The following is a 144,179-nucleotide window of genomic DNA, read 5'->3' as shown; positions in this document are numbered from 1 at the left end:
ATTTTATTTTCTTTCTATTTCCATCTCTATTTTAACTTCGAAAAACAGAAATTAATACTGCAACTGAAATTAATATTCTTTTACTACTTAAATTTAAATTATTTCCACTTCTAACTGCTTTATTTAGAGTTTCTTCTTAGAAAAGATGTTTTTGTGTCGTAATAATTGAAAAAAGATTTACAAAGAATTGTAAATAGTGCCAAAATTTGTTTTATTAATTTTATTCATATGTTTTATCGAATTTTTAGATGAATAATAAGTAGAGTTCAAAATTGCCGGGGCTGTCCGATGATTAGCGACGTGGTGCGCAGGCGCGAATTCCGAGAATTGGCTCATGCGCGTCACGTCACTGATCTTCGGCCAGCCGACAGTTTCACTGCATTAAATATCAAAAACTTTTAATATTTACAATTTTTAATTAATTTTAATTACGTTAATTACTTTTTTAGTGAATTATTATTAATTATTTTAATTATTGTAACTACCTACTTATTGTATTCATTTATAAATTAAATATTTAATGAATTTTAATTTATTCATTTTATTCATCTACTTTTCTACTTATTTATTTGAATTAAAATTATCGTATAATTAATGGAAAATGGAAAATTATAAAATACAATAAAATTATAAATATTAGAAAATAAAATTATTGTAATACATGGAAAATGGAAAAATATTAATGTGAATTCCTGACGCAATTTACATTAATATTTTTTTCATTTTCGATATAGAGAGGGAAATGTCTTGAGGAGTTTGAATTGAAGAGGTGCGTGTAAGGGATCGAGTAATCAGGAAAGACAATGTAATTCTGAACGGCTCATCGAGTAGGAGAATTAGTAGGAGTTGGATTCCTTTGGTACTATTACCTCATTAATGCCCTCTCGCTAGTCTTTGGACAATATTCTAAGGCCAAAATCCCCATTCGAAAATCCCAAATCCAGATGCTGATCTACCCTGCGTGTTAACTCTTAAGTAAGGTCACCCAGCAATTTCCGGTAGCCATCTTTGTGAATGTATTTTCCCATCAATATGCACTATATACATACACGGGGTCATGACTACCCCGAAGGGACCAATTTTAAGGGGCAGGTCTATCCAAAATGGGTTTGTATATATATTCCGAATTTAGTTTTTCATTACGAGAAATGAAAAGTTATTATTTTCTCTTTTTTATACATAAAATTATATTTTCCATCAAGAAAATTATTTTTTTATCCAAACTGAATATTTTTATCCACAACAAGTGATTTGAAAAATAAAAATTTGTCGCAATCAAAACTAAATCATTTTTAAAACATGTCGATAGATACAAGCGTTGCAAATTATTTTTATTAATTAAAATTCTTGAAATAAGTAAGTAATATTAAAATTCATTAAAAGTTTTGTATTTTAAGCAGTAAAACTGTCAGTGGAGTGAAGCGCGTGCGCCAATTCTTGGTATTCGCGCTTGCGCATCACGTCGTTGATCGTTTGCGCACCGTAACGACGTGGTGCGCGAGCGCGAATACCGAGAATTGGCGCACGCGCGTCACGCCGCTGATCATCGGCCAGCCGACGCTTTCGAACTTTTTATCTATTTAATCAAAACTTTGATAATAAAAATCAATTTTTTTAGTATTGTGTCCAATTTCTTGGGTTTTTCTTCATCTTACACTAATATTACAACAGAATTCGAAATATCAAAAAAAAAACTGCGCCCAAAAAGAATTTATTCAATGAAATATCTGCAATTATCCAAAAGAAAATAAAAAAATGATTTTTTACATATAATAAAAAAACTTTAGTTCCTGGTATTTGAGAAATTTGATATTTAATCCTATTTGTCTATTTCCGCAAGCTTCTGTGTTTGAACACTAAGAAAAAGTTTTGAAAAGCCCTTTTTTCTGTCTCTTTGAGAACCATGTCTATACTAAAGGGTTTAAGGCCTTGCGGCTTGAGGTATTTCAACTTTTTTGTTTTCTTAAGTCGAATCTATTTTTTTTTTTTTTTTGCTCGCAACTCTCCGAGAATATTTGTTTTTCAAAGAGCTAAATCGGATTTAAAGTAGAATCTTGAATAAGAGGTATTGCGATTCAGATTTGTGTCTAATCCTGTTGTTTTCCAAAAAGAGGAACTAGAGAGAAATCCGCTCGGTACACAATTCTGGGTCTATAGTTAAGTTTGTTACGAATCTTAAAGCGTATAGACATTTAAAATGAAAAGGGAATAAAAGAAAAACTAGAAGCAGTTGGGTTCTGTTTAGGAGAGAGAAAGTTTTAGGACGTGCGGATGGCACACGACCTCGGGCTACATGGTAGGAGGTATATGATCATCTGTCAGAAAAAATTATTTTTCATAAGACAAAATTTTCTAATAATAAAACTATATTATTGGAAGTTATTTTTAAAATCTTTTCGTTAAGAGTAGTTTTAGTTGAGAAGGTATAAAGAACAAAAATACTGACAATTAGGTTTTTTAACGTATTAGCAAAAATTTTAGTTAGGGAGAAATTTTTTATCAATCAAACTAACATTGATTTTGAATCTGATTGATTTGAATTTTACAGATTGAATGCCTTGAATCCTTGACTGAAATTTGAAGAAAAGAAGAGAGGAGATAAAAAGAAATTTGTTATGTGAGCCTTTCAGGCAATAAATCTCCGATATGTATAACTTATAAAGGATCTTAGCAAATAGCTACTGAAAAACGAAAATGCTGGTTCAATTTACATGAGACATGTCTATTGGCTGCATATACGGCTTCACTTGAAAGGCTTTTCGAGGGGGGTTTCTCGGGTGCGGTCTTGCGGAACCAAAAAATACTTGAAAAATTTGAAAAACATCTGTTCAGGTATCACTCCCCCTAGAGTTTCACTGTTTGCGTTAAATCAGGTGGACGACTTTTTACAATGGAGGTAAGCTCGATGATACTTATATGATGCAATACTAAGGCCCCGCTTTTTTTAAGCCCATTTTTCCTTATGTCGATAATCGAACTTCTTGCTGATGCGCCCCGTTGACTATGATTGGTTCTCTCTTCATTTTTTATTTATTTTCTTCGCCCTGGAGGGAAAAATTCGAGCACGAGTGACGACGAGATCTACCGCTGCGAACCCTTATAGAGTATAATGTTTGCGAGAGGTAAGAGGCGATCTTTCAAGAACGTCACTTTGTCCTATTTAATATGTTCAAGTGATAAATTTTTTTGTCATCAATGAAAATCGTACATCTGTTTGAGGACTAATTCTTTGTGTATATATATAATCTTCTTTATTAACGTTCAAAGAAGTGTCACAACATTGTTGTAGGAATTTTTTCTAAATTTTTCTATAAAGAGATAACTTGTATATGCATTATATGGGTGATGGGTGTGAATAGGGTGAGACGTTACGCCTAATATCTAAATTAATTTGAAGAATTTCAGATCGGAAATTCTTCAATTGATCTGAAATCAATTCTGAAATTTCTTATTTTCTAACTTCTTTATAGTATTCAGTTTTTACTTCTTGGAAATCTTATATATGAATCTCAATTCAAAGTTATTGGATCATTAACCACACTGCACGTTTTGACGACTCATAATTTTAACACCTTATTGAGTTAATAGGACTCATATTTTTAAAATCTTGACTTAATATGACTCATACTTTTAAAATATACTTAATTTATCAGACTCATAATTTTAAGGTCCATTAGTTTCTATAAGACTCACTGCTCAAAAATTTGTATTATACTAAAACTCATAATTTCGAGAATTTTAGTTCTAGAGTTAATTTGACTCATAATTTTAAAATTTTGAGTTGAAGAGACTCATACTTTTAAAATACTTATTTCATAATACTAAAAATTTTAAGACCCATTAGTTTCAATATCTATTAGTACTTTCATGAATTTTCGCAATAGAATTCAATTATATTTTTAAAAAAAGTGATAAAATTCATCCAAAATTCAATTATTTTCATAAATAATACAATTTCCAAAGGAATTTAATTAATGTAGAATAAAATTTTCGAAACAATCATAATTATCTAACAAAATTTTTATACAATATTCTTTACAATAATTTAAATACTTTCACTAATAATAACATTTCTCATGGAAATTTAATTTTTTGAAACAATTTTTGATAAAATTCTAAATTCTATGCAAGAATTTAATTATTTTGATAAATAATAAAACTCATCAAAGAATTTCAATTATTTTTAATAATATTTTAAATTAATTAATAGAAAAATCCAATTATTTTCCCAAATAAAATTTTCGACAAGAATTCATTATTTAAAATAAAATTTTCCTAATATTTATTATATTTTGGAAAAATTATTTGTTTAAAACAATGTTTATAAAATTCTTATGAAGAATTCAATTATTTTAAAATATAACAAAATTTTTCATAAATAATAAAATTTTTCTCGCAGGAATTCAATTATTTTTGAAAATTTTAATAAAATTCTTAACAATTATTCAATTATTTTTATAAATCATAAAATTCATTAAAGGATTTCAATTATTTTTAATAGAATTTTACAGAAATTGTTTAAAAAATGTATTATTATTCTTAAAAATTTAATTCCAATTCCTCGAAAAAATAAATTATTTAAAAAAACATTTTTTGTAAATTCTTTGGAAGAATTTAATTACTTACAAAAATATTATATAATTTTCCACAGGGATTCAATTATTTGTAATATTTTAACAAAATTTGTTTCTAAAATTTTCATTATTCTTATAAATAATAAAATTCTTTAAAGCATTTTATCAAATTTCTCGAAAGAATAGAAATATTTTTAAAAATATTATATTTAAATTCAATTATTTTCAAGAGTTCTAACGAAAATTCAATTATTTTCAACAATTCTTATAAAAATTCTTTGGAACAATTCAATTATTTTTGTAAAATTAATATAATAAAATTCTTCTAAGAAATTCAATTTTAATTAAATTTTTTTGAAATTATTTAATTATTCTTTTAGATGTTAATAAAATTCTTCCCATAAGAATTCAATTATTTACGTAAATAATAATTCATCAACAGAATTAAATTATTAAAGATAAATAACAAAATTTTTCTGGAAAATTCAATTATTTTGAGTCATTTTAATAAAATTATTTGCAAAAATTAATTATTTTCAAAAATAACAATAATATTTATCACAAGAATTTAATTATTCTTAAAAATTCAATTATTTTAAAAAATTGTAATAAAATCGTTCGCAAGAATTAAATTATTGTCAAAAATTTTAATTGAATTCTTTGTAAAATTTAATTATTTTTAAAAACTTTTCGCAATTTAATGATTTTCAATCCTATTATTTTCCTAAAATCCTCAAACAGAATTCAATTATTTAGAAATTTATTGTAAAAATTTGTATAAGAATTCAATTATTTTCATGAATATCAAAAATTTCTCATAGGAATTCAATTTTATTTAAATTAGAATAAGCATAAAATTAGACGAAAGATGAAATCAATTATTATTTAATCTTTATAAAATTCTTTACAAGAATGAAATATTTTTATAAATATTTTAATTCTTTCGTATAAATAATAAAATTCGTTTGCAGGAATTCAATTTATAAGCGTAGTAGGATAAGAAAGAAGTAAATATTTTTGATGAAAATTAGAAAAAAGTCAGGAAAATAAAATATAGAATGGAATTTTTGTTCTATTTTGTAAAGAGCGTCTAAAACGAGTTTTTTTGGTCAAATTGAATTTTTCGATAGCTATACTTTTTTACTACTTTTTTTAGTTTGAAAACTACTAATTTAAAATCAATAGCACGACTTAGAGACTAATATAAGCGTTTTTTTGGTCTTAATTTGATATATCTATATCACGTAGAAAAAGGATTGTTACGTTGTCAAAAATTTTGTTAATATGGAACTAACAAATTTATTTTGTTGTCCTAAGAATTCAATTTTTTTCTAATAACAATAAATCTGTTGAGGTAACAAAAAATTTTGTAACAACAAACGAAATTTGTTAGTTCTATATTAACAATTCGTTTTTCTCTGCGTGTATTCTTAGAAAAACTGTAATGAAATGTTGATTAAATTTCTGTGGAAGAAAGGCATAACAGCATAACTGCATTTGTCATGATTTCGAGATAAATTAATTTTAATGTTCTCTCATTTCTGTCAATTCAGAAAATCAACAGATTTGTTCGGTCTTTTGCATTTAGTATTATTATTTAATATATTTTCAAAATTCTTTTATAACATTTAATAAAACACACGATTTGATATAAATTTTGATAATTATTCATCGGAATCATGAGTTTTATTGCACTTATGCGGTTATGCAAGTTCAGATTATGTATATGAGTCCAACTTCAGACACTTTTAATGTCACAATTTATTTTGGTTTGATTTGTCATAATAAAAAAAATTTTCATACAAAGACAAATTAAACTATTAATTCGTTAGAAAAAATTATAAGAGTTAATTTAGTTATAAAATTTATTTTTTTATAAAATGTTTTAAATTTATTGAAACGAGAAAAAAATTTACTTTACTGTTCAACTTGAAGAATTTTTCAATTTATTTTTTGAAATACTTTCCAAAATTTTTTAGAATAGAAATACCCTTCAAAATAAGTATGTACATAATTAAATGCACAATTTATGTTATAAAAAATTTGATCCAGTTTTATTAAAATAAATATATTTAATTTAAAGTACGAAAAATGTATTTTACTAAAAACATTTTTTTTACAAAATTCTTATTGTTTTTATTCTTAAAGGTTATTTTCATTTTTAATTATGTCAATTGTTTTTTAAACTGAATGCAGTTATGTTATTATGCTGGTCTCCTTTTGTCAGAAATGCAATTATGCGATTATGTTTTCCATTATTTTCTACATTAATAACCATTTTAATGGTTTTTCAGCTATTGAACTTTGAAGAGCAATATTAAATATATACAAATCTGATGTTATCTCAAATTTGATAAAAATGTCAGTTATGCTGTTATGCCTTTCTTCCACAGATTTGATGAGTTCGAAACAAAAATTATATATTGTCAAGTTAAAAAACGAATCAACATTTTTTTTACGCCTATCATGTTGATTGTTGTGCAAATGATTCAACACCTGAGCAAAAAAAAAAAAAAAAAAAAAATTGAACAAACACTCTTATAATTTTATTGCGTCATGTTTGGTTACAAGTGTCGTCAAGTTATGTTTATGCAGGTATATAAAGAGATCAACTAAAACTGTATATGAGGATATGGCATCTGTCTGTTTTTTTTCACTCTACGACCCATTTTCAATATGAAGAATTCATCCTCACGCGCTTGGAATCATCTCTCTCTCTTTCTCTCTCTCTCTAGGCACAGCCTATACGATTAACACGTCAAAAAGTACAAAGAATCCGCCGAGGTATGTCATGGGAATGATTTTTTTGTTCCTTGTCCCTATATTGTACATCATATAGAGAGAGTTTGAGGCACCCTTCTGGTTATGTTTGCACACACAATCGTTTATCTATGGGGGCTACCATATACGCGTATATATAGTGTGTATAGTCATCAGAAAAAAAGAAGGGATGAGGAGGGGGGTAGGACTTCTCTTATATTGAGCCAAATGTCCCTTATTTCTCTCTTGTGCTCACATATATATATAAGAGAAATCGTAATAAATACGCCAGATCAGATTCCACAAATATTTACCTCTTTTCTTTATGGCGAGAGTTCATTTCTATTGTTCGAATTTTCATTGAGATTATTATTCGCCCTCTCAACTTTTATACTCTTGACAATGAAAAAAAAGAGAAGAGAAAGAAAACCCTTTGCGATGACGATTTTTATCGGTTTAGAGAATTTATAAATATTGTCATTCTTAACGACTTAGGACATCTTAACGACATCTTTTTTTGCTTCTGATTTTTAGAGATCGGATTATTTAAAAATCAGAAGCAAAAGTTGTCGTTAAGAAGAACAGGCCTCGGATAGTGTGAGAGAAAAAAAAATCTTTTTTTTCGACTATTTTCAAAAAATTTTTCTAATTTTATTTTCCATGGAAAAACAAATAATAATTGTTTAAATGTTTATTTAACAAAATTATTCAAGTTTTGAAGAATTTAGAAATCAGTGAAAGGGGAAAATCAGGAGATAATACAAAATAAAATTCTTGTGACGACTTTCTGGACTTTTTTTGTATTTTTAATCGATTAAAGCAACTATTTTTGCTCCTTAAATTTTATTTGAGGCCTAAAAGAAGAAAAGAAAGAAGGAAAAAAAGAAGTAAAGAAAAAAATAAAAAAACGAAGAAAGAGAGAGAAAAGAAAAAAATATTTTAATAGAAATAGATTATCAAAAAAATTTTTTTTCTTCAAACATTAAAAAAATGGGTGCGTGTGTGTCAAAATCTAAAAAAGTTAAAGCCATTCTTGCGAATCGATAGAGAAAGATAGATAGATGGAGAAAGAGAAATGGATAGAGAGAAAGAGAGAAGGAGAGAAACATTGGTGTGAATTATAGAACGAGCAAGTCTAGAGACTTGGACCGACACGGTTGCGAGGGACATGAAATATGCAGTGGTCTTAGAGGGTAGTTTCGAGCTGGGGTTAAAATGGAATTAACACTCCTCCTATATACCCCTTGCCCCCAAACCCTCCTTTCTGAATCTAACTAGCAACGATCATTCAAACGGATGTCTTCTGAATGTCTCTTTGAAATTCCCTGTCGTGAAATTATTCGAATTCACTGCACGGAAAAATCAGCATTAGCTTAAAATTTATTGTGTTTGCGTATATTATAAACTACTATATTATACTACTTAATTTTTGAATGTGTGTTTTTTAATTGTTTTTGAATATTTTTCCTTTGAATGATTATTTTTTGAATACTTTGTATTTTTGATTATTTTGTTTTTGAAATATTTTATTTCTCAAAATTCAACTAAAATAAAATTTAAATTTTTTAAAAATATTTCTATGTTGAATATTTTGCTATAGATATTTTATTGGGGCATTTGGATTTTGAATGTTTCATTTTTAAATTTGTTTGTTTATTAACGTATTTAGAAAATAAAAAAAATTTAAATTTAAAACAACTAAAATTAAAAAAAAATTCTTTAGAATAAATTTGTTCAATAGTTTTGAAAATTATGTAATTGAATATTTGGTTTTGTAAAATTTGTTACTTTAATTTTTTTTTATTTATAAATTTAAATACTTTGTTCTTGGATTTAGTAGTTGGATATTATATTTCAGTTTTTTAATATTTTAATTTTAAATATTTTGTAATTGAATTTTTTGCTTTTAATTGTTTCGTAATTGAATATTTTTCTTTTTAAATATTTTCTTTTTGAATATTTCTAAATTAAATATTTTTTAGTTTTTTTATGTTTAGTAATTGAATATTTTGTTTTTGAATATTTCGCAATTGAAGATTTTTCAGCTTTTGCATATTTTGGTTTTAAATATTTTGTTTTTGAATATTTCGAAATCTATTATTATTTTATTGTTTTTGAATATTTTGTTATTGAATATTTTCTTTTTGCATATTTCAAAATTTTATTTTTTGCAATTGGATTTTTTTTTAATATTTCGTAATTGCAAATTTTTCACTTTTCGAATATTTTGGTTTAAAATAATTCGTAATTGATTTTTTTTTGTTTTTGAATATTTTGGTTAAAAATATTTTGTAATTTGGAATTTTCTTTTTTAATATTTCAAAATCGAATATTTTTTTTGTTTTTGAATATTTCGAATATTTGAATTTTTGTTTTGTGGATGAAATATTTTATAATAATTTTTGTAAATTAATTTTTTTGTTTTTCAATATATCGGAATTGCAAATTTTTCAGTTTTTGAATATTTTGTAATTTATTTAATTATTTATTTAATATACACTCCTGCAGTCCAATATAATTAAAACCTTTTTTTTTAATATTTCCTAATTGAAAATTTTTCAGTTCTTGAATATTTTGGTTTTAAATATTTTGTAATTTAATTTTTTTTTTTTGAATATTTTTGTAATACCATTTTTTGTTGTTGAATATTTTGTAATTGGATCTGATATTTTTGAGAATTTAGTAAAATTGGATATTTTGGTTCTGAATATTTTTTAATTGAATATTTTGTAATAATTTTGAAATATTTTCTGTTTGAATATTTTTGAATTTAAAAATTGAAATATTCAATTGAAAAATTTTGAAATTAAAAATTGAATAATATTCAATTGAAAAATATTGAAATTGAAAATTGAATAGGTAATATTCAATTGAATGTTTTTAAAATTGAAATATTCAATTGAATATTTTCAAAATTCAAATTTGAAATATTCAATTGAAATATTTGGAAATTGAAAATTAAAATATTCAATTGAATATTGAAATATAATTGATATAATTAAAATTATAAATATAATTGAAAAATTGAAATATTCACTTATTTTGTAATTGAAAATTGAAGTATTCAATTGAATATTTGAAATTAAAAATTGACATATTCAATTAAATATGTTTAAAATTGAAATTTAAAATATTCAAATGAATATTTTTTAACTTGAAAATTGAAATATTCAATTGAATATTTTCGAAATTGAAAATTGAAATATTTAATTGAATATTTGAAATTGAAAATTGAAATATTTAATTGAATATTTTCGAAATTAAAAATTGACATATTCAATTAAAAACTAAATTCCTCGTTTTCAAATTTTTTACTCCAATTTTCATCCCTTAAATATACTTTGTCTCTAAATAAATATTTTCCCAAAAAAAAATTTTTTTTTTAAATATCCCATCGAAGAGAAAATAATTGATAATTAATATTGATTATTACAAAACAGTATTTCTCTTCTGCGCAAAGATATATATATGTATTTATCGTTTATATCGATGATATACGTTGAGTTATCTTTTTAAAGTGAGAATGATATAATTCAATGACAAAACAGATATTCACAGGTATGAAATCACAAATTTTGCCCTTCTATATGTATGTATGTATATATAGTTGAATGGTATTCGCACAATATCATTGACGCGTAAACCAGTAATTCCGTTGCGTATATATGAATCCCAAAGCTTCATGGTCTCTCTATCTCTCTCTCACTCGTTCTAGGGAAGTCATCGAGTAATCAGCCGAGTATTGTTTTACGAGTCGCTGAATCGGAATGACTATTGATGAGCAGAAACTCCTTGCATTCATAGTATAACATTCAGGCCAATATAGTATTAAGGCTTTTGATTCAGTCAAAGGCCCCTCTCACCCCCCACCCCCCTCGCTCTGCCATTTATTTGTAATTTCGCATTATATCCCTCTCTCTCTTTCGCGAATGCAAAATAATTCATTTTTACAGTTGTACTTTAATTTATACGCTATTTATACACTATTTGAATATTTGTTTATTTTATGTTTATTAACTATTTTCTATGGTAATAAATATATCAATAATAATTAATTAAATAATTTTGTTTTTTTTTTGTAAAAATGTAAAAATTTCCTAGTAAAAATTAATAAGAAAATAATTTAAAAAAAAACAAAACAGTGACTAAAAATTTATTTGATTAAAATAATCGATTATTTGTCTATTGTTAAATAAATATTCATTTGAATCAAATAATATTTTGATTTAATTATTTATTAATCTCTTTATTTATACATTATTTAATTTATTTAATTTATTTAATTTGTTTAATTTATTTTAATATTTAATTTATTTTCTTTGTTTAATTTCACAGTTTTTCTAAGAATATCAAAATTGAAACAAAAGAAGAATCAAAAACGTTGCTTCGCAACAGTTTTGATTCGTCTTTTGTTTCGATATTAGAATAATCATTAAAAAATACAATGAATTAGAAAAATTGTTATTATTTACACAATTATAAAATATATATTGAAAATCACTGAAACAAATATTAATGAATAGCACACGCCGATGAAAAAAGAAAATTTCACTTATTTGGAAAGCAGGTATACAATGAAAGGATTAAAATCTTTAGAAAAATGTTGCCGTCAAATTAGGACAATTTTTGGGATTTCCCCAAAATACGCAATAATGAATTATTTCAAAAATTGTCTCCGTCCATTGAGACTGGCCAGACGGACATTATTCATAATCTCAATATAAGAGACCTGACGAAGAACAAGGTGAACTAATTTAAGGTATTTATCCGGTAGTTAAGTAGGGTTAAATGATTTACAATTCTCGTTTCTATTTTCCAAAAAGGGGGTAAAATAAACAAAAAGTAAATAATTAAATTTTATTGGGTCATATAATTATATTTAGTGTATACATTTGTGAATGTATAAATGTCAAATGGGTTTTGGTGTGCACAGGAGGCGTTTTATGGAGCCATCCTTTGAAGAAAAGAAAGGAAAACCTGAAAATGGATTATATTATGTAAAAGTGTTCATTTAGTTTTAAAAGTGTTTCAAACTGTTTCGTAATAATGAGAATGTCATTCTCTCCACCCACTTCATAGGTGTTCGGAAGGGAAAAAAAATTTTTTTTTGCCTCTCGTGACCAGGTAGTTTAATATTTATAAATAAATATTTACAAATAGAAATTTATAAATAAATATTTATAAATAGAAATTTATAAATAAATATTTATAAATAGAAATTTATAAATAAATATTTACAAATAGAAATTTATAAATAAATATTTACAAATAGAAATTTATAAATAAATATTTACAAATAGAAATTTATAAATAAATATTTATAAATAGAAATTTATAAATAAATATTTATGAATAAAAATTTATAAATAAATATTTAGAAGTAGAAATTTATAAATAAATATTTATAAATAGAAATTTAGAAATAAATATTTATAAATAGAAATTTAGAAATAAATATTTAAAAATAGAAATTTATAAATAAATATTTATAAATAGAAATTTATAAATAGAAATTTATAAATAAATATTTAAAGACAGGATTTTTATAAATAAATATTTGTAAGTAAATGTTTGTAAATTTATTAATTATTTATTTATATTAAGTAAATAAATATTTACAAACAATAAAGTTCAAAATTCTATTTCTAATATTTACAAATATTTACAATTAAACAAATTTAAATATTTTTTAAAATACTAAATATTTAATAATCAAATATTTTTTAAAATACTAAATATTTAATAATTATTAAATATTTTTTATCTATATTATTACATTTATAAACAAATATTTACAAATATTCATAAAAAAGTATTTTAAAATAATCTCGAAGAATTTACATTTTATTTTGCGATTTTAATGAACCCATTGTATTTATCGATTATGGAACAATTAAAAAAAATAAAAAATAGGAATAAAAAATTTTCTACAGTAAAAAAAGAAAAAAATGTTTAAAATTCGATTAAAATTTAAAAAAATTATGTATGACGCAAGGTTAAATTAGTCTTATTAGTACATAATATACATCGCAGTGACAATGAGAACTGAATGCTTTCGTGTGTCGTTGATTAGCGGTCGAATCGAGCGTAATTGTTGCCGACCGTAACGGAATTATTATTGATCCATCTATCCCATTGATTCAAGTTCTGTTCGTAACTTTGACAGAAATACAGTAGGCGATATTTGAGTGTAACAATAAATTGTAAATTGAGCATCACCGAAAAGGTGAATTTTGTACGAAAATAATTTCATGTGACCGCATTTTTTTGTAACTTAATTATTTCAATATTAAAGACTATCTTTACTAATTACTTACTAGAATTTCACTAACAATTAATAGAACTTTTTTTTTTAATAGTAGATAAATTTAATTTAAAAATTGATTTGATTAAAAAAGAAAAATATTTTTTTAAACAGATAATTAAATTTTATTAAATTTAGAAGAAATTTAGTAGAACTTTTAGACAAATTTTTCAAAATTATATTTTTGAATAATTTTTTTAAGATAATAAAATTAATAATAAAATTAAATTAATAAAAATATACGAATAATTAAAAAAAATTTAGAATAATTGAAATGTTGTAAAATTTAATTGAAAATAGTTTATTTTTTAAGTATTTTATTGCAATTTTTGAAAATCAACTTTTGAAGAATTTTCATTGCAAAATTAAAATAATTGCAAATTCTCAAAAATTTTAATGGGAAATCTTCAAGTGTAAATTTAAGAATTAAAATTTACTTCTAAAAATTATATTAAAATATATTTTAGAAAAAAGAAATTCTTAGAATTTTTCCATTCTAAATTTAAATTTTTTTAAATATTTCAATATTTTCACTTAAAAATTTTAAAAAATTTAAAATTCAAATACACACAAAAAATAATAACATAACAATTTTTTAGAATTATTTGTAACATTTCGGAGAATAAAATTATGTTCAAAATTTTTAATTAAAATTCTTCCAAAAACTTTAATAGAGTTTTTTATAACTTACAAAAATTCTTTTAAGAAATTCAATTATTTTCAAAATAATTACAGTAAAATATTTTTAAAAAACTAATTTTGAGAAATTGCTTTATCATAATTTTTTAACAATCACAATCTTCGAACAAAGTAACACATATATTTTAAAATTAAATATTTTTTGCTTTTCAATATTTTCCAATAGAATTTTTTGAATATTTCGTAATTGCAAATTTGTCAGTTTTTTAATATCTGGTCGTTGAATTTTTTGTTTTTGAATATTACGCGTTATTGCAAATTTTTCAGCTTTTGAATATTTTGGTTTTAAATATTTTGTAATTGAATATTTTCTTTTTCCAATATTTCAAAATCGAATATTTTCTTAGTATTTGAATATTTTGTAATTGAATTGTTTATTTTTCAATACTTCGTAATTAAATATTTTGGAATTCATCTTTTTTGTTTTTGAATATATTTGTAATTGTATATTTTGTTGTCGAATATTTTGTAACTGAATATTTTATTTTTGAGTATTCAGTAATTGGATATTTTAATTTGAATAATTTTGAATGTTTAAATATTTTCTGCTTGAATATTTTCTTTTTTAATATTTTTGAAATTAGGTGGAAATTGAAAATTTTTTGATATTAGGTACTAATTAATTAAGCTATTAATTTTAAGGAAGACTATAAAGTTTATAGAAACTATAAAGTTTCAGTAGAAGACTAGTAAAATTGTTTATATTGTGGCCTTGGGTATTTTATTTGACAAAAATTAAGGTCCTGAAAACACTCTACGTTAGTAGAAGACTAGTAATTTTTATTTGAATACTAATAAATTTTAGTAGAATACTACCAAGTTTTAGTAGAATACTATTAATTTTTAGTAGAATACTATTAAGTTTTAGTAGAATACTACTAAAATTTAGTGGAATACTACTAATATTTAGTAGAATACTACTAACATTTAGTAGAGTACTACTAAAATTTAGTAGAGTACTACTAATATTTAGTAGAATACTACCAGCATTTAGTAGAACACTACTAATTTTTAGTACAGGAATCTAATAGCAGAAGACTACTAATTTAAATTTACAGCAGAGCATCCAAAAAATCTCTTCCGGTATAATAGTAAAAGTTAAAATATAGTAATTTCCTCCCCCCTCTCCCTTTTTTTCCACATATCAAAAAATCCCTTTTCCATCGCGTAAAAGCCCATTTTCCACTCGACTACATTTGTCAAAGAAACCCTTTTTATACATTTTATACATGTACATGAAAAAAAAAAAAAAAAAAATACTTCACTATACCGGAACAATCGTTTGAAACAGAGAGGAGGAAAAACGAAGTGGCTAAAAAAAAAAGTTTGTGGTCCATGAGCAAGAAATGCTTACAATTAGTCGGGGAGTTTATAATCACCCAAGTACGAAGTACCAGTGTGGTGTTGCGAAAAAAGAGTACGAGGAGTTTGAGTGGTCAGAGAAAAAGAGAGAAGGGAGTGTTCCCTCCCTTCCGCCAAACTGGATGAACTGCAGGCGAGGTTATAGTGGACGGATATATACATATATAGGGTACTCGTGTTAGCAACCCCATTGATCTGACGGTAGACGCAGCAAAAACGAGCTCGAATACGTGGGTTGAAAATTTGCGGAGTGCCGAGCTATACTATATGCCTATAGCTGTTATAGTCGTTGTATCGCGCGCGCGATAAGGGCGCCGCGCTTTTTCGATGGGATGGGAAAATTTTTGGGACACAAAACATGATGAAGAGATATGGATAGTTTGCTATTTAGCCTATGTCAGGTCTTTATGATGAATTTAATTTTTTTTCTTTTTCAACTATGAACCTCGAGAGGTTTATAGTCATCGATTTCCTAGAAGGGTCCAATGGAGGAAATATATATTTTTAAGGGTATCAAATTGAGACAAAAAATGTATCAAAATTGTTACGATGCAACAATTTTGATACTTTTTTTTGTCTCAATTTGATATCCTTAGAAAAACGGTGTAACCATCCATTCAGATTCAGTATATTTTGTGAGCCCCCTCGCACATTTGCAATTTCTCGTCGCACCCTTCATTCGATCCATTCTCACTGTATATATGTATCTATTTCACTGGGTTAACGTTACATTTTCTAGGGTCGTCCTCCTGACACCTTCACGTTATCTCTGCATTTTTACCCCCTGTACTCTTTTTCCCTCCTTTTTTTCTTCAAATGTTCTCCAAATATTCCGAAAAGTATTCTAAATATATGTCGAAAGTATTTCAAAAAATATTAACCCAGAGAAAAGATTTTTTTGACTCAGAACCATAACTAGACTTTTTATTTGTTTCAAATAAATTTTAAATGGTTTAAATAGAATTTTATATGGCTCAAATGTATTATTTATTTACGTCGAATAAAATTTTTATTTAAAACAAATAAATAACCTATGGTTGGCTCTGAGTTTAAATATAAAATTTTTCTTTGGTTTTTTTTTCTATTCAATTATTTTTTAAAAAGCATAAACTCATCGCAGGATTTCAATTACTTTTTGAAAGAATTCAATTATTTTAATAAATAATATACCATTTTCAAAGAAATTTAATTATTTAAAACACAATTTTCATAAAATTTTTTGAAAAAAACTATTTCTTTAAAAATATAATTTTTTAATTTTTATAATAATCGTTGCAAAAATTCAATTATTTTTTTTTAAATAGGGTAAGTGTGGGTATTCCTGCGAGTGACACAATTATTGCGATTTTTAAAAAATTATTATTTTCATTTTGAAATACACGCCTAATTTTTTCAAAATAATTACAAAAATTATTTTGAATCTTACTTGATAGAATAGCTCATAAAAATGTACATTCCGACAATTATTTATTTATTTATTTAAATTTGAAATATATTATGACAGAATTCTGTGAAATTATCAAATATGGCAGTCATGAATACATATTAAAAACCATTGATATTTCCAATATTCACTATAGTATACACGTTTCAGTGTTACTAATCAAAGAAGTACACTTTATTATTTGAAAAATATATTAATTTACCCATATATTATTGATTTTCAATTAATAATACTTAAAACTATATTAGTAGCAGAATTTTTACTGCATGTTAGCATTATTGCGATTTTTAAATACGTTTACTGCGCAACACATACTAAACATAACCTCTTTTTTGACAACCAGCGCGCTATGCGACACCTGATTTTCTGCAATAATGCTCGCACAATAATTGGTGTTTCCTTGATAAATGTCACACAATATTAATCGCGAGTCAACAATAATACATGTGTTGACAATTAGTTTTTAATTTACTTTTTTAAATACAAATAAGTAACGAAATTTGATTGAGTTTAATGATTTGGAAAATATAATAATTGAACTTTAATTTGTAATTGAAAAAACTGCATTTTATTTTTTCGTAAACTTAGACGAGCTTCGCAAAGTTAACCTACACTAAAAATTCGCAGAAATACCCACACTTACCCTATATAAACTCATCGCAGGATTTCAATTACTTTTTGAAAGAATTCAATTATTCTCAATTTTTTTTAATAATAAAATTCTCTCTGAGAATTCAATTGTTTTCAAAAATAATAAAATTCTTCTATTATTTATGAAAATAATTCAATTTTCTAATTATTTTCATAAATAATAAAATTCTTTGCAATAATTCAATTATTTTCGTAAATATTAAAATTCTTCACAGGGATTCAATTGTTTTCATAAATTATAGAATTGTTTTTTGGAATTCAATTTTTTTCATTAAGAATAAAACTCATAGCAGAATTTCAATTATTTTTAATTCAATTCTAATCAAATTTCTCGAAAAATGCAATTATTCTTTAAAATATTATTAAAATTCGTCGAAAAAATTGAATTATTTAAAAAATTGTTTATAAAATTTGTGTCCTAATTTCAAATTATTTTTAAAAAACTTTCTGATTTCAATGATATTCAATATCTACTATTTCAATAAAATTTTCCAAAATGAAATCAATTTAAAAAAAATTTCTAATAAAATTGTACGCAAACATTTAATTATTTTTCTAAATAATAAAAATTCCACAAGAATTTAATTATTTACAAATTTCTTAAAAATTTCTTCGCAATAATTTAATTATTTTCAAACATAATAAATTTTTTTTATAGAAATTCAATTATTTTCATAAAAATAATTAAAAATTCTAGAAAATAATAATTGAATTGAAATGATGAAAATAATTTTAAAGAAGTTAGAGTAACAATATTCTTTTAAAATAAAAGTTTTATCGGTATCTTCATAATTTATAACAATACTTTAAAAAAAGTTGTTTAATTTCAAAAAAGTTTGAATTTGAAATTTTTAAATATCTTAATTATATAGTATAGTTAATTTTTTATTTATCAAGAGCTATTTTATAAATTAATAAAAATATAAGAAAAAAAACGTTTTTATCATTTTATAAAATAGCTCTTGATAATCAAAAAATAGGTTAGTAGTCACTTTTTCTAAAAAAAAATTTTTCCTAATCCTTTTTGTCTTAAAAAACGATTTCTAATGAATGTTTTGTAAAAAAATGTTTTTCTAACAAGTTTTGATTTTTAAAAAAAGTTTTTCTTAAAAGTTATTATGATTTCTCATATTTATTTTCCAAAAATTTTTAAAATTCCATAATTTTTATAAAAATTATAAAGTTGTGAAAAAAACTAAAATTAAGAAATAGAAACTATTTTGCATATTTTCTGTTTCTCAATAAGAATTCTGTTCAAAAAATTATAAAGTTTCTTTTTGAAAATGAAGAAAAAATGTTATAAAATTACTAATTTTTAACACAATTTGTTAACAAAATTTTGTTCTTCTTTGAAAAACAAAAATAATAATTTGCATCAATTTTATACCAAAATTTCCAGAATTCATTTATTTATAAAACACTTTTTTAGAAAATTTTAATTATATCTTTAGAAAAAAAAAATCTCTATAATTTCCATTTGTTAATTACGATTTTTAAATTTTAACTAGATTATTTTAAAACTTGCATAATTTCTATTTTTAATTATAATTTTTTAACGAAATCTCAAAAATATTTTTTTCAAAGAACTAAAGAAAAATTAGAAAATTACCTTTATTAGAAAAATAAATTTGTAGAAAGTGACCATTTATTAGAAGAAAAAAAAATAAGAAAATCACCTCAATTAGAAAAAAGCTTTTAGAAATCTACCTTTATCAGAAAAAAAATTTTAAGAAAATACGTTTTAAAAAAACTGCACTCCAACTAAAAAATAGTTTGTTATTACACGTGGGTGCTTGATTCTATTTTTACTGTACAAAAAGAATAAACAATAGAAAAGTTTAATATTAGGAGAGAAATTAATATTACTTCTCTATTTAAATTATTTTCATACTGTTGTAATATTAATGTAAGATGAAGAATAAAGATCCAAGAAATTGTGGATGACGCGCATGCGCCAATTCTCGGTATTCGCGCTTGCGCACCACGTCGTTGATCGTTTGCGCACCGCAACGACGTAGTGCGCAAGCGCGAATACCGAGAATTGACGCATGCGCGTCACGCCGCTGTTGATCGGCCAGCTGTCATAGTTTCAATTCCTAAGAAAATTTTTGTCTAACGATTTTTTTTTATCAAATTTAGAAATATACAATAGAATAATATTGATTTAGAAAGTAAATTAACCTTTCGAAAAATAAAAAAGTCGAGCATATAAAACTCAAAAAGGAAAAACAATTCCAATTTGAAGAAAAGCGAACCGACGAAACAAAGTTCTGAACGATTTATGAAGCTGATAAGCTCGTGAAACGATCTGCGAGTAAATAGAGTACAAACGAGAACACACGAAGGCCACGGGATTTGCAGTATAGTGGACATGAAAAAAATGCAGGCGAGTTAGAGAGAAAATGTATCGAATAGCCAAAAAAAGGAAAGAGAGAGTGAGACAGAAAGAGAGTGATGTGCAAGAGTGGGACTACATGTTTTGGAGGAGGGGGGAGTCGTATTATAAAAATCCACAAAATAACCGAGCAGGGCCATTAGCAATGCTCTTTTAACCCTCGCCATTCAACATTTGCCCTCGTGTTGCGTGTAAATTTTCCAGCGGCGCGGTCGCTCTCTGGCTACATTTTTCGTCGAGTGTGGCACTGCATATATGCCCGCGGGAGGGAGAGTATTTTCTCCCTCCTTGAAAGTTCAACCCCGCATATATATGAACACTATCTCTACACACTCTCTCCCACTCTCTCGATTTGCGCGGCTACCCATCACCCCCCCCCCCCCCACTGGTGGTAATCCGACTGGCTAGCCACTCGCGCCAACAAATACCCTCACCATAGCGGAACCACCACTGAGCACCCCTTTTCCACCCACAATTCCACCACTCACGCATACACAGAGTGCCCAAAAACTCACCCCCAGCCCCCTCACCTCTTTACTATTGGCAACCCCGCGCGCGCTTGACCCTCTCTCGGTGTGTGGTACACTCTGGTGAACCATCCCCAACACCCTGAACACCGCGAAGTGCGCACTGCTATATAGTTTATATACTATATACATATAGATACATGTATATGATTCACCGTATGTATGAAACCATATCGACGGGAAAATTTTTCTTTTTTTTTTCCACCCACCAACTTCCGGTGCAGCCATCGCAACAATTTACGATTCGTTATATCAGAGTTGAATGTCTAAAGATCGGGGGCTGATATACCGATCATATGCGTATTGTGATCGGTGCAGTTATCAGTTATTCTTTTTTCGCCATATTGGATCCGCCATTTTGAATTTTGAAAAACTGACCTCGAATTCGTAATTAGTCCTAAAAATGTTTTAGTTCCCATAGCGCTCGTTGTTCCAAGAGAAAAACTTTTGCAATAGTTTCAGAACTTAAACTCTCAGAACTTCCAACCTTAAACACTGAAGTTTTTAAGTTTGGAAGTTCTAAGAGTTTTATTTGTAAGAGTTTTAGTTGGAACGCTCCATATATATAGTGTAAGAGCTTCAATTCGTAAAGTTGACAGTTTTTAAATAGTTTCAATTTCCATGGTTGTAATTTTTAAGAGTTTAAGTTCCTGCGATTCAAAGTTCTATGAGTTTGAATTTGTAAGGTTGGAATATCTAAGAGTTTCAATATCTAAGGTTGGAAGTTCTAAGAGTTTATGTTCTGAAACTATTGTAAAAGTTCAAAGAGTATTCGTTTCTAAGGAAATAGAACTTCCATTCTTCAGGTATAAAACTAGAGTTTTATTGAGAACTGTAGGTTCTATGAGTCTTTGTATCCAGATTGATAATTCTTATATAATTTAAGTCCATACTTCTGTAGGTTCTAAAAAAAGCTTTTGTTTCTAAAGTAAAATTGAAAGTTCTAAGAGTTCTAGTATATCTAACACTCTAGGTTCTATGAGTTTTAGTTCGTAAGGCTTTAAGTTCTAAGAGTTTAAAAGTCTAAAGCTGAAATTTTTAAGAGTTTTCATTTCAAACATTGAGAAGACTAAACTCCAAAAAATTGGAAGTTTTTAGAGTCCCAGTTCTTATGATTGAAAGTTCTAAGAGTTTTATTATATAACGCTCCAGGTTCTAAGAGTTTTAGTTTATAAGGCTTCTAGTTCTAAGAGCATAAAAGTCTAAAGCTAAATTTTCTAATAGTTTCAGTTCTTAATGTTGAAAGTTCTAAGAGTATAAATTCCTAAGACTGTAAAAGTGATCAAGGAGTATTCGTTTCTAAGAATGAAAGTTCTGAAAAATTTATTTCTTATGATTCGTAATGTTTTGGGAATTTATTATGTGAATGCAAAGGGAGCGGTAATTAACACAAATAATTAAACACAGATTTTACACTTTACATATTACAACAAAATTGCACTTTATTTACTTATAATGCTTACAAAGGGTTAAGTGTTTTGGGTGTATTTGAATATAATTGGATTTGTAAAAGAGTTAAGTTTAAGCGTCGCGTCGGTTGATTTGTATTGAAAGATCTGTCACGCTTCGTCACGTCTGATCTTGTCAAAGGATATTTTTGTACTGTTTTGTGCCACCCGTAGTCGAGGTGTTGTCTATACCTGGACCCTTTCGGTGCATCTTGTCTCTGTACGTGGGTACTGTAAGTGCTAAAAATGTCCTTACTTGTACTGTCGCCTAAAGTATAGTAAGGTTCAGTAAGTTAGTATTATCTGTCTTGTCGAGTAGTTGTGTGTTACTTTTGTCGTATGTAATTTAATTTTTGGTGTGTCCGTAACATTCCCCCTCTTGTATATCTAGTATAGATATACATTTTAAGGTATCTCGAGGACACACAGTCGATTTACGGAACGTCGTAGTGTCCCAGTTGATGTATTAACATCCGCCACTCGGATTCTTCCGTCTCTCCCTGGGTGTACAGCTGATATGCGTCCTCGCCTCCACTGGTTGCGAGGGGCGTTCTCGTCCCAGATGACAACGAGATCTCCTATTTTTACTTCTGGTCGCTCTCGATGCCACTTTGCACGCCGGTTGATTGAAGGTAGGTACTCCTTGATCCAGCGTCGCCAAAATTGATTGGCAAGCCACTGAGAGTATCGCCACTGTCTGCGTAAGGCTTCACCATCTGAGGCCGTAAGCATACCTGGTCCTCGTCCTTGTCGTGCGGCTGCCGGTTTTAGTCCCAGGAAGTCATTTGGTGTGAGACTTCGGTTGTCTCCTGGGTCGTCTGACACGTAGGTAAGTGGTCTGTTGTTGATTGCGTATTCGGCTTCGGCAAAGAGTGTCTGTAGTACTTCTTCTCTCGGTGCCCGTTCTTTCAGGGAAACATTCAGTGCCCTTTTTACTGAACCGATGAGTCGTTCCCAGCAGCCTCCCATGTGAGGACTCCCGGGTGGTATGAAGTGCCAGTCGATTTTCTCCATTGCAGCTTCTTTTAAAATTTCTTCTTTGTCCAGATTGAGAACTGCTTTCCTCAGTTCTTCGCAGGCGCCGTGAAAATTTGTCCCGTTGTCCGAATATATGCGCTGCGGTTTGCCGCGACGGGCCATCATCCGTCGCAAAGCCATAATCATTGAGTCGGTGTCAAGCGAGGCAGCTATTTCCAAGTGAATAGCCCTAATTGTCAGACATGTAAATAAGACTCCGTATCTTTTCTCATGCCTTCGTCCTATGGTAACTTGCATGGGGCCGAAGTAGTCTACTCCGGTGTCAGTGAATGCCACTACGTTGTCTTGCAGTCGGGGAGTTGGTAGTGGTGCCATCATGGGAGCTACTGGTTTTGCTCGTCTGTGTTTACAAAGCAAGCAGTCATTCCAGGATCGTCGTACTGCTGTGCGTATACTCGTTATCCAGTAGTTTTGTCTAAGGTCGTTTACGACACGCTCTCTTCCGTGATGTCCAGCTTTTCGGTGGTGTTGTAAGATCAGTAATCGTACAATATGGTTTCGTCCATCCAATATTATTGGTTGGAATCCAGATCCGTCTTTGCTTACTCGTCCATTCATCCGTATTAGTCCGTCCTTAAACACAGGTGAAAGTGAGACAATTTTTGAACTCGGTGGTACTTCTCTTTTGGTCTGTAGAAGGTTCCACTCATTTGGAAATGATTCCTTTTGGGATTGACGAAGTACTTGTTCTTCTGCTCGTTGAATCTCTGATCCCGTTAGTTCCCATGAATTCCCTGTAGTCTTCTTTTTTCTACAGCGTTCGATGAATCGTAGTATCCAGGCACAAACTCGCGTGATCTTCTGTATTGACGAGTACTTGCTGCAGTCCAGTAGGCATTGTTCCACTTGTGTCGTAAAGCAGAATTCTTTTCGCATTTCTTTCTTGATTTCGTCGGACTGTCTGTCCGGCATTTTTTGTACAGGCCACTCTGTCTCTTCTAGTTTTAAGAAACTAGGTCCTTGAAACCAACGACTGGTCTGTTTTAGAGGTTCTTGATTCTTGCTTCTGGTTGCGTCGTCTGCTATGTTTTGTTCCGTCGGAATCCATCGCCACTCGTTTGTCGAAGTAACATCTAGAATCTCCGCGATTCTATGAGCAACAAATGGTTGATATTTTCGTGCGTCGGATCGTATCCATCCCAAGACCGTCTGTGAGTCAGACCAGAATACGACCCGATCCAGTTGTGTCTTGTGTTCTTGTCTGATGAACGTCGAAAGTCGGGCTGCCATTACCGCACTTTGTAGCTCCAGTCTTGGTACGGTCAGTATTTTTATTGGTGCTACTCTTGATTTTGACGTGACTAAAGTGATGTGGATTCCGTGGTCCCCCTCTAGTCTGAGATATGTGGCTGCAGCGAAGGCTTGGGTGCTGGCATCACAAAATATGTGAAGTTGCACATTCTTAAGTTTTCCAATACCACCGACGTAATAACGTGGTATTTTTATTTCGTCAATTTTCTTCAGGTCCTTTAACCAGTCATTCCATATTTTAGAAATCTCGGGTGATACTTCTTCGTCCCAGTGAGTTCCTTCTTTCCAAATCTCTTGAAGAAGTATCTTTGCTCGAATCGTTAGTGGTGAAAGGAAGCCGAATGGGTCGTAAACTGACATTACGACTTGTAATATCTTTCTCTTAGTCGGTGACTTTACTTCCGTCGTCAGTTGTTTATCCAGTTTAGGGAATTGTGTACAGAAGTGGAAACTGTCTGTTTCCGGTGACCAGTGTACTCCGAGTATTCTGGTATTGTTTTCGTCCGTCAGTGTGACGCCTTTTCCCGTAGGTGCTAGGATGCTTGGATCAATTGCCGCTCGTACTTCCGACGAGCTCGTCATGATGTTGTGCATTTCGAATCCTCCTTTGCGATGTACGAGTATAACTTCGTCGAGCATCCTCGTGGCTTCTTCTTCGGTGTCTACGCTGATGAGGAAGTCGTCCACGTAGTGATTGTCGATGATGGCTTCACACGCTTCTGGGTACATTTCCTTAAACTGTTCCGCGTTGCGATTTTTCACTTCTAGTGCAACGTATGGAGAAGAGATAGCTCCAAAGATCATAACAACCATTTCCAAAGTACATATTTCCTTTGTTTTTTCGTCACGCCACAGGAGACGTTGACTTCCGCAGTCTTCTTTCCTGATGCGTACCTGATGGAACATCTCGCGAAGGTCTCCACATATAGCGATTCTTTTTTCCCTAAATTTGAACAGTAGTCCTGGTAAAGAGCTAAGGAGATCTGCTCCCTTCAGTAGCCGGTCGTTTAAGCTAAGTCCATAGCTTTTCGCAGCTGCATCGAGGACCATGCGAAGTTTCTTTGGTTTTTGTGGGTTGTATGCTGCGAAGTGTGGTAGGTACCACGTCCGGTCCGTTTCGTTTCGCGCCTCGTCGTCGGTGAGTTTACGCGCGTATCCTTTTTTTATGTAAGCTTGCATATTTTCACTATATTTTTCTTTAAATATTGGGTCGCGCGCCATCTTTCTTTCAATTGATAAGAGTCGTCGCAAAGCGTTCTCGCGGCTCTCCGGTAAAACTTCTTGGTCCGTTTTCCAGAGCAAACCTACTTCCCAGCGGTCGTTCACACGTCTCAGGGTTTTGTCGATTATTTCCTTGGCTCTTTGCTCTTCTACTGAGCTTAAGGATTTTTTTACTGGTGAGACGCCGAACGATTCTGTTGTCCAAAATTCGCGAATCTGTTCGTTGATTTCTTCGTCGTTTCCTTTCTGTCTGATAAGAAAGGCGAAATCCTTATCTACTCGTTCATTGTTGTCGGGTCCGTGAACCATCCAACCAAGCGGTGTCAATGTTGCAAATGGTGTTCCCACTTTCCCAGTTATTTGTTGGATAACCTTTTTGACGTGCAAGTTATCCTCGCCGATCATAATGGTCGGTGTAGCGTTATCCAGATCGTGGATGTCCACGTCCTTTAAATATGGCCACTTTTCTACATCGACTGTCATTGACTGACCTGGCATTTTCATTTTTGTCGTGCGAGCATTTTTTATCGTATAGGTCTTTCCCGTAGTCCCGCGAATCTCGAGGCTGACTTGTCTTGACTCGCGATCTTCGTTGGTACTGTCGTCATACCATGAAGTGATCAGAGGTCGTTTTGGTCCTTTTAATCCAAGTTGATTGGCGATGTCATCGGATATCAGGGAGACCGTTGCACCCCCGTCGAGTAGTGCATAAGTGTCAATTTCGCGGTCAGGTCCTTTCAATGTTACTGGCAGAATGCGAAGGTATACACGTTTCGCGTTCTTTCTCGTACAGTTAACACGTTCCGCGTCGTTTTCCGTGTCTGGTTCCGTCTTCTCCGCTGATTTTTCCGCTTGTCTTTCGAGAAAATCGTTGTGAAGGGTGGGGTGATGTCTTCGCGTACAACCAGGCTTGTCACATGTTGGTTGTTTGCATAATTTGATGCTATGACTAGGCGATAAACAGCCAAAGCATATACGTTTTTTCCTTACTCATGCCCATCTATCGTCGACCGACAACTTAAGATAATTGAAGCACGCACTTGTCTGGTGCGAAGTTTTATTACAGAAGTGGCATTTTCTTTTCTTTTCGTCGATGTTTTCCTCGCGACACGATAAAACACGTTTTTCGCTTTTTTCCTTTTCCGGTGGTAGCGGTTGGTATATCGCGCTCGCGGCTTCTGCCTCTTCAGATATCCAGCTCGCGAAACTGAGTAAATTTGTGCCGCTGTGGTCCTTTGCGGCCCTTTTACCCCAGTTCATTTTAATTGTCGCGGGTAATTTGTTAACTAGTTGTCGAATGAGAATTGGGTTTGATAAGTAAGCAGGTTGATCGAGAGATTCGACTGTCGCTACTAAGTTAGTCACGTTTTCAGCAAATCTTATCATTGTTAAAGGTTTGTCTTCCTTAACGCTCGCTGTGTTCGTCGCTTTGTTCATTAAATCCTCGATTATGTGGTCAGCTCGCCCGAAACGCCGTCTTAAAACGTCTATTACGCGCTCCACGTTCGTCGTCATTATTAGAGCTCTAACCGCGTCCAAAGCATCTCCTTGCAAACATTTTTGCAACCGTAGCATATTTTCCGCCGACGAAAACCCACACGCTTCCGTCGTTTGGTAAAATATTCTTTCGAATAGGATCCAATCGGCCGTGGATCCTTTGAAAGTCGGTAAGTCTTTTCCGATGGCTTGTCGAGCCATATATTTGTCTCGCGTATGTGGTACGATTACGTTCGGCGGTTCGCGATTGTCTACTCGCTTGTCGTCTTTACGTCTTTGGTCACCGTATTGAACCAACTTTACGTCGTCTTTGTTCACGTTTTGTTTGTTTAGCCAGTTCGTAACCTTTGAGCGTTTTGAACTCGCTGTTTTTACTGAGTATTCGCTAAATTGCTAGCCGTTGACCGAGATTCCGCGTTTTCATTTAATTTTGCTTCTGCCAGACGCGCCCGCAATTCAATTATTTGTTTCTCGTGGTTAGCTTGTGCTCGCGCGATTTCGGCTTCTCTTTCAGCCTGTTTACGGTCGATTATTGCAAGTTCTTCTTGCCGTTTCAATTCAATTTCTAATTTTTGTCGTGCTATAACACTCGCGTTTGACGTTCGCGAATTAATTGACGACGCGTTTGAAGACATTTTACTTGAAATTCCGCCACTAACCGTTTTTTGTCGCGATGTAACTTCGACGTGTTTGTTTAACATATGATCATACCGTAAGGGTGGTGCACCCTTATTTGCTCTAGAGCTGCGGCGTAGTTCCGTTTCTCCTGGCGTCAGAGTCTTATCGTGGTTGGGGTCAGTCTCGCCCCTCTCACTCCTTGCGGTAGAATGCATAGATCCTGGCATAGTAACGCTATGTCTCACTCACTCACAGTCACTCACAGTCTATCTCTGTCTGAGGTCTCTTTGGGCACAGTTTGTCTACCACTACACACACACACACACAACGTACGTGTACCTGACACTTCAGGTATGGTCCCACGCACTAAGCACTGTCTGTACTGTACGTCCGTGCACTGCCGCGTTTGTGTTAGTCACTACACCACTTCAACTACAGGCACTTTTCTGTCCTTGTCTCTATCCTAGCTTACCGACGCTTGGCTTGACTGACGCTTGGTATGGCGTCCTTTACTTTCACACATAAACTCGTCTATTTTCACACGCGTGTTCTCACATGTAATGTCTTTACACATGTCACAGTCTCGCACGTGGTGGATCCATCGCGATAGGATCCGGCTCGAAGGACCAATGTTTTGGGAATTTATTATGTGAATGCAAAGGGAGCGGTAATTAACACAAATAATTAAACACAGATTTTACACTTTACATATTACAACAAAATTGCACTTTATTTACTTATAATGCTTACAAAGGGTTAAGTGTTTTGGGTGTATTTGAATATAATTGGATTTGTAAAAGAGTTAAGTTTAAGCGTCGCGTCGGTTGATTTGTATTGAAAGATCTGTCACGCTTCGTCACGTCTGATCTTGTCAAAGGATATTTTTGTACTGTTTTGTGCCACCCGTAGTCGAGGTGTTGTCTATACCTGGACCCTTTCGGTGCATCTTGTCTCTGTACGTGGGTACTGTAAGTGCTAAAAATGTCCTTACTTGTACTGTCGCCTAAAGTATAGTAAGGTTCAGTAAGTTAGTATTATCTGTCTTGTCGAGTAGTTGTGTGTTACTTTTGTCGTATGTAATTTAATTTTTGGTGTGTCCGTAACACGTAAGTTCTAAGAGTCTTAGTTAAAACATTGACAGTTCTAAATATTTTTTAGTTAAAGTACCTAAAATTTTTTTGAAGCCTTTTTATATTATTAAAGTTCTGAGTTCTAAGAGTTTAAGTTCGTAAAGTTCGAAGTTCGAATAATTTTAGTTTTTAAGACTTTAAGTTCTCAGAGTGTCAGTTTCAATTGTTGGAAATTCAAAGAGTTTACTTTCAAAGGTCTAAATTCTAGAAAAGTCTATGTTCCTATATTTGACAGTTCTATGAGTTTAAGTTCTTAATACTTTAAGAGTTTTAAGTTAAGAGTTTTAAGTTTAAGAGTTTAAATTTAAGAGTTTAAGATGAGGAGTTTAAATTCCTACACGGAAAAAATAAATTCTGTAAGAATTCCTGAATTTGTTCCATAATTGAGGATTTGTGCAAAGTTCCAGAAATTTTTAGAAATTCAATGTAAGTATATCTGAATCGTTCCGAACTAATTACGAAACGGTTTTTGTGAGACTTTCAAAATCAGCATTGAAAAAAATTCCTGGAGAAATACAGGACTGGTCTATAATATTATCGAAATTTTGTCGTAGAAATTATATTTCTTCTAAAATAGTATTTACAAGCGTCTAATCAAGGAGAACTCCAGTTTAAATTTCATAATAATTCCCGAACTTCATCGAAAGAAAAGATGTGCCGACCTCGTTTCTCACAAGCGCTGAATAAAAGTAAAGTCTAGTATATAAGAGACTTCCCAGGTCCCTACAACCAGCGTGCGATTCAATGCGTCGTGTATTTGCGTTTATTTGTGTATAAATTATGTGTGCGTTAGAATATATGTAGGTAGCTATAAGTGTATTATGTATGTATGTATGTGTGTGTATCATCCTCAACCAATCACAGTTCGCCTTGCTTGACGAATGTCGATCAAGTATATACGCGTATACACAACTTCTTTTTTTTATTTTCTTTGCTACGGAATTGTTCCGGAACTATTCTGTAGCCCTTATAAGAGCTTCTTCATATATGAAGCGACCCTCTGAATTTCTCCCGAACTCATCGGAAGTTCTACCGTCCAGACTATCTGAAATACTCAGCCGCTACATTTCGTAAAAACTATCACATAAATACCGAGTTCTTACCATACAATTCCTGAATATCTATTTTGAAAGTTCGACATTTCTTCCAAATAACAGCTCTATAATAATTACCGACTTTTGCTCATATCCTCAATTTCGGAACGAATTGAGGAACTATTTCCGAATTATTTTTTTCCGTGTAAGATATTTAAGTTCTAAGAGTTTGAGTTTCTAAGGATATAAATTCTCAAATGTTTTATTTTTCATGCTATTAGTTCTAAGAGTTTTAGAATCCAGAATGTGGAAGTATTTTAATATACTTTGAGTTAAGATGAAAGTTTTAAAGATTCGTTCTAAAAGTTCCAAATTCTAAGAGGTTCAGTCTTATTTTGATTTTTAGTTTCTGAGACTCTAAAAGTTATATATATTTTTTTTAGTTCTTAAATTTGTAAATTCAAAGAGTTTTAGTTCAAGTTCAAAGTTTCAATTATTAAAGTTTTTAAAACTGGTTCTTTCCTTAAAGCTCTTCATGTTCTAAGAGTTTAAATTTAAGTTCTATGCGTTTTATGATTCTTAGTTTTAAAAATTCTACTTAAATTCGAATTAATCTATAATGAAACGAATTGAATTGAAACTAAATAAAATGAATTTAATTGAAATGAATTAAAATGAAACGAATTGAAATAAAATAAATAGAATTGAATCTAAATAAAATATGAATTGAAAAAAAAACGAATTGAATTGAATCTAAATAAAATGAATTGATTTTAAATTAATTGAAATGAATTAAAATGATTCTAATTGAAATAAAATGAAGTGAAATAAATCGAATTGAATTGAAATGAAATGAATTGAAAAACGATAATTGAATTGAATCTAAATAAAATGAATTGATTTAAAATTAATTAAAATTAATTAAAATGAAACGAATTTACTTGAAAACAATTCAAATAAAACAAATTGAATTGTAATGAATTGAAAAACGAATTGAATTGAATCTAAATAAAATAAATTGATTTAAAATTAATTAATTTAATTAATTAACTTACACTCTTTAAAATTAATTAATTTAATTAATTAACTTACACTCTTTAAAATTAATTAAAATGAAACGAATTGAAATAAAATAAAGTGAAATAAACGAATTGAAATTAAATAAATTGAAAAAAACAAATGAAAATGATCTGAAAAATCGAATTGAAATGAACTAAAAATGAATTAAATTGCAATGCATCGAAATATGCAGAAATAAAAAGAAATAAATAAAAATTAAACGAAATGAGAAGAAATAAATTGAAAATAAATTTGTTTCCGGCTAGAAATAATGTTTAATTATATTGTATATTACAATAAATTCCTTTCCAATTATATATATTTATTCGAAGCTACAAATACAAAGTAGGTTGCGGACGAACAATAGAAGTGACTCTTTTATTTTTTTTTTGTTGGACACATCTCTTTTGTTCTATATGTATATATAAGCTAAATAGAGGATTATTGAAAAGCTCAATCAGAAAGGTAGTCGATTAGTCCTTAATCAACTTTTTTTTTATCATCTGAGGATTTCGAGTTTCTCTCTTATAAAGCACGTCGTTTCGAAAATTAATGAAATCCTGCAGATCGAAGCGTGTAGGTAATAGCAGCCGACAACGATTACGATCACTGAGGGAAAGTCGATCGACGTGGTTGGTCATATGAGGTACACAGTACGTTGGTAAAAGGGTTGGGGGGTATTAACTAAAAACCAAGCCGTCGAGCCACTCGGTTCCCAACGTACACTGCACTTGGTCAAGCCAACCTATATTAGAGTACGTGTATATATGTATACGTATACTGTACGGGAGAAAAAGAGGGTTTGGAAATGTATGTGTGTGTGTGTGTGTGTGCGAAAGTGTTGGTGATGGTGCAGAAGGAGAGAGAGGGTAGAGGTCGAGAGACGTGACAGGTCCTGCATGGACCTCGTTTCGACATACGGACGATGGGAGAGAGAAAGAGCGTGTGTTCACTGTATACACGAGACCAAACACACGCTGCTGGAAAATGCCCATCCTGTCCATCATCCCCCTTCGTAGCGTTGGCGTCGGTGGTAACCGAGCGTCCGGTTCATTCGACTCTTTCTCTCTCTCTCTCTCTCTCTTTTACTCTCTGGAATGCATGCGAAACATCATACGATCGTTCTTGAAATGCTTTTTCATCCAGGAAAATCGGTCAGCTCGTTTACTGCTATTCAAAATGTCCGAGTATCTAGGAAAAGTAGAGGAGACACTCTTTTTTTTGAGCCTCGATAAATTATTACTCATTTTGTACATATTCTATTCTTTTTTTCATTATTTTTTTGGAAAGTAGGTTTCTTTTATCATGCGGTGTAAAATGATCTTTTAAATGATGTAAAGTGGTGTCAAATGATGTAAAATGATCTTTTAGTAAATTAAAAAATCATTTTACATCATTTTCTACCATTGTATTATTATTTTATTCTAATTCATTATTTTACATTTATAGTTTACATTTATAATTTTCTAGACTCTTACATTTTAGAAAAGACTCATAATTTTGAAAGTTTTTTGGATCCCTCAAAATTTTCACTTCAAACCTAACGAACTAAACTAGAACTTCGATTTTTAACGTAAAAGCTCTATTAGAGTTCTATAGAGCTTACTAAGTTAGAGTTTTAAGAGTTTTGAGACTCTTATTTATGCATTAATTTGAACTAAGAGTCCTAAATGTAAGAAAACTGAGGGTCTTTGGAAGTTTAAAAATCAGAGTTTAGAAGTAAGAGTTACAAAAAGCTTAAGATTTTTGTAACTCTTACTTTTTAGAAAAGACTCTTAATTCTAAAAATTCTTTGGATCCCTCAAAATTTTTGTTTTAAACCTAACGAACTAAATTGGAACTAAAGGTTCGATTTTTACCATAAAACCTCTATTAGAGTTCTATAGAGCTTACCAAGTTAGAGTTTTAAGAGTTTTGAAACTCTTATTTATGTATTTATTTAAACTTAGAGTCCTAAATATATATAAGAAAACTGAGGGACTTTGGAAGTTTAAAAATTAGAGTTTATAAGTAAGAGTTACAAAAATTTTTGAATTTTTGGATTTAATGTTAAAATTTAAAAAAAAACACTAAAATGTATAATGATTTGGAGTATTCCAAATACGTAAGGTGTAAACAATATTACACATGCCTCAATCCACTGAACGACTTATCTCATTAAAGAGACGTCACAATATTTCGAATTTTTAATAATGAATATATATAATTTATGACAAATTGAAAGTGAAAATAATGAGTAAAATTCCAGAAATTTCGTTGATGACTGTATGCATATATATATAGTAAAACGATGGTTTGTTAAGCTTTCCGGTTGTTTCCTAAGCGAAGGAATATCGCCGGAACGGAATGACCGCACCCGGTCAGCGTGTCGCTCGGTAAACGATGAGATCCTGCTTCCTATATCGCTATATATGTTACACCCACGCAAGTTAAGTTACCCTCATCTCTCTCTCTCTCACTCACTCACTCTCTCTCTTCTTCTTCACCCCTCCAATTCCCTTATACATTTCTAACCAAGCATCCGCTCACCTGTCCCTTACATCGTGATAATTTACTCTTTTCGGTTTCCGGACAAATCGGCCTCGGCTAATTTACATTTACGAGCGAGATCGGCTAATTGCCGGTTAACCGGTTCACCGATTTTGTGTAAGCATTTACGAGCATTCACGTTTATTGCCCAATCTATAAATATATATATATGTAATAATATAATACAACAATTATCATAAACCGATTCATCGTTATTGTTTTTGCAAAAATCGAAATAAAATAAACTGTAAATAATGTCGAATATTTTTTTTCGCTATAAAATAGAAACAATTTTAGCTCAAAATTAACTATATAGGAGAAGAACAGTTTTTTCTCGCGAATGTTAAAAATAATAATTATTCATTGTTTTTATTTCTATATTTTTTATTTATTTATTTTATTTATTATTTTTAATTATTTTTTTATTATTATTTAATTATTATTTTTATTTATTTATTTAATTATTTATTTATTTATTTATTTATTTTATGTTTTTAAAATTAATAGTAAAAAAAATAAAAAAAATAGTAAAGAAAACAAATTTAAAAAATAGAAGAAAAAATAAATTACTCATTGAATTATAATTGAAGATTAGAAGAAATTTTGTTTTGAAGTTTGTTTTATTTTATTAGTAGTTTTAATTGCGGGGTATCTTAATTTCTTTCGGAGATGAAACTTTGAGATTTCAAGAGGACAAAACAGCATATGGTACAGATTCCCTTTGTTATGTACACGCCCCATAATTAGTGGAATCTGGTAAAAGAGATCGCACGCTCTGATATTCATTTTAAACAAGATAAAAGGACAAGTCAATTTAGAATTTTGATTTTCTATCTAAAAATCATTTTCCTGTCGCACCACGGGCTTATCTTTTCATTTTCAACAGCAAGCTCAGGGTGACAACATTTTCAAAACAGAATTATTTTAATTTTATTATTCTTCAGTCTCATTAAGAAAACTCAATATGTTATCTACTTTTTCCAAATCTATACTGTTAAAAAACACGATAGGCATAAATTTAAATTTTTTTTAAGCGACAGAAATTTTTATTATATTTCCCTTTTTATAGACTGACATGGAAAAATATTTCAGAAGAAAGTTATTTATCTACTGAAATTTTAATTTTCTTGTCTATTAATCATAACTAATTAACTACCAATTATTTTTGTTTATTTACTCCTTTATTTACTATCTAAATTTGAATTAGTAAAAATGTTTACTAATTTGAATTAGTGACTGAATTTTTGCTTTTGAATTAGGAATTTTTAGTTATTAAATATAGAATAAAAATTACTATTTACTAGTAAAGTTTACTAATTTTAAGTAGAAATTACTATTTACTATAGTAAATTTTATTAATTTTTAGTAAAAATTACTATCTACTAGTAAATTTTACTAATTTTTAGTAGAAGTTACTATTTACTAATGAAATTTACTAATTTTTAATTGAAATTACTATTTACTAGTAAAATTTGCCAATTTCAAGCACAAATTACTATTTCATATTAAAATTTACAAATTTTTAGTATAAATTACTATTTGACAGTAAAATTTACTAATATTTGGTAGTAATTACTATTTACTAGTAAATTCTACCATTTTTTAGCAGAACTGACTATTTATTATTCAAGTTTACTAATTTTTAGTAGAAGTTACTATTTACTAATATAATTGACTAATTTTGAGTAGAAATTACTATTTACTAGTAAAATTTGCCAATTTTCAGCACAAATTACTATTTCATATTAAAATTTACAAATTTTTAGTGTAAATTACTATTTGATAGTATAAAATTTACCAATTTTTTAGTAGAAATTACTATTTACTAGTAAATTCTACCATTTTTTTTAGTAGAAATTACTATTTATTATTAAAGTTTACTCATTTTTAGTAAAAATTACTATTTACTAGTAAAATTTACTAATTTATAGATAGAAATGACTATTTTATAGTAAAGCTGACTTTTAGCTTTTGAATTAAGGATTTTTACTAATTAAATAGTATAGAAATTACTATTTACTTTACTACTAAAATTTACCAATTTTTAGTAGAAATTACTATTTACTATCAAAATTTATTAATTTTTAGTAGAAATTACTATAGTTATACAAGTAAAGCTTACTAATTCAAAAGCAAAAAATCAGTCACTAATTTAAAATACTAAATATTTTTTCTACTTCAAATAAAAAGAATATACTAAGTATTTAATTTTAATAAGATTTTTTATGAATTTGAATAAAATATAAATTTAAATAAATAAATATAAATTTTAACAAAAATTACTATTTCTACTTTCCAACACCTTATTGTGTTTGCTTTAAGTACAGTACATATAAGTTTCGGAACTAGAGGGAGCTATTTGTTTTTTTTCTCCTACAGCCGCAAACTACAATGACAAGCATTTGGAGCTGACAGTACTGATCCCGACTTACTGATAGGGAGCTTTTGTGCTTCCGGTGCTGACCCATTCGGAGACTATCAGACTACTAGACACCCTTCTTCGAAAAGGTCTGTTAGTCTATTTCCGATCTCTATAACATATATCCTCTCGGTTTATTTTCAAAGATCCCATAAATGCTCTCTTAAGATCATAAAAATTCTAATAACGAAAATTAAAAAATAAAAAACTTAACAATACGAAAGTCCGTTATAATTTCAAAAATTAACAGAATTTTTACTATAGATGCATATCTAGCCAGACAAAAATTATATTTTACTCAAAGTCTATAACTTTTTACTATAGCGGTTAAAACAAATTTTATTTGATTAAATAATTTTATTTTTTATTTAAACAAAATATTTTATTTGTGCCGAATAAAATTTCTATTTGAAACGAATGAAGAACACTATATGATGCAAATATATATACTTTTATTTGATGCAAATAAAATATATTTAGTTCAAATAAAATTATTTAATTTTTTAAAAATTTTTTAATTAAAATTCTCTGGATGTAAAATTATATGTGTAATTTCGAAAAAAATTCATTTTTTATTGCTTAATAACAAAATAGTTGAATAAAATTAACAATTAAAATTAACTTGATGAAATTGACTATTATACAGTTAAGTACAGTATACATACGACTAAATACGTAAAATAAAAAATAAAATCGTTCAATGAAGAGCGTTTATCATCCACCTGTGCTTTAACGTCTCTTATTCGTCGACCTTATGCTGGTTCCACGAGTCAAAAAGAGTTTCCAAGTAGCGTCGCCATTTGCGCCAGCTGCGGTGCACGAATCGTTTCTTAATTAGCCACAGCCGTAATCACTAGTTTTCGATTACACGGATGAGAAAGAGAGAGTAAAAACGTTAAAGCTCATCGCTTCAAGGAGCTTCCAGACATCTCAAGTTAATTGAAATTCTCGTTTCTTTTTTTCACCAAAACGATACCAGAACGATATATAATATACGAAAAGTAAAAGTTTCATTAATTATACCCTTTAAAAGTATCTGAGAGTTGCACTTTTAAATACTTGGTTAGTATCTAAGTATTTGTTATAGAATAACTAAGAGGGTCTTAAAACTAAGAGTCTAATTAACTTGATATTTGAGGAAATAAGAATTAAAAATTTATAAGGAACTTAGAATTTTAAATTTAAAAGTTGCGAAAACTAAAGCAAGAGTCACAGAAATTTAATTTTATGCAACTATTATGAGTCTTGTGAATGAAGAAAAAATTTTCAACAAAGTTATGAACTAAATTTTTGAACTCATAAGACTCATTTTAAATTTTTTAACTCTTATTACTTTTTTGGCATTAAAGAAAGATTGAATTCAAGAAACTCTTATACTTTTCGGACTTTTTTATGAACTAAAACTTTAGAGTTTGGACTCAAAAAGACTTCTAATTTGTTTAAGTCATAAAGATTTCTTTTTTGTCGTTGAACAAGGATTTAATTCTTTGAAATGTTGAACTTTAAACTCATAAGACTCTTTCAGATATTTTAACTCATATGACTTTCTTATTTGGCATTGAAAAAATGTTTAATTCATGAATCTCTTACTTTTCGGAATTTTTAATGAACTAAACCTTTGAAGTTGGAACTCATAAGACTCTTTAAAATATTGCAACTTTTTAATGAACTTTTAATAATAACTTTTGAATTCATAAAATTATTTTAAATATTTTAACTAATAAATCTTTTTTCGAATGGAAAAAATATTTAATTCATGAAACTCTTACTTTTAGAATTTTTTGTAAACTAAAACTTTAAAATTTGAACTCATAAGACTCTTTCAAATAGTTTAACTCATATATGGCTTTCTTTTATGGCATTGAAAAATGATTTAATTCTTAAAACTCTTAATTTTCGAAATATTTTATAAACTAAAACTTTGAACTCATAAGACTCATTCAAATCTTTTAACTCTTAAAGCTTTCTTTATTAGGATTGGAAAATGATTTAATTCTTAAAACTCTGAATTTTTGGAATTTTCTATAAACTAAAATTTTGAAGTCATAAGACTCTTTTCAAATTTATTCTTGGTATTGAATAACATTTAATTCCTAAAACTCTTACTCTTTTCGAACTTTTTGATGAACTAAAACTTTAGACTCATAAGACTCTTAAATATATTAACTCCCTAATACTTTTTTGACATTAAAAACCATTTAATTCTTGAAACTCCTCTAATTTTCGAAATATTTCATCAACTAAAACTTTGAACTCATAAGACTCTTTCAAATATTTTAACTCTTAAAGCTTTCTTTTTTAGCATGGAAAAAACATTTAATTCATGAGTCTCCGATTTTTCGAATTTTTTAATAAACTTTTGATTTTATTTTGCATTCATAAGATTCTTTTAAATATTTTAAGTAATAAAGTCTTTTTTCGCGTGGTAAAATCATTTAATTCCTGAAAATTTTAATTTTCAAACTTTTTTGTGAACTAAAACTTTTGTCTCATAAGACTCTTAAATCTTTTTAACTTCCAATAATTTTTTGGCATAGAGAAAAAAAAATAATTCTTGAAACTCTTATACTTTTTAAACTGTTTTATGAAGTAAATTTTTAAAGTTTGAACTCATAAGACTCTTTTAAAGATTGTAACTCATGTGGCTTTCTTAATTTCAATTTTGGACTCTTAACAATACGGTAAATCGTTAGGTATTAAAATAACACCAAAAAGGATTAAAATTATCCAATTTAGTGTTATTTTAATCCATTTTGGTGTTATTTTAACACCTAACGATTTACCGTGAAGTTATAAAGATTTGAAATTGTGAATCTTCTAAAATTAATATGTTTTTGACTCTCGAGGATGAGTGGAATCTCCAAGAAAATCGAAAATTCAGTATATCGAATCCCTAACTCATAGAATGTCGAAAAACATCGCAAAACGCAAATCTAAAATTTCGAATCTCCAACTCATATGTAACATTGAAATTTGTTTAATGTGTGACTTTATAATGAAAAGTGACGAAAGTGGCATTGCGCTTGAAACCACTTTGCAAATCATGTTCCGGCCACAGGGATTCGCCTCGGTTTTTAAAACTGAACTCTCTCTCTCTCTCTCTCTTTGTTTCTCTCCCCCATTCCCCTCAATCCAAATACATGTACGTGTTTTTGCCGAGTCGAAACAGTGAGCTGTGCGGCTGTATACGCCAATCGTGTACCTACTCGTGAAAAATCGCCTGACGTCAAACTGGTAACGGCGCTTTATCGAACTCTCATTACCACGCGAGTGGGTGGTTGTAGAGAGAGGGGGGGGGGGTTTGAGGGCGAATGTGTTTTTCGGCCTCGTGTGGTCGGCCGCCACTCCCTCGTTGCACATACAGAGCTTTGCCCTCTCCCCCCTCCCCTTTTTGTGCCCTGTTTCACCACCCTCCCTTTAAAATTCTCTTTCCCTCTTTCACACGCCCGATTTCGAGTGCGAGAGATAGAGAGAGAAAGAGAGAGACTATCCTTCTGCCCTTTCGCTCCCCCCACCACCACACATTGTACTCGGCTAACCCTTTCACCCTTGCCCACCCACTGCGGACTTTAAGTGGGAGGATGAGTGTATGTGTGTTAGGGAGGGAGGGCATTGCAGGACGCAATAATAAACAAGCGCCGGTCGCTATGGCGACGCGTCCATCGCGCGCGAACAAAACACTGACTCTCGTACTCTCGGTAGTCACCGAGCTTGTAGTTCTTGCTTGCGCTTGTTGAATACGTTCTACCTACATACATATATATATATATTTAACCCCCTCAATACATTTACATATTATCTGCATGTGCAAAATGTTGCTATATACATTTATATTTGAATACGTGTGTGTGTGTGTGAGAGAGAAAGAGGCGATTGGACGATGCTGACAAACTGGTTCAGAATCGAATTAAAACGAACCGGTGCGAGAGTCGATCGGATCCACTGAGCGACCACAAAACTTTTTCTCTCACTTTTTAATTCCAATTCTGGCGACAAGATGGCGAAACTTAACAAGGGTTGTCGATGTGACCTTTTTTTTAAACTCAAATATATTAATAATAAGACAAAAAAACGAAGACATTCAAATATATTTATATTTCACCCAGAGAACCTGGAACAGCTATATAAATTTCACTAGTTTAGCCAAATTTTTAGTTATTTCAGTTAAGACTTTCACTATTTTAGAGAAACTTATCGCTGTTCCAGGTAAATATTTTTTTCCGTGTATTATTTAAAAATATATAGAAAGTCTTTTTGATAGCCAAGAAAACTTCATGAGTTAGAAGATTTAAAAGAAACTTATGAGTCCAAACTTTAGGTTTATACAAAAATTCCAAAAAGTAAGAGTTTCTGGAATTCAATGTTATTTCAATACCATAATTAGATTTGAAAAGAGACTTAAGAGTCCAAAGTTTTAGTTCACAAAAAAACAAAAAAGTTCAAAAAGTTAGTTTCAGGAATTAAATTATGAGTCCAATATTATTAATATTATTATAATTAACAAAGTTATTAGTTTATAAAAAAGTTCGGAGACTAAGAGTTTCATAATTTTTTTTTCATAGCCAAGAAATAGCTTTATGAGTTAGAAGATTTAAAAGAATCTTATGAGACCAAAAGTTTTAATTCATAAAAAAGTTCTAAAATTAAGAGTCTCAGGAATTAAATATGTTTTTTCAATATTAAATAGATTTGAAAAGAGTCTTAAGAGTCCTAAGTTTTAGTTCATAAAAAAGCAAAAAAGTTTTAAAAGTTATAGTTTCAGGAATTAAATTATGAGTCCATTATTATTAATATTATTATAATTAACAAATTTTAGTTTATAAAAAAGTTCGGAGACTAAGAATTTCATGAATTTAATGTTTTTTCAAAGCCAAGAAAGCTTTATGAGTTAGAAGATTTGAAAGAATCTTATGAGTCTATAGTTTTAGTTAATAAAAAAGTTCTATAGGTAGAACAAAATGTTTTTTTAATACCAAAAAAGCTCTATGAGTTATTTTTAAAAAATCTTATGAGGCCACTATTATTAATATTATTATTATTATTAACAAAGTTTAGTTTTTTAAAAATATTCAGAAACTGAGAGTTTAATAAATTGAATGTTTTTTCAATGACAAAAAGAGCCTTATTACTTAAATCATTTCATGAATCTTATGAGTTTAAATGTTTTAGTTAATTAAATATTTCGATAAGTAGAGTTTCATGAATTAAATTTTTTGTTTAATGCCAAAAAACAAAGGGGGCCGTTCAAAAAATACGTAACGCTATTTTTCGGAAATTTGGACCCCCCCTCCCCCCATGTAACGCAATGTTGTATACATTAGCGCCATTTTTTCTGCTGACCGTAACAAATAGCTTGACCCCCCCTCCCCCCAAAAAGCGTTACGTATTTTTTGAACGGCCCCGCGGTTTTAATTCATAAAAAGTTCGAAAAGTAAAATTTTCAAGAATAAAATGTTTTTCCAAAGACAAAAAAATTAAGAGTTAAAAAGTTTATAAGAGTCTTATGAGTCCAAAGTTTTAGTTTTTAAAACAGTGCGACAAAAGTAAGAGTTTCAGGAATAAAATGTTGTTTCAATACCTAAAACATTTAAAAAGAGTACTCTTAAGAGTCCTAATTTTTAGTTAATAAAAAAGTTAGATTAGATGCTTTTTCATCGCCAAAAAAGCTCTATGAGTTATTTAAAAAATTATTTAGAGTTTCAAGAATGAAATCTTGTTGGAATGCCAAAATAGAAATAAGCCTGCTTATGAATTAAAAGATTTGAAAGAGTTTTTTCAGTCAAAACTCGAAAGTTTTAGTTCATAAATAAGTTATGAGTTAAAAGATTTATAAGAGTCTTATGAGTTCAAAGTTTCAGTTTATAAAAAATTTCGAAAATTAAGACTTTGATGAATTAAATGTTAATAGAAAAAAAATTTATATCAAAAAGCTGGACTTTTTCAGAATAGAAATTAAAAGATAGAAAAGTAAGAGTCACATAAAATTAGTGATTGAAAATTGAGGTCCAAAGATTAAAAATTTAAAGAGCTTTAAATAAAATATTAAATATAAAATAAATTGTTAATAAAATGAAATATGATACACTTACTGTTTTGTAAGAGTTTTATATTTTAGTTAAAAACTTTTAAAATTTTAAGAGTTAAGAATTCTTAAGGTAAAGATTGTAATATACTTCGAGTCATATAAACTACAAACTAAAGAGTCTTAAGAGTTTCAATTTTTAGAACTAAAATGTTAAAAGTATGAGTTATAGTAACTAAAACTGTTAATATTATGAGTCTTCAATAAATTGAGTCTATTGAGTCAAAGTCTTGAAAATAATAAGAGTTTTGTAAATTCAGAACTTTAAACTATGAGCCCAACTAACAAAAATAAAAAAAACTAAGATTTTAAGAAAACAAATAATAGTTCAAATGAAAAGAATTAAAAAATCCTAATAGAAACAATTTTATAAAACTTTAAAAATTTTTACTACAGAAAAATTAAAACATTCAGATAAGAATAAAAAAAACGACGAAAAATTAATTTTTATGATAAAATTAACATAGATTTGAAAGCAGTTTTGATTGTATTAGTGATATAAAACTTTTGTACTGCAACTATATTATACAGATCAATGAAGTTTTCATGACATGTAAAATCTGCTTTTACCAAAAAGTAATTAAATTTTTTCGAAATATTTGCAACTTTTCAAAACATATTTGAAAATCTAATTACAAAATATTAAAATTAAAAAAAAAAAAATTAAAAAAATTTTAAATGTGAAATATTACAATTCAGTAATCATTTTTATTATCTAAATAAATATTTCTTATATGAGTGTAAATTGTTGAAATAAAGCCTTCTTTAATTAAACATTTTTTGTTTATGTTTTCCAAACAAAAATTCCTTACATTGAATGGAATTTAATTAAAAGTGAAAGCAGAGAAGAAAATTGGAATTTTAGAAAGAAAAGAATATTTGAAAAAAGCATGTCGTGTCGCCATCTCTGAGTACAACGCTGAACGCTGAGGGTTGACTTTGTTCACTTCATCATTCGAGAGAGCGCTATGTACTTGAAAAATTTAATTTCAAATTCTTCCTTTTTGAAAAACAAAATATCAGTGTTATAAAAAATCATATTTACAATTATGCCAGTTTTTTTCTCAAAACCTTAATTCTTTTCTTTAATAAAAATCTTGTTACAATTTTTTTATTTTTTTTTTTTGACCTTACGCCTAATAGTAGGGCAACCCTAGAGCACTACTGAAAATGTGTTTGCATTCGAAGGTCAAAATTCCAATTTTTCAAAAATCAGAAAGAAAAATTACAACTTTAGTATTTATTAATTATGTATCAATTATTATGTAAATTAAAAATAATTTATAATTAGTAATTAGTATAACAAGTAGTGTTTGAGAATTTGTTACTTTTTGTTACTTTTTTTGTTACTTATATAAACCTGTTATAAAAATGCGAGCAAAATATTAACTATATTATAATTACTTTTCTTGTAATATGAAAAAATTTAATTTTTTTTTGAATAGTAAAATATTTATAACAAAAAATTTTTTACTTTTCTTCCTTCAATTTTTTATTGTGGTAATAATATTTGAAAGAAAAATTATTATTTCAATTTGATTATTAATTTTTTCAATTATTTATTTTAGAATAAAAAAAAATTGAATATCGAAAAGAAACAACTCAAATAATTATTTCTAATCATGAAAGAAATTAACTTTCATTTTCATTTTGACTGGTGTCTATATTCTAAAGTTTACACTTGTATATGTATACATATATATGTGCTTTCGACGTCTACTTTTAGCAATTCGAACGTCTGGCTTCGTTGCACTGGGCGCCAAGCATATAGTTTTATTTCTCTCTCACACACTCGCAGAGAGTCTGGAACCAACCCCCAAACCGCAAACTCCCTTCATTCACCCTCTCTCCCCACTTTACTGAAACTTTCTCTATCTCTCTTGCTCTTCCACATTCAACAACTACTATCCGTTCAGGAAATGTTTATTCTGGTCTTTTATGCAGTCATGTATTCCGAAAGGATTTTTGAATTTCGCCAACTTTCCAGTAGTAGCAGAAGGTGAATATATGCGGCTATGTATAGTCAAAAAAGGCTAGAGGCTCTTTTACGAACAAGTAAATTGTTGGCTTTGATATACTTTGATATGTGCGAGCTTTATAGATAAAGTTTAGAATTAATCAAGTTATCTGGTAGATAAGTTAAAGAGGGTATTAAATTAATAGGAATTTAAAGGTTTGTAATTGACTTTGTCTGACTGAAACTTGTCTTTACTACTGATTTTTCATGTATTTTTTTATTTCTGTGCAAGAAGTACTGTCTGGCTAATATTGGGGTTTACTACTGATTTTTAATAGTTTTTATTTATAGTAATTTTTGAATGGAATTTGAAACTAACACAGTCTGACCTAAATTATTATCTACTACTGAAAACCTTACCACTACAAATATTCTGTCTGACAAGAACATTGATTTTACTACTGATTGTTAGTTTTTAGGAAATAAAAACAAAAATTCACAAAATTTACTATTTACTCTAAGCTTTTTGAGGTAGTCTGACTAAAGCTAACATTTATTACTGAAAAACTTAACAGAAAAATTCTGTCTGACTAAACTGGTTTTTACTACTGATTTTTAATAATTTATATTTATTGCCAGCATTTACAATAAAATAAATTTCAACTGAAGAAAGTCTGACCTAAATTATTGTCTACTACTGAAAAATTTGCCACTAGAAAAATTCTGTCTGACTAAAACATTGTTTTTACTACTGATTGTTAGTTTTTACGAAATAAAAGCAAAAAGTGGAATATTCAGAAAATTTACTATTTTGTGTAAGCTTTTGAAAATTGACGGACAAAAGTTAACATTTATCACAGAAAAACTTACTACTAAAAAAATTGTGTCTGACTAAACTGGTTTTTACTACTGATTTTTAAAATAGATTTTACTTATTGGCTAACATTTACAATAAAAAAAAAATTGCAACTTAAAACAGTCTCACGTAAACTATTGTCTACTAATGAAAAATTTGCCACTAGAAGAATTCTGTCTGACTATAATATTTTTTTTCTACTGATTTTTTGTATTTACGAAATAAAATTAAAAAGTTGGATATTCAGAAAATTTACTATTTACTGTAAGCTTTTGGAAATAGTCTGACTAAAATTCGCATTTATTACTGAAAAAATTACAAACAGGAAAAATTCTGTGTGACTAAACTGGTTTTTACTACTGATTTTTGATTTCTTTTATTTACTGCAAGCATTTTAAAAAAGTCTTTTACTACTAATTCTAAAAAGTCTCCATTCATTGAAAGCATTTAAAAAAAGGTCTGACTAAATTTATATCTACTACTGAAAAAATTATAATTGTGGAAAATTTTGTATGAATAAAATAATGTAGTACTGATTTTTAACAATTTTTTTACTAAAACAATCTTAAAAAAATGTTTGACTAAAATTAGTGCCAACTACTGAAAAATATTATCATTATAAAAAATTCTGTCTGATTAAAATTCGTTTGTACTACTGATTTTAAAAATATTCTTACCATAAGTAGTTTAAATCTTTTAATAAACGTTGACTAAATCTAACAATGAAAGAAAGAATAAAGACTGGAAAAATTACAATTGGAGAAAATTATGTCTGACTTAAACAATGTTTTTACTACTGATTACTATTAATAGCCACTATTTACAGCAAGCAATTAAAAAGAAAGTCTGACTAAAATTAACATTAGCTAGAAATATCTGACTAAAAGTGATATCAACTACTGGAAAAAATACAATTTGGAAAAATTCTGTCCGAATATAATTGGTTTTTTATTTTTTACTACTGATTTTTAGTATTTTTTATTACTGTAAGTATTTTAAATAAAGTCTGACGAAAACTTACATTTACTACTGAAAAAATTGAAGAAGGAAAAATTTGTGTCTCACTATAACATTACTTTTACTACTCGTTTTTAATAGTTTTCAATTTAGTGTATTATAAGAAACAATTACCGTAAACATGTGAAAAAAGTCTGACTGAAATTAATATTATCTACTGATAGAATTTTTACTGGAAAATATTCTGTCTGACTTTGATTGACTTTTACTACTTAAAATTAAAATAAGATTGGTTTTGTCTGACTGATTTTGATTTTTACTACTAATACCATTTAAGGAAGGAAAATTTACATGTCTGACTTGCAATTGACTTGTACTACTGATATTTAATTTACTGACAATCAATTATGGAAAGTATGACTAAAACTAGTATTGCAAAGAAAATGTCAAAGTACTGATGATTGAATTGGAAAACTTCTTGTCTGACTAAAACAATCTTTTTCTACTTTTACTATAAACAAAAGCATTCGAAAATGTATGAATGGAAAAAAACCAATGTCTCCTTTTAATTACGATTATCAATAGATTTATAATTAGAATTCATAACTATAAATATATTCTTTAAATAAGGTTATCTGACTAAAATTGTCTTTTACTACTAATAAACAAACTATAACGTTCGATAAATTATTGTCTGACTAAAATCGATCTCTACTACTGATGAAAAATCTAGAAGGTCTGATGAAAGATTCCCTTACCGAATTTTTTTGTACTACTAAAAATAGCGTTATATCACTTGAAGACAATCTCGGTCTGACTAATAACGTCTTTTTCTACTGATTTCCCATTGTTTATTACTATTGAAAAAAATAGGATTAAAAACAACTTTTTTTACTGATATGAGAACTACAATAATCAGGAAAAGTTGATTTGTCTGACTAAACACGACTTTTACTACTGCTTCTGAGTAAATAACAAAATAAAAATAGTTTTACTAAATCGAAATTTTGTTTAAATCAATTCAGGCAAATAACAATTTCAAAAGGATTAAAACATTTTTCTTTTCTAAAAAAAAATTCAAAATTTGTTTTTAAGAAACGAAAAAAAAATTTCTAATTGAGAATAAGAAAATTAAAAAATATATATAAATAAAGAGTTTAAAGTAAGAACGCGATATTCATCGTTGCAAAATTTTGTCGGGAGCTTATGTTTTCACGACAGTCAAGATATCAAGCAGCAGCTCACAAGAAGAGAAGGATGCACCAAAGTACACTTGGGGGCCGACCACAGTACAGCACCGCCTTTCGACTTACTTTTACCATCTTACCTTCGATTCTGCGGTCTACGAGCCACAAGTATTAAATCATTTTATCTCATTTATTTTTACCTGCGAAACAACAAATTCTAATATAATAATATGGAAAATAATTATAATAAATTTATCATAATTATAATTTCTATTTTTTTTTGTTCTTGTATGAATTTATTAAAATTCAGGCAATGTCAAATTGTAACCAAAATGTATCAGATTGATAATAAATGTATCAAATTGGTATACAAACTGTCAAATTGGTATCTAAACTTTTAAATTGGTATTTGGTATTTTTTGGCATCATCTCAATAATATTCGACATCAGTTTGAGATATTTTGGTAACAATAACCTGATACTTTTTGGTATTAATTTTGTTTCTCTCTGATACCAAATTAATTTTATTCTATCACGAATGAGTATTTTTCAGTACCAATTGGATACTTTTTGTACTAATTAAATACTTTTTCCCATTAGTTTGACATATATTATATGGAAAGAATCTGATATTTTTTAAGGTAATCTGATTTTTTATCAGTTTTCTGCTTTCTGGTATCAATTTCGTATTTTTCAATCTGAATTTGGTATTTTTTTGGTACCAATTGGAAAATTTTGATACCAATTAAATACTTTCTACTTTTGATACATTAACAGTCTATAATAATTTTAGATATTAAATTTTACTCTTTTGTTTAGATTCCATTCTCTCTGGTACCAATTTGCTATCTTTCGATCACGAATCAGAATTTTTTGGTACCAATTGAATACTTTTTTGTATGAATTAAATACTACTTGTATCAGTTTTACACATTATGGTAACAAACTGATACTTTTTAATAATAGTTTAATTTTTCATCAGTTTGGTACTTCTTGATACCAGTTTTGATATTTTTTAATCTGAATTTGGTATTTTTTGGTACCAATTGGAAAATTCTGGTACTAATTGAATACTTACTTGTATCAGTTTGATACGTACATTAACAGTGTCTCATACTTTCAGATATTAAATTGTTTTTTTTATATGACTGTACCAATTTTTTAACGATAATTCAATTTTTTATCAGTTTGATGCTTTCTGGAACCAATTTGATATTTTTGAATCTGAATTTGGTATTCTTTGGTAACAATTTGAGAATTCTTGTACCAATTGAATACTTTCTGGTATCAGTTTAATACATTAACAGTCTAATACTTTTAGATATTAAATTGTTTTTTTGTTTAGATTTCATTCTCTCTGGTACCAATTTGCTATTTTTCGATGACCAATAAGTAATTTTTGGTACTAATTGGATTCTTTTTGGTACCACTTACATACTTTTTGGCATCAGTTTTACAGGTAACAAACTGACACTTTTTAATATTAATTCGATTTTTAAGTTTTTTTTTTTTTAGTTTATACTTTTTGATATTCGACATTTTGCAATTATATTTTGGTATTTTTTTATCAATTGGATACTTTTTCGTATCAACTTAATAATTTTTGGTATCAATTTGATATATTTTGTTAGCAATTTAAGATTTTTTGATAATACTTTTTTTACATAGATTTAATACTCTTTAGTACCAGTTTGATATTTTTTAATCACAATTGGTTATTTTTAGTTAGAAACTCAATAAATTTTGGTATCAGTTTGGTACATTTTGGTAACGAATTTGATAACTGCGTCTGTACTTTTAAATATTAATTTGATTTTGTCTGTATTAATTAATTTGCTACCTTTTGGTATAAATTTGATATTTTTCGAGTATAGTTTGGTATTTTTTGGTATTCCATATTTTTTTTGTACCAATTCTATAATTTTTGGTAACAATTTAATAATTTATTTAAAAAAGGAAGTTTTTAAAAATATAATTTTTAGAAATGATTTGCAGGAATAATCTACAAATATTATATTTCCAATTTTCTTATTTACAATTACAGCGAAATTAATTAATTACAGAGAAGAAAAAAATCCCTCACAATGACGCAATTTTTATCAGGAAAATATTTCCCTTAATAATAATATATGTAATTATCCCTAATGTGAAAAAGTGTGTTGTTTGTTTTAAAGGTAAAATGAGTAATGTTTCTTTGATTCAAGTGTATTTTTTTCTCCTCTCTCTCTCTCTCTCCTTCCAATCTGACTGTTGTCAGTGTTGCAGAAAAATGAGAGTAGCAGTGAAACGTTTTTCCGTTTTTGTAGCCGTAATAATAATTTTTACAAGCCCGCGAGTAATCAAGGCTGCATGTTACACATGTTCGTGTTTTGCCCCACCTCTTTCAATTCTGTGGGGAGAGACAGATAGAGTGAGAGAGAGGGACGTCCGCCGTTTTTGTTGAGGAGGGTGGTTTTCCAAGCGGGAGGGGCGCTCCACGATTTCAGGGAGGGATAGAAAGGTCTAGTTGCAAATTTTAGGTGGTAGTGGTTGGCGTGCGCCAGAGTAAGACAGAAATTGCACGAAAGTTGTAAACTCTCTCTCTCTCTCCCTCTCTCTCTCTTTTTATCTCGTTTAGAGGGAGAAAGAGAGAAAGAGAGAGAGAGAGAAAGGCTTCTTCCTCTTTCTCGTTTAGAGGAGGTCTTTATCTCTCTCTCGTTTAGAGGAAGAAGGAGAGAGAATGACAGAGAGGAAAAGAGAGAAGGAGAGAGAGAGAGAGGAAAAGGGAGAAAGAGAAAAACAGAGAGAGGTAGAGAGGAAGAGAGAAAGAGAGAGAAACATAGGGGAAGAGGGCAGAAAGAGAGAAAGAGGGAGAGAGAAACGATAAAGAAGAGAGGAGGATGACGCAAAGAGAGAGGTGTACTATTCCTATATGCCATGGTTGCTGCTCCTGTTGTTGCCTCTGCTTCTACTGCCAGTCCCGCTGTTGGTTCTCCCGTATTGTTGTTCAATCGAGCGTGTCCACAACCAAAACGAATCTTCCCTTGTTTTCTTTTTTTTTTCTATTTTCGTTCATCATCTCTCTCTTTCCGCTTTTGCCAAATTCGTAAACAAATATCCATCAATTATAAAATCAGCAGTTTCTCCAAATATCACATGTATATATAGTGTGATAAACTTGTGAATATATTTACCCCCCCCCCTCTCTCTCTTTCTCCCACCCAGAAAAAAAGAAAGTGTTTGTCACGTGGTTCTTTTCAGTGAAAATAAAGTGAAATGTGTCATCAACTGTTGATCTCGACGAAAAAAAAGTGATTTAGAAAACAAATTGCGATAATTTTTCTGCTTTTTTATATACTCGAGGTGAGTATTTTTATTTTTATACGTAAATGGTATTTTACCTAATTCCTAAAAATGATTCTACTTTAAAATTATTGCCCTAATAAAAAGGGCAATACAAAATTCTACGAAAAAAAATTGTCCCTTTGGTTGATTTTTGTTTGTTAACACTACAGAAACTGCGACCTAAGCAGAAAAATAAAAAGAGGAGAAATAAAAAATAGAGAAGAAATAGAAAAAGAATAAAGTAGGAAGGAAAAAAATAGTGAAAGAATAGAATATAAAAAGGAAAAATAGGAAAGGAATAGAAAAAGAATAAAATAGGAAGGAAAAAAGTAAAGAAGGAATAGAAATAGAATAGAAAAGAAAAGGTAGAGAAGGAATAGAAAGAGAATAGAATAAAATGGGAAAAAATAGAGAAAGAATAGAATATAGAAAGGGAAAATAGGAAAGGAATAGAAAAAGAATAAAATAGATAGGAAAAAGTAGAGAAGGAATAGAAAGGGAAAAAATAGAGAAAGAATAGAAAACGAATAGTGTAGAAAGGGAAAAAATAGGCAAGGAATAGAAAGGAAACAAGTAGAGAGGGAATAGAAGAAGAATAGAATAGAAAGAAAAAAAAGTAGAGAAGGAATAGGAACAGAATAGAATACAAAGAAAAAAAATACAGAAAGAATAGAATAGAGAAAAAAAACACTTTTTGAATATTATTGGTCTATAAAATATCCCAGTGGAATGACAATTGAAAGGATAAGAAAGCGATATACTTAATTGATATTAGGACAAGTAGTTGGGCTTGAGCGTTAATCGGAGCGTGACGAGTGGTAATTGAATGAAGGTACGGCATTTGCATTGACAAGCTCCAGTAGAGATAATTCGAATCTCGTCGAATGCAACCGTGCACACGAGCTTTAGGTCGTTTGTCAATACGACGATGGCCGTCCAAACGCGAGAGAATTCACATCGCACTATAGATACTATGTTTGTGTCACAGTCCACTCTACGCCCGTTCAAATTGTCCGTTACGAGATTTGCCAAATATTTCCAACACTCGTTTATCTATATATATATACGTGACCATTTTTCCCTGACTACTTATCAAATTCACCCAAAAAAAAAAAAAAAAAAATCTCTTCATCACTAGAAAAACAATTTTTTTTTTGTCTCTTTATCAGTGGTGAAAAATAGATTGTCTCTATTACGAAAAAAATAATTTGTTTTTTTATCACTAAAAAAAAAGTTAACTGTTTAACACTAAAAAAAAATTTTTCTATCATCACAAAAAGAAATTTTGTCTCTTTATCACCACGATAAAAAGTTTGGCATTTTATCACTACAAAAAAAAGTGTTTTTGACAGTGAAAAAAATTTGTCTTTCTATCACTACAAAAAAATTTTGTTTTTTTTTAAAAAGAAACAAACTTTGTCTGTATATCACAACAACAAAAACCGTCTCTTTATCACTAAAAAATTAGTCTATTTATCACCAAAAAAAATTTGACTCTTTATCATCGCACAAAAAAAAACTTTTTTCTTTATCATCACAAAAAAATTTTTTATTCTTTATCACCGCAATAAAAACGCCTTTTTATCAAAAAAAAACTTTGTCTCTTTATCACCACAAAAAAAAATTTCAGAATAAAATTCTAATTGTAAAAATGTTTAATTTAATAGATATTGGGGATATTTTTGTACTATAAAAAGGGAGAATTAATTTCGACCAGGAGATCAATTAGGTAATTTCACTTTCACCTTGAAAAATATTTCACTTTCACTTTCACTTCGAAAAATATTTTATTTTCACTTTTATTTTCACTTTCATTTTCTCTTTCACTTTGATATATTTTTTCACTTTTATTTTCACTTTTCTATACTTCAATTTTTACTTTCACTTTAAAAGATTTTTTTTCATTTTCATTTTCACTATCAATTAATAATTTTCATTTTCCCCTTCATTTTTACATTCTTGGATTTTTATTTTCAGTTTTATTTTCACTTCAATACATTATTATTTATACTTTCAATTTAACATATTTTTATATTTTCGCTTTCTATAAAAGTAAAAGTGACAATAATTTATCAAACTAAAAGTAAAAATAGAAATTATCGTTTAATAGTTTAGGCCAAAATAAATATAAAGCTATCAAATTGTAAATGTTCCCACGAAAAAAGAAGTCATAAAAATCTTTTTTTCTTCCATCGGACAATTATTTGATAAAATTGAACTTGAATATCAAAAGGGCATTTTTTCTTTTTTTTTTTTTGAGAGAGAGAGGGAGAGGAATTGATATATTGGAGCAATGATAGGAGTATCAGCTTCACTTTTGAAAATCAAACACAGTTTGAGCGTGTATACTCTCACAGAGGCAGACACTGTTTGTACGGATGTGCAAACATCAGAATCAAACCAGGCTGCTGCAAATCTATAACCTAGCGATATTCAACCGGATGTAGAAATTTGCCAATAGACAAATGCATCAAGAATCATTCGAAATTTACTCAAAAATCACGAAATGAAACTTGGAAAGAATTTTTTTTTGTCTTTATTTATTTATTTTTTAATATATCAAATTTATTAAATGTATTAAATTTACATTGAACAAAGGAAATCTTTAGAAAAAAGAACTTTTGTCAATTCGATCAAAGTTTTCTTTTTTGGCAAATTCGGTTTTCGAATAATAATCAAAAATCGAATAATTTTACTTTACTCATTTTTAATAAAAATTTGTTATTTTCCTCTATTATTTTCAGTAAAATTTTATTATTATTAATAGAAAAAATTCTTTTTTTACCAAATTAAAATTATTTTTTACTGTATTTTTGGTTTCACTTTAATTAAAAAGGTAAAAAAATATTATTTCGAAAGATGGAGAATATTTTTTTCCGAAAAGATCATTTATTCCCAATATCGATTCAATAACAGCTGAATCAAAAAGCACGCGACGGACCACAATAACGGGGACGTATATTGTGATTGGAGTAGAATGAGGAGGAGAAAAGAGTGAGAGAGAGGGGGGGAGGGTGGAAAAAGGGTGAATTGGAACTGAAAAGAAGAAACGAGAAACAAGGATAAAATAGAATCAGAACAAGAGAATGAAGGGGACACATTAAAGTGAGAGGGAAAATCTGACACGATATAAAGCGATAAAGAGGCGAGTGAGTGCGGCAAAGTTGAAAGAGGGAGAGAGAGAGAGAAAGAGAGATGGTCCTATCAGAAGGAGAGAGGAACGAAGGGGGTGGAAAGTGACGGAGAGGGAAATAGAGCAGAGATGTAGAGAGAAGAGGGGTTTTTGCGGTGGAGGGGTGTGAGAAGAGGCGGGGGAGGAGGGTGAAAGAGAGGAAAGGAAAGGGGGAAAGGGATGCTGCGTGTGTAGACATGGACCAGTGCGTCAACGGCTGTTGCCTCACACGTACCGTCCAAATTATACTTAGTGGTCCATCTTGTGCTTCGATTATTATCATCTCACGTCAAGTTTATTATTTCCTTATTTAGGAAACAATTCTTTCTTTCTTTCTTCTTTTTTGAACCAACGACGAATCAAATTTTTATTTCCCTCGGACTTTTCAGTTTAAAAATAAAAATTTCCATTCATAAAAATTCAATTAAACCTGTTAAATACACAAATTTTACGGGAAAATTTATCGAGAAACAAGAAGAGGAGAATATAATTGACGAAGGAAATACAATCAGCGAAATAAATACGATTAACGGAAAAATACATTAGGTAAAAAATACAATTGAAAAAAATACAATACAAAAAGAATACTAATACCAAAAGAATACAATACAAAACAATTCAGTTACCAAAAGAATACAATAGAAAATAATTCAGTTACCAAATGAAAACAATAGAAAATAATTCAGTTACCAAAAGAATACAATAGAGAATAATTTTGTTACCAAAAGAATAAAATACAAAACAATTTAATTACAATAAGAATACAATACAAAACAATTCAATTACCAAAAGAATTCAAATCGAAACAATTACCAAAAATACGATAGAAAAAAATACAATTTAAAAAAGCTACTAAAAAAATGCAGGAACAAGACTGTAAAATTACCAATGTGTTTTTTAATTGCAATACGAAAATTGTGGTGGTGCTTTGGAATTAGAATTTGTGTGTCGCCTTTGTCTTATTGTTGAAAATAACCGGGAATTCTTTCAGAGGAAGCAAAAGTGTGAAATAAACTAGAAAGAAAATAATTTCAAAGGCCCTACTTCGAAAACTGTGGTTTGGAAACTTTTTGCCATAAATCCATTTTGGTGATCGACAGGAGTGAATTTTTTTTCAGGTGATTTTCAATTATTTATCTATAGGGATTTGTTAGAATTTTTCAGATTCTCTCATTTTCCTGAATCTGTGCAGGAAATGTCGTAAAAATTCATAAATTTTATGATTTCAACACGAAAAAAGTAGTATAAGCAAAAAATTAGTAAAGTAAAATAAAAAGCTACGAAAAATTGGTCAAAAAGTCTATTTTTTATTTAATTATTAACGGGAGATGCGATTTATAAATTATAAAGACTGGAAAAATTAGTAAAACAAATGAAAAGCTAGAAAGAATTGGCGAAAAATGAATTGTACGATTTTTGTCCAATTCAATCAGAAAGTATTCGAAAAATTTTATCTAATCAGAAATTTATGATTACGTGGACAAATTTTTATCTAATCGAATGAAAAGTTAGATGAAAAAATTGTTTATCTATTGGAAATTAAGATTCAAAATTTAATTATTTCTATCACTTGGAAGTGAAATAAAAAATTGTTGATATTTTTTTTCTACTTTCTGTAAATCAATCCGAAAATAAGGTAAAATTTTCCTAACGTTTAACCAATTTTTTTGGTGTTAATTGAAGGAAAATTTGTTGTTACCTCTTGTGCTGTAAGATTGAAATAAGAAAGAAGAACGAAAGAGATTTGAATGCGAAGTTAAGCGCGAACTTAGTCACTGCGTGTGGAAAATCATCCTCCCTGAAGGATCACCTTTTTAAGATGTCCGCCCAGAAACTAATGGAATTTCTCTTCTTCTCACGAGAATTCAAAACTAATTTTCCCGCGAATTTGAAAAAGAACCTAATAAAAATTCAGTTTCGAAAAAAAATTTTAAAATCGAACTTTTACCGAATTTCTAAAAAAGAGAATTCGATACGATAAATTTCCTTAGTTAAAAAATATAAAATTATATTACACTTTATAAAATTATTTTCAAATTAGAAAATTAAGGCCAAATTCCTACAGATTCGTGACATGTTATTTCTCTTATTTTCGGAGAAGAAAATTTACAATTTTTACCTATGTAATTTTTATTTTTAAATTTTTTCCTTCTTGTAAAAATTATCAAATACTTTTCGTTCAATTGATAATTGAACAAAACGTAGTGGAAAATTTTTTCAAAACTAAAAAAATATTCCAATTTGGAAATAAGGAACTGAATACAAATTTCAGGAATAATTTTCCGAAACATTTTCCTCCCAATAATTGAATGGATAAGAACAGAATTTTTTTCCACCTCTAAAACAGAAAATAAAAAAAGATGAAATAAATTTTGTGAATGAATCCGTCGGCGGGAAAAGAGTGAAAAAAAGAATTTAATGGGACAACGTGTACGAGGTCGAACCACGTGCAGTTTGACACACGGACGTGCGTAGAGGAGGCAAAGTGAAAGGGGTTTGTGTCTACAAACCTGTGATCCTTTTTCCCCTGTTTTTCCCCTATTTTTTCCTCCCACCGAACGAGAATTTTCTCTCTCTTTCTGTGTCGGGATCCGACGTGTCACGCGGGTGACGTGCGCAAAGATTACTGAATGAACGGTGACGTCACTGAAAGCCAGAAAGAGCGAGGGAGAAAAAGAGTGAGTGAGAGAGAGAGAGAGAAAGAGAGGGTGAAAAGAGGGGAAAAAAGAGAAAGAGTAAAATGTCGAGTGAAAAGTGTTCGCAGCAAAACATAAAAGAAGAGTGAGAGAGAAAGAGAAAGAGAGAGAGAGGGGGATTGCAATATTCGCGGGACTTGAAATACCGCAAGCGTCGGCGACGTCGTGTCTGTGGATCACAAGTAAAGGAGAGACACAGGGGTTTTGTTAAAGGGGTTTTTGGCAATCGCGAGATAAAGGTTTCACAAAAGCCTTCGTTAAATGGATTAGGGATGAAAAAGGTCGTCGAAATGAAGGGTGACGTCTATTAAGGTCGTTCGCCATGTAGAAAATGTTTTTAAGATGGTCTCGGTTTATTTAGTTTCAGGGGAATTGACACACTTGACCGCTCGTCAGTTTTACAAAATTTTTAACAAATTTTTTAGTTTCTAGAAAATATTCTTTCGGAAAAATGGAAAATTCTTTCTTTCTATTTGAAAAAAAGAAGAAATTTAAATAACAGAAAAAAGGAAGAAATACTAAATTGAAAATAATAGAGAAAAGAAAAAAAAATTTCATATTATTCGTGAAAACAAGAAAAATTTTCAAATTCATTTTTTATAATTTATACAATTTTTGCAATTGAAACCAATAGAATAGAAAAGAAATTTATTTCACGCTATTTGGGAAAACGGGAAAATTTATATTACGATTTAAAACTAATAGTAAAGAAAAGAAATTTCCACCCAAAGGAAAATTAGAAACTAGTCTCTAAATTTAAATTAGTAAAAATATTTGCAAATTTGCATTTGTGACTGACATTTTGTTCTTGAATAAGTAAATTTTACTAACAAAATTAGTAAAAGTTACTATTTATTAGTAAAATTTACTAAGAAAATAGTAGAACATACTGTTTATGTTTGTGAAATTTACTAACAAAAATTGTAGAAATTACTATTTGTTAGTAAAATTTACTATTTAATAAAATTAATTTTAAAATTATTAAATTTATTACAATTTATTTATTAAAATTAGCAGAAAATACTATTTATTAGTAAAATTTCTTAACAAAATAGTAGAACATACTGTTTATATTTGTAAAATGTACTAACAAATTTACTAACAAAAATAGTAGAAATTACTTTTTGTTAGTAAAATTTACTATTTATTAAAAATTATTTTAAAATTATTAAATTTATTACAATTTATTTATTGAAATTTATTAAAATTAGTAGAAAATACTAATTATTAGTAAAATTTACTAACAAAATAGTAGAAAATACTGTTTATTTGTAACATTTACTAACAAATTAGTAGAAATTCCTATTTATTAGTAAAATTTATTAACAAATTTACTTACAAAGTAGTAAAAAATACAATTTATTAGTAAAATTTACTTACAAATTTAGAAACAAATTAAGTAAAAATTACTATTTATTAGTAAAATTTACTAACAAATTTACTAAGAAATAAGTAGACATTTTCCTTTATTTTTGTTTATGAATCACAATTTTTTTTTTTAAATTATTATTTTGTTTTAGAAAAAAAAGAAAAATATTTGTACATTTTCTATTTTTAATCTTATTTTTGGAACAGGATTTTCCATGAAAATTAAGATTCACAAAAAATTTCAAATTCCAACCTTTTTTAAATTAAACACCTTATAAAGGAATTGTTATAAAACATGAAGATACCGATTGCTCCGAGTCGAAGACTCGGAGTGATCGATTTCTTCATGTTTTCTAATAATTAAAGATGACCGAGAGATAAAATCATTATTTTACATTATAAGAATATTGTTACTGTAACTTCATCAAAATTATTTTTATTATTTTAATTCAAATAATTATTTTCTAGAATTTTAAATTATTTTTTATAAAAATAATTGAATTCCTGTGAAATTTTTGTTATTTATGAAAATAATTAAACGTTTGCATACAATTTTATTAAAATTTTTTAAAAATAATTGAATTCTTTTTGGGAAATTTTATCAAATTTATCAATAGTAAATATTGAAAATAATTGAAATTGGAAAAATTTTTGAAATAGTTTTGAAATTTGGACAACAATTTTTTTGACATTGGAAAGAAACTTGTAATTTATAAAGATAATTGGGATTTTAACGAGAATTTTTTTCAAATTTTGAACATAGTTGAATTTTGTAAGAAGAGTTTTATTATTATTATTTTTTTTTTTGAAAATAATTGAATTTCTGCAATTATTTGTAATTTCTTCAAAATTAAATTTTTTTAAATTTTTTCTACAAAAATTTAAATTAGAAATTTTTAAATTCTATTTTTTTTAAAATTGATAATTTTATTTTAAAAAGGCAGCAAGAAGTTAGCCGCGCGCTTTAGAACGCAAATTGTTGCTAGTTTCTATTTATTAGAAAAATTTTTTAACAGATTTACTTACAAATTAGTAGAAATTACTATTTATTAGTAAAATTTGCTAACAAATTTACTATCAAATTAGTAGAAATTACTATTAATTAGTAAAATTCCCCAATCCAAAAGCAAAAAGTCAATATCAGTAATTGAAACGAAAAAAATACTAATTTAAATTTGCAGAATAGTAAAAGAAAAAAAAACAAAAAATTAATTCATGCTACTTCAGTAAAGAAGTATTTTTACCATTTTTGTTTATATTTATAAAAAAAGAATAAAATTAAACATTTTGGAACTAAAATCGTAAAAGTTTGTTTAGATAATAATAAAATGAGTTTGCTGCATACAGAATTCAAGAACATGTGGTACGTTTTATTGACGACTCTCGTCAGATTTTTTGATTTGAGTTATGAATTTCCATTTTCCACTATGTGTAAAATAACGAATAAAATATTATTTTCCCAATTATGTAACTTTTGAGAAAAAATATAATTTAGCAAAAAAAAAAAATTATTTATCGTACCTACTGAATAAATTAATATAAAACGTAAGAAAAATATTTTTATACTTTTTATTAATTATCCACAAAATTGACTTATTTTTCAATTTCGAATCAAGTTTACGATTGATTTAGTAACAAAATTTTCCCAGTGTATCATTTTAGTTAACATCCAGATTCGATTTTGAATAGCGGTTTTTGCGATACAATGAATTTTGGGTGAAATTGAATTAATTATATAATAATAATAATAATAATGATGATGATGATAATAATAGTATATTCGGTTTTTGTATTAACTATATGTATAATAGGTAGATGGTAAAATTTATTCATATATCAATTTTCATGTTCAATAATTATTACACAATTAAGTTGTTCTCTGTGACATTTTATTGATTTTCAACCTCTGGAATTCATTGAAACACATTTGAATTTTCCAGTAACTTTCAAAGAATTTATCGAAAATGGCCGGCATTTGAAAATTCTACAGAATTCTGTTTGAAAATTAATTTTGAAGGCGGAAAAAAAACCTTTTGCAATTCTCTGTAATTAACAAATTTTCGGGTTGATTTTTTATTTTTATTTTTTTTATTTTTATTTTTTTTTTTTTTGCTGTACATTTTATTAAAAATCTGTTTTAGTAGAAAATTCAAGTTTTGTCTGACTTTATTTGTTTTTTATTACTGAAATTTTTTCGGGATATTGAATATTACAAATTTTGTAAAAAAAAAATGGACGTTTGGGAACTGAGAGAAATATTTCGAAAGCTGAAAGCTGAATTTTGGCTGAATAATATTGACTTCCACTACTTGACTAAAATCTAAAAAAGAATAATGTCTGACTATTTTTGACTTTCACTACTCACACGAAAAATAAAAATGTCTGACTGTAGACGACTTTAACTACTGAAAAACTACAAAATAAGAATTTGGTCGGAATAATATTGACTTCTACTACTGATAATAAAAGCATAAACCATAAAACTGTCTGACTGTTGGCGACTTTTACTACTGACTCGAAAAATAAATATGTCTGATTGTAGACGACTTTTGCTACTTAAAAAATGTGTTTCAAGGAATTGGTCTGAATAATATAAACTTTTACTACTGATGAAAAAAGAGAAAAAACAAAAAAGCAAATTCATTCTGTCCGACTATTATCGACTATTACTACTGATAACAAATGCGTAAATTTAAGATTGTCTGACTAATATTAACTGTTACTACTGAATTAAAAATTTAGTCTGACTATACATGAATTTTACTACTGATGACAAAATTATAACTTTAAAACACAGTCTGACTATTTTTGACTTTTACTACTGCCAACAAAAATAAAAATGTCTGATTATAGACGACTTTAACTACTGTGAAAACGTAAAATAAGAATTTTGTCTGAAAAATATTGACTTCTACTACTGACAATAAAAGCGTAAACAAAGGCATAAATTGAAGATTGTCTGACTAGTTTTGACTTTTACTACTGACAACAAAAATAAAAATGTCTGATTATAGACGACATTAACTACTGACACAAAAATTTATAGTCTGACTATAAATGAATTTTACTACTGATGATACAAATGTAAATTATAAACACTGTCTGACTGTTTTCGACTTTTATTTTAATACTGTCGTAAAAATTTGAAGAACTACTTTAACTATTCTGCAATTAACCAAATTTAAAATTTCGTCTGACTAATGTCGACCTTTACTACTGAAAATAAATTCCAATTTTCTCAATCTATGTTCTAAAAACAGTTCTAGTAATAAATTGTAGTTACTAAATTTTCATAATTACATAATATTATTTACCGTACATGTAGATATAATTTTTTTAAAATATAATTTTTTTAAAATACAATTTAATTTAAATACAATTTAATTTCCAATAAAATTTTAATTAAAATTAATTAAAAAAAATTGTATTAACAAAAAATTTTTTTTTTTTTGTTTATAGATTCGAAGGAAACAAAGTGAGTTTACTGCTGGCAAGAATGAGTGCAATCATTAATGAGGAATCATCAAAATATTTATCGAGTCGATAGTTGTATGCTAAGAGTAATGTATCTCTCAAAGTTATCCGCCCACCAAAGAGCTCCAAGAGGAATTGGATCTGACCGAGACAATCGTCACGTCACCTCTCGAGAATCCTGAAATATGCCTTCCACCAGGAAGCGACGGGTCGCCTTTTTCCAAGAACATAAAAAGTCTCTTTTGTTTAAATAAAGTAAAATAAAGTAAAAAAAAGGGGAAAAAGTAAAATTAGGTAAAAAGAGCAAAAAAAAGTAAAATAAAGTGAAATAAAGGGAAAAAAAGTGAAATAGAGTTAAATAAAGTAAAATAAAGTTGAATAAAGTAAAATAAAGTAATATGAATTAAAATGAAGTAAAATGAAGTAAAATGAAGTAAAATAAAGTAAAATGAAGCAAAACGAAGTAAATTAAAGTAAAATGAAGTAAATTAAACTAAAACGAAGTAAATTAAACTAAAACGAAGTAAATTAAAGTAAAATAAAGTGAAATGAATCAAAATAAAGTAAAATAACTCAAAATGAAGTAGAATAAATCAAAATAGTTGTTTACAAAACAAAAAAGAAGAAAAATCGTGAACGAAAGGAAAAAAATTTAATTTTTTAAAAAGACTGAAAAGAAGAGGAGGAGAAAGGAAAAATAAGAAAAAAAATAAAAAAAAGTGATGTCGGACCCCATGGTCTAAATAAAGGGGGTCTCCTTGCTCCTCTGAAGGGTGAAGAGTCCCCCCCCCTCCCCACTGTTGGAAGGATGTTTCACCCGGTGTTCTGACTGCCTATGGATATATTCGGCCGTTGTAACGGCGTTGGTGGTAGTACGGTAACCGGAAGTGGCGTTGGTACCGCTAGAGTAGTGACAAATTCAGAATCGGGTAGTGGTACTGGTGTCGCGAGTGGAACTTCAAGTGGAACTGTGGATAGCAGTGGAACCGGAACCGGAAGCAGAATGCAGTTAACTGGAGCATCGGCACCTGGAGCGGCAGCTTCTCCAGAATCGGGGGTTTCTCCATTGGCCGATGCCTATACAAAAATGACAAGTGATATTTTGGCTGAAAGAACATTGGGTGATTCGGCTGGTTTATGGGGCGGTGAACATTCTGGAGAATTGGTGAGAACCGGTGAGTTGAAAAAAAATTTATTTGACTAAAGAAAATTCAAATTAATTAAAAAAAAATTTACTTTAAAAATACTGAAATAAAAATTTTCAAAGATCGACTTAGATACTTGACATTCTCTATACTGATTTTAAAGGTGGAAATCGAGAACCGTGTCTTACTATTATTGACTTTTACTACTGTAAAACTGAAATTAAAGAATTTTGTCTGAACGATATTGACTTATACTACTTATTTTTAATACTTTTACTACTGAATCCAGAAACCAGTCCGACTAATATTGACTTTTACTACTTGTATACAAAAATAAAATGTCTAATTTTAGACGATGTGAACTAATATAAAACTGAAAATTTTATGATTTATTTATTAAATAATTCAAAAGTCTGACTGGATATGAATTTTTCTACTAATAACAAAACTAAAAATGAAGGAGTTGGATTAATAAGCGTTGACTTTTACTACTGAAACGTAAAAAATTCTGACTGTAGTTGACTTTTAATGCTGCTTATAAAATATATCGAGACACATGTCTGACTTACGTTGACTTTTACTACTGAAATCAAAAATCAAAACGTCTGACTGACTGCTGCGAAACTTGAAATAAATTTTTACTACTGATTTTAAAAGTGTAAATCTGGAATAAAGTCTGACTATTATAGACTTTTATCACTGATGACAAAAGTTTAATTTAAATTGAGGTTGACTTATACTACTGATGGAAAAATTGGAAATCAACTACTCAGGCTGACTAGTCATCACTAGTCATCATTTACTACTTACATTAATATTTAAAATGTCTGACTACAAATGATTTTTGCTACTAATGACAAAATTGTAAATTAAGGAGTCGGATTCACAAACGTTGACTTTCACTACTGAAACATAAAAAATTCGGACTGTCGTTGACTTTTACTACTGAAACGTAAAAAATTTTGACTGTCGTTGACTTTTACTACTGAAATTAAAAATCAAAACTTTTGACTTTGGAAGACTTCTATTGCTGCGAAACTTTAAGTAAAAAATTCGAAGACAGAAATATTGACTTTTACTACTGATTTTGAAAGTGTAAATCTGGTATAAGGTCTGACTACTATTGACTTTTATCACTGATAACAAAAGTTGAATTTGAAGTTGACTTGTACTACTGATGGAAAAACTGGAAATTAATTACTCAGGCTGACTAGTGTTGGCACTTACTACTTTCATAAATATTTAAAATATAAATGTGGAATCAAGTCTGATTATTATTGACTTTTACTACTGACAGAAATATTTATGAATTTTTACTATACTTGAGTTTTACTATTGACATAAATACTTAAAAAGTTTGACTATACTTGACTTTTACTACTGACACGAATATTAAAAAAGTTTGACTATACTTGACTTTTATCACTGACACGAATATTTAAAAAGTCTGACTATACTTGACTTTTACTACTGATTTTGTGTAAATCGAAAATGTCTGACTATTATTGACTTTTACTACTGTTACGAAAATTTAAAATGCCTGACAGAAGACGACTTTTACTACTGAAAACTGCATGACAAAAATTTGGTCTGAATAATATTCACTTTTACTACTAGTGACAAAAAAGGCAAATCCAGAGTCCAGGCTGACTTTTATTGACTTTTACTACTGAAATAAACATTTTAAGATAATTAATATTTGCAGACTATCCTATAAAAACTATTAATTAGAATATTTCGCTAATATTGTTAAAATATTTCCAGGCAATATTGCCTATGACTCAAATTTTTTTCTGACGTAGATTATTATAAACGACAAGAAAGTATAAAGTACAGGATTAAAAATAAAAGACAATAAATAAAGTAAAATTGTAAATAAAATAGAATTAATAAAGTACAATTTGTAAATAAAATAGAATTAATAAAGTACAATTGTAAATAAAATAGAATTAATAAAGTAAAATTGTAAATAAAATAAAATAGATAAAGTAAAATTGTAAAAAAAAATAAAATAAATAAAGTAAAAAGAAAAGTTTACTAAAGAGAAATTGTATCATATTTGAAAATAAATTCGCTTTTTGATTAATTCTACATTCTTGTATGCATTGTTTGATTAAAGGATCACCGCATTTGGTGTGCACGGTTTTACCGGTTCATTGGAGGTCGAATAAAACGCTTCCGCAGGCATTTAAGGTCGTAGCCCTTGGCGAAGTTGGGGACGGAACCTTGGTAACAGTTAGGGCTGGAAATGACGAGAATTGTTGCGCCGAACTTCGAAACTCCACCGCCTTGATGAAAAATCAAGTAGCTAAATTCAACGATCTTAGGTTCGTCGGCAGAAGTGGAAGAGGCGAGTACATTATAACTTTACCTATTTACTATTATTTACCTATTTATTTCTTTTCTTAAAATTTAACCTGTTAACTACTTTTTATAATATACAATTTAAAAAAGTTTTTGTATTTTAAATTTTTCTTTTAAAATTCTAAAATGTTTATTATTTAAAAATATTTCTCTGCTCTCACCCTGTGTACTTGTGTCCACCCTAAGTAGACATGGGGACAAGTACAAAATTTATTTGTCAATTTAAAAAAAATACAAACAAAGGTATTATTTGCCAGAGTTAAATATTGGGAGTATTTTAAAAATTGAAGTAGAATTAATAAATTGTCGATTTATTGGGTTTTTAGGGGAATGAGAGAGAGAGAGAGAGAGAGAGAAAGGGGGAAAAAAGAGAGAAATCACGGTGTGAGTGTCGACAGAACCACGATTCAGAATGTTTTGTGGCTTAATAGAAGGTGGGTTCATTCATAAAACTTGAAAGTCGACCCCTCTGTTGACAGAATTCCACACAGAGGGGATGAAATTGAGGATAAGGATGATAAGAGTGCGGTGAGAGGGTATAGGAAAGTTAAGACGTAAAGAAAGACGTTCAAAGAATATTTCCCTCGAATTAAGGGGTAGGTCATGGTTTAGCCCTCGTTCCTGTTTTCCTCTTTCTCTTTTTCTCTCTTTCTGAGCTCTCTTTCTCAAGAGAGAAAAGTCCCGTCTTCTCTCCACTCAATATAACAGGCAAACGGTAGTGTGAGACTAAAACTGCGACGTCTTCAAGAATTGGGAGTGGGTAATGGGTTTTATTTGTCCGCACAACTACCAACACCACTGATGGTTTCACTTTAACTCTTCCTAGTTTAGTTTGAACGAAGAAAGGGGTTGGAAGAAGCGGGACCGGAACGATGATATTAATTGAGGTTTCAGGCGCGGGTTTTAATTAACGTTATTAGCACCGGAATTTCAACGTCGCTACAACTTTGACTTCCAACAGAGGATAAATTATTTCACTTTGTTAGTCTGATTATTGCCGTACATCCTAAATATACCCTTCAACTTTACTTAAATTTACCTCCCATGTATGTTACCGTGATGATTAAAATTTTCCCTATTAATTTTATCAAAAAAAAAAGAAAAAAGAAATTCTTTTTATTATAGAAAAAAGAAATTGAATTTTTTTTTATTCTAAAAAATGAAATTGAAATTCTTTTTATTATAAAAAAAAAGAAATTGAAATTCTTTTTATTTTAGGAAAATATAAAATTAAAACCAATTTTGTTCCTTCTTACAGGAAAAAGTCAAGGATTTTTATTAAAAGTGGTGGGAAAAATTTAATTTTGTAGAATTCATAGGAAAATTCTGAATATTTGTGTCTTTTTTTGTTTGCCTCATAAACTACGAAATTACCACGAATTCTAATATAAAACTTTCAAATTTTTCTATTTCTGACAATAATTTCAATTATGTTCAAAATTTACAAAAAAATTTTGACAAAATCCTAATTATTATCTTCATAAATGAAAAAAATTCTCCTTTAAAATTTAATTATTTTCAAAAATTTTAATAAAATTCTTGTCAAAATTTCAATCATTTTCAAAAAATTTCCTAAATTCAATGATTTTCAAGATCCACTATATTTTAAATAAAATTTTCCAAAAGAATTCAATTATTTAAACAAAATTTTGATGAAAAGTAATAAAATTGAATTTGAATTTGAATTTTTCTAAAATTAAAATGTGTTTAAAAGTTTGAAAAAATCCTCGTCAAAATTTTAATTACCTTCATAAATAATCAAATTCTTCTTTTAAATAAAATTATTTTCAAAAATTTTAATAAAATTATTTTTTAATATTTTAATAAAATTCATGGCAAAATTGTAAATATGTTCAAAATTTTACCTCAATTAAATGTTTTTCAAGATCTACTGTATTTTTAATAAAATTTTCCAAAATAATTCAATTATTTAAACAAAATTTTGATGAAATTCTACGCAATCATTCAATTATATACAAAAATAATAAAAATTTAACAGGAATTCAATTATTTTTATAAATAATACAATATTTTTAGGAATTTAATTATTTTCATTACTAATAAAACTCTTGGCAGAATTTCAATTATATTTAATACAATTTTAATCAAATTCCTCAAAAAATGTACACAGAGAAAAGCGAGTGTTGTTTTTGATGCGGGTAAATTTTGGTAGGGTAATTTTAGTGAGGATAAATTTTCTATAATAGAAAATTTACCTTATTTTCGGTGTTAAAATAACACTTCCGAGCTAAAGTTTGATGCAGACACTTTTAACACCGAATTCAGTGTTAAAATAACACTCACTTTTTTCTGTGTAATTATTCTCAAAAATTATATTAAAATTCTTTAAAAGAATTCAATTTTTTAAAAATTTGTTGATAAAATTCTTTATGAGAATTCAATTTTAAGAAACATTAAATTATTTAATAAATTTATATTTTCGTATTTAAATAATTCAATTCTCGTAGAATTTTTTAAAAAAGTTGATTTAAATATAAATTTCAGTTAAAATTTTAGATTATAACTGAATATTAAAAACATTATGGGGTAAATTTTTAGAAATAATTGAATTTTGTAAAGGTTTCAAATTAAAATTGTTTTAAATTTGAATTTTTCATACTTTTAATAAAAAAAAAATTCTGTAGAATTAATTTTTTTGAAATAGTTTATTTGAATTTTTTTTTAAAATGATTTGAAATATCTATTTTCTGATATTTATATTTAATTAAAAAATCTCCGAATAATCGAAATTTCGTAAAATTTAATTGTAAACTAATTAATTTGAAAATTGTAAAAAAAAACTTTTTCAAAAATTATTAAAAATAATTGATTTAGAGAAAAATTTTAGTTAAAAATTTAAAAAAAAAATGTTTGTAAAAAAGAAGTTATTGATGTTTTTGAATAGTTTTATAATTAAAGGAATTCTTAAATAAATATGTAACAGAACATTTTTTTAAGTAAAATTTTTTCCTTCATTTTCTAAAACTTCAAAAATATTCAATTTCACTTTCAGTTAAAATTTGCAATTTTTAATATTTAATTTGTAATCATAATTTTTTAAAAATTTTCTAATTTTCTAATTTTCTAATTTCAAATATTACTTTATTATAAATAATAGTAATAATTCCTTCTTACATGTATCTATCTTTTTTCCTTCTTTTTCTTTCTTTTTTTCTTTCTTTTTTCCCTTTTTTTTCTTTCTTTCTCAATTTTTTCTTTTTCTTAATTAAATTTATTTTCGAATTGATTATATTGAAAAGAGAATGTTTTCTTAAGCTCTCTCTCTCTCAACGAGCTGAAAATGCATCGCGTGTCGGGTTTAGGGAATAGTTAGGCATTCACGATAGTACTGGAGAATAATCAAGCAGCTAAGGAACCGTAGGATCTGTCAGGAGAGAGACTTCTCTTACATCCTTCATCCTAGCTTATGTTAATTCCATACCCAGTGAAAACAATTGAGAGCTAATCCCAGACAAATGACTGACGTGCTTCTTCCATGAAAATCGAAGGGGGAAAAACAGATTCTGACGGTCTATCAAAAACTTGAAAATCTTCTAAAAACTTTTTCATTCTTCTCATTAATTTTTCAAATTTATCGAATTTAGTATATCAATGGACAATTATTAATTTTTTGTCCTCATCTTTTATTTTTAATTCTGACTGAATTTTGTTGAAGCCACTTACAACGCATAATCAACACTCTACATATCGTCAAAATTCATTATGGTGTTGCCTATCAAAAGGGTTTAGATTAATTCCACCCTAGACAGTTCTAAGCTCTTTAACGAGATGGATCATTTGGACTATAGTTTCCAACTCGAAGTTCTTCTCCGAAATTTTCTACTATAATTCACGTGCGATCACTAAAATTCTCTATTTTTTTAAAAATGAGTTTTATTAATATTAAATATTTATTTAGTTTTTTTTACTCTCAAAATTTTAGGTAGTAAAAATGTTTAATAATTTGAATTAGTGAATGACTTTTTTGCTTTTTAATTAGTAAATTTTACTAATAAAGTAGTAGAAGGTATTATTTATTAGTAAAACTATTTACTATTTACATTTACTAATTCAACAGCAAAAAGTCAGTCACTAATTCAAATTAGTAAACATTTTTACTAATTTAAATTTAGGGAGTAATTAACTATTTTTTCTCTCTAAAAAAGAATTCGAGTTAATAATAATAATAATAAATTATTAATAGTAATTAAATATAAATAATTAAATAGTAAATGGTAAATAGAAAATAGAAAATAGTAAATAGTAATTAATAATTAATAATTAATAATTAATACGTTTTTTATAAACAAACTTAACTTTTTTAGCATTAAATAGTGAAATTTATTTTTACTGCAATTAAATGGAACAATTTATATTATTCTCTCCCTGGGGGCACTTTATATAAATTTTCGAGTTTTCGGGAAGAAAAAAAAATTTGTATTTGTGACGTGTCCTTGTATACACGACAGAGCCATTCGGACAATAATTAATTTGACATTAAACTATAATCGAGCAGTTGCTGCTTGTTCGAGGGAAAATTGAAATTAATTAATTGTCCCTGCAGTGCGCTCTTCTCTAAAGAGATATAGAGAGAAGGACGATAATGGATATAATCATTTTGAAAATGTTGACAATTACTGTTGCGAATAAGTTCAACAAGAGAAAAAAAAAACTGATTCCTGTATAGAATTCAAATAATAATTTTATATTATTTTTGCTTTACTTTCAGTATTATTTGCAAATTTTGAATTTAAATTTAGCAAAAATGCTTATAAGTAAACTTGCAACTTTTTTTTTTTGCTGAAATAAAATATTTAAAATGTCTGACTAAAATGTATTTTACTACTGATGAAAAAAGTGGAAATTAAGGATACGGTCTGACTTAAGTCTGACTGTCACTACTGCTTGTAAAATAGATGGAGAATCGTGTCTGACTTGCGTTGACTTTTACTACTTAGACAATAATTCAAAAAGGTCTGAGTGACGTTGACTTTTACTATTGGTTTTGAAAATCAATACGTCCGACTGTAGACGACTTTTACTACTGTGAAACGGAAAATAAAAAATTTTAGAACTATATTAATTCTTACTACTGATTATAAAAGTCTAAATTTAGAATCAAGTCTGACTATTACTGACTTTTATTACTGAAATGAAAAATGTAAATTGAGGTTGACTTTTACTACTGAAACAATTATTTAAAAAGTCTGACTGTATATGATTCTTACTACTATCAAAAATTAAACTTGACGACCAAAACAACTCGTTTTGGACTAATCACAAAACTGACAAAAATTCCATTCTATATTTTATTTTCCTGTTTTTTTCCTAATTTTCATCAAAAATATTCACTTCTTTCTTATCCTGCTAATAAATTCAATTCCTGCAACGAATTTTATTATTCATGAAAGAATTTAAATATTTATAAAAATAATTTAATTCTTCCGAAGAATTTCAAGAAAATTTTTAAAGAATTGATTTCTTTAGAGTAATTTTACGTGAGTTCTGATTAAAATAATTGAATTCCTTAGAAATTTCTATTATTCATGAAAAAACTTGACTTCTTACAAAGATTTTTACGAAAAATTTTTTAAATAATTAAATTCTATTTGGAAATTTTATGAAAATAATTGAATTTGGCAAAGAATTGTATTTAAAATCCCTCAAAATAATTGAATTTTCGGGAATAACTTTGTTACCTATTTATCGACATAATTGATTTCTTGGGAAGAATTTTATTAAAATCTAAAAGAATAATTGAATTATTTCAAAAAAAAAAAAATTAAATTAAAATTGTATTTAAAATAATTGATTTCTTTCGAACAATTTTAATAAAATATTCAAAAATAATTGAATTCCTGTGGAAAATTCTAATATATTTTTAAATAATTGAATTCTTCTCCAGAATTAAAAAAAAACATTTTTTTAAATAATTGATTTTTTTCGAAAAATTGAAATTAAATTTTCAAGAATAATTACATTTTTCGAGCAATTCCTATAAAATTGTATTAAAAATAATTGAAATCCTGTGATGAATTTTATTATTTATAAAAACGATTAAATAGTTGCTAAGAAGTTTATTAAAATTTTTAAAAATAATTAAAATCCTGTGATGAATTTTATTATTTATGAAAATAATTAAAATTATTGCGAAAAATTTTGTTAATTTTGAAAATAATTGAATTGTTCCAAAGAATTTAAAAAAAAACATTTTTTTTAAATAATAGATTTTTTCGAAAAATTAAATTTTCAAGAATAATTACATTTTTCGAGCAATTCCTATAAAATTGTATTAAAAATAATTGAAATCCAGTGATGAATTTTCTTATTTATAAAAACAATTAAATAGTTGCTAAGAATTATATTACAATTTTCAAAAGTAATTAAAATTCTATGATGAATTTTATTATTCATGAAAATAATTGAATTATTGCGAAAATATTTTCTAAAATATTTAAAAAGAATTGAATTTCTGTGAAAAATTTTGTTAATTTTGAAAATAATTGAATTCTTTATAAGAATTTTATAAACATTGTTTTAAATAATTATTTTTTTCGAAATATAATAAATGTTATGAAAATTTTATTTCAAATAAATGAATTTTCATGAAGAATGTTATTCTTAGTGAAAGTATAATTGAATTATTGTGAGGAATTGGAAAAAAATTTTGTTGTGGAATTGATTTTTTCGAAATTTTGTTGGAAATTCTATTCTAAATTAATTGAATTCCAGTGGAAATTGGAAAATTTTATTATTTATGAAAATAATTGAATATTATCAATTTTTTGTGAAATTTTTATGAAAATACTACATATTGAAAATAATTGAATTTTGAATATTTTTTGGAAAAAATTAAATCGTTTTAAAGAATCTGATAATAATTTTTGAGAATAGTTTGTCTGACTAGTATTGTCATTTACTACTTTCACAAAAATTTAAAATGTCTGACTACTGTTAATTTTACTACTTACAGGAAAATCGTAAACCGTAAATTCAGTCTGACTTAAGTTATCTTTTACTACTGATTGAAACATTTCGAAATGTCTGACTATACGTGACTTGAACTACTGATAAAAAAAGTATTTTCAAAAAGTATTTTTTTAAAAGTACTTTCATAAAAATTAAAGACTATTTTATATTCTTAGAAAAATTGTGAACGTCAAAGTCAAATTTACAAAATTGCACTCCTGAAGAGGAAATATTTACCTTTCGTAAGGTTAGAGAATTACTAAAGAGATTTTCTACGATTTTACTCATACTTTCTTTGCCACATGGATCTTTTCGAATTTAGTTAAAAATTTGGTAAAATTTAGTAAAAAAGGAATTTAGTAAAATGTAGTAAAAAAAAGAATTTAGTAAAATGTAGTAAAAAAAAAGAATTTCGTAAAATTTAGTAAAAAAAGATTTTAGTTAAAATATGAAAAAAGTGAATTTAGTTTAAAAACGAAAGAATAAATTTAACTTAAAAACGAAAAGAATGGATCATAATTGTAAGTCACAATTGAGTGCCAGTTTTTTTATATGATACAAGAATAAAAAAAAATTTTAAACGCAATATCACTCAAGAGGTATCAGCATCAAGTTTTAGAAGTACTGGGGAATAATAACGGCGAGTGTCGAGCGTGGCCACACCGTGGTTCGCCACGCGAGATTCTCATTCCCCGGGGCTTCCCCTCGTTTACGAAACGAGTCACGCCATACCCTCCAAGCAGTCCTGTCTACCTTTTTCACCTACTGGCTTGCAGTACTATACTCGCTAGGTACACGATTGCGGCTAAGGTTGGGTGCTAGCTAGTACGTGTAGGTACATGAGTATCACCCTCGGTGCCAGTCGCTGAGGAACCATTAAAAGTCTAGCTATCCTCCTTCCCCTCATATGCCTTTAAAAAAAATTCACCTCTTTCTCTCTCTTTCTCTTTCTCTTCCTTCGCTTGTTGTGTAGATTTTTAAAATGTTTTACCCTCTCACACAGACAGACTCAGTGATCGAACTCTGCATTTCCTTGTTTCACACTTTCTCATTCTCCTGACGTTTTCCTGGCTTTTGAATTCAAGGTGGAGTTCCGTGTTAAAACTGTCGCATATACCAAAAGAATACAAAGCGACAATAAATTTCAGTGATGCACGTTATTCGAAAAATTGTCAAAGACAAGTGGTATGATTTTTTTTTGCCCTTTGGAGAAAAATTTTTATGCGATAAATGTAGTAGTTTCAGTAGCAAAAGATAACATAAGCCAGACTAAATTCTCAGTTTATGATTTTGTCATCAGTAGTAAAGTCAAGTTCAGTCAGACATTTTAAGATTTTTTTAAGTAGTAGAAGCCAACTCTAGTCAGCCTGAATAGTCGACTTCTGTTTTTTTTTTTTTTTGAGAATTTACACTATTAAATTCGCTAATACTAGAAATGAAAAAATTATTCTCAAAAATTATAATCAAATTCTTGAAATCGATTCAATTATTTTCAAAAAATATTCGAAATTCTATTTTCAATATCTAGTATTTTCATAAAATTTCGCAAAAGAACTGAAATATTTTTAAAAAATTTGATAAAATTCATAAAAAATTAAATAATTTTCATAAATAATAAAATTTTTCCAAAGGAATTCAATTAATTTAGAATATCGTTTTTAAAAAAAATTTTGAAAATATCAATTATTTAACAAAATTTTTAGACAATTCTTCACAATAATTCAATTACTTTCACTAATAATAACATTTTTCATGGAAATTCAATTATATTTAAAATAATTTTTTAATAAAATTCTAAACAAGAATTCAATTATTTTCAAAACTAATGAAACTCATAGAAGAATTTCAATTATTTTTATACTATTTTAAATTAATTAATGGAAAAATTCAATTATTATCACAAATAAAATTTTCGATAAGAATTCAATTATTTGAAATAAAATTTTTATAATATTTATTATATTTCGAAAAAATTAATTAGTTACAAACAATGTTCATAAAATTCTTATGATAAATTTAATTATTTTCAAAAATAACAAAATTTTTCAAAGAAATTAAATTCTTTTTAAACATTTTAATAAACTTTTGCGCCATAATTCAATTATTTTCATAAATAATAAAATTCATCACAAGATTTCAATTATTTTTGGAAAATTTAATAAAATTCTTAGCAATTATTTTCATAAATAATAAAAGTCATCACAGGATTTCAATTATTTTTAATAAAATTTTTCAATTCCTCGAAAAAATCAATTATTTAAAAAAAAAGTTTTTTTAAAATTCTTTGGAAGAAATCAATTATTTACAAAAAATAGTAAAATTCTTCCCAAGAATTCAATTATGTCGATGAATAAGAAAATTTTTCCTTGAAAAATCAATTATTTTCAGACATTTTAATACAATTCTTTGCAAAATTCAATTATTTTTGTAAATAACAAAATTCATGACAAGAATTAAACTATTTTTTAAATTAATACATTTTTTCTCGGAAATTCAATTATTTTAAAAAATTCTAACAAAATCGTTCGCAAGAATTTAATTATTTTTATGAATAATAAAAATTTCTCAGGAATTCAAATATTTAAACTAGAATTTGCATAAAATAAGACGAAAGATGAAATCAATAATTTAATTTTTATAAAATTCTTTATAAGAATTAAATTATTTTTATTTGTGTTTAAATTCTTTCATGAATAATAAAATACGTTTCAGGTCAATTGAATTTATTATCAGGATAAGAAAGAAGTAAATATTTTTCATAAAAATTAAGAAAAAGTCAGGAGAATAAAATATAGAATGGAATTTTTTGTCAGTTTTGTGTAGTTTCTAAAACGAGTTTTTTTAGTCGTCAAATTTAATTTCTTGATATCTATATTTTTTACTACTTTTTTAAATTGAAAGCTACTTTTTGATACTTTTTTAAAAATAATTATCGAGTGGGAAGTCTGCATTTTGACTTTTATAATCAGTAGTAAAAGTCAATATTACTGTTTTCGAATCTTTCTTTTACAGTTTCGCAATAGTAAAGGTCGTCTACAGTCGGACTTATTGATTTTTGATATAAGTAGTAAAAGTCAACGCGAGTCAGACTTCCATTCAAGATTTATTTAACAAACAGTAGTAAAAGTCAACGACAACCAGTATTTTTTACGTTTCAGTAGTAAAAGTCACATATAGTCAGACTTTTTAAATATTTGTTTCAGTAGTAAAAGTCAACCTTAATTTACACTTTTCTCATCAGTAGTAAAAGTCAGTAATTGTCAGACTTGATTCCACATTTAGACGTTTATAATCAGTAGTAAAAGTCAATATAGTTCTCGAATTTTTTTTTCCAGTTTGACAGTGGTAAAAGTCGTCTACAGCCGGAGATTTTTATTTTTAATACCAGTAGTAAAAGTCAATGTCACTCAGACATTTTTAATTATTGTGTGAGTAGTAAAAGTCAACGTAAGTCAGGCTCGATTCTCCATCTATTTTACAAGCAGTAGTAATAGTCGGACTTTAGTCAGCCCGTATCTTTAATTTTTACTTTTTTATCAGTAGTAGAAGTCATTTTAGTCAGACCTTTTTTAATATTTTAGTCAGTAATGAAAGTCAAGCTCAATTTTATTATACGAAAATTGTAATTAAATAATTATAATAACATTACAATTAAATAATTATGATAAAATTATAATTAAATAATTATAATAAAATTACAATTAAATAGTTATAATAAAATTATAATTAAATAATTATAATAACATTACAATTAAATAATTATAATAAAATTATAACTATCATTTAATTCAAATTCCTCTCGCCAAAAATCACCAATTATTTTTTTCGCCAACAATCTAAATCTGTATATAATACAGATTATTTTCGTTATTTTGTTTTGTCCGGTGTTTCGTTTTCACGCTCGTTGAATGCAGTGAAGAGTGCGAGAGTGAGAGAGAAAGAGGGGGAGTTGAAAATTTGTTAAAGAAAGAGCGGTATAAACGAGGAAATGAGAGAGTAACGAAGTGGGAGAAGGGGGGATGTCCCGAATGGTGAATGCGCAGCATATGAGGAGAGAGGAGCCTAGGTGGAATTGCGGTGAACCTCTGCGTATACCCCCTTTGGCCACCTGCATTTTGCCAGTTTTTCCACGACATATTTATTCTTGTTAACAAGTTTTTCACTTGTAAAAACAAAATACCCTTTTTAAGTTTATTAAATAATTATCAAAAAAAAAAAAAATACTTCCACCCTTTCTCGATACATTAGCGACGGTAATTTTGTTAATAAAGTTTTCGCCAAGGTAACCACATTTGCGAACTTTCGTCACGTTGCGAAATTGAATGATGTGTACAGTAACTTTAACGATACCCTTTTCCTTCAATAGAAAAAAACTTTCTCCCTTCTTTAAACAGGAAAAAAATTGTCCATTAAAATATCGAAAAATATTTTTTTGTTTCTGATTAAAATCCTTTTGGTTTCTTTGAAATATAACAATAACTTTTTTTTTCTAGATAAAAGTTTGTAATGCTAATAAATTATACTATTTTTTTGTTACTCTGATAAAAAATTATACTATTTTCTTTGTTACTCTGATAAAAAATTATACTGTTTTTTTGTTACATTGATAAAAAATTATACAATTTTTTTGTTACACTGATAAAAAATTATACTACTTTTTTGTTACAGTGATAAAAAAATATTGTCTTTAAGCGAATTCAGATAAAAGTGTTTCGATAATAAAAAATACTGAAATTATTTTTCTTGTTCTAGGTAAAAGTTTCACATTGACAATAACGGTGTCGACAAGTCCCCCTCAAGTAGCGACGTACAGTAAGGCAATAAAGGTGACTGTCGATGGGCCACGTGAGCCCCGCTCCAAGACCAGTGAGTATCACTGTAAGCATTAGACAATTTACTTATTATTAGCTTTAGAAATCTACGCTTCATATTTTTTTTGGCATTTCTAATTCAATTCCATTGCCAAGTTGTTTTTTTCCCCAAAAAAAAAATATTTTTCGAAAAAAAAAAAATTATAGAAACTATCGGGAGTCGAACGCAAACGTATAGTTCCGCCCGGTGGAGCACTCTAACCACCCAGCTAATTCACAATTACTTTCGAATAGTCCAAAAAGAACCTATTTTTTTTAAATTTATACTAAATTTACTACAGAAACAGTGGAAAAAACATTAAAATTAGTAAAAAAAAGAAATAGAAGATACAATAAAATAAAAAAAGAAGAAAAAGAACTAAAACAGAAAATAAAATAAAAAAGAAGAAGAAAATAGTAAAACAGAAAATAAAATAAAAAAAGAAGAAAATAATAAAACAGAAAATAAAATAAAAAAAGAAGAAGAAAATTGTAAAAGAGAAAATGCAATAAAATAAAAAAAAGAATTTAAGAAAAAGGAAAATTGTAAAAAATAATGAAATAAAAAAAAATAATAATAAGAACAACAAAAATTAGTGACTTCGGAGTAAAATTATAAAAATTCTTAATTGGAAAATTGCAAATTGAAAATAGAAAAAATGTATAAATTGGAATTAATTTCAAAAACTTTGCAAAAAGATGAAAACAGAAATAAATTATGCATTCGGTAGAGGAGAGATGTTTTCGGAAATCAGATATTCGTGGCCTATGAACAAATTCTCACAACGAGTTGTTCAAGTTGAGAATAGCTCGTGTGCGGTTCCCTCCGGTCGGCAGAGAAACCCACCTAAGTTCTCGCAATTGCCATTATTTATAACCGTGGTGAGAGAATAGCATTGATAAAGGGCTGTGGCGTGGCTACGGAAGATATTGTTGTAGCTACCGCCTACAAACTTTACACCATCTTAGAGTAGGACTCCTTACCTACGACTTCTGCCGAGACATACAATTACCGTTACTCTGTTATTTACCCCCCCCTCCCTATTTTCTCTCCCCTCTCACTCTCTCTTACTCCTCTCGTCCTCCTCCTCTCAAAATTCGAGACTAACTCTAATACTACATATCACTAAACATATTCAAACCAGATCAAGTTCTATATAATCGAATTGTTTCTATCGAATTCAATTTTTAAAGTATCTTTTAACAGTTAAAAAAAATAAAAAATTTTGAGTTTGACGAAATTATTTCCTTATGGCCCACGAGAAGTGTATAAATAATAATAATAATAATAATAAACAAATAAATAAACAAAAGAACGTTTGATATAAATAAAATTCAAAAACAAAATGTCATTTATTTACTACGAAATTAGTGAAAAACATTATTTATTAGTAAAATTCACTATTAAATTAGTAAATTAGTAAATTTTATTATTAAAATAGTTGAAAATACTATTCATTAGTAAAATTTAGTATTAAATTAGTAGATTAGTAAATTTACTATTATAATTAGTAAATTTTACTATTAAATTAGTTGAAAATACTACTTATCAGTGAAATTTACTAATCCAAAAACAAAAAGTCAGTTATTTCCTACTAAATTAGTGGAAAATACTATTTATTAGTAAAATTTACTATTAAATTAGTAAATTAGTAAATTTTTTGACTAAGTGAGTTGAAAATACTATTTATTAATAAAATTTACTAATTCAAAAACAAAAAGTCAGTCATTTACTACTAAATTAGTTAAAAATACTATTTATTAGTGAAATTTACTAATTCCAAAACAAAGAGTCAGTTATTTACTCTTAAATTAGTGGAAAATACTATATTTTAGTAAAATTTACTATTAAATTAGTAAATTAGTAAGTTTTTTGACTAAGTGAGTTGAAAATACTATTTATTAATAAAATTTACTAATTCAAAAACAAAAAGTCAGCATTTACTACTAAATTAGTTAAAAATACTATTTATCAGTGAAATTTACTAATTCCAAAACAATGAGTCAGTTATTTACTCTTAAATTAGTGGAAAATACTATATTTTAGTAAATTTACTATTAAATTAGTAAATTAGTAAATTTACTATTATAATTAGTAAATTTTATTACTAAATTAGTTGAAAATACTATTTATCAGTGACATTTACCAATTCAAAAACAAAAAGTCAGTTATTTACTACTAAAGTAGTCGAAAACACTAATTATTAGTAAAATTTACTATTAAATTCGTAAATTTGTAAATTTTATTAATAAATTAGTTGAAAGTACTATTTATTATTTACTACTAAATTAGTGAAAAATACAATTTGTTAGTAAAATTCACTATTAAATTAGTAAATTAGTAAAGTTTGATACTAAATTAATTGAAAATACTATTTATCAGTAAAATACACTAATTCAAAAACAAAAAGTCAAACTCTAATTGAAATTAGTAAACATTTTTAATTTTTCACTAATTCAAATTTAGAGTGTAGGGAAAACACACAAAAAAAGAAAAAGTTTCTTGAAATTGCATTAAAAATTTTTTGTTCTCTTTGTGCAAAATAGAGAAAACAGAGAATGTGTTTAAAAAAACTGATGTGTTTTAAAAAACAAAAGAATGTATTTTCTCTTTTTTGCAAATTGAAAAGATTGTTGATTCGGTGGTGCAAGCTCTTATAATTTAAAACGACTTAAGTGCCAAAAATAACTGGCTTTTAGTACAAACACACGTGAATTTTGCTCCCTCTGACGCCTGACCACATCCGTTTTAGCATCTGCGGACCACCCGCTAACGATTTTACGTATAAATTTCATTCTTTTGAATTTTTTAAAAACTCTTCTTTCAAAATTTTTGTCATTAAATAATAATTTTTTCTTTTGACAACAAAAGGTAGAAAACAAATTTATTTATTTATTTTTTTAATTTATTCAAAATAACCAAATTTTACAAAAATCAACTAAATTAATTAGTTCATTATTGTTATTATTTATTTGTTATCAAATTTGTTTAATTCTTTACCAAACATTTGTTTTTTTCAACCAAATATATTCTTAAGAAACCTTTTTTCTTTTAAACTTGTTTCTTTTAAACAATGCAATGAAAAATTTCACAATCGTTTGAAATTAATTTAAAACAATGCAATGAAATAATGAAAAATTTCATAATCGTTTGAAATTAATTTCAAACAATACAATGAAAAAATGAAAAATTTCACAATCGTTTGCAATTAATTTAAAACAATGCAATGAAAAAATGAAAAATTTCATAATGATTTCAAATTAATTTTGGTAACTAAAAGAAAAATATATACTTTGTACACTTCCTGAACTGTTAAAAATAAGCAAAGCGGTGCTTTAGATCTTCAGTGAAAATAAACCAAAATAAACCATTGGCCGAAAATGATGTAACGTTGCTTGGCATTAAAATTAAAGGGAGTCAACGGGTATAGATGAAAGGATAGAGAGGCTTTTGGGTGGGCCAAAAGTGCTTCTTTGATACCGATACCTAGAGACAGTAATGGGTACCTTTGCTTCTCTCCTCTCGCAAGTTTATTCATTTTCTGCAAAAAAAAAAAAATTTCCTCCAAATTACAAATTTTGCCTTCAACTTCATTCGACCTTTAACGAATGTAGATATTTATTAATTGTTTTCAATTAAGAAGATTAACTAATTTTTTTAATTCAATTAATAAGATTAACTAATTTTTTAATTTTGATTAATAATTACATTTTTTTACATTTATTTTTATTTATTTTCAGTTATACATATTTTTTAATTTTTTTATTTCTTTTTTTTTGTTGATAACATTAATTCAATTTTTTATTTTTAATCAACGAAATTAATTTACTTTTAATTTTTAATTAACAAAATTAATAAATTAGTTATTATTATTATTTATTAGTTTTTCATTTTTAATCAATAAAATTAACATATTAATTTATTTAGTTTTCATTTTAATTTTTATTGTTAATTTATAGTTTCAGAATTGATGATTTTTAATTTTTTTGAAATAGTGGGAGCAAATTGAAATGAGAGAGAGAGATTACGTTTGGGAATAATTTCTTGTACTGGTCCATGACGCGAAGATGGATGCGTCTTGGACTGGCTCGCATTGGGTCTAACCTAGGAAGGGTTGTAATTAATTAAACAAGCAATTCATTACACATTCAACCCTTCAACTTGACTCTAAAGGCGGTATAGAGAGGCCAGGCGTGGACTGCAAGGAAATTGATTGAAAAGGGTTTTCAAAGCCTCTCCAGAAGTTCTCTTTACTTTTCCAACTATCGAATAACAATAATATTTGTCTAATAGAAAATCGTCATTTCTGCAAATAATCTCCTCTTATTTTCTCACGAATACAAGAAAAAAGGTACAATTTTCTCAGAGAGTGTTAAATTATTTATTTGTTTCAAATTAATTTTATTTTATTTTTCTAAATCAATTTTATTTCTTTGAAATAAATTTTGTCTCTTTCAAAGTAATTTTCAAATGAATTTAAAATTCTTCGAAATCAATTTTATCTCTTTCAATAATAAATTTTATTTCTTTGAAATCAATTTTGTCTCTTTCAAATTAATTTTTAAATGAATTAAAATTCTTTGAAATCAATTTTTGTCTCTTTCAATAATAAATGTTATTTCTTTGAAATCAATTTTTGTCTCTTTCTATAATAAATTTTATGTTTTTGAAATCAATTTTTCGAATAAGTTTTATTATTTTGAAATCAATTTCGTTTCTTTGATATAAATTCAATTTCTTCGAAATTAACTGTTTTGCTCTTAAATAATTTTTTCCCGTTAAATAACTTTTACTTTATGCAATCCACGTGGAAAAATTCCCGAGAATTTCTCTTTACTATTTCTGGAAACTTCTCCAAAATGGGAAATAAATTTTATTTGCGACAAAAAATTTGTATTGCTCTCAAATAGATTTTTTAATTGAAACAAAAAAATCTTTAAACTCTAGAGACGAATTAACTTCTATTTAACACTAACTTTATTTCACTTGAATATATTGTATTTAACATTAAATTTTTCTTTTTTCGATTTAATATTGTTTATTATTGTTTGTCGATTTATTATAAAATTTTCTTTAATTGAAATAAAAAAATTTCTCTTGATGAAAAATTTTAAGAAAATAAAAATTTCGTCAGACTGTTTTTCCCTCAAACGAAGACGAAGAAGAAGAAGAAGAAGTAGCAAAAGAAGAAGAAGAAGAAATCTGGCAAATAGTTGCGGCGGGACATGAGAAGATAATTTCAAGGTTTTTACAGTGTGTCTCGACAGTTAGTACAAAATGAGAAACTGTCGTTGCCAGATGGTTAGTCGCGAGAAATTCCCTGGCATCTAGCAATTGTTAGAAGGGCGACAAAATGAAATCGATAGAAAAACCAGAAGATAGAATTATTTTTTTCTTTAATAGTCATTAAAAGCTAAGTTTTTAGTTTTTAAAAATATTTTACTAAATTTTGACTTTAAATTCGACAAATTTGATTTTCAATTCGACGAATTTGACTTTAAATTTGTAATTTTTTTCTAATTAGCCATATTTTTTGTTTCTCTCTCTCTCTCTCTCTCTCTTTCTCTCTTTTAAGAGAGAGTTTTATTTCACTGTCACCTGACCAATTAAAGGCGTCCCAGTACGGATTCGTACACAGCTTCTCTCTTTGTAACTATTGCCAGACACAGGGATCGTCAATAGGTTAGGTGATATTCGTTCGTAGCAATCTCCCAGAACGAATTAATACTGTCGCCGTAGAAAGACACAAGAGACCCAAAGGCTGAAGCCAAAATTGTGATAATCCAATCGAAGCCCTAATTCTAACTCGGCAACCCGAAATTCTCACCAGTTTGCTGAATAGGGAACGCGAACTATCGACACAATGGGCGTATATATGCAGAAATAGAATTGGTTCGATTTAACAAGATATCCGAATGTCGTCGCACTTTCAGGAGTTCAAAATTTCAGCGACACAAAAGAATTCTAGTAAAAGAAAATTTAATAAAAGAAATTAAGAAATTTCAATAAAAGACAATTCTGGTAAAAAAATGTGGTGAACAAATTTTTCGTAAAATAAATTACAGTAAAGAAATTTGTAATAAAAGAAAATTATAGTAGAAGAAATTTTAGCGAAAGAAAGTACAATAAAAGGAATTATGGTGAAATGAATATTAATGAAAAGAATTGTAGTAAAAAAATTGTAGTAAAAGAAGTTACAATAAAAGAAATTATAGTAAAAGGAAATTTAGTAATAAGAATTGTAGTAAAAAAACTGTAGTAGGTAAAAAAATTGAAGTTAAAAGGAAATATATAGAAAAAGCAATTTTAAAAAAGAAAAATATAGTAAAAAATTGCAGTAAAAAATTATAGTAAAAGCAATTTTAATAAAATAATGTAGTAGAAGGAATTTTAGTAAAAGGAATTTGAAAAGAAAGAATTATAGAAACAAAAATTGTAGTAAAAGGAAATTTTAAAAGAAAAAATTATAGTAACAATGATTTTAAAGAAAAAATTATAGAAACAAAAATTTTACTAAAAGAAATTGTAGTTAAAAAGAAGTATAGCCAAAGCAATTTTAATAAGAATTATGTCAAAAAATTGAAGTAAAAAGAATGATAGTACATGTAATTTTAATAAAAATAATTATAATAAAGAATTTGTATTAAGAAGAATTGTAGTAAAAGAAATTTTAGTAAAAATAATTTTGAGTAAAAAGGAAATTTTGATAACAAATAATTATAGTGAAAAAAAATGTAGTAAAAGAAATTTCAGTAAATGGAATTATAGTAAATGAAATTTTAATAATAAAAATTACAGTAAAAAGTTGTCGTAAAAGAAATTGTAGTTTATAAATCTACTGTCTAATAATTATTAATCATTTTCATAGTAAAAATTTAGCACTTACTTCACTATTAAATTAAGACAAAAAACGCATTAAATTGTTTTATACAACAAAATTTCCATTATAATAGTAAAAATCAGCTTTCGTCAGACATTAAAATTTTTATTGAGTTATAGTAAAAGGAATTTTAATAAAAAAATTTATAGTAAAAAAATTGAAGGACAAAGTATTTTAGTAAACGAATTTTAGTAATAGAAATTCTAATAAAAGAAAATTATAGTAAAAAAGTTATATAAAAAAAATTGTAGTAAAAAGAATTATAGTAAAAATTTATAGTAACAAGAATTGTAGTTAAAAAATTTATACTAAGAAGAATAATAGTTAAAAAACTGTAGTAAAATATTTGTATTAAAAAAATTATAATAATAAAAAAATGATAGTAAAAATTGTACTACAGAAAGAATTGAAGAAATAAAATTGTGGTAAAAAACTCATTAAATACAACTATAATAAAAAATGTAGTAAGAAAAGAAAAAAAAATTAAATAAAAAAGGAAAATAAATTTAGTGAAAAACACTGTCATTCGTTTAAAAAATTCGAATTGAAATTATTTCCTGTTTCAGAATTGGCTAATACCAAGTGTTTACGATCTCTTGATAAATTTAATAAATTATAGCTTTCAAGCATCGAATTCATCACGCCACCCCTTTTGCATGTAGATGAAAAGGGAGCCTGTTCTTGACTGTATTTCATTAGGTTCCACAATGCATTACATTTCAGTGTTGATTCCCTTATTGAAATTTATATTCTATGAAATTGTAAAACTAAAATCCATATGGGAAATTTTTCTGAACTTCGACTTTTTAATTAATTTATTTTTTTAAATTGTTAGGTTTTATATTGCAACTACTTTATTTCATACTCAAGAATAAGAATATAAAATTATAGTTTTCTCTGAAGAAAGTGCATTTCTACTACTTTTGCAGAAAAAAATGGAAAATTTTAAAATTTATGTCTGACTATACTTGATTTTTACTACTTACAGCAAAAACATAATATTTTTTCAACATTAAGGATATTTTTCAATTTTTATTAATTTTATCGAACAAATTTAATAATTTTTATAGTTCCGTCTTACGAAAGATAATTTGTACTATTTTCTGCAACTAATTTTACAAACTGTATTAAGTTCGACTATAATTAATTTTTTTGCACTACTTTTGTAGAAATAAACTGAAATTTTACTATTTACGTCTGACTACAATCGATTTACAGTACTATAATTGAAATTTTCATATTTATGTCTGACCATAGTAGATTTGTACTACTTAAAACAAAAATACAATTTTTTTTTAAAATTTCTTTTATTATAACTCAATAAAAATTGTAATGTTTATTACATGTTTAGTTTTACTACTTGAAATATTAATAATAAAAGAATATAAAATTAGTTTTGTCTGACTATATTCGATTTTTACTACTATAATTAAAATTTTTTTCTATAAATCAATTTAATGATGTTTTTTGTCTCAATTTGATAGTGAAGTAAGTGATAAATTTTTACTATGAAAATGGTTTTGTAGATTTTATAAAATTAATCAATCAAAAATGTCACGTTCAGAAGAATCATGCATATATTTTATATATCCTGAATGAGTATAATATATTTTTAATTTTTATCGTTTATATATTAAGGCAATATCAGTTTTAAAAAAAATATTAAAAAAAATTTTTTTTAAATAAGGCATATTAATAGTATTAAGAAGTAAATTGTTTTAGGTAAGTTTAGTAAAATAGTTGTGAATCTTAAGTCCAATGGACAGGCGCACGGTTGATCGCAGTGTTATCTCTTTTAGGGAACCAGCATCAGTACGCTCATGCATTCGCCTTTGCGTCACAGCGTGGTCCTTTTTTTACTGGCCCTCTGGTGGATCCACTTCAGCCTCTGTCGAATCCCCTTCAACCATTAGCGAATCCTCTACAACCACGGGATCCGCTCTCGTCATTTCGACACGCGATGCCTGGCAATTGTCAAAGTAAGTCAATTATTTTTTACACAAAAACTAAAAATTATTCATTTTCTTCTTAGCTTAGAGTTTTTCTAAGAATATCAAAGATTGAGAAAAAAAACGAATCAGAATGTTGTTTCGCAACACTTTTCGTTTTTCAATTCGTTTTATGTCTCAATTTTGATATCAAAAAACGAATCAAAACGTTCGTAAACCAGGAGTGCGTTCACTTTACTAAAAATAAAAATATTTGAGTCAAAGAATGAAGATTTTAAAGAGAATGTCAAATTTTTTTAATAGAAGAAAAATACTTTTCATAATTGACTTTAACTTTGATTTTCGATTTGATTTAGACTTTGATTTACACTTTGATTTTCCAAAGGTAATAAAATTTTTCATTGTAACAAAAGTCAAACGTTAATGTGTTATATTTACATAAAAACTTAGTTATTGAAACTAGAGTCTCAATAACTGAAATCAAATTGATTAAAATCAAATAAAACTAAAATGTAAAAATTGAGAAAAGTTGACTCCAATAAGATAAGACATTATCATCATATAGAGTAAATTTTGGATCCTGTCCCGGTTGTTAGCGAGACAACTAAAGCTCGCTTTCGTCGAAGCAAGGTATCCGAGAATGCTTCCGATGCTTCCCGCTTTTAGTAGCTAAAGGGTTATAGCGCGGAGATAGGCCTCAGAGCTAGCATCGCCGTTCCAGAGGCGGAAACCGCAAGCCTGTTCAAAGCTAGATTAAATATTATATTAAAGGGGTTGCCGCGAACTCCAACGGGGTTTGGGCGAGCTTGCGAAATCCCTCACTCCATTTCCCACTCAACATATATTATTACTCCTAGATATGAATTTCTACACTGCATCTCCAGATTTTGAGGAATATACTTTTCATCCTTCATCCACGTGTAATTAAAACCCCTCAGCTAAAAGCACTATGTACGCAGATATAATATTATTCATACTCACCATTTTTCCCCCCTAAAACGATACTTTTAGTTTCATATTGTCTTTTTTTTATCATCATTTAATAATAAAAAAGAAATACCAAACATTGTATCCTTAATAAAATTTCTCAATTGTATTTTAAAATTCAATAGTTTCAGGAAGCAGTTATTTTCCAATATTATAACCGAAATATTTTCCTTATCGTATTAATTCGTTCCGAAGGGGTGAAAAATATTTCCAATATTTTTTCTCCATTCCCAATAATTTGGAAGGTAAAAATCACTTATTTAATAATATGCAGGAATAAAAAATAATCTACTATTGCATAGTTTCTCTCGAATTATTAAATTCTTCCTGTTATCAGTAAATTAAAATCTAAATTTATATTTTTCATAATTATAATTAATCTTTGAGATATTATTAATAATTAAGTGTATTAATCTCCGTGTTCTTCTATTCATTATGTTTGCAGTTCGAAGTTAATTTCTGTGTACGCTTTTGTTTTAATTTCTTTAAAAAATATCGTTTAAAAAATCGAAAATATGCAGAATTTTCATGATTTGTAATAAAATAATATTAGAAATTAGAAAATGTTAAAAAAAGGTGCCGTGTAGCTAGCGACCCGCCAACCGCCAGACGCCTCAAAAATCCATAGCCGTCGCCATTGAAAAATTCGAAATGATCAATTCTTCATTTTTTCTTCTTCGCAATAATTTGTTTCACTATAGAGTTAAATACAAATATTCTACAAACATAATTTAACATATAAATCAATTGTTTATTAAAAAATAAATTTTTTATAGTTCTTAGCTTCTCAAAGCTCGAAAATTCGATTGTCTGCTAATTGGCGGATGGAGTATTTTGACTAGTAATTTTGCCAAAATTTTTTTGCTAAATGAAATTCTTGTAAATAAACATCTAAGGAACAATAGGCAACAACAAAATCAATGGTTTATTAACAATTGAATTTTTAAAAGCTCTTAGCTTCGCAAAACTCGAAATTTCGATTGTCTGCTAATTGGCGGATGGAAAATTTTGACTAGTAATTTTGCCAAAATTTTTTTGCTAAATGAAATTCTTGTAAATAAACATCTAAGGAACAATAGGCAACAACAAAATCAATTGTTTATTGAGAAATAAATTTTTAAAAGCTCTCAGCTTCTCAAAACTCGAAAATTCGGTTGTCTGCTAATTGGCGGATGGAGTATTTTTACTAGTAATTTTGCCAAAATTTTTTTGCTAAATGAAATTCTTGTAAATAAACATCTAAGGAACTACAGGCAACAACAAAATCAATTGTTTTTTAACAATTGATTTTTTAAAAGCTCTTAGCTTCGCAAAACTCGAAAATTCGATTGTCTGCTAATTGGCGGATGAAGTATTTTTACTAGTAATTTTGCCAAAATTTTTTTGCTAAATGAAATTCTTGTAAATAAACATCTAAGGAACAATAGGCAACAACAAAATCAATTGTTTATTGAGAAATAAATTTTTAAAAGCTCTCAGCTTCTCAAAACTCGAAAATTCGGTTGTCTGCTAATTGGCGGATGGAGTATTTTGCCTAGTAATTTTGCCAAAATTTTTTTGCTAAATGAAATTCTTGTAAATAAACATCTAAGGAACAATAGGCAACAACAAAAGAAATTGTTTATTGAGAAATAAATTTTTAAAAGCTCTCAGCTTCTCAAAACTCGAAAATTCGGTTGTCTGCTAATTGGCGGATGGAGTATTTTTACTAGTAATTTTGCCAAAATTTTTTTGCTAAATGAAATTCTTGTAAATAAACATCTAAGGAACAATAGGCAACAACAAAATCAATTGTTTTTTAACAATTGAATTATTAAAAGCTCTTAGCTTCGCAAAACTCGAAAATTCGATTGTCTGCTAATTGGCGGATGAAGTATTTTTACTAGTAATTTTGCCAAAATTTTTTTGCTAAATGAAATTCTTGTAAATAAACATCTAAGGAACAATAGGCAACAACAAAATCAATTGTTTATTGAGAAATAAATTTTTAAAAGCTCTCAGCTTCTCAAAACTCGAAAATTCGGTTGTCTGCTAATTGGCGGATGGAGTATTTTTACTAGTAATTTTGCCAAAATTTTTTTGCTAAATGAAATTCTTGTAAATAAACATCTAAGGGTCAACAGGCAACAACAAAATCAATGGTTTTTTAACAATTGATTTTTTAAAAGCTCTTAGCTTCGCAAAACTCGAAAATTCGATTGTCTGCTAATTGGCGGATGGAGTATTTTGACTAGTAATTTTGCCAAAATTTTTTTGCTAAATGAAATTCTTGTAAATAAACATCTAAGGAACTACAGGCAACAACAAAATCAATTGTTTTTTAACAATTAATTTTTTAAAAGCTCTTAGCTTCGCAAAACTCGAAAATTCGATTGTCTGCTAATTGTCGGATAAAGTATTTTGACTAGTAATTTTGCCAAAATTTTTTTGCTAAATGAAATTCTTGTAAATAAACATCTAAGGAACTACAGGCAACAACAAAATCAATTGTTTATTGAGAAATAAATTTTTAAAAGCTCTCAGCTTCTCAAAACTCAAAAATTCGATTGTCTGCTAATTGGCGGATGGAGTATTTTGACTAGTAATTTTGCCAAAATTATTCTGCTAAATGAAATTCTTGTAAATAAACATCTAAGGAACAACAGGCAACAACAAAATCAATTGTTTTTTAACAATTGATTTTTTAAAAGCTCTTAGCTTCGCAAAACTCGAAAATTCGATTGTCTGCTAATTGGCGGATGAAGTATTTCTACTAGTAATTTTGCCAAAATTTTTTTGCTAAATGAAATTCTTGTAAATAAACATCTAAGGAACAATAGGCAACAACAAAATCAATTTTTTATTAACATCAGAATTTTTTAAAACTATTAATTTCTCAAAACTCGAAAATTCGATTGTCTGTTAATTGGCGGATGGACTAGTAATTTTGCCAAAATTATTTTACAAAAATTCAGAATTTTCTTATCAGTTCTTAAAATTTTTTTTTCAGTACTTTTAATAAGAATTCCTGACTTTTCCCTTAATTCCATATATTAGAATATATGTTTATTATAATTATAATAATATTAAAACTATATATATATATATATATTCCAGTTCATATTTTATTTTTATAAAAAAAACCTAAATTAAAAATTCTTACGTTCCATCATTTTGAAAATAGATCATTTTATTTTTAAAAAAAGTGAGTGAGAAGTTGCTAGTAATAATATTAATGTATAAAAATTAAAGAGAGAGATAAAAAAATTGAGGAAGCTGTAGACATTGAATCGTGGTGAATGTTGGATATTTAGGGTTAGCCATGGTCGGCACGATGGGTCAGTGCGGCGTTCGTCGAGGCAAGCTCAGTTATTTGAGTTGGCTGCAACTACTGAGGGATGACCGATCCTTTGATCTCGTGGTGGACCCCTTGGCTCTGTCTAGTTTCCAGAACCCCTCCATTTTCCCCTACTTTTAACCCCTTTTCGCCAACACTCACTCGAAAACCAAACAGCAGCAGACAGTATTATATATAGTGAACAATATTGCCAAACCTGTCGATAAAAATCCAAACATGCACTTTTTTTTCCTATTTTTTTATAAACAAAAAAAAATTGTCACTGAAAAATGAATAAATAAAACTGTATGTGGTCTATTCTATCGGTCAATTGTCATTTTTATTTCAAATTGATATGGCTCTCATCACTTTCTGTCAGTGACAAAAACTGAAAACTTTATTTCGATTCGAAAAATTCCTTTTTGTTCTGTTAGTTATTATTGTTTTGTATTTAAAATTATATTTATATGAAATAAGTAAAATAATTTTGATAATAATTATTATTATATTTATTATCATTATTACTATTTATTTTATTTTATAACATTATTGTTACGAAGTATTAAAAATCAGCTTTCGTCAGACGTAAAAATTAAAAATGTTATTAAATTTCTATTTAAAAGTAGTAGAAGTAAATTTTTATCAGACAGAACAATTAAATTATCTTTTCCTTTCAGTATAAATAGTATAAGTTAATTTTTAGTCAAACAGTACATTTAAAAATTTAAATTTTTAACATGAAGTAAGTAGTACAAATTAGCTTCAATCAGACAAAAGTATTAAATCAGTTTTGAATTAAAAATTTTAAATAATAGTAGTAACAGTACGCCTTTAGTCAGACTTGATTTTTTCGATAATATTTCTATTCTAAGTGCAAAACAATGTGTTTTTCAAAAAATAATGTGAAAATTATTAAATTCGTTACATATTTTAATTGTAAAATATATCAATCTTAAAAAAATGAATAATTTGCTATTGTAAGTAGTACAAGTCAATTATAGTCAAACGTAAATATAAAAATTTCTATTTTTACTAATAAAAGTAAGTTTTGCGGTCAGAATGTTAAAATTTAACTTTAGGGACTTTACTCTCAATAAAAATAAATAAAGGCAGGAAAATTTTGTTAATTCGTTTAAAAGTTGTCGAAGTAAGTTTTGGTCACACAAGACCAATTTTATTTGCTTACCGATACCACTGAAAATTGAATTAATATTTTGAAATTGAATAAATATTCTGAAATTTATATTCCAAAAAAGAGGAAGAATGAAATATTTTCGAAAGTTTGGGATAATTTATGTAATTTATTTTTTCTTTTTCGGTTTTTCTTAGATATGTCGCAATTTGGATTGACTGCGGGCAATTCATGGGGTTATGGTAGCACTGCTGGTTATGCGGGTTATCTTCCTGGTCCTTTATCGTCGTGTGCGGCGCAAGCACCATTTCCACCGCCTCCGCCTCCACCACCGCCACCTCCGCCTCCGACGTCGTCTCTGGCTTCTTTCGCAGGTACTGCGTCAATGAACACACCCACCGCTCCCGATTCAACAGCCGGCTCAACTGTAACTTCCGGTACAAGTGGTACCACACCTCAACAAGACGCATTCTCCGCCGTATCTTCGTGTGAGTCAATTTTTTACTATTAATTTCCATCATTAATTTTTCATTATTATTCTTTCAGAATTTCCACTCCCGACACAATTTTTTCACATATTTTCTAAGGATATCAACAAATTTGTTGGTTCAGTAGTAAAAATCAGTTTTTGTCAGACAAAACATCAAGGTTTTGATACGTTTTTTGTATCAGATTAAAAAAATTATATTTAAGTAGTAAAGACCAGTTTTTGTCAGACACACTTTAAAGATTTTGATACGTTTTTGTCTCAATTTGAAAAATTTCTATTTCAGTAGTAAAAATCAGTTTTTGAAAAACGCAAATATCAACGATGTGATACTTCTTTTTTAGATCAATTAGAAAAATTTCTATTTAAGTAGTAAAAATCAATTTTCGACAAACAAAATATAAACGTTTTTATATGCTTCTTGTCGCAATTTAAAAAAATTCTATTTCAGTAATAAAAATCAGTTTTCGTCAGATAAAATATAAAAGTTTTGATAGGTTTTTGTCTCAATATAAAAAATTTCTATTTCAGTAGTAAAAACCAGTTTTTGTCAGACAAAATATATACTTTTTTTGTCTTATTTTGAAAAATTTCTATTTCAGTAGTAAAAATCAGTTTTCGTCAGACAAAATCTTAACTTTTTTATACATTTTTTGTTACAATTTGAAACATTTCTATTTCAGTAGTAAATATCAGTTTTGGTCAGACGGAATATTAACGTTTAAACATATTTTTCTTTCCATTTGAAAAAATTTTATTTCAGTAGTAAAAACCAATTTTCGTCAGTCAAAATATTAACGTTTTTATATGTATTTTGTCTCAATTTGAAAAATTTATATCTCAGTAGTAAAAATCAGTTTTTGTCAGACACAATTTAAAGGTTTTGATACGTTTTTATCTCAATTAAAAAATTTCTATTTCAGTAGTAAAAATCAGTTTTCGTCAGACAAAATCTTAACTTTTTGATACATTTTTTGTTACAATTTGAAAATTTCTCTGTCAGTAGTAAATATCAGTTTTGGTCAGACGGAATATTAACGTTTAGACATATTTATTCTTTTAATTTTAAAAAATTTTATTTCAGTAGTAAAGACCAAATTTAGTAAGACAAAATATTAACGTTTTCATACTATTTTTGTTACAATTTAAAAAATTTATATTTCAGTAGTAAATCTCAGTTTTAGTCAGATTGAATGTTAACGTTTAAACATATTTTTCTTTCAATTTGAAAAAATTTTATTTCAGTAGTAAAAACCAATTTTCATCAGACAAAATATTAACGTTTTTATATGTATTTTGTCTCAATTTGAAAAATTTTTATTTCAGTAGTAAAAATCCGTTTTCGTCAGACAAAATATCAACTCTTCTTTGTCTTCTTTTGAAAAATTTCTATTTCTATTTTCTTTCAATTTGAAAAAATTGTATTTCAGTAGTAAAAATCAATTTTCGTCAGACAGAATATCAACGTCTTAACACGTTTTTGTTTTAATTTTAAAAAAATTCTATTTCAGTAGTAAAAATCAGTTTTCGTCAGACAAAATATCAACATTTTGATACTTTTTTTTATCAATTTTAAAAATTTCAATTTTATTAGCAACAAAACATTTTTCGTCGCCCACAAATTTTAACGTTTTAATATATTTTTTGTATTGGTTAAAAAAATTCTATTTCAGTAGTAAAAATAAGTTTTTGGCAGACAAAATATTAACATTATGAAACGTTTTTAAACTCAATTTTAAAAATTTATATTTTAGCAGTAAATATCAGTGTTTCGATGTGTTTTTTTTCTCAATTTTAAAAATTTCAATTTTAGTAGTAAAAATCAGTTTTCGTCAGACACAAGTATTAACATTTTGATACATTTTTTGTATCAGTTTGAAAAACTCCTGTTTCAGTACTAAAAATCAGTTTTCGTCAGACAAAATATTAACTTTTTTGTCTGAATTTGAAAAATTTGTATTTCAGTAGTAAAAGTCAGTTTTCGTCAGACAAAATTTAAAGGTTTTGATACGTTTTTTGTCAAAATTTTTAAAAAGTCGGTTTTAGTAGTAAAAGTCAGTTTTAGTCAGACAAAATGTCAACATTTTAATACTTTTTTTGTCTTAGTTTGAAAAAATTATGTTTCAGTAATAAAAATCAGTTTTGGTCAGACGGAATATTAACGTTTACACCTATTTTTTTCAATTTAAAAAAATTTTATTTCAGTAGTAAAAATCAGTTTTCGTCAGACAAAATATCAACCTTTTGAAACTTTTGTTCTGTCTCAATTTGATATCCTTAGAAAAACTGTGAATTAAAATTCCAATTCTCGAGACACTTTTTTTTCTCCAGTAGTACCAGACACAACAACGCCGGGTCAAGCCGATCCATTGGACCCATTGAGCACCTTAATGGGTACAGCTGCCTCTCAAAGGTATCAAGAATACGTCTCACCACGATCATTATCAACCGATTCGAGTACAACTGAGAGTCCAGTTCATGAGGAGCAGGGTTTCGGGCAAAATTACGGAAATTATTTTCCCACACCCAGTGTATTGCCCAGTATTCTCTATTCACAACTTTATGGAAATCAATTTCCAAATTCTGAAAGTTCAGAGGAAAGATCAGTGGGCGGTAGTTGCAATGTAAGACAAGAGGAGGTCAGGCCTGATAATAATGTTTGGAGACCGTACTGAAAGCGAAGCAATAGAAGCAATTATTTTCTGCTTCAACATTTTTATCCAATGCCATGAGCCTTCCACACCATCTAAAGACTGTGAACAAAAAAAAAAAAGAAAAGAAAAAAACTTGTGGACAATTAAAAAAAAAACTCTTTCGGACTGTGGGCATTACTCGGATTCGACATAAATTCTTTTTTATTTTCGATAATACTAGTAACTAAAACAAAAAAAAATCTAATTCTGGTTGTGTATCGTCGTCAACGAATCTTAGAGAACGAAAAAATGTGCCGTGAGGTATTTATCATTTTTATTTCCACAAGTATAAAAAATTTTTTTTTTTCGCGTATGAATGATGAATGACGAGAAGAAAATAACACAATAATTGAAGAAAAAAAAAATTGTAAATATTTGTAAATAGTTGATAGAATATTGTCGTCCCATCGAACTGTAATCGCAATTTGAGAAACAAAAAAAAACCGAGAGATTATTTCTTTAATTATGTTTCATAGTATATTTACATATTATAGTTATTGTACGTTGGTATTTTAAGGGTTTGTGCAATAATTTGAGTTTCCTCAAAGAAAAATAAAAATGAAAACGCAAGTGTTCATCTCGTTCTGCCTTGAGTGAAAACGAAACATCGAGAAAAAATTTTCAAAATTTCTTTTTAGATCAATAGGAAAAAATTATTTTGGAAAATTAAAGTGAGGGAAAAAACATCGAAATTGTGCATCGAGAAAAAAAACAATTGTTTTATTGTTTGTTAGACAATTCTAATTATTTTACAATCTGAATTTGTTTTCTTTTTTTGTTAAAAAATTATTTACAATACACATATCTATCGACTATTGTTACAGTAGTTTTTGACTGAGTCGAATAAAGTGTATTTCAAAATATTTCGAGTATTTTTTCTCTATCCTCCTTTCTTCACATTTTTTTTTATCTTTTTATTATTTTACTCACAGAAATTATTTTCTTTCTTTTTATAATAAATGAAAATGTTATTGATTATTTTTAAATACATTTTTATAATCATTATTGGGAGTCTTTTTTAATACTTTTAGTATTTTAACAAAAATGAAGTGAAATTAGTACGGAACTATTTTATTTAAACAAAATGTAAAAAGAAGGAGAATATTCAAAATATTTTTAATTGTATTTTTATATTAATTGATATTAAAAATACTTTTTTTCATTTTTTAATACTTTCTGTTTAGTAAAAATTGAGGAAAACAGTATTAAGTGCATGTTTCATGGAAAATATGATATTTTGCTTTAAATTTGCCTTTTTTATTTTTGTTATTAGAAATTCAAAACCCACTTCTAGAAAGCAGTTCATCCCTAATTGCCTTTCCATTTTCACCCTCGTTTTCAGAAGCATATGTTCGCACTACCAAGTTACACGACTAACAGGACGAATCTCTACAAAGGATTCTCCGACGAGAGATCCTAAAGGATCTCCACTGACGAAACTGCATGCAAATTCGTGAAAGATTTAATTAAACCTACTGGATGAACTTTCTGCTTCATGCTATCTCACACCAAAAAGTTATGTTAAAGGAAAGTTAAGGGAAGAATGACACCAAAAAAAAGGAAAGAGAAAAGGAAAAGGAAAAATTTTTCCCTAAGAGAAAATGTATTTCAACATTTTTTATATAATTTGTAATAATCGTGTTATTTAATAATAATATAAATAATAATTATTTAGTTATTTTCTATTTTCCAAACTATTCATTTATTTGCTCAATTTAACGTTTCTTTTTTATTTTTTCACTTAAATTTTTGTCTTCGAAAAAATTTTACCTCGAATAGGGATTGAACCTTGGATTTCCATTTAAAAATCGAAAGCTCTGAGTGATGTCAATATTTTTTTTTAGTTAAAGTGAGAATTTTTTTTAGTAAAATAAAAATATTTGAGTAAAAGTGAAAGTAAAAACCTCTAGGGAATTTGACATTTTTGGAATAAAGGCAAAAATTTTTTGATCGAAATTAAAAATTTTTAGAGAAAATAGATTTTTTTAAATGAAGACAATATCCTTCTTTCGTGAAAGTAAGAAAATTTTTAATCAAAGTGAATAATTTCTTGAGTAAAAATAAAAAAATAGTTGAGTCAAAATGAATGTGAAAATTTTGTAGGGAATGTGAAATTTTTTAAATATAAAAACAACAAATTTTTGATCGGAATAAAGAATTTTTTTGGGAAAATAAATTTTTTTGAGTGAAGTTAATATTCTTTTTTGTGAAAGAAAGAATTTTTTTATTCAAAGTAAAAAATTTCTTGAGTATAAATAAAAATATTTGAGTCAAAGTGAAAATTTTGTAGAGAATGTGGTTTTTTTAAAAGTAAAAATTTTTTGATTAATAAATGAGAATTTTTTTCACAAAATAAATTTTTCAGTGAAGTTAATATTTTTTTTGGTAATAGTGAGAATTTTTTTAGTGAAAGTGAGAATTTTTAAATAAAAATATTTCAGTCAAAATGAAAGTAAAAACATTTTAGGAAATGTGATTTTTTTTTTTAATAAAAGAGAAAATTATTTAATCGAAATCGAAATTCCTGAAAGGAAGAATTTTCTTAGTAAAAATGAAAACATTTGAGTCAAAAAGAAACTCAAAACATTTTAGGAAATGTAAAATTTTTTTTAATAAATGAGAAATTTTTTATAAAAATTGATAATTTTTAATGAAATATAAATTTTTTCAGTGAAGTAAATTTTTTTAGTGAAAGTGAGAATTTTTTTTAATGACAGTAAAAATATTCGTAAGTATAAATAAAAATATTTGAGTCAAAGTGAAAATATTTTTTTTTTTTTAGTTAAAGTGAGAATTTTTTTAAGAAAAATAAAAAATTTCCTGTGTAAAAGTAAAAATATTTTAGTCAAGGTGAAAATGAATTTTTTTAAAAAAAGCGAAAATTTTTTAATCGGAATTAAAAAATTTTGGGGAAAATAAATGTTTTTGAATGTAGTCAATGTTTTTTTAGTGAAAGTGAGAATTCTTGAATGAAATTATACTTTTTTTAGAAAATGTCAAAGTGAAAATTTTTTGAATGAAAGTGAAAATAAGAATTTTTTATGGAAATTGAAATTTTTTGAGTAACATTAAAAATTTTTTAGGGATGTCAAAATTTTTTTTTATGAAAGTTGAGAATATTTTTAATGAATATGAAAATTTGTTGAGAGAAAGTGACAATTTGTTGAGTATTAGGCAAATTTTTTGTAATGAAGGTGTAAATTTTTTTAATGAAATTTCATTCTTTTAATGCAAGTAAAAGTAAGAATTTTTTAAGGAAAGTGAAATTTTTTGAATGAAACTAAATTTTTTGGAGCGAAATTTAAATTTTTCTAGTGAAGTCCAAAATTTGCTTAGTAAAAATCACTTTTTTTGTAATTTTTTTTTTGTAACAATGATTTTCATTTTTTCTTATAAACTTTAATTAACTTTGAAAATTTGTTAAGTGAAAGTAAAAATTTTTTGAGTGAAAGTCAGATTTTTTTTAATGATGGTGGAAATTACCATAATATTAATCATATTGTAACATTAAATCCCAGACGGGAAAAAGAAAAACTTACTGGAAAAATAATCCCAATTTCTTTTAATTTCTATTTAACCATACAAGTAGTAAAAATTTATTCAAATACTTTTTCCTCCTACAAACACTGAAGAAAAAAGAAATTAAAAACAAAACCGTAAAACTGTTTTTCCACTTGTTGACTAATAAAATTTAATTGCTAAATTAATTGCACCCGCACCCGGTGAAAATGAGAATATTCTTTTGTGGAGGAAACATAAAATGATGGGCATTATCTGTACACTGTTTTGAGAGAAAGTGACGTGCATTCTGATGGACGTAGAGTGATCATCAGTGGGTGGAGTTAGGTTTATACGCGGTACTGGCATAATGGAGTAGAGTAGAGCAGAGTATGGATAATGGAGTATGGAGAATAGTATGTTGCGAATGGTATAGCGTGCTCTCGCGAATGTATAGTGCGAGGGAGAAAGAGAGACAAAGTGAGCTCGATAAAGAGAGTGAGTAAGAGAGAGAGGGAAACACTCTGGGTATGGCTCGTTGGTTCGAGCAGTTGGCCATACCGATTTATCGTTCTGCCATCTGCACTACCGATTCACGGTAAATTCCCAGGTCGCCCTACACTCGGTCGCGATTTTTCAACCCACCAAAATACCAGCCGCTTCCTAATGATAATTACATGACAGTACCGAATGACCACGACGAATCATTAAACTCCTAATGAGAGAGCTGCCATATAACACAAAAATCGACACGCCAAACCACTCTAACATCAAAAGCCATCATTTTCCATTTTCTTTGACAGGAAATTTAGTTTCAGGTGTTGATAAAAAATCTTCTTTTCATTTTTTTATTCTTTGAAACACTAAAATAAAATGATTCTTCTAAAAGTGACATTTTTTATTTCTTGATTAATTTTATAAAATCTACTCTCTAATAATTATTGACCATCCTCAAAGCACTGTTTTTCTAAGTTAAATACAAAACAATTAAAAAAATTTTTTTCCAGTAAGTTTTTTTTTCCCTGTTTAGAATTTAATATTACAGTAATATTTCATATTTGGAACTGACGACCAAATAATTTTGTTTTTAATTCTCTCAAAAAATGTCTACTTTCATTAAAAAAATTCCTATCTTCATTAAAAAAATGTTTACATTTACTCAACAAATTCTTAATTTCACTTTCTCTCAATAAACAAAGTCAATATTTTTTTCAGTGAAAGTGAGAATTTAACTTTTACTCAAAAAATTCTTACTTTCACTTTCTCTCAATGAATTTTCACATTTAAAAGTATTTTCACATTTAGGTACTAAAAAAAAATTCCTCGTTCAGATTTACTAAAAAAATATTTACTTTCATTCATAGAATTCTTACTTTCACTAAAAAGATATTGACTTCATTTAAAAAAAATTTTTTTTCCAAACGAAATTCTTAATTTTTGATCAAAAAATTTCCATTTACACTTTGACTTACATTTTTTTAATTTTACTCAACAAATTTTCACATTCATATTACAAAAAAAAACTAAAAGAATTTTGACCTTCCCTAGAAAAAATTAATTTTACTCAAAAAATTTCGCTTTCTATAAAAATTCCTTACTTTCACTTTCATTAAAAAAATTTTCACTTTGACATTTACTGAAAAAATGTTTACTTTCACTCAAAAAATTCTCACTTTCAGTAAGAAAATATTGACTTTACTCTAAAAATTTATTTTCCCCAGGAAAATTTTTAGTTTCGATTGGAAAATTTTTGTTTTTATTAAAAAAAATTTACATTTTCTAAAAAACATTTTCACTTCGATTCAAATATTTTTACTTTTATTCAAGAAATTTTTTACGTTTATTTAAAAATATTGTCACTTTCACTAAAAAAAATTGACTTCACTTAAGAAAAAATTATTTTCTTTTAAAAATTCTCAATTTCGATCAAAAAATTTTCCCTTTCATTAAAAAATTTAATATTCCCTGAAAAAATTTGTACTATCACTTTGATTCAAATATTTTTATTTTTACTCAAAAATTTTTACTCTGATTTAAAAAATTCGTAGTTTCACTAAAAAAATTCTCAATTTCAATACGAAAATTTTTACTTTTATTAAAAAAATTTCACATTCTCTACAAAATTCTCACTTTCACTTTGAATTCAATATTATTATTTTTACTCAAGAAATTTTTTATTTTCGTTGAAAAAATTATCACTTTTACTGAAAAAAAATGTTGACTTTACTCAAAAAAATGTATTTTCCGTAAAATATTCTCAATTTTGTTAAAGAAATTTTTGTTTTTATTAAAACAAATCACATTTCTTTAAAAGTTTTCACTTTTACTCAAGAAATTTTTCACTTTCACTAAAAAAAAATATTGACTTCATTCATAAAAATTTATTTTAAATAAATAAATTCTTAATTTCGATCAAAGAATTTTCGCTTTTATTTAAAAGAAATCCACATTTTCTGAAAAATTTGCACCTTCACTTTCACTCAAATAATTTTATTTTAAAACAAGAAATATTTACATTCATTAAAAAAAATTCGCAGTTTCACTAAAAAAATTCTCAATTTCGATCAAAAAATTTTTACTTTTATTACAAAAATTTCACATTCCCTACAAAATTCTCACTTTCACTTTGACTTAAAATATTATTATTTTTACTCAAGATTTTTTTATTTTTGTTGAAAAAATTATCACTTTTGCTGAAAAAAATATTGACTTTACTAAAAAAAAAAATTAATTTCCGTAAAATATTCTTAATTTCGATCAAAAAATTGTCGGTGTTATTAAACAAATTTCATATTTCCCCAAAAGTTTTCACTTTGACTAAAATATTTTTATTTTTACTCATAGAGAAAAATATTTATTTCACTCAAAAAAATTTATTTTTCCCCAAAAAAAATTATCAATTTTGATCAAAAATACTTTCGCTTTTATTAAAATAATTTCGAATTCCCTAAAAAATGTGCACTTTCACTTTAATTCAAATATTTTTATTTTTACTTAAAAAATTCTCACTTTCACTCAAATAATATTTACTTTGACGCAAATTATTTTTAGTTTCACTTAGTTAAAAAACATTTGAATTTTGAAAGTGAAAGTGAATATTTTTTCAGTGTCAGAATGAAAATTTTTACATGAAATTGAAAGTGAAAATATTTTAAGTCAATGTGAAAGTGAGAAATTTTTAAATGAAAGTGAAAATTATGAGTAAAAATTAAGTACTTACAAAAAGAGGAAAGAAAAAAAAATATTTTATTGACGCAAGAATAAAAAAAGGTGTTAATATTTATTATATGCCAAAATCGTTAAATCTTAAAAAAGAAAATTTCAATAAACAACAGATGGGCGACCCCATATAACGGTGTTAACGAGCAAAATTTTCTCGAAAATTGTGAAATAAATACATACACACACACACAACCCCTTTCACATATTTATATAGTTAATCGATGAATTTCGCATTACGAAAATGTGCGTGAACATTATTCCATTTTCACCGACGGTAAATATGATCTATATAAAAGAGAAGAGAGAAAATGTCAAAAAAAAGAGAGAAAATACAAAAAAATAAATTTTAAAAAAAAATCGAAAAATGTCCTACAGCCCTACATATTGGATTTCACTTGTATACACGCACCTTTATTGTTTTATGCATAGAACGCACACGTGGCTTTCTCGTTAAGGGGTTGGTAAAGCCTGCTATATAAAGAGAGGAGAGAATGTTATAGAGGGAGACTTCAGGTCGTTACGCGCAACCGGTCCACTATGTATATATATCTCTCCCTCCCTCCCCCCCCGGCGTTGACCGTACACTGGCTATCGACAACGACCCCATGCAAAATCACCCTTTTGTCGTACAACTCGATGGGAAATTACTTTTTGTCCGTCGATTACGGGGTGAATTTTCGAGCGACGGGACCCGATCATTTCAATGGTTGCCGGAAAGGACGAGAAATTATCGAAAGAGTTAATCCTCAGTTTCATTATATACATTCAATATTTTTGTTTTTCATATTTTCTTCTATTTTGCTTATTTTTTTTTTTTTTTTTTTATTTTTGAATTTTAAATTTTAATACGGTGACAATTTTTGCTGAGAGACATTTATAGGGCTCGAACCAGTGGAAATATTTAAAAATAAAGACTTTACGGATCAAAAAATGAAAAATTACGGATCAATTATTATTGACAAAAATATAACCAGTTCTCATCAGGATTAGAATAGAAATAAATAATTTTGATTGAAATCAGGAAACAGTCATGAAAATACTGAATTAAATTTTTGTGAATCGTCTAAAACAATTTTTTTCTTTTTATTCGTAAAAATTAATTTTCGATAGCTACTTTTTTACTAACTTTTTCAGTATTAAAGATACTTTTTGATACTTTTTTTAAAATTAATTATTGAGTGTAAAGCCTGCATTCGAAGTTTTAAATTTTCAAGGATTTGAAACATTCAATAGGACTTGAACTTTCAAGGTTTTGAATTTTCGAGGTTTTAAATATTTAGGGATTTGAGTTTTCAAGGTTTTGAATATTCGGGGAATTGAACTTTCGAGGTTTTAAATTTTCGGAGAGTTCAACTTTCGAGATTTTGAACTTTAGAAGTTTTGAATTTTCAAAGAGTTGAACTTTCGAGGTTTTGAACATTCGGGATATTGAACCTTTGAGGTTTTTGAATTTTCGAGGAGAAAGTCGAAAGCTAAAATCTGTCATTTGATTGTTAATAATATTATTTATAATAATAAGAAATAATGAATAATAATTATGGTGTATTAAGTACAATGGTAAACAATAATAACAAAAAATTATTTAAATTGACGTAAAATAGTAAATAATAATATTAATAAAATTTTATCATTTAACAAAATTTTCTTAACTATATATGAGTAATATATGTTAATCGAATGGAAAATTTTTTTTGCACCCTTCTTCAGTTCATCCCGCTACCAAATGGGAAACAAAGGGAGGCACCCGGTCGGTTAATTTAATCTAAGCAAACATCACATAGATGGAATGAGAATGTATTTTCGCGAAAACTGTTGGGGTATAACAGAGAGATGAGAGAGAGAGAGGAGGAGAAAGAGAGAGTGTGGGTTGAGGGGGGTAAGTAGGAGTGGGGTTCGTTAAATTCCGTGGGAGTCTACCAAGAAGGAAGGTTTTGAGAAGCTAGGCTCAACAGATCTAGATACATACATAAGTACAAGAGTATTCAAGACAGAAAGCGGAGGAGCAATGTTTAGCATGTAGATGAAGATCTTGGTAATCAAGGGCTGGAGGCCCCTTGGGCGCACTTCCTCAAGTCTCACTTATTTCTGTTTCCAGTCATGTCTCGCGCGATCTCTCTGAAATTCAACACATTCACTGCTCCATATAAATACGAATCTAAAATTCATCTGCACAACTTATCTCTGGACCATATTTATATATCTAAAGTGTTTAATTTTACCAATAAAAAATACAAGTTGAGATGGTGAAATTGTTTGTAAAAAATTTCTTCACTTTCTTGCTCTCATATTTCCACTTCTTTAATTTTAAATCAATCAGTTTACGATTAATGTATCGAGCAATGATCTATCACCATACCTCGTCACATTCGAGAATATCGTTAGAATAACAATTAAAACAATTGAATTTTATAGTTTCATCAAAAATTTTATTAAAATTCTTGAATAAATTTCAATTATTTTCCAAAAATTGTCCTCAATTCAATGATTTTTAATATCTTTTATTTTAATACAATCTTCCAAAAGATCAATTATTTAAAAAAAAAAATTTAATACAATTCAACGCAAGCCTTTAATTATTTGCATTTTTTTTTATAAATTTCTTTGCAATCATTCAATTATTTTCATAAATAATAAATTTTTTTCAAGAATTCAATTATTTTCGTAAATAATTAAATTCTTTTTAGAAATTCAATTATTTTCATAAATAATAGAACTCATTGCAGAATTTCAATTATTTTTAATGTATTCTTTAAAAACTGCAATTATTCATTAAAATTTGATTAAAATTCGTTAAAAGAATCCAATTTAAAGAAACATTCAATTATTATTGAATAAATTATTTATTTTTCTATTAAAATATAATTGAATTCTAGTAGAATTTTCTAATAAAAATTGATTTAAAAATGTATTTCAGTTAAAATTTCAGATTATAATTGAATATTAAAAGCATTAGAGTGTGATTTTTTTTTAGAAACAATTAAAAATAATTGAATTTTAAAAGAACTTTTTCAAAAATTATTTAAAATAATGCATTTCTAAAAGAATTTTAGTTAAAAACGCGAAAAAAAAATTTAATTTTGGAAAAGTTACAAATTATTGCAGAAATTCAATTATTTTCAAGAGTAATATAATATTTTTCGCAGAAATTAAATATTTTTTTAAAATAATAAAATTCTTCTTAGGAATTCAATTATTATCACAAATAAAAAATTATCATTTAATGTTTTTTAAATAATTGAATTTTTGTGAAAAATTTTATTATTGTGTCTATTTTGAAGAATTTAATTTCTGTGAAAATTTTATTACTTTTAAAAAAATTGAATATTTGCGAAGAATTTTATCAAGTCTTTTCTGAAATTTTATTAAAATTTGTATAGATATTGAAAATCATTGATTTTCGAAAAGTTTTTGAGAATAATTGAATCGTTTTAAAGAATATTATTAAAATTTTTAGAAATTTTTTCTTATTTCAACTATTAGCGAATTTAAAGTGTGATGCAAATTTATCCCAAAAATAAAAAAAAAGTAGTTATTTAGTGTCATAAATCTAAAAAAGTATTCAAATAGTAGCAAATTGTAAAAAAGTAGTAAACAGTAGGTTTTAGTAGACGAGTGCGAAGCCTGCGAATGTTCAAAAACTTGTAAATTCAAAACCTTGAAAGTTCAACTCCCCAAATATTCAAAACCCCAAAAATTCAAATCTCCGAATATTTAAAACCTCGAAGGATAAATTCCCCGAATCTCGAAAATTAAAAAAAAATATTATTATTATTATTATTATTTTTATTATTATTATTATTCTTGTCATTGTTATTATTATTACTATTATTATTACTATTATTGTTATTATTATTATTTTTTTAATTTTCGCACAATCAGTAAAATGTATTATTTTCAAAAATAAAAACAGAATTAAAAATTGTTTGATTTGTTGATAAAAAAAAGGTGCTGATAACAAACCATTTACATAAGACAAAAAAAAGTGCGATACGAGTACAAAAAATATTTAGATTTCCTTTCACTTCTTAAATCGATTTTTTGATAGAAAATCTATTAGAAATTAGAAGTAGAATAATTGCTAAAATAGTGCGACTATGATTTATCTCATTACTCTTTCCTAATTATTTTTTTTCAGTTTGTTGAGAATAACTGCCACTCTTAAGAGATTATAGATAAGAAGATAAATATGTTGATCTTCAGTGATTGTGTTGGAATTCTTTCAGTCTATAATGTGCTTCTGAATAGTCGAATTCTCTGAACAAAATATATAAAATTAAGTAAACTTGTGAGATTAAGTAACAAAGAATAAAAATTTTTTTCACATTCTATAAATAAATTTGTGTGAAATTAACGAGTAGTGATAATATTGATATTAACAAGGTCAGTTAAAATTCACAATTCGAAATGAAAATTATTCCACTATATTGAAATATGTGAAATAATATGTGAATATAATTATTCCATTGTTTATAATTTATTGTTAATTACTTAATATCCAATGTAGATATTTCGTATATGTTATTTCAATAATTTACATAATCGATTTTAACGGACAGAAAGAATGTAAAATTGTTAATTTTAATAAATTATTATTATTTTTGTTAATTTTTAATTTTAATTTAAATTTTTTTATTTATTATTATTATTTTTATTAATTTTTAATTTTAATTTTAATTTTTTTATTAATTTTTAATTTGAATTAAAATTTTTGTATTAATTATTATTATTTTTATTATTTATAAATTATTTATTATTATTACTGTTGATCTTTAAAAGAAAATTTTCTTTTCAAATTAGTATTTAGATAACATTTTTTATTCTTTTTAGCTTTTTTACATTCTCAGAAAAAATAAGGTCTTTTTTTAAAATTATTTTTCTTAGAAATTTTGTCTCTTTGCTACAAAAAGAATATTCCATTGTGTCATACATTGTTATCAGACATAACGTCTGCAAAATTATTGTTTACAATCTATTGACTACCATTTTATCGCAGTATAGATAAACGTACAGAAAAAAAAAATTTGCTTTCTTCTGAAAGGAGGAAAATTACGAATATGATTAATTCATTATTCATAACTTTTGTTTCAATTTCTTTTTTTTTCAGAAAAGAAAATCAATTCTTATCAGTCAAAGAGAGCATTATCATCATGTTATAGTATTTATTTACCTATGAGATGAGAAATTTTTTCTCGAGAATTTATCAATAATTTCAAAAAAAAAAAAAAAAAAATGCATACGAATTGTAAAATGAGTCAGAGAAATAATTACAGACTTGAGGATTTGAGACGTTTGGAGCAAGCACTAAAGACAGCATCGGCTTATATGACAAACTATGCAAGACACGAGGACACGGCAATATTTATTGGAAGTACAAGATCTGGAAAAAGTTCCCTAATCAATTATCTCATAGGAAATAAATTAATTGGTAAAAAAGTTGCAATATGTAAACCAGTGGCCTTGATAAAAGCCGATACATCGCCTGGACCACAAATTGGAATTGGCTCAACATCCGAAACGGCAATACCAAGTCGTTGGGATTCAAAGAGTCTCTCAGGTTTGGGAATATGGGACGCGCCTGGTTTCGACGATAATCGCGGTGTTGTTCAAGATATTACAAATGCCTTCTATATTAATGAACTTTTCAAAAATATCAAATCAGCGAGAATTGTTTTAGTCACCGATATCAATGACATTGCAAACGATAGTATTAGACCTTTCTTATCGCTTTTAAATTCAGTCGAACGTATATTGAAGGAAAAAATGAGAGACTGTTTCTCAAGTGTTGCGGTGATATTTACAAAAGTACCCGATTCATTGCACGACAATCGGGTTGATAAGAAATTCATCAACGAATTACTCAAAGAACAATTTCTCTCCAGTAGTGCAATTGACATTTCCGAAGCGGCAAAAGAATTCATTCGTCATTTAATAAAGAATAATCAGAATATCGGTTTTTTTAAGAAAGCAGCCGCTGGTAATGTCACTGAACCGGCAATCGACGATTGCATTACAGACGCTATTAAAAGTACAAGTGGTGTGGATGAAAAAATTTTGAAACAAGTCTCACCCAGTATTTCCGAGGGTTCAAAAGTATTTCTCTTCGAAGTTCGCGAACAATTATCATCGATGAAGGAATTCAATCAATTGCAAAAATTAGTTGGCAGTATTTTTGGGAATAAATTGAATGAATTTGAAATAATGAAACAAGATGGTGTTAGTTGTGAACGTCTGATTGATATTAATCAGGAATTATTTATCATTAAGGAACAATTTAAGAAAGTTTTACGCTCAACGACAAATTTACATAGTAAAATATTGACAATTGAAAAAATTGATTCTTCTATTGAGAATTTTATTGTTAATAAGAATTTATTGCAAAAGGCAAAGTTTATGGAATTTGTCGATCAATTGTTAGATTTAAAGGAGAGTCGTCATTTTGATTTTAATTTACACGGTATTATTTTGACGGCAATGACTAAAGTTGAGGAATTAATAATTTGGGTGAAATTGCAATTGGGCGAAATGACGAGAAAAGAGGCTGAAGAGGAATTGTATCGATCGAAAAAAAATTACGAAGTTGAAATTAATCAATTGAAAACCGAGGTCAAATGTGCTAAGGTACATAATAATAAAGTTCGTATCGAATTGGGTCCACTAGCTCGCGCTGGCGCAACTGTTGACGATTTGATAAAGGTCATTGGACTCTTTTTTTCGAAATTTAAAATCAAATTTCGGTGAAAAAATTATAAATAATTATAAATAAATTAATAAATAAATAAATATAAATTAATAAATAAATAAAACTTAATTAATTTGGTTTAAATAAAATTTTATTTGACTCAAATATATGTTTTATTTATATCGAATAAAAATTTTATTTAAGGAAGAATCCGACAAACAATCGGAACAAAAGTTAGTCCAATATCATCATTTCGTATTTAAAAAAAAAGTCAAATTAAATTTTAAATTCTTTCTGGTAGAATTTAATTTTCTTCATTTTGAACATTTTACAGTTATATTTGAATAAAAATTATAATTTTTTGTAATTAATAAATGATTTAATTAAAATAACGTAAAATTTTACAAATGTTTCTTATTGACAGAAAATTGCAATTTTTATTTAAATGCAACTTTTAATCGTTTTAAATATTCAAAATTAAATTCTTCGCCTTTCCATCGAGACAAATTTAAAATTCAATTTGTTTCTTTCTTTTAAATTACGAAATTATGACATTGGACTAACTTTTGATTTGACTGTCCGTCAGATTCTTCCTTCAAACAAATATAAAAAGTCTAGTTGGTTCTGAGACAAATATACGTTTATTCAAGTCAAATAAAAAATATATTTGATTTAAATAATATTTTTCTCTAGGTGTGGAAAATAAAATAAAATACAAAACAATAAAAAAATATTATAATAAACTAATAAACAATTTTTGTTCTATTGTAAGAAAAAAATATCCCGTCAAGTACTTACGATAAATTTTTCCCCTTTGAACAATTGCAAATGTGCAAAAATAATAATTAATTTTTCTATTTGTATAAATACTCACTTTGTGTGGAAATAAAGTTTCCCGTAGAATTGTCTAAGAATATAATATGTGATTCATCATTTTTTATTGTCTAAAATTGTCTTTATGTGGATTATCATTTCGAGAAGAAATATTCTTTACTCATCTGCGTTGTAAATATTAATTAGTCACAAAATAAAGAAATTACAACATAAAAAATACTTCGAATAATAATAAATAAAAAATCGTTACAAAAAATTGTGTTTTTTAAAAAAAAGTTACCTTTAGTTTTTAGATTATAATTTTCAAATAAAATGTGGAGAGAAATATTAGAAGCTTTAGTGCGCAATTTGAAATTTATTGCATTCAAGGAAGTCGCGTCAATTAACTGATAAGAAGTGCATTATAAAGTGTTCAATCGAAATAAATTCTATCACTCTTTCACTGAGTAATTAACGGCGAATAAGTTTTCTCACTAAACTTGACAATTTGCATTTGCAATTTGGAGTAAAAATTTTCAATTACAATTACAATTTACAATTCAAATTTACAATTCAAATTTACAATTCAAATTCACAATTAACATTTACAAGTAAAATTCACAATTAAAATTTACAAGTAAAATTCACAATTAAAATTTACAATTAAAATTTACAATTAAAATTCACAATTAAAATTTACAATTAAAATTTACAATTGCTATTAAAATACAGAATTGCAATTAGAATTAGAATTAAAATTTAGAATTTACAATTGCAATTAAAATTCAGAATTGCAGTTCTCCAAAATTCCTATGTAAGTATTTTGATTAATTTTATTCACTGAGAAAAATTATTTGATTCAAACAATCGATTACTTATTATAAAAGAAATATTTACTTGAATTAAACGATTTTTATTTAAGCCAATTAAATTATATTTGAACCAATAATTTCAGTATTTGAAGCAAATACCATTTAATTAATCACCATTTAATTTTTTATTTATCATTTAATTACCATTTCTTTGAGGGTTGACACAAAAATTTAATTTTCTTTTTCCTTAATTTACAGACAAAACTTTGTATTTTTCCCTGGCCCTAAAATATATTCTGATTCACTCTAAAAATTATTAGATACTCAAAAAAATATTCTATTAAAGTTATTTACGAATTTCTTCAATGTACAATTATTCAAAATCATCAATAACTTATTTTCTAGATAAATATTTAATCATTATTTTCTAGATAAATATTTAATCACTATTTTCTAGATTAATATTCAATCATTATTTTTCCATTGAAATTAAGATTTTCAAAATTATTTAATTCGAGTAAATATTTATTTGCTAATAAACAAATAATCGATTGTTTGAATTAAATTTTTTTTAATTACAATTTTCAAAATAAAAAATAATTTCTCTTATAATTTTCAGTTTGGAATAAAAGGAGAAAATGCATTTCGTAACAAAATGGATCATTTTTTTCGCAATAAACAATGTTTTCGCTCTTGAAAATGAACCATCGATTGACGACATAAAACATTTGGAGAAAGCTCTTCACGTTGCACTAAAGCACATGAAACAAGAGGCAAAATATGAAGATGTGGCAATTTGTATTGGACTAACAAGATCGGGAAAAAGTACACTAATTAATTATTTGATTGGAAATAAATTAATTGGCGAGAGAGTGTCACTATTCAAACCAGTGGCACTGAAGAAAGCCGATCAATCACCAGGACCCGAAATTGGAATTGGCTCAACGTCAGAGACAATGATACCAACCAGATGGTTGTCAAAAAATTTTCCCACTTTAACAATTTGGGATGCTCCAGGCTTCGACGATAATCGTGGACCAATTCAAGACATCACTAATGCATTCTACATTTACCAATTACTGCAAAATGTGAAATCGCTAAAAATTATTTTGGTCGTGGATTTCAATGACATTTTAAACGACAATATTAGACCATTTCTAACAGTTTTGTCGTCAGTGGAAAATTTATTGAAAAAGAATATAAAAAATAGTTACAGCAGTATGGCGCTAATTTTTACAAAAGTACCCGACTATTTAAACACAAGTCCAATTGATTTCAATTTCATCAATGATCTTCTGACCGAACAAATTTTAACCACCTCGATTCACATGTCAGTGGCCTCGAGAAATTTCGTTCAATTCCTAATTGAGAACAATCAAAATATCGGCCTCTTCAAAAGAGCAAAAGTTGGACCAATAACTACGGAGATGGTAGACAATGGTATTTTCACAGCCATTCAAAATACCACAACCATCAACGAGCAACTTCTAAGAAACGTTTATCCAAGCATTTCCGAAGCATCAACAATTTTCCTATTCCAAATCCGCGAGAAATTATCATCAATGGAAATATTCGTCAATCTGCAAAATACTCTACGCATCGTTCTTGATCAAAAATTAGAAACCTATGACGATATAAATAAATCTGGTGCATTAAAAACAAAACTCAATGGAATAATCAAAGAATTAACGACAATTCGCGATCGAATTAATAAAGCACTAGTGCCAGGAATAAATTTCTCCGCTAAAATTGAAATTCTTCAAACAATTGATATTCAAATTGAAAAATTAATCACTGACAATAATTTAATTGAAAAATCGAATTTAATGGAATTTGTCGATAAACTATTGGATTTAAAGGAAAGCAATCAATTTTCAATTAGTCTCGAAGGTGTTTTATTGACCGCTAATACAAAAGTGGGTGAATTAATTACTGCCGTGCAATTGAAATTGGGCGAAATAACGCAACAGGAATATAGTGAAAAATTGGAGAGTGAAAGAAAAAAATTTGAGGAAGAGAGACGTAAATTGAATGAACAAATGAAACAGGTGAGTGAACATAATAATCAAAGAAAAAATATATTCGCTGAATTGTTTACAGCAATTGGCATTGGTATTGCAAAGGCGATCTCAACAATTTTCGGTTAATTAACGAAATTAAAAAAGTTTACAAAAAAAAGACAACAATAAATTTTTTTTTTGAAAAAAAATTATTTTATAAATAATAAAATTATTCTTATTAATAGTGAAATTAATTTTTGAGTAATAAATATTTTCGTTTATTCTTCAACGTAATAGTTAACAGATAAGATTTGTAGATTCGTTATGTAATAAAAAATATGTAATAAAATAGTTATCTGATAAAATTAATTACCTAATAAAGTAGTTGTCTAATAGTATTAGTTGTCCAATAATATAATCATTAAATAAATAAAATATTTTTTTCACAAAATTTAAAAAAAAATAAAAAATTCTTTATTATTTATTTATTCAATTTTTTATATTATATGAGTAATTACACTGAACAAAAATTTACTTGATTCAAATAACCGATTAATTGACTATTATCAATTAAATATTTAATTAAATCAAATAATATTTATTGCATTTAATTAACTGGTTCAATTCATATTTGCTTTAAATACTGAAATTTTTGGTTCAAATACCATTTAATTGACTCCAATAAATATTATTTGATTCAAGTAAATATTTAATTGATAATAGTCAATTAATCGGTTATTTGAATCAGTAAAATTTTTTTTCAGTGTAATAATTGTTCACAATTGTAAGAGTATTAATTGTCTCTTAAAATAAAATAAAATTATTTATTTAATTATTACTATTTTTGGACTACCTGAAGAGAAAATCATTTAGATTTCGAAACGTTGGAGTAAATAAATATTTTATTCATTGTCCGAATGTTTTCGTTTTATTTGCCTTAATTTATTGAATAAAAAGATAGAAATTAACAGCAATAATAGTAAAAATAAAAAAAATAATAATAACAATAAAAATAATAATAATAATAATAATTTTATTATTATTATTATTATTGTTATTATTATTTTTTTTATTTGAACAATAAATAATAATGTAATTAAGAAATCAACAGAATAATGTTATATTAAAACATTTAAGTTAATTCTAATAAATAATTTTACGAATAAATAAATATTTTCTACAAAATAAGTGAATCTGAAAAAAAATTATCCTATGTAAAACGTATTTTGATTCATAGAAGCAACAAAGGAAAAAGCGACGTTGGAACATTTGGAGATTTTTCGGATGAAAATCGAAAAAATATTTGAAAATATTTTCTCTGAGAAATTGTATTTAATTGGTATAAAAATATTGATTTTGTATTTTTGATTTAATAAAATAAATTTTTTTTTTCTATTTTCATAATTTTTTTTCTCAAATTTTGAATAAAGAAAAAGAAAATTAATCATCGAGGTTTTTTGCTCCCGGCGCCACCTTTCTTAGTGGCTGTTTTTCGTACCCAGCTTTTCTTAAATCGTTTCTAAGATTTCAACATCAGCGGCGCCACTTCTTTAAGAAAGCACTTCTTTTCCTGTCTTACCGACGATTCTTTTCTTTTTTTCTAAAATTAAAAATTCAAAAAAATATTTTTTTTCTTTTTTTTTTCTTAAATTATACAACTTAAGAATTTATTTTCCAAATTCTGTATTTTTTTCCCACGGTATTTAAGTTTTAATTGAAAAAAAGTAAAGTGCTTGAAAGTTACAATTATTTGGATTTTATTTTAAGGGGTAAAAATAAAAAAAATTGCAAAATTAAAAAAAGAGAAAATTGTTTTCGAAATATTTTTCGTCAAGAAATTGTACTCTTTATATTTATGTGTAGAAAAAAAAATTGATTTCAGTAATAAATAATTTTTTATTTGAATTAAAAAATCGAAACCAATTTTTTTTTAAAGTTAAAAAAAGAAAAATAATTGAAAAAATTAAAAAAAAAATTTTTTTTTGAAAAAGTAAAAAATGTTTATTACCGACTATGAATTCTTGAGAGCTGCGTTACCAGGGGGTGAATTTCTTAGGGTTGAAAGAGGGTGCGAGAAAGAGAGTTCGGAACTTTCTTAAAGATCTTTACAAACTTAAACGTCCGAGGGCAGCACTGGTATAAAAAGTAAAGAAAAAGTCGAAAAAAAAATTTAATAAAAATTTTCCTGAAATTAAAAAAAAACAATGTTAATTTACTTGCAAAAATTTTTTTTTGTTTTTTACAAATACTTAAATTTACAAGTTTAGTCAACTTTATAAAGCGTAATTTTCAATTCATGTGAAATATTAATTTAAATCGAATTCAAAAATAAATGTTTCAAAATTTGTAAATTCAGTGATAAAATTCTTTTTCTTTTAAAATTTCCAAAAATGCTTTGTTATCTAAAATGTTATTATTACCAAATTACCAAATTACCATAGACAAAATTTATATCAAATTAAATCAAATTGCTATCAAATTGATACCAAATTAAATTAAATTGCTACTAAATTGATACCAAATTAAACTAAATTTCTACCAAATGTAATCAAAATTATATTAAATCAAATAAAATTGATACTAAATTGATAATAAACGAAAAAAACAAATACCAATTCAAATAAAATTTATATCAAATTGGACCAAATTAATAAATAAATTAAATCAAATTTCTTCCAAATTGCACATATTTGATAGCAAATTGGTAACAAATTGTATCAAATTGATACTAAATTGAATCAAATTGGTACGAAATTATATCACATTCCTACCAAATTGGACCTAATTGATAGAAAATTAGTAACAAATTGATACTAAACTAAATCAAAGTGACACCAAATTGATAAAAAATTGTACCAGATTGATACTAAATGAAATCAAAGTGCCACCAAATTAATAAAGAATTAGATCAAATTGATACTAAATTAAATCAATTTTATACCAAATTAAACTAAATCGGACCAAATGAAATCTAAATTGCTACCAAATTAAACCACATCGATAACAAATTTATTTATAATATATAATGAGTACGAGTAATTAAAACCTATTTTTCCCCATTAATTATTGACTCGTTTTTGGTATATAATTAATAAATTTATTAAAATATTTTCAAGGCAGCAGTGTTAGAGTAGAACAAAAGCGAAAATTAAAATTCTAATTTAATGACAACACATTTTATACATAAGTGAATATGATTCGAAAACTAATACATAATGATTGGATGGCAAATTCTGACGACATAAATAATAATAATACAAATAATAAAATAATAATAGTAATGATGAAAGTAATAATAATAATAATAATAATAATAATAATAATAATAATAATAATAATAATAATAATAATAATAATAATAATAATAATAATAATAATAATAATAATAATAATAATAATAATAATTATAGTAATGATGACAATAATAATAATAATAATTTTAATAGGAATGGGAATATTAAAACGAAAATAGAAAGTTAGGCTAGTGTGAGGACAAACCAAAGCCAAAGCAAGAGAGATCTCGGATAGTATCTTGGCCGGGTCTCGCCCGTAGCTAGGCAACCCCCACCCTCTTAAACCCACCCACTCACCCCTTTAACTCCCCCTTTTCCCCCCCGACAGTCAACCTGCTGCTACCTTTTCCGACCTCACCTCCAACTGCCGTTCCTCTTTCAAAACCCACCCTCTCCTTCCCTCAAACTTACCGCGGGAGAGCGGGTTCCCAGTCGTCCCGCAGAGGTCACGCTGGGGTACCTCAAACCCCGGGGTTGTACCTTCTTTTACACACCTTCTCAACCCCTTCAAACTCTCACTCACACCAATTCTCACAAGTCTCACTCGCTCTCATCTTTATCGCAGATCCTCTTGATTATAATCCACATCTTCAAGATTTCTCTATAATTATTTACAGATTTTCAGTGCAATTTTTTTTCTTCTTCTTTTTTTCTTCTTGTTGAAAAACAAAAATCATTTTTACTATTTTCATAGGAATAACAAAATTTTATTTTTCCATTTATTTATTTAGAAAATAAAGTCCCTAAGGCTATTTTAATATTCACGTCTGACTGTACTTGATTTTTACTACTTAACTAGAAATTTTTTTTAATTACGTCTGACTATAATTGATTTTTACTACTTAACTAGAAATTTTATTATTCATGTATGACTGTACTTGATTTTTACTACTTAACCAGAAAGTTTATTATTCACGTCTGACTAAACTTGATTTTTACTACTTAAGTAGAAAAATTTTTATTTACGTCTGACTCTACTTGATTTGTACTACTAAACTAGAAATTTTATTATTCACGTCTGACTATACTTGATTTTTACTACTAGAATAGGAGTTTTAGTAATTATGTCTGATTATTCCTTATTTTTACTACTGTAATTAAAATTTTATTATTTATGTCTGACTACATATTATTATTACTACTTCTTTTGTACAAATAACAGAAATTCTTATATTTTCGTCTGAATCTATTTATTTTTTACTACTTAAAGAAAAATTTAAATGTTTTTGCCTCATTAAACTTGATTGTTATTACTACAGGAGTTTCAATAATTATTCCTGTCAACAATTGATTTTTCCTACTAGAACATCAATTTTAATAATTATGTCTGACTATTCCTTATTCTTACTACTTAACTAGAAATTTTTTAATTACGTCTGACTATGGTTGATTTTTACTACTGAAATAGAAATTTTATTATTCACGTCTGACTATACTTGATTTTTACTACAAAACTAAAAATTTGTTTACTTAAGTCTGACTATACTTGATTTTTACTACTTAACTAGAAATTTTTTTATTTACGTCTGACTATGGTTGATTTTTACTACTTCGGTCGAAATTACCGCAATTTTTGAAGGTAAAAAATATTTCAAAATTGAAATATACTGTACAAAAAACTGAATAAAAATTTATTTTTTTATGTCTGACTAAACGTTGCTTATACTACTTGGTTTTATTTTCATCCCAAATAATACAAATGATTGTAAAAATGTTGCGTAAAAATTGTACGGTATTGCGAATATTCTTCTTCAAATCATGGAATATCGAGGCAATATTAATGTCACATATTGTAATATTTGGTTAGTGACCGTCTAAAGCAGCAAGTGATATAAATTTGTCTGATTTTCAGCTTATCCCACAAACTATCTGTGCAAATTATCCTTATGTGAATTTTACATCCTGGTTAGAAAATTACTAGACCTTGTGTCATAATACCCAACCAGTAAAGTAGTCGCAATAAATAATAAACATATATGGCACTTTCGTAAGTAGTAAATATAAAATCTAACTGATAACTATTCCTTTCTATAATCTAATTTATAAATCAATTTTTATATTTCAATATTCTACAGTAAATGTTTGTATTCATCAGAAATCTACAGTAGAAATCTACACGTAGAAATCTACACGGAGAAAAAAAAATTTTTAATACGAAAATAAGTAGCAAAGCAAAAACATAATGTTTGAATTAAACATAGTTTATAATTGAACTAAACCTAATTTTTATTGAATCAAACTTCATTTTTATCAAACTTCTTTAATCGAACTTATTATGTATTTAATTAATTATTATTTAAAAATTATTATATTTAATTTTAAAAATATTTCTTGGTTGACTGTATAACGAAGATAATTATGTTGGATTCAAATATATTGTTTTCTCAGTGTATGGCAAATATTACTAAAGCAGAAATTTCTATAGCAGACATTACCCTAGCAGATATTCTTTTAGCAGCTATTTCTTTAGAATTTACTACTCTAGCAGAAATTTCTTTAACAAATATTTCTTGAGCAAAAATATTTCTGTAAGATAGTGTTCAAAGGTAGATATTATTCAATTTCTAGAAATGGGTTTAAAGAAAACAAATTAATTTTCGATAGAATGCAGGTGAATAATTTATTGAGATTTATAAAAAGGAAGAGTGAAATAAGGGAGCAAGCTGAAGGTTGGTAAGTTAAGGGATGATAGACACCATTTTGTTTTGCGGTTGGAATGCGCTGTGTGTAGGGGTTGATACTCGTTCTGCGCATCGTCTTGCGGTTGGTTTGCGGTCTAGGGGGTGGCTAGGACCGATCATTGGCCGTGGGGGTGTTGGGGGTGGTTTTTGGGGGTGTGGTGGCACCTTGCGGTTTGCGGGTTGATCTGTTACCAGGAGACAAGGGAGGGTGTACACTTCTCTTATCGACCTTCCATTGGCTGTCGGACAATCTCAAGACTAAAAGCTACTGACAGCAAGTCACCTTCGTCTCTTTTCAATCTCTTCATCATTGGCATCACTGTTATCAGTGTCATCAGCGTCATCAGTCCCATCAGTGTCATCACTGTTATCAATGTCATCATTGTCATCATTGTCATCAATGTCATCAATCTCATCAATGTCATTAGTATCATCAGTGCCATTAGTGTCATCAGTGTCGTTAGTGTTATCAGTCTCATTAGTGTCATCAGTGTCATTATCACTGTTTTCTTTGTCATCAATGTTATCAGTGTCATTAGTGTCATCCTCACTGTCCTCTTTGTCATCAATGTCATTAGTGTCATCATCACTGTCATTATAGTCAACTAAATCTCAAAAATTTATCACTTTTTAATCGTTACGATCTAATAGAATATAAAAATCCAAAAAAAATTTTTTAACTAATGCATCCAAATGAGTAAAATAAACACTGTTGTAAAATAAATCACGTAAAAAATAATTTCTGTATACAATAAGTTAAGGGAGAAAGGAATAAACTATTTATCAACATTATGTTATTTTGGTGCAACAACTATTTATTAACAGTACGTTATTTTAAGAGAGAAAGGTTTTTAATTTTAACGTTCTTTTTAGAAGAAAAATGATTTAAATAATTTTTTTTCGGGGCAAAAAAAGGCTTTCTCTGGTTGAGGTATATGGTGTGTTACTTACCCTCTTGAAGAGAAAGCTACCTCTGGCGTTTAATTACGCGTCCCCCTAACTCTGCGAGAGCTCCCTTTCATTAAGGCAATAATTTTAATAATTTTTATCTTTTCGTATAATCTGTCTAATTAAAATTACGCTTTGATCGTGAATCTCCTCTCGAGGCTTTCACCCCTCTATCTTTGAGAAAATTTTCATACACAATTTATACACGACGATACAATTGTAAAAGAAAATGGAATTGTTAAAAAAGGAAGAAAAAATACAATTTTTGGAATAATGTAGAAATAAAATTGAAAGAAATAAAAAAAATTCAGTGAAAATAAAAATACAATAAATTTTTAATAATTTATATCTGACTACACTTAATTCTTACTACTAAAATAGGAATTTTAATAATTATGTCTGACTATTCCTTATTTTTAGTACTGTGAAAAAATGTTTAATATTTATGTTTGACTATACTTGATTTTTACTACTGTGATAAAAATTTTAATATCTTTGTCTGAGTAAACGAGAGTTTTACTACTTAAACAGGAATTCTAATAATTATTTCTGACTATTCCTGAGTTTTACCACTGCAATCAAATTTTCAGTATTTTTGTCTGACTAAACTTGATTTTTTCTACTACAGGAGTTTCGATAATTATGTTTGACTAAAATTGATTGTTACCACTAGAACACAAATTTTAATAATTATGTCTGACTATTCCTGATTTTTACTACTTTCATTTTAATTTCAATAATTATGTCTGACTAAAATTGATTTTTACTACTAGAACACCAATTTTAATATTAATGTCTGACTATACTTGATTTTTACTACTATGATATTTAAAGTCTAATTACAAAATTTCACCTCAGTGAAAAATACAATACAAATAAAAATAAAATACTGATAAAAATACAGTACTAATAAAAAAAACTAATGATTAAAATTCAGTGCTAAGAAAAGTTCACTGCTGATACAATTACACTACTGATAAAAATGCAGTACTAAAAAAATACATAACCTGTAAAAATACAGAAGCATTAAAAATACACTATCGAATAAAAATGCAAAACAAAAAAATACAAAGAACCTAATTAAAAAAAATTGTCTTTTAAAAATTTTACTACAGAAATTATTTTCTGCACTTATAATTTACTTTAGTTAAAAAATATTTCCCAATTTATTATTAAGCATCAAAAAAAGGCAACGAAGAGATTTTAAAGTCCTTTTTTGTAAAAAAAAAAAAAAAACTCGCAATCCTTGATGGAAATGTTGAAAAGAAGAAATGTCTTTGGAATCGTTATTGGCATTCGACTAACGTTACCCATTCCAAAGTCACTTTTCAAAAGTTTTTCAGTATTTTCTCTCTTTCTCAGTTTTGTGTGTCTATTTTCTCTGTCTTTCGTTCGTGTGCTCCTTTTTTTTGCAGCCTGCGCAAAGAGATATCTTCAGAGCGAGAGTGAGCGAGAGAAAGAGAGAGCAAGAGTGGAGAAGGAAATGGGGGTATGAGTTTTGGCTGAGTTAGGGAAAAGCTCGTATTCAAATGTTGATGAAATTGACCAGACGAGCTTTGATCTGGCCTCTTCAAATATTCGCCAAGAGATTGAAGTGAACATCTGAGAAGAGAGCGAGAATTATCTTTCTCGCTTTTCCTAGGAAAAGGAAATTTAGTGCAGGTCGTGAATGTTGCTCTTATATTCTCGAAACTTGCTTATGTACCTGTAAGACCTCAAAGATCAATTAGAATTTTCTTCTTTTCGCTTTTACGTTGCAAAAATTCAAATAGGCTCATCTCAAAAGGTTTCGCTTCTCAAAGAGAGTATGATTAAGCCTTTTTTTTTGGAGGAAAAATATTTTTTTCTCTACTGTGCTTTGAATTAAATTATTCTTTATTATTAACTCATTTTTTTTTAAATATGAAAATTGAGACAAACAAAGAATCAAAACGTTGCTTCGCAACACTTTTTGTCTCAATTTTGATATTCTTAGAAAAAAACTGTAAAAGAAAAAATTGTTTCGATTATTAAAAAATGGTTATTAATAAATTGTGTTGATTATTAAAAAATGTTTATTAATCGATTGTTTTTAAGATTAAAAAAGGTAATTAATAAATTGTTATGAGTTTAAAAAAAACTGTTATTAATAAACCATTTAGATTATCAAGAGATTTTTTTACTTTGTCTAATCAATGTTTCATTGAATGTAATTTTGGCCCAAGTAAATGTATATTTTTAATCACAAGGTTTGCAATTCAAGACGGTGAGTGAAAGAGGGAAAAATTGTAGAGCTACACGGCCCCTTCCATTTAGAGTTTTAATATTTAAAAAGCGCATCTGAAATATGTCGATTCTAAAACATAAATAGCAGGGTTGTAGTTCGTGCTCTTTTCTCAGAAAAAGTCTCCTTCTCTATCCTCTTATAGAATTCTCTCAAGTCTCGAATGATTTATTCGTCACGTTACTTTCACGCGCTAGGCGAGGTTTACCGTCGAGAGAAAGAGAGAGAGAGAGAATTTGCATTTTGTTCAATTCAAAGAATAGTTGAGAAAAAAAATACTCTTCTCACATCTTTCTTTTATATCAAACTTTTTCTTTTCGAATCAGAAATTTAAGAAATTGACCAAAAATAAATGGATTCGAATGAAATTACTTTAAAACACTACTTTATAAAATAATGTAAAAAAACTAAAAAAGTGTAAAAAATACTGTAAGAAATACTGTAAACAATATAGTCAAAATATTACTAAAAATACTGTAAGAAAAACTGTAAAGAATAGTGTAAAAATACTGTAAAAATAGTGTAAGAAATACTGTCAAGAGTAGTGTAAAAATACTACATTCTAAAATACTGTAAATATACTGTAATAAATACTGTAATAACTATTGTCAATAATATAGTGTAAAAGTACTGAAAAAATACTGTAAAAAATACTGACAAGAATAGTGTAAAAATTCTGTAAGAAATAGTGTCAATAATAGTGTAAAAATACTGAAAAAATACTACTGAAAAGACTAAGAAATTCTGTAAATAATATTGTACAGTCAGAAATAATTATTAGAATTCCAGTTCTAGTTGTAAAAATCAAGTTTAGTCAGACGAAAATAGTAAAATTTATATCACAGTAGTAAAAATAAGGAATAGTCAGACATAATTATTAAAATTGCTGTTCTAGTAGTAAAAATCAATTTTAGTCAGACATAATTATTAAAACTCCTGTAGTAGTAAGAATCAAGTTAAATCAGGCAAAAACATTTCAATTTTTCGTAAAGTAGTAAAAAATAAATACATTTAGACGAAAATATAAGAATTTCTGTTATTTGTACAAAAGAAGTAGTTATAATACTGTATAGTCAAACATAAATATTAAAATATTAATGACAGTAATAATAATAAGGAATAATCAGACATAATTACTAAAACTCCTATTCTAGTAGTAAAAATCAATTTCAGTCAGACATAATTATTAAATCTCCTGTATAGTAGTAAAAATCAAGTTTAGTCAGACAAAAATACTAAAAATTTCATTACAGTGGAAAAAATCAAGTATAGTCAAAAATAATTATTAGAATTCCTGTTCTAGTAGTAAAAATAAAGTTTAGTCAGACAAAAATATTTAAATTTCTATAACAGTAGTAAAAATAAGGAATAGTCAGACATAATTATTAAAATTGCTGTTCTAGTAGTAAAAATCAATTTTAGTCAGACATAATTATTTAAATTCCTGTAGTAGTAAAAATCAAGTTTAATCAGGCAAAAACATTTAAAATTTATATCACAGTAGTAAAAATAAGGAATAGTCTGACATAATTATTGAAACTCCTGTAGAAGTAAAAATCAAGTTTAGTCAGACAAAAATACTAAAAATTTGATTGCAATGGTAAAAATCAGATTAATTAATTAATCAAATACTAAAAATACTGTAAAAAAATATCAAGAATATTTTTAAAATACTGTAAAAAATAGTATAAAAAAATACCACCAAAAATATTGTAAGAAATACTGTAAAAAATAGTGTAAATATATTACAAAAAAAAACTGTAAAAATTTTGCAAAAATACGAAAGAAATATTTAAGAATAATGTTTCTTAGAAAAAAAAGATGGAATTTGACTTTTCTCCATCTGTTTGCAAACACTTGATGGTGAATTCTGAACGATAATGTTGGTACACGTATGAAACCTATGGCACCTTCCAAGAACCCCTTAAACGTGAATTTGATATTCGTAAATCTGTCGGGCGTTTTCCATAAATCAAAACTTACCCTCGCTTACACAAGGGGAATGAACGGTCAGGAAAATTCACTCCCTTTCAAAAGAGAAGTCTGCAACATCCGCTCGACATCTTCTCTCTCTTAAAAATTGATTTCCACCCCTATCAAATGTTGTCTTTTTTCAAACTTTTTATTGTACTCTTTATAGACCTTAAATTCGACTCCATGAACACTGTTTATTATTTCTCTCTCTATGAATAATTTTCATAATAATTTTATAATTTTAATTTATAATTCATAATATAAAATTATAAATATTATAATATAATATTGTAATTTATATTTATAATAATTATAATTTTATAATTTATTATAAAATCTGTTTATAAAATTTTTTATAGAATTTTATACTTTTTAATACTTAATTTTTTTGATAATTTCAACAAATATTTTGTTTACAATTTCATTAAATTAATTTTAGATAATTTATTGAAATTATTGAAAAAACTTCTTAGTTCAGTAATTAATAAGAAAAGTAACAATTTTAAGAATCGGGTTTTTTCAATATTAATAATAAAATTCTTTTTCATAATTTCTACATTGATAATGAATTTTTTTCCATGGTTAATAATAAAATTCTTTTGAATAAAATTTTTAATAAAATTTTTTTTGAATAAAAGGAAAATGAAAAAAAAAATTCAGAGAGACGAATATAGAGACTTATAAATTAATCAATGTGAATTTTCTCCGAATATATATAATAATTTAGTCCGGGATGACCAATATTAAAAGGGTAAAATACATAACGGAATGTGAATAGGAATGGGAGTTTTGAGCAAATACGAACAAGTTGCTGTGAGCCGTGGCTGGAAACGATGCACGGAATTCTTGGCGGGAGTCATGGCGCCCTTAATTAAAAATCCAACAACCCTCAAAAACGACCCAAACCCACCTATACAGTGTTAAGGGTGGCAGACCAGCTGGTTGCACGTTGACGCAGACCGCATTCTTTCGTTTAATTCCCGCGAATTTATAGGAGAGCGTTGCGACTAACACTACTGCCTGTTGTGTCCGGGCAAAAAAAAAAAAAAAAGAATTACTCGCACTGGTAATTGAATTCGACGCACGACACTCAAGAGACAAGAATCTTTTGTTGTATCTTTTTTACTTTTTTTCATTTTTGCATACTTTAATTTTTGTTTAATTTAATTTCGAATATAAATAGATGAAAGAAATTTAAAATATAATAATTTTTTCCCGAAGGCTCGCCCGAAGGTGGCAGTCAACCTTTAGTCAACTGGATCTACTCTCCTTTCGAATTTTCTAGAAACAATAAAATAACAATAAAATAATGTCTAAAAAATTTAATGTACATTTATTGATAAATTTTATTTTCTTCCACAATTTACGAAATATAATTTAAATTTAAATGTTTAAGAAATTTCTTAAAGGAAATTTCTTAACCATTTAAATTTAAATTATATTTCGTAAATTGTGAAAGAAAAAAAAATTTGAATTGCCACGACAAATAAAAATTCCCGTTTTAAGAGAAACATACGTCATTGCTATAAAAATTAAAAAGAGCAAGGAGAAAAGAAGTGCAAGGGAATGGGGTTGAAAAGTGTTTTACGTTTTACCAAAGGAAGGGTACAGTCATGACGGCACTCCTTAGGACGAGGGTAACCGAGCAGCAGTAAAGACGAAAGGAGCACTAAGACCGGGTCGAAATAATTAAACCGGCGCAAGTTTTTACGACAAGGTGTTCATTACCTTGGGTAATTAAGACGCCCCTTAACTAGACCCGCTATCCACCCCCGGGGGCGGTAAACCAACTTCTCAGTCAGTGTCGGAGGGAAGTAGTGATAGGGAAGGGTCGAGAAGGAAAGTTTTCTTTTTTTTTCTTATATAAAGAGACTCCCTGTTATTGGTGATTATGGCTACACAGGGACTGAGTCTCCAGATACCTGGACTCTGTTATCGTTTTAATTGGCTCCTCGTTAATACCTCCTTAGGGTAAATCTTCACAAGCAAACTATACACATTTTTTTCATGTTTTTACAAATCTGTTTTTTTTCTATTTTTTCTGTTAATTTACTTTTTATATTTGTTTATATATTTTTTTCAATTTTTTTTCGACTATTTTATTTATTTTCCTTTTCTTTCCTTCACTGTAAAAAGAAAGGTACTTATTTACCAATTTTTGAACCATTTTTATTTTTTTATGTACCAATTTTTTTACTAAATCGTAATTTGGTTCTATTTTAATACCGAAATCAGCTTTAACTAAGAACCTTTTTTTTACAGTGTTATTTCATATACAGATGTTTTCTTTGAATAATTATAACTTTATAATAGTAAAAATAATTTTTTTCTATTATTAATTTTATTACTGTTATTAGTTATGTCTGACTAAACATGTTTTTTACTACTTAGAACTATATAAAACTGTCAATAATCAGTGTCATATATTACTAAGTAGTAAAAATCAGTTTTCGTCAGACGTAACCGTATACATTATTATAAGTTTATGGTCCTAAGTAGTACAAGTAGTTTTTATTTAGACGAAAGTATTTAATTTTATCTGTAACATTCAGACAAATCTCTAGATATTATTAAATTTGTCTCTGTTAATAAGATAATAAGCAGGACATTTTTGATAATCATAATAATGTTAATAAAAAATATAGGTAATGTTCGGACAATTAAAAGCTATTAAATTCGTTAAATTAAATATTTCAACTTTAAAATATCATTAATTTGAAAAACGTACATTTTTGTTTACAGTAGTAAAGGACAGTATAGCCAGACGCCATTTTTTTTATTTTTACAAAAAAAGTAGTAAAAAAAGTATTTGGCAGACACGACTCATATTATTTTGATGTAATATAATTATTTTTAAATAGTAAAAATCAAGTATTGTCAGACGCAAATATTAAAATTTGGATAACAGTAGTAAAAATAAGAAATAATCGGAAACAATTACTGAAACTCGTATTCTAGTAGTAAAAATCGAGTATAGTAAGACATAAAGAGTAAAATTTCTGTTTGAGTAGCAAAAATGAAGTATAGTCAGACATAAAGAGTAAAATTTCTGTTTAAGTAGTAAAAACAATAAATAGTCTGACATAATGATTAAAATTCTTGTTCTAATAGTAAGACTCAATTATAGTCAGTCCTAAATATTATAATTTCTGTTTAAGTAGTAAAAATCAAGTATAGTCAGACATAAATATTAAAATTTTCTGTAACAGTAGTCAGACATAAATATTAAACCTTTATTTACTTAATAAAAATATAGTCAGAAATAAAGTCAGACAATAATGTTATAATTTCTATTAGTTTACAAAAGTAGTAAAAATAAGTATTAAACAGACAATATTTTTACAGCTGTTTGTAAAATTATCACTAAATAGAAAAATTTAGTTTTTGTAAAATGTTACTATAGAAATTAATAAATTTGTAAGCTATTATATTTTATTTTTAGAATGTTTTTAATATTTACAAAAAGGGGATAATATTATTGAATGGTGAAAATCAACTATAGTTAGACTCACTAATATAAAATTTTATTATTTTATATAAGATGTGGAATTAAGTATTTGTTCGGCAAAAACATTATTATTTTCTGGTAATATAAATATTATCATACTAATTATTCCACTGAAAATTATTATACTAATCTAATAAGTATAGTCAAAAGCAGGTCTAGTCCGACATAGATTGTAAAAATTATGTTTATTTATGTCATAAATTAATGTTTCTTAAATGAAATAAAGATATATATTCGTTAGAAAATAATGATTTTATTTAAATAATACTTGTCCTTTAGTAGTAAGAATTTAAATTAGTCAGACATAAATATTTAAAATTCAATAATAATAGTAAAAATCAAGTATGGTCAAAGGTAACTATTAAAATTTCTTCTCTAGTAGTAAGAATCAAGTATAGTCAGACGTAATTATTAAATTTCCTGTTCTAGTAGTAAAAATGAAGTTTTGTCAGACTTAATTATTGAAACACCTGTAGTAGTAAAATTCAAGTTTAGTCAGACAAAAATACTAAAAATTTAATTTTAGTAGTAAAAATCAAGTATAGTCAGACATAATTATTAGAATTCATGTTTTAGTAGTAAAAATCAAGTTTAATTACCAAAAATTTGATTGCAGTGGTAAAAATCAAGTATAGTCAGACATAAATAGTAAAATTCATGTTATAGAAGTAAAAATAAGAAATAGTCAAATATAATGATTAAAATTTTGGTTCAAGTAGTAAAAATCAAGTATAGTCAGACCTAAATATTATAATTTCTGTTTTAGTAATAAAAATCATGTATAGTCAGACATTACGAATTTTTTTTATAATATTAATTCAAAATCGCAAATCGGTTTACTAATGTTGCCCTGATAAGAAAGAGAACTAATGTAGGATTAATCATTGAAAATTGTCCCGTCTCCAAGTGCGGGATAAACGACTAACTTTCTAGAACCCTTAATGTCAACAAATGCGAAGTGACAGCATTATCGACGATCCAAATATAATAATAGCAAAGACCTTACTAAGCCAGGACTTCCACTAGCATTACCTCAACCCTGATCTTGCATTAATATTAGAGGTCCTTGATAGACGTGGCTTAGAAGCATTTCCAAATTTACGTAATCCCCAATTTTTGCAATTATTGTTGCACTCTTTCCCTTAGTTACAACATTTATATCGATACCTTTCATTTTCACAACAATCTAACCGCCAAACTGTCGCACCAAGTCGTTCGTCATTTTTTTTTAATCGTTCCTCCTTTTTTTTTGCTATCAAACAATTTTCAAAACAAACATAGATCACTGAGTTTCGGGAAAATTTTCTGAATCCAATTCAGATAAAAATTCGTTAGATGAATGAATAAAAGTGTCGAAATACCAATTCTCCAATTCCCTTGGATCATAGAGTATGAGAAAAAGAAAGAAAAGTTACTGTTTCATGAAGAATGGCGACACTCAATCACGCCAAGACAACAGCCTGGGAGGCGGCGTCCGAAACAATGCGAAACAAACGGCCCCCGGGGGCGGATATTAGTTTTTCGATTTCTCCAACTTCGTCTCTCTCTCATCCTTTTCTCGTTCACCCTCAATTCCTCTCTAAAGGGTGGAGACCCCCCCCTTTCTCCCCAATTTCCAACGGACTTTTCTCGCGTATTTTTCTCCAGTCATATTTTTAACTTGACACATTTATCATTTTTAAACGATCCGAGGAATCGAACTCACGTACCACTGTTTTTTCTTTTTTTTTTTTTTTGTTGGTGCGGCTTTGATTCACTGGTCTTTCTCATTCTCGATTTAAAAAACCTCTCAGGAGACGAAAAGGGACAGTTTTTCCTAGTGGAATTTTGTCCAGTGTGAGTTTGAAAAAAAAAACCCCTTCGTCAATGGATGGGTCATAATTTCTCGAAAGGTGGTGGAATTTCCCGTGGTATTCTCTAACTCGTATAACATGGAAATCTACCATGTTCTTCATCATTCCGTCTCTCTTTTTCTTTCTTTCTCTTTTTCTCTTTCACACAATTCGATGCTATTTCAACCTTATGGGGAAAAAAATTCTCTCTTTGCACTCGACTCGCGTGCACTTTGGCTTATTAAGAGTTTGATTCTCTTTTCACAATTCTTTCAATTTTCACACTATTCCATAGATTTTTGCTAGGGGGCCAGTTAGCAATGTCCCACAACCGCCGTAGATCATTGTTGCAGAGGCAATGAGTTATATTCCCTAAAACGTACGACTACGGTTTCGAAACTCATCTCCTCTCCGCACATGCTTGTCGTCACGCTTTGCTACCAATCATCTTGAGACTTTTGTTACCATTCATCAATGAAGTAATTATTAATATACATTTTTTCCATATTGTTTAATAAAGGAGTAAAAATCTAAGAGAAATGTATTTTTAATCTTTGTCATTCATTCTTTCAAAACTATTCATTCTTTAACACGAAAATAAGTTTTTTTTTGTAAAAAAGTAGTAAAAATCAAGTATAGGCAGACATAAATATTAAAATTTCTATCACAGTAGTAAAAATAAGGAATAGTCAGACATAATTATTAAAATTCCTGTTCTAGTAGTAAAAATCAAATGTAATCAGATATAATTACTAAAACTCCTATTCTTCTACTAATAAAAATAAGGAAGTATCAGATATAATTACTAAAATGTATGTTCTAGTAGTAAAAATGAAGTATAGTCAGACATAATAATTAAAATTTCTATCACAGTAGTAAAAATAAGGAATAGTCAGACATAATTATTAAAATTCCTGTTCTAGTAGTGAGAATTAAGTATAGTCAGACATAAATATTGAAAATTCGATAATAATAGTAAAAATCAAGTATTGTCAAAGATAATTATTAAAAATTCTTCTCTAGTAGTAAGAATCAAGTATAGTCAGACAAAAAATTAAAATTTCTGTTGAAGTGGTAATAATCAAGCATAGTTAGACATAAGCATTACAATTTTTCTATAAGTAGTAAAAAATAAATACATTCAGACGAAAATATAAGAATTTCTGTTATTTGGACAAAAGAAGTAGTAATGATTATGTATAGTCAGACATAAATAATAAAATTTTAATAACAGTAATAAAAATAAAGAATAATCAGACATAATTACTAAAACTCCTATTTTAGTAGTAAAAATCAATTTCAGTCAGACATAATTATTAAATCTCCTGTAGTAGTAAAAATCAAGTTTATTCAGACAAAAATATTATAATTTCTGTTCTAGTAGTAAGAAATAAGTATAGTCAGACGTGAATAGTAAAATTTATGTTTCAGTAGTAAAAATCAATTATAGTCAGACATAAATATTAAAAATTCTATCACAGTAGTAAAAATAAGAAATAGTTAGTCATAACTATTAAAATTACTATTCTAATACTAAAAATCAAGTATAATTAAACATAAATAAGGAAATTTCTATTACAGCAGTAAAAATAATTAGAATAATTAGAATAATTAGACATAATTACTAAAGCTCCTATTTTAGTAGTAATAATCAAGTATAGTCAAACATAATTATTAAAATTCCTATTCTAGTAGTAAGAAGCAGGTAAAGTCAGACATAATTATCAAAAATTTATTTTTTAGGAGTAAAACTGGCGTTTAGTCAGACAGAAATACAAAAATTTGATTATAGTAGTAAAAATAAAGTATAGTCAGACATAAATTTTACAATAACTGTAACAGTTTTAAAAATCAGGTATAGTCAGATATAAATATGATAATTTTTCTTTGAGTAGTAAAAAAGTAATTGGTAGTCCAGATTAATTTTATTTTGATCTAATATAATTACTTTTAAGTAGTAAGAATCAAGTATAGTCAGTCATAAATATTATAACTTGTTTCAGTAGAAAAAATCAAGTATAGTCAGACTTAAATGTCCTAGTAGTAAGAATCAGGTTTAGTCAGACAAGAATACTAAAAATTTGATAATAGTGTAAAAATCAAGTATTGTCAAACATAATCATAAAAATTTCTTTTCTAGTAGTAAAATTTAAGTTTAGTCAGTCAAAAATATTAAAAATTTGATTACAGTTGTAAAAATCAAGTATAGTCAGACAAAATTATTAGAATTCCTGTTCTAGTAGTAAAAAATAAGTATAGTCAGACGTAAATAGTAAAATTTATGTTTCAGTAGTAAAAATCAAGTAAAGTCAGACATAAATATTAAAATTTCTATCGCAGTAGTAAAAATAAGAAATAGTCAGACATAAATATTAGTTTTTCGTTAACTAGGTTTAAATCTTTACTATGAAAATGGTTAATAATTATTAAAGAATAGATTTTATAAAAATAACCAAAACATGAAAAATTTTATTTTCAGAAGAATTTCCTAAAAATTATTATTCATTATATTTCACTATATAAGACAAAATTTATAATTGTAAATATAAATTTGGTTTTAACCTAAATTTCCATTTTAGTTTACAAGGGTAAAATAACTGTACACTGCTCCCAACGTGCTGCTCCACGAAGTGCCCCTTAATAATTGGTAAACATTCCTAAGATCCAGGACCACCGGTTGGATTAGCAATCTGGTGTTCTCGAGTATCGAGGCCTAACGCTTGCAAACCCACGATTAGGACGCGATAATTCGGCCAGCACAGCATAGATCTAATGGCTCTGTAGAAACACCGCTGCCAGACTCGAATTAGTGTTTACTACTTGGCTTACCGAGAATCCCTGTTACTACTGTTGACTCTGTCTCCATTCTCCGTCCATTAATCAATTCTAATCATAACCAAAATCAAACAGCAATTCAACATTAAAAATAAAAATTGGTAGACAAAAAACTATTACTAAAAATATTCTAAATAAAAAATGTTTTCTACTTTCAATTTGTTCTGTTCAACTACAAAAACCTGATCTTTGCCAAAAACTACAAATCTTTCTAGAAACGAAAAAAAGGATTTATAAAATATACGTATTTTTTAAAATAAATAATAATGAATATTTCAAAAAATATTAGAAACAAATATTATTAATAATATTTATAATTTTATTACTACGTAATGATTACATTATTACTACGTAATAAATATTGTGAATCTAAACATCAATATAAAATAAATCTAAATAAGGTCAGAAGAAAATAAAAATAAATTTCAAAGTAACCAAATACGTGGAGTAGCAAATGGGCTCGTTACTCTGTTACTTTATGTAAATTGCAGTACCTATCGTACGAACGCTAATGACAATTTAAATGCATAGGATTAAAGTTTCGACGAGAGTACGCAGCATACTTCCGTTTTACACGATAGTCGAATGCCGAATAACACTCCCCCTCTCACTCCCCCCCAACCAAAACCCCGATCGTCCCAACGTGCCTCGCTTCATCCCCTATGGGCTACCACCGATTCGACTAACTAGACGCCTACCTACCCCACTACTAACCACCGAGGTTAGCCGACCTAAAAAAAACTAACACTGTTCCATTCACTGTATAATCGGTCCTTTTCAAAATGCCTCTACATTTACTGTAATTAATAACAATTAAATACTTTTTAACCTACATTTATTGAACACTTGTCTAAAAAAATGATTTTTCAATTGTATCTGGTTTTTTCAGAAATAGATAAATTATTTTATGAATAGAATAAATTATTTAAAAATACGGATTTTACGGACTAAAAATGAAAAATTACGGAATAATTACTGAAAAATTTATACCCAGTCCGAGTCAAATAAAAAAACTACTTAAAAATAGAAATAAAATTTTTTAATTATTATAAAACATGAAGAAATCGATTACTCCGAGTCTTCGACTCAAAGTAATCGTTTTCCTCATGTTTCATATAATAATTAAAAATGGCAAATTGATAAAATCATTATTTTATATTATAAGAATTACTTCTTCAAAATTATCTTCATCATTTCAATTCAATTATTATTTTTAAGAATTTTTCACTAAAATTTTTCTCTGAATCAATTAATTTTTAAAAAAGTTCTATAATTTTCAAAATCCATTTTTTTACAATATTTAAATTTACAAGATTTCAATTATTCGTACATTCTTCAATTAAATATAATTAATTTAAAAATTTACGAATAATTGAAAATAAAAACTGCAAATAATAAAAAAATAATAATTCATATCATTCAAATAGCAAAAAAACATTTTTTTCAAAATTCAATTATTTCTAAACATTCACGCTATATTGCTTTTCATATTCAATTATTATCTTAAATTTTAACTGAAATTCATTTGTAAATCAATTTTTAATAGAAAATTCTAATAAAATTCAATTATTTAAATACAAAAATAAATAATTTATTGAACAATTGAATTTTTCTTAAAATTTTAAATTCAAAATTCTCATAAAGAATTTTACCAACATATTTTTAAATAATTGAATTCTTTCGACGATTTTTAATAAAATTTATAAGAATAATTACATTTTTCGAGAAATTCGATTAAATTGTATTAAAAATAATTGAAATTCTGCATTGAGTTTTATTAATTAGGAAAATAATTGAATTTTTAAGAAGAATTTTACCATTTTTTAAAATAGTTAAATTTCTGCGAAGGATTTTATTATTCTTGAAAACAATTGAATTTCTACAATAATTTGTAACTTCTCAAAAATTAAATTCTTTTTAGTGTTAACTAAAATTTTTCTATAAATCCAATATTTTTATTAATTTTTGAAATAGTTTTTTGAGAATTTTTAAATTCATTTGTTTCTATAACTGAAATTCATTTTTAAATCAATTTTTGTTATCAAATTCTACTAGAATTTAATATTTTAAATACAAAAATTAATTTATTGTATATTTGAATGTTTCTTAAAATTAAATTCTCATAAAGAATTTTATTAACAAATTTTTAAATAATTCGTCAAACGAATTTGACGAATTTTAATAAAATTTTTAAAAATATTTATATTGAGTACTCATTATATTTATTGAGGAATTTGATTAAAATTTTATTAAATTTAAAAATAATTGAAATTTTGCGATGAATTTTACTATTTATGAAAATAATTAAATTCCTAAAAAGAATTTTATTATTTAGAAAAATAATTGAATCCCTGTAAAAATGTTATTAATTACAAAAATAATTGAATTATATTGCAAAGAAATTAATAAAAAATTTGTAAGTAATTCAATTTCTGTATACATTTTTATTATTTTATGAAAATAATACATATTAAAAATCATTAAATTGAGGAAAATTTGCAAAAATAATTGAAATTTTGATAAGAATGTTCTTAAAATTTTTAAAAATAATTGAATTTCGGCGAATAATTTTATTATTTATAAAAATAATTGAAATTTTGACAAAAATTCTAAATAATTTTTTAACAGAATTGAATTTCTGTTAAGAATTTTATTACTTTTGAAAATAATTAAATTTTGCAATCATTTATAATTTCTCTAAAATTTTCCAAATTATATCGTACAATTTACGAAAATTTTGTCTTTCTTTAATCAAATTACGGACTTTACGGACCTTTTTTAAATAAACTGACTTTTAAGGTCTTGAATCAAATTTATTCTATAGAATAATTCTAGTGAAATTCTATAGAACATTTTCAGCTTTACTATTTACTATTTTTGTAACAAACGCAGAAATGTATGTCTGACTAAATTTGATTTTTACTACTAAAACAAACACTTTTCTATTTATGTCCGACTATACTTGATTTTTACTACTTACAGGTCGGTAATAAAACTTAATAGAGTAATTAGCATTGATTAACTATAATCTTAATAGAGTCATCTGCAGAAATTTACAATTTTATATTCGTCAAGAATTCAAGATATTGACAAAAAAGTGTTTATTATTTAAAGATAGAAAATTGAAGATTTTCGTAGTAATTTTTAACGAATTTCTGTAAAAAAAAAACAGTAAGCGTATTACATGGAAATTTCCAAAAGTGAAAAAAATTTCCCTCTTTAAAAATTCGGATTCTTGTAAATTACACTTCCATTTATTGGAATATTAACAGAACAATAGTGTGTAATTAAAAAAAAAGCTGATACAAATACAATTTCGAATTTTGTAATCAACTTAAGACATTCCAATTGATGATATATTGAGAATTCCATTTGAGGAGAGTTAATAAACAGCGATCATTACTTAGTTAGTCAGTGATTAATTCGATAAGTCGATACCTCAAATATCTCTGGACTGGTTTCGTGGTATATATATATGTAGACACACACGCGCGTACGTAAACAGGTGTTCTCCACTGGTACAATTAGGCGCGTATGCGTTGCGTATGTCGCAAATGGAGATTGGGCAGGGTGAGTATCGGTATTCGGTTAATTATGATCCCTCTCCAGCTCTACATGAATTCTTGACACAGGGGGTGTTGCAACTCCCGTGCCAAGCGGTCCTGTCATATCGCCAAGAGCAATGCTACCAAACCTCACACCATTTTCATATCTGCCTATACATATATAACATCATTATTGAATATGGTCTACATTCACCAATTCTTCCCCACCCCCAATCCTCTTACCAAAAATAATTGCATATCATTATTAAATTTCATTATTCATTTAAATAGAAATTTTTTTCAATTACTTTCAATTTCCTGTCTTACTCTACTTGACTTTCTACTGCTATAGCACAAATTTTCTATTTATGACTGACTATACTTGATTTTAACTACTGAAACAGAAAGTTTACTATTCACGTCTGACTATACTTAATTCTTACTACTATAACAGGAGTTTTAATAATTATCTCTGACTAAACTTAATACTAGAACAAGGGTTTTAATAATTATGTCTGACTTTACTTGATTCTTATTACTAGAAAAGGAATTTTAATAGTTATGTCTGACTATAGTCGATTTTTACTACTAAAACAGTAATTTTAATATTTATGTCTACGTATTCCTTTTTTTTACTACTGTGATAAAACTTTTAATATTTATGTCTGACTATACTTGATTTTTACTACTGAAACATAAATTTTACTATTTACGTCTGACTATACTTATTTCTTTCTACTAGAACAGGAATTCAAATAATTATGTCTGATGACTATACTTGATTTTTACAACTGTAATCAAATTTTTAATATTTTTGACTAACTAAACTTAAATTTTACTACTAGAACAGAAATTTTTATGATTATGTTTGACTATACTTGATTTTTACACTATTATCAAATTTTTAGTATTCTTGACCGACTAAACTTGATTCTTCCTACTAGTAAAGAAGTTTTAACAATTGCGTCTGACTATACTTGATTACAACTAACAACAGGAATTTTAATAATTTTGTCTGAGTATTTCTTATTTTTACTATAATAACAAAAATTTTAATATTTATGTCTGACTATACTTAATTTTCACTACTAGAATAAGAGTTTTAGATATAATGTTTGAGTATTTAGTTTTTTTACTACTGTGATAGAAGTTTCAATATTTAAGTCTGACTATACTTGATTCTTACTACTAGGATCGGTATTTTAATAATTTCGTCCTACAATACTTTATTTTTACTAATTAACAATAGTTTTTACTATTTCTGTCTTAATAAAGTTGAATTTTACTACTACAACAGAAATTTTAATATTTATGCCTGACTATACTTGATTTTTACCACTATTATCAAATTTTTAGTATTTTTGCCTGACTATAATTAATTCTTACTAGTTAAAAAGCAATATTAATAATTATGTTTGAGTGTACTAGATTTTTCCTAGTAGGACTAGTAATTTAATAATAATGTCTGACTACATCTTATTTTTCCTAGTATAATAAGAGTTTTAATAATTATGTCTGACTATACTTGATTTTTTCTACTATAATCAAATATTTAGTTTTTTTGTCTGACTAATCGTCAAGTTTACTACTAGAAAAGGAGTTTTAATAATTATGCCTGACTATACTTGATTTTTTCTACTATAATCTAATTTTTTGTATTTTTGTCTGACTAAACATCAGTTTTATTACTGAAACATAAGTTTTAATAATTATGTCTGACTGTACTTGAGTTTTACTACTGTAATGAATTTTTTAGTATTTTTGTCTAACTAAACCTAATTTTTACTACTAGAACAAAAGAATTAATGATTATGCCTGACTATATTAAATTCTTACTACTTAAAAAGTAATATTAATAATTATGTCTGACTATACCTTATTTTTCCTAATATAATCAAAAATTTCTATATTGACGTCTGACTAAACGTGATTTTTTACTACTTTAATCAAATTTTCTATATTTATGTCTTACTTAACGTCAGTTTAACTACTGTAAAATTAATTTTAATAATTACGTTTGAGTGTACTTGAGTTTTACTACTATAATAAAATTTTTAGTAATTTTGTCTGACTAAACGTCAGTTTTACTACTGAAGCATAAATTTTTGATAACTTTGTCTGACTGTACTTACTTCTTACTACTAGAATTAAAGTTTTAATAATTATGTTTGACTAAACTTGCTTTTAACTACTAGAATAGGAGTTTCAATAATTATGTCTGACAATGTCTGATTTTTACTACTGAAACCGTTTATTTTAAAATTTATGTCTTACTATACACGATTATAATTACTATAACAAAAATTTTATTATTTGTGTCTGACTATAGTTGATTTTTACTACTAATAAGTAGTATATTTTGGACTGTAGACCATAATTAACGTAATAGTGTCGCCATATGTTGTGCAATTTTTGCAAAAGTTTATTAAAAATGTGAATACAATTCCTCTTTCGATATTTCAAGAAATTGTCAAGGAAAATAATGTAATTTGTAATGCATTATGTCAAATTTATTTTCTACATTATGTTCGCACAGTGCGCTTCAATGACTTGGAAGTATACATTCCAAAGCATTGGGTTTTAGAACGGAATTAATGTAGTTTTAGTAAATTTGTAAATTATACATGAACTTGTTATGTATCTGTTGTATTTTATTCCTTTTTTTTAGTAAAAGTTTATTTTTTCTATTAACGTAGAGTTAACGTGACTTATTAGCAAACAATTATTCAATTTTAACTGTCCTTTATTTATAAAAAAAGAAAAAGAAATTTTTATATAGATACAAATTTTAAAGTTTTAATTCTAAATTTAATTATAAAATTTTTGAAAAAAATTAATTTTTAAAATTAAAAGTTTAATTAAATTGAAAATTAAACGTTGCTTTCATTATATGTATAAAAATATAATATTTTAGTATTGGAACAATGAGAATGAAAATTTACAATGTCATGTTTGATATTAAGATATTTTGATCGGTGTTTCCTGTCCCGTTTACAATACAAATAGAAAGCAGGTCAAAATAATTTTTGCCGCAAGGCTTTTGAAAGTAGCAGTTTGCTTCGACTTTAATCATGCCGATTCGAAGAGAGTATGAGAGAGAGAGAAAGAGAGTCAACTTCTATAGTCTGTTACTAACGTCGTCGCGGAAGATGGTCTTGTGAAAAATATTGCTCGTTTCATGGGGAATCGACGCTGGGGGCTGTTATATGGATGGGGGTTGTATTTAATTAAACCCCCAGGGGCTGCTTGATCGAGCATCAATACCTAGTGGCTCTCAACTAGTCTCAACGTTTCCTTCCATTAGTTCATATCCTGTCTTCGAGACAGTCATACATCTAATTTACTAATTTACATAAATTATCAGTTTCCCCTCTTTAAAAAAGCAACTATTCCTGACTCTCAATATCAAATTTTCTTTTTTTTTTTATTTTCGATAAATGAAACATATTTATTTTCAAAACATAAAATATCTTTATTTTCAGTTTTTTTCCATTACAGACAGAAAATTTACCCACCGAAAAGGTAATATTTCCAGGCATTTATCTACAAACGTAGAGAAATACCTCGAAAATATTTCAAAAAATTTTTTGCATTTACTTCGAAAATTTTTCTACTTTTATTTAAATTTACTCCAGGGGAATTTTGACAAATATTGAAAAATCTATGTGGAGAAAAGTAATTAATGCAATTTTTGGGGTGAAGGAAAAAAATTATCTACTTCAACAAAATTAGAATAAAATTTTTTTTTAATTTTCGAGATTGTTTGGTCAAAGGAAAAAAAATTGAGAACCTCGGTAAAGAATTGCTGTTAGTATAGAGATTTGTAAGGTCTTATTAGCGATTTAAGGGAGTACACACTTTCTGAAAAAAAAAAATTCTCTTCCCTAAATCGGCTTCGACTTGATCCGGGGAATTAAAAAAGACTAAATTCGCTTATACTCCCGGTTCCTTTAGCGTTTCATCTTTCTATATTCCCCTTTAGAAAGCCAATCGACTCTTTGGGAATTTCGTCGAATTATAAACCGAGGAAAAAAAAGAGAAGACAAGTAGAGAATAATTACTCAATAAAAGTAGAGGAAGAGGGGAATTTTACGGATATCCAGATTGAGAAAAGAGGTGCGTATTTTCAATGAATGTTTGTCATATCGTTTGTTAAAATTAAGTATAATCAGACATTTATTTTTGATGTTTTTTCAAAAGTAGTAGACGTAAGTATTAGTCAGACGCTACGAATTTTACTTTCTTGTAATTGTAGCACTAGAAAGTAGAAGAAAATACAGTATAGTCAGACGTAAATAGTAAAATTACTGTTTAAGTAGTAAAAATCAAGTATAATCAGGCAAAAATAGTAAAATTTCTGTTTTAGTAGTAAAATTCAAGTACAGTCCGACAAACATACATAAAAATTTGATTATTTTAGTAAAAATCAAATATACTCAGACGTAATTATTAAAATTTCTCTCCTAGTAGTAAGAAACAAGTATAATCAGACATAAGTAGTAAAGTTACAGTTTTAGTAGTAAATATCAAGTATAGTCAGACATAAATTTTAAAATAAACGGTTACAGTAGTAAAAATCAGGTCTACTCAGAAATAAATTTTAAAATAAACGTTTACAGTAGTAAAAATCAGGCACAGTCAGACATAATTATTAAAACTGCTATTCTAGTAGTAAAAATCAAGTATGGTCAGTCATGAATAGTAAAGTTACAGTTCAAGTAGTAATAATCAAGTATAGTCAGACATAAATAGTAAAATTATTGTTTGAGTAGTAAAAATCAGATATAGTCAGGCATGAACAGTAAAGGTACTTTTTAAGAAGGAATAATCAATTACAGTAAACATAGTTATCAAAACTCCTATTCTAGTAGTAAAAATCAAGTATTGTCAGACGTAATTATAAAAAATTTGATTGTAGTAGTAAAAATTAAGTAAAGCCAGACATAAATATTAAAATTTCTATCATAGTAGAAAAATGAGGAATAGCCAGACGCAAATATTAAAATTCAAGTTCTTGTAGTAAAAATGAACATTAGCCAGACACAAATATGGAAAATTTGGTTACAGTAGAAGCAAAAAATAAGTATAAACAAACATAATTATTAAAATTTCTTTTGTAGTAGTAAAAATCAATTATAGTCAGACAAAATTGTTACATTTCATGTTTTAGTAGTAAACATCAAGTTTAGTCAGACACAAATGTTACAATTTATGTTACAGTAGTAAAAATAATGAATAGTCAGATATAATTATTTAAGCTCCTGAAGTAGTAAAAGTCAAGTTTAGTCAGTCAATTATTAAAAATTTAATTGTAGTAGTAAAAATCAAGTATTGTTACTAAATAATTTTATTAAATATTAAAATTTCTATCATAGTAGTAAACATCAAGTATAGTCAGACATAATTATTAAAATGTCTTTTCTAGTAGTAAGAAACAGGTATAGTCAGACATAAATATTAAAATTTCTGTCATAGTAGTAAAAATCAAGTATAGTCAGACATAATTATTAAAATGTCTTTTCTAGTAGTGTAAGAAACAAGTATAGTCAGGCATAATTATTAAAACTCTTTCTTAATAGGATGCAATTTAAATAATAATTTAAATTGTAAGACAAAAATACTAAAAATTTGATTATACTAGGAAAAATTAATTTTAGTTAGACAAAACTACTAAAAAATTGATTGTAGTAGTAAAAATAAAGTATAGTCAGACGTAATTATTAAAATTCATATCACAGTAGTGAAAATCAAGTATAGTCAGACATAATTATTAAAATGCATTTTCTAGTAGTAAGAAGCGAGTATTATCAGGCATAATTATTAAAACTCCTTTTCTAGTAGTAAACTTGACGATTAGTCAGACAAAAAAACTAAAAATTTGATTATAGTAGTAATTATCATATAAAGTCAGACATAAATAATTAAATTCCTCTCTTAGTAGTAACAATCAAGTATAGTCAGACATAATTGCTTTAATTTTTCTTTCAGTAGTAAAAATCAATTATAATCAGACATTAACATTTATCTTTTATATATTTATTACTTTATTTTTCATTAATTATCTATTTGTAATTTATTCGCAAATTTTTTCGTAATTTATTTCCTCGTCGTGAAATTTTTTGCATGCAAGTTCGAAACCGGGGAGAAGAATGTTAAACATTTGGGAAGTTTAGGTCCTCCTCAAGTGCGGATGTTTCGAATGAAGATGATCAGGTATACGTTCTACTAATCCATAACCCCCTCGAGATCTGCATGGATCTCGACATCGTGGTAACTATCGGGGGGGGTGGAGTGGGGTACGGGAAGATCCTAATTCTCCGACAGACATCTCAATAACGCGAGCCTAGAGTTCTCGAGGTGTGCACTCTCCCACTCCACCTTTAAGTTGAATCCTTGCTGGTTCAACTATAGGAGAACTATATCTACACTATCTCGGCAATCGCAAGTTACGAACTAGGAGGTGATCCCAGAGTGGGAGGAAGATGACTTGGGAAAGGGTAAGGTGCTGAAGGAGAGAGAGAGAAGAAGAGAGAGAAGGAGAGAGAGAAGGAAAGACGGAGAGAGAGAGAAACCGAGTGTGAGACAGACGGAGAGGGGGGAGAGAAAAGGAGTGAGTGAGAGAGAGACAGAGAGTGGAAAAAGGGGAATGAGAATGTTGGAGGAATGGGTAGCTGTACGTCGATAGAGCGGCGCGCCGCGGAGGCCAAGATACGACACCGCCGCCACCGCCGGCAGACCCGTAAAGGGGCGACCCTGGGGTTGGTGGGTCGGGGGTGGATCGCCCTCATCCTCTTACACTCTTAGCTTGCAAGAAGTGCGACAAAGGCATCTGCAGTCGAGAACAAGGACGCTCGATATCCCCTTCCTTTTCCTTCAGCTTCAGCTCTTGTCGTCACTACCACCACTACTGCCGCTGCTACTGCTACTACTACTACTACTGCCACTGCACACTTTCGTCTTTTACTCCAATTTTTCTTCCTCTTCCTTTTCTTCGTTTTTTCCCCTTTTTTGGTGGACAGGCAGATGTTACACCAAGGGACGTATAAGTGCACGAGACTCTTTCTCTCCAGACGGAATTTTTAATCGCAAACCCAGCACGTAGAACAAGAATCCTCGCAATCTCACTCTTTATCCTATTTCCATTTACAAACTATATACAATCATACAACTTTCTCAGATCTCCGAAAGAATTTTCCACCTTCCAATCACGAGTCCAGTTTGATCTTTTTTAAAAATATCCAAGTCTGCAAAAAAACAATTTAATAACATAATCATAAATTAAAGAATTTATAATTATAATAAAGGATCTCGGACGTTAAAGATTATTTAACTAATTATATAATTATAAATAATGTAAGAATGATTTTAAAGAAAGAAATAGGACAGGAAAAAGTTAGTTGACTCCAACAATGATTTGAAGAGAGACAAATTGAAGGGATTTTTTTTCCTCGCTTTTGGGAAAGACCAGTGGTTTCCTGGCGACGACATCCCTTGACTTTAGTCGCGTTATACACGCGTGACTGCACTCTCACGTACATCAAGAACCTGAGGTCTTTCTCTTTGTAAGTAAAGTCGACGAGGTCGCCGGTTACACGATGCCCAAGGTGTATCGTTACTTCCTACCGCTTTGAACCAGAAGCGAAAGGGGTCGGGAAAAGGCAAAGAGGGCGGCAAGGAGGGATACCTCTTAGCCGCGTTAATGCCATAAGAGGGGAAACGTTAATTAATAATTGCACGAGGGTGCTTTCCTCCTCCTCCTCACTCTCTCCTCTGTACGTATATACATATATAGAGGAGACGTGAAATCCAAAGATCATACATGCATCTCAACTCACCTCATTTTCATTTTTATTCCAATCAAGTTTTTTTTAAGGTCCAAAATTTCAAAGATTCGAAAAGAAAATTTATGGAGAAATAATTCTTTTAGAAGATTGTCTAATTAAAATATTAAAATTACAACGAATTGATAGCAAGAATGTCAAGCAAAAAGTAAATTTTACCATATTTTTGGTGTCAATTAGATACTTTCAAGGGAGGTGTGAAAAAGGACGAAAGAAAGACGAAAAAAGAAAAAGGTGAAGAAATAAGAAAAAATAAAAAAGACGAGCAATGAAGCAATGAAAACAAAGAAAAAGAGGAAGAAAAAAGAAGAAGACAAAGAGAAAAGAAAAGAAAACAGAGAGAAGTATGATAAAAAAGAAAAGAACAAAAAAAGAAAATTCAAGAAAAAAGGCGATGAAATAAGGAAAGAAAACAGAAGAAGGGGAGTAAAGAAGAGAAAAAAACAGAGAAAAAAAAGAAAAGAACAAAAAAGTGAATAAAGAAGAAAAGATAACAGAATAATGTAATTTTTAAAAATTAAAATATAATAGTAAAAATCAAGTATAAATATAGATAATTATTAAACTTCCTTTTCAAGTAGTAAGAATCAAGTAAAGTCAGCCATAAATATTGAAACTTCATAAAAAATAATAAAATTCAAAAGAATTTGATTAAAACTTCTTTTTATGAAAATTTTGATCTTCTGCTAATCGGCGGCTGTGGTTACATTTTTAAAAACGCTTAAAAATGGCAAAAAAATTTTTATCGTCTATGATGTTGTTCAGCAACATCCCAGCAACAATCTAGGTTGTCAGCAGTCTACAAAAAATAATAAAATTCAAAAGAATTTGATTAAAACGTCTTTTTATGAAAATTTTGATCTTCTGCTAATCGGCGGCTGTGGTTACTTTTTTTTAAAGCGCTTAAAAATTACAAAAAATTTTCTATCGTCTAGGATGTTGTTCACCAACATCCCAGCAACAATCTAGGTTCTTAGCACTCGATAAAAAATAATAAAATGCAAAAGAATTTGATTAAAACGTCTTTTTATGAAAATTCTGATCTTCTGCTAGTTGGCGGCTGTGGTTACTTTTTTTTAAAAGTCCTTAAAAATTACAGAAACTTTTTCTATCGTCCAGGATGTTGTTCTTCAACATCCCAGCAACATTTTAGGTTGTTAGCATTCCATAAAAAAATAAAATTCAAACGAATTTGATTAAAACGTCTTTTTATGAAAATTCTGATCTTCTGCTAGTCGGCGGCTGTGGTTACTTTTTTTTAAAGCGCTTAAAAATTACAAAAAATTTTCTATCGTCCAGGATGTTTTTCAGCAACATCCCAGCAACAATCTAGAATGTTTTTATTCAATAAAAAAATAATAAAATTGATAACCCACGTTAAAAAGTTCCCGGGAATTGGACAGAAAAATTCCCGGGAGTCACTCTCGAGAAATTCTCGGAACTCTTCCGGGAAATTCCCGGGAATTTTTCGAGAGTGACTATCGGGAATTTCTTAGTCTAATTCGCGGGAACTTTTTCACCTGGGTAGAAAGGATATAGTCAAGGGTTAAATGGTTATTCATTAGTAAGTTATCATCTAATTTATTGAAGGATAATGAAAATAAATCTGAGAAAAAGGTAAAGAAAGAAAAAAAGGAGAAGAAAAGAGGAATAGGCGAACACGAAGAAAATATAGCAAAAGAAGACGATGAAAGAACAAAAGAAAACCAAAAAAGCGAACAAATAGTATTGAAAGACGGAGAAAAAGATGAAGAAAAAAAGAAGAATGAGAAGAAAGAAGAAAAGAAAAACAGAAAGAAAAAAGAAGAAAGAGAAAAAAAAGTCGTTTCCCCTTCTCAGCCAAGTTGTGCTTTCCGAATTTTTCCAGCACATGTAGTGACAAGTGTTCGAAGCGAATAGAACAAGCATTCACCGATTTTAAGGAACAATGGGAACGTATCGATATAGAGGCGAATAAGCTGCGAGTTGTCGTTTCAGTAAGCCAAAAGGGTTGCGCCCTTTGCTGAGTCCAGGCACCTAGAACGTGTCCTGGGGTTCGAGAGGGACTGAGGATTCAAGCGGGTTGGCAAGGACGGGGTTAGCTGTCAGGGAGATAAATCGGCTCCGGCTTAATTAAATCTTCTTCGGTGCTACCCGCCCGCTGGCTGCCGGACACCATTCTCCTAGGGTCGAATTGTTTCGAAGATATCAACCCTGATTTAGAACCATGTGTATTCCCTAAGTATACTAACACAATACCCACAATCATACCTCTCAAGACTCCGCCAGTAATCTCGATATGACCATTCGTAATGTTATCATTTTTGCTTCCGTTTCAAATATTCGAAATTTGCAAATTCTCATGTTGGTTATATATTTTCATTATTATTATCCTTTTTTTTATTGCCTCGAATGTTATTTAACTCATAGTTTTTGTGCAGATATCAAATTGAGACAAAAAAACGTGATCGCCTTGCAACACTTTCGATTCGTTTTTTGTTTCAATTTGATATCCTTAGAAAAAATGTCCTGCTTTCTAAAAGACAATTTTATTATAGTAGTATAAATCAAGTATAGTCAGACATAATTATTAAAACTCCTGTTCTAGTAGTAAAATTCAAGTTTAGTCAGACATAATTATTGAGATTTA

General features: G+C 27.4%; 5 protein-coding genes across 10 annotated transcripts; 3 read left to right on the top strand and 2 right to left on the bottom strand.

Moving 5' to 3' along the window:
* Positions 1-22,569: 22,569 nt before the first annotated feature.
* Positions 22,570-27,372, bottom strand: LOC122511116. Its single transcript, XM_043626176.1, has 2 exons — positions 26,711-27,372; positions 22,570-26,623 (listed from the first exon to the last, which is right to left on the bottom strand). The coding sequence occupies exons 1-2, from the start codon at positions 27,370-27,372 to the stop codon at positions 22,570-22,572; spliced, it is 4,716 nt and encodes a 1,571-aa protein (XP_043482111.1).
* Positions 27,373-61,654: 34,282 nt separating this feature from the next.
* LOC122511089 (runt-related transcription factor 3-like) lies at positions 61,655-94,667 on the top strand. Of its 5 annotated transcripts, none has more exons than XM_043626139.1 (6): positions 61,655-62,208; positions 64,298-64,528; positions 76,264-76,377; positions 85,042-85,221; positions 90,824-91,114; positions 93,445-94,667. In XM_043626139.1, the coding sequence occupies exons 1-6, from the start codon at positions 61,869-61,871 to the stop codon at positions 93,786-93,788; spliced, it is 1,500 nt and encodes a 499-aa protein (XP_043482074.1). In that variant the 5' UTR covers positions 61,655-61,868; the 3' UTR covers positions 93,789-94,667. The 5 variants fall into 5 exon arrangements, with proteins under 5 accessions (XP_043482074.1, XP_043482071.1, XP_043482073.1 ...); XM_043626136.1 differs by having other exon boundaries at positions 85,027-85,221; XM_043626138.1 differs by having other exon boundaries at positions 76,264-76,389.
* Positions 94,668-104,761: 10,094 nt separating this feature from the next.
* LOC122511090 lies at positions 104,762-107,542 on the top strand. The gene is made up of 2 exons (XM_043626140.1): positions 104,762-104,906; positions 105,631-107,542. Exon 2 carries the CDS (start codon positions 105,756-105,758, stop codon positions 107,262-107,264), a length of 1,509 nt encoding a protein of 502 aa, XP_043482075.1. The 5' UTR covers positions 104,762-104,906; positions 105,631-105,755; the 3' UTR covers positions 107,265-107,542.
* A 1,145-nt stretch (positions 107,543-108,687) lies between these two features.
* Positions 108,688-112,225, top strand: LOC122511117. 2 transcript variants are annotated; one of them, XM_043626178.1, is made up of 3 exons: positions 108,688-108,832; positions 109,450-110,878; positions 112,068-112,225. In XM_043626178.1, exons 2-3 carry the CDS (start codon positions 109,469-109,471, stop codon positions 112,116-112,118), a joined length of 1,461 nt encoding a protein of 486 aa, XP_043482113.1. In that variant the 5' UTR covers positions 108,688-108,832; positions 109,450-109,468; the 3' UTR covers positions 112,119-112,225. The 2 variants fall into 2 exon arrangements, with proteins under 2 accessions (XP_043482113.1, XP_043482112.1); XM_043626177.1 differs by lacking the exon at positions 112,068-112,225 and having other exon boundaries at positions 109,450-111,181.
* Positions 112,226-117,083: 4,858 nt separating this feature from the next.
* On the bottom strand, positions 117,084-141,549 carry LOC122511115 (prostatic spermine-binding protein-like). The gene is made up of 2 exons (XM_043626175.1): positions 141,545-141,549; positions 117,084-117,393 (listed from the first exon to the last, which is right to left on the bottom strand). The coding sequence occupies exons 1-2, from the start codon at positions 141,547-141,549 to the stop codon at positions 117,084-117,086; spliced, it is 315 nt and encodes a 104-aa protein (XP_043482110.1).
* Between the last annotated feature and the right edge of the window lie 2,630 nt (positions 141,550-144,179).

Source organism: Leptopilina heterotoma, unplaced genomic scaffold (genome assembly GCF_015476425.1).
Source record: "Leptopilina heterotoma isolate Lh14 unplaced genomic scaffold, ASM1547642v1 Lhet_80, whole genome shotgun sequence".
NCBI classification, from domain to species: domain Eukaryota; kingdom Metazoa; phylum Arthropoda; class Insecta; order Hymenoptera; family Figitidae; genus Leptopilina; species Leptopilina heterotoma.
Note: the sequence above shows the minus strand (reverse complement) of the source record. Positions and strands in the feature narration are given on the sequence as shown.

Bases quoted from the DNA above. Each gene is read 5' to 3' on its own strand.
- LOC122511116 (XM_043626176.1), bottom strand. From the start codon at position 27,372: ATGGCTCGACAAGCCATCGGAAAAGACTTACCGACTTTCAAAGGATCC. The intron at 26,624-26,710 runs GTGCTTCAATTA...TTTATCGCCTAG, and splicing joins ACTTCGCACCAGACAAGTGC to TCATAGCATCAAATTATGCA.
- LOC122511089 (XM_043626134.1), top strand. From the start codon at position 61,869: ATGGATATATTCGGCCGTTGTAACGGCGTTGGTGGTAGTACGGTAACC. The intron at 62,209-64,297 runs GTGAGTTGAAAA...GTTTGATTAAAG, and splicing joins TGGAGAATTGGTGAGAACCG to GATCACCGCATTTGGTGTGC. The intron at 76,390-85,026 runs GTAAGCATTAGA...GGTTGATCGCAG, and splicing joins CAAGACCAGTGAGTATCACT to TGTTATCTCTTTTAGGGAAC.
- LOC122511090 (XM_043626140.1), top strand. From the start codon at position 105,756: ATGCATACGAATTGTAAAATGAGTCAGAGAAATAATTACAGACTTGAG.
- LOC122511117 (XM_043626177.1), top strand. From the start codon at position 109,469: ATGCATTTCGTAACAAAATGGATCATTTTTTTCGCAATAAACAATGTT.